At 41.1% G+C, this 144,029-nt stretch overlaps 6 protein-coding genes across 9 annotated transcripts; 3 read left to right on the plus strand and 3 right to left on the minus strand.

Moving 5' to 3' along the window:
* Positions 1-39,617: 39,617 nt before the first annotated feature.
* Positions 39,618-42,910, minus strand: fbxo16 (F-box protein 16). Its single transcript, XM_030770931.1, has 8 exons — positions 42,815-42,910; positions 42,587-42,622; positions 42,083-42,289; positions 41,565-41,729; positions 41,149-41,405; positions 40,687-40,768; positions 40,126-40,354; positions 39,618-39,685 (listed from the first exon to the last, which is right to left on the minus strand). Exons 1-8 carry the CDS (start codon positions 42,908-42,910, stop codon positions 39,618-39,620), a joined length of 1,140 nt encoding a protein of 379 aa, XP_030626791.1.
* A 2,218-nt stretch (positions 42,911-45,128) lies between these two features.
* On the plus strand, positions 45,129-58,087 carry fzd3a (frizzled class receptor 3a). Its single transcript, XM_030771848.1, has 6 exons — positions 45,129-45,323; positions 52,410-52,606; positions 53,392-54,409; positions 56,536-56,684; positions 57,295-57,543; positions 57,835-58,087. Exons 1-6 carry the CDS (start codon positions 45,129-45,131, stop codon positions 58,085-58,087), a joined length of 2,061 nt encoding a protein of 686 aa, XP_030627708.1.
* A 3,609-nt stretch (positions 58,088-61,696) lies between these two features.
* Positions 61,697-102,497, minus strand: cdc42bpab (CDC42 binding protein kinase alpha (DMPK-like) b). Of its 3 annotated transcripts, XM_030770641.1 has the most exons (39): positions 102,320-102,497; positions 88,879-88,970; positions 86,444-86,527; positions 85,720-85,815; positions 84,863-85,011; positions 80,562-80,655; positions 80,103-80,303; positions 79,309-79,557; positions 78,563-78,642; positions 78,010-78,170; positions 77,676-77,798; positions 77,360-77,493; positions 76,883-77,125; positions 76,644-76,754; positions 76,266-76,513; positions 75,415-75,520; positions 74,167-74,291; positions 73,644-73,749; positions 73,287-73,435; positions 73,102-73,193; positions 72,709-72,785; positions 71,051-71,089; positions 70,140-70,259; positions 69,955-70,035; positions 69,683-69,788; positions 69,380-69,516; positions 68,961-69,100; positions 68,768-68,849; positions 68,420-68,639; positions 67,894-67,956; positions 67,312-67,610; positions 66,432-66,726; positions 66,109-66,206; positions 65,833-65,917; positions 65,364-65,487; positions 64,856-64,973; positions 64,250-64,367; positions 63,849-64,006; positions 61,697-61,819 (listed from the first exon to the last, which is right to left on the minus strand). In XM_030770641.1, the coding sequence occupies exons 1-39, from the start codon at positions 102,495-102,497 to the stop codon at positions 61,697-61,699; spliced, it is 5,304 nt and encodes a 1,767-aa protein (XP_030626501.1). The 3 variants fall into 3 exon arrangements, with proteins under 3 accessions (XP_030626501.1, XP_030626502.1, XP_030626503.1); XM_030770642.1 differs by lacking the exons at positions 70,140-70,259; positions 71,051-71,089; XM_030770643.1 differs by lacking the exons at positions 69,955-70,035; positions 70,140-70,259; positions 71,051-71,089.
* A 3,950-nt stretch (positions 102,498-106,447) lies between these two features.
* On the plus strand, positions 106,448-107,908 carry lft1 (lefty1). Its single transcript, XM_030772924.1, has 4 exons — positions 106,448-106,715; positions 106,869-107,112; positions 107,231-107,473; positions 107,584-107,908. The coding sequence occupies exons 1-4, from the start codon at positions 106,448-106,450 to the stop codon at positions 107,906-107,908; spliced, it is 1,080 nt and encodes a 359-aa protein (XP_030628784.1).
* A 3,322-nt stretch (positions 107,909-111,230) lies between these two features.
* hnrnpub (heterogeneous nuclear ribonucleoprotein Ub) lies at positions 111,231-120,950 on the minus strand. 2 transcript variants are annotated; one of them, XM_030771464.1, is made up of 14 exons: positions 120,357-120,950; positions 118,940-119,054; positions 117,169-117,242; positions 116,085-116,224; positions 115,826-115,925; positions 115,366-115,478; positions 114,898-115,161; positions 114,586-114,705; positions 114,236-114,364; positions 113,720-113,888; positions 113,119-113,394; positions 112,643-112,917; positions 112,413-112,523; positions 111,231-111,966 (listed from the first exon to the last, which is right to left on the minus strand). In XM_030771464.1, the coding sequence occupies exons 1-14, from the start codon at positions 120,784-120,786 to the stop codon at positions 111,916-111,918; spliced, it is 2,367 nt and encodes a 788-aa protein (XP_030627324.1). In that variant the 5' UTR covers positions 120,787-120,950; the 3' UTR covers positions 111,231-111,915. The 2 variants fall into 2 exon arrangements, with proteins under 2 accessions (XP_030627324.1, XP_030627323.1); XM_030771463.1 differs by having other exon boundaries at positions 113,125-113,394; positions 120,330-120,950.
* Positions 120,951-122,724: 1,774 nt separating this feature from the next.
* kif26bb (kinesin family member 26Bb) lies at positions 122,725-139,192 on the plus strand. Its single transcript, XM_030770932.1, has 16 exons — positions 122,725-122,775; positions 122,945-123,053; positions 123,135-123,304; positions 124,118-124,468; positions 126,994-127,142; positions 128,510-128,681; positions 129,897-130,091; positions 130,682-130,775; positions 132,037-132,299; positions 132,593-132,776; positions 133,323-133,513; positions 133,640-134,909; positions 135,687-136,906; positions 137,885-138,043; positions 138,503-138,653; positions 138,993-139,192. Exons 1-16 carry the CDS (start codon positions 122,725-122,727, stop codon positions 139,190-139,192), a joined length of 4,929 nt encoding a protein of 1,642 aa, XP_030626792.1.
* The last annotated feature ends 4,837 nt before the right edge of the window (positions 139,193-144,029 follow it).

Here is a 144,029-nt window from a genome sequence, read left to right on the forward strand (position 1 = left end):
CGTGATAGTCTTGATGACAGGCGGCTTAAAGTCTGATGTTGGCCCCGCTTCTTCTCTCCCTCCCCAAACGTTTATTCTGCCCTTGCCTCGGGGCACCTGCACTGGCGTCTCCTAGTGTAAGTGATGACCTGAGAAATTAATCCTGCCATCTCCCCTTAGCGCAGAGCTCTCACTGAGAGAATATTCCAGAACATGGGCACATGGGCCAGAGTAATATTGATGACTTGGGGGAAACAAATGAAAAATATATATATATTCAAAGAAATATATGAATGAGATGTACAGCAGTACAATGAAAATTGTGCAATAACTTTGTCGTATGAGGGAAGAGGGATGGAGAGATTTCACACGTTTGATGCACCAGGGTCGCTATGACGACTCTTCTTATTCATCTAGCATAAAATTTTATATGATACTTGTTCATTACCATGTTCAACAAATGAAATTTTGTGACAATAAATGACTGTTAAGTTAGCTTTGTGACACACATTTGAAAAAAAAAATACTATATTTCCTAGTGTATGCCTTTTACAGTTGTCTGTAACAAGATTTGTTAGTTAAATCACACATTCAGCAGCTCCACACCTTCTTCAGTTGGCAAGAAGATCATCTAATCTTTTTTTTTTTCTCCCTTGTTCAGGTGTTCTGTAGGTTGATCAGCGAGAATAAATCCCTTTGGTTTCCATGGAGAACTACATGACTTTGCGATCGGCGAGGCTTTGTCAATCACAGCCACACATATAAACATAAAGTCATGGACAAACTGTGATGTTCGAATCTGCTTTGATTAATGATGAAAATTTTGTTGTTGTTGTCGTTGTTGTTGTTCTTGTTGCTGTTCTTGTTGTTTTATGAGCTAATATAAAAGCCTAAAATGCTGCCTCATTCATTTACTGCCATTCTGTTTATCTTACCCCAGCAGTGAGGCGACATTTGCCAGCCCTGCTGGCTTATCTACAGCATAACGTCTGAATGAGACATTAGACTGGCTTTGACATAAATATCACAGAGGGAGCTGACATGACCCGTTTCAACAGGGAGTTCAATCATTTGGTGCGCACACCAACTATCATTGAGTGTTGCTAATAGCAACTGTACAGATTTCACTCTTTGTTTTTTGGAGGATTCTACGAGACATTTATAGATAAAATAAGAAATGTCTGTAAAACGTCTACATTATAGAGATAAATGACTGTGACTTCTCTCCCGTGGTTATCTGTCACCATACAGACCAAAACATACTTTTTTTATGAACTGGAAATTCATTAATAGTCTTGTAAAAAAAAAAAAAAAGAAGAAGACAACAAAGCAATGCTCAAATGATGATGAGTGACTGCACTTGATCCGCAGTTAACAAAGCAAAGAAGAGCTGGAGGATAGCTACAATTTTAGATATATATATATATATATATATATATATATATTTTTTTTTTTTTTTTGCTTTTGATGGTCATCTTTTTATGACTCATAAAATCTACAAAGTTAACATACCCCAACAAGAAAGAAAGAAAGAATGACAGAAAGAAAGAAAAAAGAAAACCACACTGTTCTCAAAAGCAGTCAATTTCGTTATAGACCTCCTCACTGATCCACACTCATATTTGAAATCGATCAAATATGAGGGTGGATCCCCCCCCCCCCCTCCTTATTTTTGACAGAAAACCATTAACAAGACTCTCTCTTGACAAAGGAGTATTGACAAGATGTGTCAAAATTCATCTGCAACCATCACTACAATGCCAGTCTGCCATTACAGTTGATAACATCAGTTAGCTAGCAACATTGCTCTGTTTGAACGTTTTTCTGCTTAATGAATTAGTGTAGACACTAACAAATGTCTTAAAGAAGAAGAAAAAAGGCCTCTGGAGAGAGAGAGAGAGAGAGAGAGAGAGCAAGAGAGAGAGAGAGAGAGCAAAAGAAAGAGCGTGTGTATGTGTGTGTATGTGTGTGTGTGCATGGAAGATAGATCAAGAGAGTGAACAAGAAAGAAAAAAGAGGGAGGGAGACATAGAGAGAGAAAGAAGTGAGTGAGTGAGTGAGAGAGATTGAGAGAGGGTGTGTGTGTGTGTGTGTGTGTGTGTGTGAGCACGTGAGCAAGCGTGTACGTGTGTGAAAGAAAGAGACTCCCTTAGCTATGATTCGGTGTAGTTCAAAGCATTTATTTTTCATGTTCTCTGGTGACAAAAGCCAAACCCATGTTCACGCTTCATTTAATTTCATTACCATTTTCCAATTGCCTCTACCAGCTTGCTCCCAGGCTGCTCTTTAATCTCGGCAAACGCACAATCAATTTCAGCCTGTCCTAGCGGGACATGTATTTATCCAAGGTTTGTGAGAGCATGATGGTGCTGGCACCCAAGAGACTGTTGAATAGCCATGATAACACCAATGAGGACATTTAGATGTGTTTCCTAACAGGTGTGTCTATATGTGCGCGCGTGTGTGTGTGTGTTTGTGTGTGTCCAGAGAGTCCCCACAATTTATATATGTCATTCTAAAAATAAGTTTTATAGACTTTGATGGTTGTGCTTTGACATATGACATGTTGAATAAAATTGCATCTGTCTGCTTGGTTGCAGAGTCATTTTTTTCTGTACACGTTGGCATTCTTTTGCCAAGCAGTGTCTCTGTGTCTGGATGATGGTGAAGTTAATGATGGTGATTTCTCTGAAACGCACTTCTCAGTTAAAATGACAGTTAGCAGATTTAAATACAGACTTCGTATTTCTGTAGACAAAAATATTTAAATTGGTGGATGAGTCATTCACAATAAATAAATAAATAAATAAACACATAAAAATGTGACGTACACTGTATTTTCAGGTAAATATCCTGTTGTTCTAAAATGTCCCTCAGTTCTAATAGATGTCAATACATCACCTGAACAGAGCATGCTGTGTTAATTGTATCACCTCGTTTTTGAAACAAACAGCAATATCAACACGTGTTTATGCTCAGTCAGTGCTATTAAGTTAATTAGTATACCAGAAGGTTTTTTTTTTTTAAACATTGTTTTTGATGGGGGGTGGGAAAGAGACAGACAGACAGATACTGAATGAGAGAGAGAGAGAGAGAGAGAGAGAGAGAGAAATTTAGAGAAAGAGACAAAGAGGAGAGAAAGAAAGCGAGAGAGGGGAATGGGATCCAGGCGAGAGAGAAGAGAAAGAAAGTGAGAGAGGGAGAAAAATAAGATCCAGGCGGTGTGTCGGTATGTTGGTTCAGTCATAAGAATACCCTGAGCTGAAGGGTAGAGTTGAGTGCTGTTTTCTACATCGTGAAGGATAATGAATGCCCTTACTCCCTGCACTCATCCGCTGCTCTGCACGTCGGTTAGAGGCAAAAATTGGACCAGAATATGAGACCATCCTTTTTCATTCCACCCATCAAATGGAGGTTTGATTCCTAAAAGTATGTCCACAGCGGGGGAGGTTGGATGTGCTAGCCAGGAGTGATCATCTGGTCCTTAGTTTGAGACAGCTGGACCTTCCAGATGCCTGGCCCAAGCCTAATCAAAGAATGATCTCATTTGGACCACAGATCAATCTATATGTCTCCTATTGCACCAAAACAGATGAAGGAATCCTTCTCTATTCTCCTCACATTTTACAGATAAAAGAACCTGTCTCTGCAGATTCGTCTTTTCCTTATTCAGCGCTTATCTAGCTATGAGCTCTCCAAAATGTATTTAAGCTTAATACTGCCACAGGGGAAGGGTTCCATGTAGGCTATAGGATTATAAGCAGGATCTGAGATTATTTACTTAATAATCGTCATATCGTATAGATGAAGTTACATCGTGATGTATTTTATTTCATTTTTAAGGGTCCATTACTGTCATTACGTTATTTTACTCCCTCCTTAAAAAATGATCTCTACTACCAGACTCTTTTAAATTGTGATGATGTCGTTTTCAAGGAAAAGGGATGCAAATAATCATTTGGAAATAGTCAGTGTACCACATTAATCTGTAAATTACTATGCAGATTTTCAGAAGACTCTGAAATGCCATCGTTTAGAGAGCATACAACCATAAGGTGGCTGGGGAGTTGGTATCAAACGTGCATACTGTAATATGAAATGAATGAGAAGTTGTTGGTCTGATTTTACATCTGCTGAAATCCATTAGAACAAAAGAAGGTCTCGACTGTGGCAGGTTGCTTGCTGGTTCGGGTTCACTGTAAATACATGTTTCAGTTTTTAGCTGAGAGGCTTTGGAGGATGGCCTTAGGATAGATGTGACATTTTGCAAACACAATGCATGATACTGAAAGGGAGTAATGATTCCCAGCTGGAGAGCATACTCTCCTGGGATGCTGCTTCCATTTACAAACCCAAAGTTCCACCAGAAAACCCATTACAAAGTCCAGAGAAAATTGTGTGGTGATATTAGCAGGTGTGTGTGTGTGTGTGTGTGTGTGTGCGTGTGTGTATGTGTGTGTGTGTGTGCACGCGCGTGTGCGTGTGCAAGTGTGGGTGGATGTGGGTTTGTGTCTGTGTCTGTGTGTGTGTGTGTGTGTGTGCTCAGTTCCAATGCTAGAGGAGAGAGAAAGAGAGAGAAAGAGAGAGAGAGAGAGAGAGAGAGAGACAGAGAGAAATTCAACACTGGATATAAATCAGTGCAAGAAAGAATAATGTATTAAATTATCCATTGTCTGGTTCAAAAATGAATATTTAGCTGCTTAATTCACACTCATGTGTGGAGCTTTTGAAGCCCCTCCAGAAGAGTTTCTAACCAGCTGGCCTCCCTCTGGACACTCTGTGTTTGTCATTGGTCACTGTGGGAAAAAAAAAAAAAAAGAAACTCCATGGATGTCAGAGCCCAGATTCCACAACACCTGTCTGCAACATCCAACCAGCTGTACTGGAAAAGTCCCTATTAAAATGACTTGAGTATACATACCAACACTGTCAGCTCTATGAGTTCCACAGTGCAGTGAAACTAAGTATCAGCCCATCCTCTGTGATACACCCTGATTAGGTATATAGTCAGCCTGGCACTGCTGATGTTTTTCCTCTCAAGTGCAATGTCAGACATATTTTTCACCGTGTCCTTATTCTTTAGAAAGCACCTTAGCATAGCGGTAAATAGAAACACTTAGAATTCAGCAGTGCATCAGCATCAACTGTTCTAGAATATTAGCCAGATAAACAGAATGCAAGGTAAACTGTCAGTGTTAATGAAGATTTCTCTCTGTCACCCCTGAGTCTTTCTGAATGCGAAAAAAAAAAAAAAAACGGTGCTAATGTTGTTTAATGTCTATCCTTTAAGTGTGGTCAGACAACAGAAGTGCATTGTCCTTGTGTGCAGTGGAATGTAGTGTTGATTAAATGTCACATAAAGTCCTGTGCTAGGTGAGTTGTGGTGATAGAAATGGAACTAGGCACATGGAGCCACAGAAAGCCTCCGTAATTGACAGATTACATTTGAAATTAACTCAAGGTAAATGCACAAGGCTGAGTTTAGACTTTGTTGTATGCTTCTTGCTTTTCAATGCAGTAGACCAACACTTTAGGGAAATTGAATGCCAAAGCTGGATACATACCACAGTCAAACACTCCTTCTAGGGAAGCAGGATTAAATTTTATAATCTGCAGTTAGATAAAGGCAGACTTGCCCTTATAATATTAAGATAATAACATTTGAATCAACTTCTGCATTTAATTTGACAAAGAGGTTTTGACCAACAATATATGCGTGTATTTATTTCTTTATATTTGTACTCTCTGATAAATAAAACAACAACAACTCCCGCGATGGTTTTGACATTGTGTGTTGAGAAAATAATGGAAGTGCTTATGTATTGGTACTTTTTTTTTTCAGGGAATTCATTTTATATGACAGAAGTTGCTTCAACCTACACAACTAAAAACCTTGAAACTTGAAACCAGTAAAGTCTTCAAGTGTCTAGTTCAGGTTTATGATCTTGTAAATGGGCTCAGTAATTATTGGGTCAATTCAAGCGATATTCTGAGCGATTTTTTCAGATAATCTGGGGGATAAATAAATCAATTTGTGACTACTGTAAGTCATTCATTGACTGTTTGAGACACTGAAAATGTCAGTCTTCTATAAGTACCATTCCTGAACCACTGAGTGCATCCACAGGCTCCATTAGTGAGTGAGGGAGAGATGCATAGAATTCTACCTGTCATGGGAGAACATCCAGCAAAGAGGAACAGAGCTAGCGGTGGTATTTTAGGCAGTGAGGAGCTGACAAGCTCAGAAAGAACTAGAGCGTTGGGCAGAGTTCCAGTCCAAATATGACGTGCTACAGACGCTGCAACGTCTGTTTATCCATTCCAAAAACTGAGCGTGTTCTTCCTCCTTGGCTATGTTAGGTTCAATTCGAAGTCCAGCAAGAAATGACAGGCAATATTCTACAATGCAACAAACCAAAACTTTAAAATATCTATCTATCTATCTATCTATCTATCTATCTATCTATCTATCTATCTATCTATCTATCTATCTATCTATCTATCTGTCCATCTATCTATCTATCTATCTATCTATATATATATGGGAGAAAAAAAAAACAGAGTTTCACATAAGTTCACACTCTGTTCCAAAAAAAAGCCCTTGGAAAAAAAAATAATAATAATGAAAAAAAAAGGCCGATGTGCCATCATTAGTCTGAAAATTATCGTACATTAGTGTTAACACGGCCGTCTCCCGTCTGATGCGAGCGTTCTAAGATTAAATAAAAAGCTAAGCATATTTAAGGGACACACTCTTGCAGCCATGCGGCATGCTTGCATACTCCCTGACAGCAGAAGAAAAATGAGCTTGCCCAGGAGAGAGAGAAAGCTAATTTTTCTCTGGCTAATGTTGAAAAAATGACACGAGGGCTTTGGGGGCCACTGAAGGTCGAGGAGGAAGACTGGGCCACGCCGAACCCTGGAGAAACACATTGTGGCCCCAGAGGGACAACACAGATGGGGTCAAAATGTGACTGGTGTATGAATGCTAGCACATACAGTTAGGAAGAAGGAGACTTAAGAGGTTTTGGAGTTAAACTATTCCATCTATAATAAACTCTGACTTTTTGGATGGCCCTTTTGTTCTCTTTGCACAGTGACAGTGAATGTACGGAGAAAGTAGCGTTTCATCAAATGGATTTATAGCTTTGAATTTTTCCTTGAGGCAAAACAGATACTACCTCTCTCATGAGGCATCTGTCTGCATTACCAGGAGAATTAGAATTGGCAATATCTAAAATTAAATTATACACATTGAAGAATGGTGTAAACATTTATGGATGTGCAGGAATGAATCAAATGTTTGCATGCTATGAGGGCAGAGCAAAGAGAGCAGTCTAAAAGGGTGTCAGATTCATTCTGAGACGATAATTTGCAGGTAACTGGGGACATGAATACAGTTTATGTGAATTGTCATGATCCACCACAGAATTCATTTGCAACAATAATTGTACAGAATCCACATACAAAGCAACTGTTTTGTTAAAAGACTTTATGAATGACAATGGCATAATATTAAAGGAACAGCATTTTGGAGAGGTTTACAATATAACCTGTACTGAGTTATTTTTAAATACGCCAAAGTTTTGTTTTTGTTCTTTTTTTTGCGAACAGGTAAACATTACGAAGCATGTAAAGCATTATTGCACAAGCTAAATAGATTTTTTTTTTTTTTTTTTTTCAGAAATGATAAATTCTTCAGCATGAAAAAATATAATGAATCTAACAGTAAGCCTCCGATTAATCCAACTACATGGCTCACGCTGTGGATTATGGCGGTCACGTGACTGCGCATCTTTGCTCCTCATTGGTCGGGATACGGAAAACTAGGATGAAATTTTTCTCTCGCAACGTTCAGTCTCAGATAAGGAAAGGATCAGTCACACTGGCAGCTCCTTTGGCAATCATGTGATATGACAGCTTTGCGTGCATTTCACACCTCTATGGGGCATTAGACATGGTAATACAATGAGGTCCAACACAGACCCTCAGGCACAGTTTTATCATGCTCGCGTTAGCAGCCATATCTGTGGCGAAGCTAAGCAGGAGAGGGGGCCTTTTAGATGAGCCTGCATTTTACATGTGACGGAAAACCCCAAAAAAAAACAAAGTTTCTCAGCGAACCTCTGATTTGCTAATGTGACTTTCGTATGTTTAGGTAGTGTCCAAAACTCTAAAAACAGCCAGTTGTAGATTAATTAAACACATCAATGGAAGTGTTTGTGTGTGTGTGTGTGTGTTTTTTTTTTAAATATAATCTATTCATTTTTCATCTCTATACCTGTGGCTGGTATACTGCGTAATCCTGACTGGATAGCTGGAGGAAAAGAGCACTGTCAGTGGGGGAGGTCTTCTCTCCTATTGATGTGGAAGTGGATGCTGTATGATCTGTTACATGGACAGCTATTCTGTGCTCAGCAGGGCAGGGGGCTGAAACTGTCATCTTGATTGGTTCTTTTGACATGTTCGGAAAGTGAAGGTGGAGATGATGAGGATCTGTTCTGGGCTTGGACACCCAGTACGGTCGGTAACTGAGTAGCTGATTAGATGATAACTTTCCCCACCGCTACACACAGCACGTATTCCCCCCCCCCCCCCCCCCCCCCCCCCCCCACCGACAGCGGTCTGGTCAATAGTCTTCCTCCATATTAGAGGATTTTATATGGTTTACTTCTTTTGCACATGAATGAATTGTGTGCCTTACAGTGTTAATGTTTTAAAAAAAATGACTTTTTTTTCAGTTTCTGCATCTGAAAATTGTTCTGGCTTAGAAGTGTAGTGTACATTATTTATCATTAAATAGTTTGTGTCGGCATTTGCAACTTTAGCACATATGACCCACAAGTTAGACATTGCTAAACTGAAGTGATTTTCACTGAAGCGATCTTACACAGTGGAACAGTGGAACACAGTGGAAGATCTAGGCCTACATCAAAGCCAGCAATTGCTGTTGGGGGAGGGGGGGAGGATGCATGGGGGGGAAATGACATTTGCAAGAATAGGAGGGAAAGAATTGTTTGAAATCATGAAAGCAAGTATTGCTTTTCATGCGTTTCTACAGGCCAAGACTTGGCAGTAGTCATCTGAGCGATGATCAGTTTCAGTGGTATTATTCCATCCGTACAGAGTCTACTGGGATATTGAACAGAGAGCTTGAAACATTGAAGTCATAATCTCACTGGAATGTCTTCAAACCCTCTACCCTGCTGATATGAAGATTGCATCAGAGTAGTCCACAGCCAATCAGTGGGCTTTATCTCCACACTCTCCACTCTTTTCACTGAAGCACATTTGCACACAAATAATAATAATAATAATAATAATAATAACAACAACAGCAACACAGTTCTCAATGAAACCCTCATATATTTCACACTTTAAATGAAATCTGCATAAATTGATAACAGAGCCTCTGTGGACCCTTGCAGCTTGCCAAAACGCATCGCTTTGCACAGGGATGAATTTCATTACCTCAGCCAATTATATCTACTCTTCACCATTTATCAAGTTGGTAAAATCAGCTTCATCTCTTCTTTCTTTTTTTTTTTTTTTTTCGCTTTCCTGCCACACTGCGCTAGAAAAGATGAAAGTGGTGTCACTCCATCATTACCTCAGCATTGTGTCTCATTAAAATGCATCGCTCATTGTATAAATATTGCAAAACAGGGACAAATGTTTCGTTTCTCTCGGAGCTGAAATTACAGTTTGATTGCCTGTCAGCCAGTCCCCAACTCAGATATGGGCTGAATTGTAATTGCAATTAATTTGTCGTATGAATTGTCTGTCAATATTTAGATCTATATATGCATCTTCTTTAAATAGAAAAGAAAGGCATTTTTGTCTCTCTGTAATTGTGCGTTTCGTAAACTCAAAGTTTATAGTTACAGGTTGCATGCAAATTTAGAACAACATGCAAGTGTCAGGATAGGGACTAATTACAATAGTTTTGTAATTGAGTCATTCAAGCAATTAGGACTCTGTTTTATCAGAAAATAACTCTGGATGCCAATTTCTGACTCCGAGTACACAAGCTTTATCATCATACCAAAGTATATTTACAAAGAAACACATTTGAAGACGTGTTTAGCCAAGGTTGCAAGTGCTGATTAATTGAACGAATGAACTGAGACATTAAAAATGTATCGCCCTTGGCTAACATATGTTCAGCCAAAGTACAGAGAAAATACAAATAACCACAAATCATAACTGCTTTGAAGATCAGTTTCAAAGCAAATGGAAATCAAGAGAAGCCTGCTGAAGTGTGATATTGTTCCAAATGCCTTGGAGATTGGTGCCAATCCAATTTTAAAGTACACTTTCAGTCGACATGGGTGTATGTTTAGAAAGCATGAGTCTACATACACATGCAAATAGGGTTTGTAGGTTTACATTTGACAGATTCAAGAATACATTTAGAAGATACAAGTAACATGTCAGGGTCCTCACAAACACTCCGTCATAATGGTGTCGCAACCAAAATTCTTCATACATATTAACCCTTGTGTGATGTTTTGGTAAAATCTGACTGGCTCATCTCCAACTCTGTGTGTGTGTGTGTGCGTGTGTGTGTGTGTGTGTGTGTGTGCTCGCGAGCAAAAGAGCAAACAGAACAAAACGAAATATTTCTTGCAAACATGTACAAGCTGCTTGCATTTTCCAGCTTTCACAACCGTTTTTCAGAGACCCACTCAAATTTGACCAAACCTACAAACCTTACAAACCTATATAGAATATCCATTTTTTATTTACATGTTCATTAATGAGATATGAAGAATCATCAAGGAGTCAAAAGAATTGAAAGAAATTGTTGTTCTTATGTTAAACTGAAAACCCAGAACTGGATCATTTCATATTCAATGGAAGTAATACATCCAGAGATGTGTATTTGAAAATAAATATTAAAGGTAGAATATTTGAAATCGTATATGAATTATCCAGTGCGTGTAGATGTGTCTTGTGCTTAATTTACAGTACAACCAGATATACTGTCATTTCCCAATGCCACTCCTGGAGGCCCTCGGCATCAGACCGATCTCTCCCTGTTCCAACGCACCTTATTCATCTCATTGGCTCATTATGAAGCGACAGGCCTCCCAGAGCAGGTTTGGATAACGTTGCTTTGGTCTCCATTACAGATTTATGCGTGTGTTCTTTAAAAGCCCGTTTCAGTTCGGACATCGGCGCTTACACATCACTGATCAGTCCGACGCCTTTTTATGGCTCTCATGAACAAAATATACCTCCTTCTAGAACCTCATGATACGAACGTGCAGGCTCTAAACGTACGCTGGAGGTTGTTTCGGCATACTGAGGGCAGGCTCTCAATCTCTTTGTCCCTCTAAGATGATGAATGAGATTCATGTGCAGAGAACCAGGTAAAGGTCTTGGTGACATGTAAAATAGCCTTGTAAATACTGCCGATGCTTGAGTAGATTAGGAGAGAAGGACAAGCAAAGCAGCGCCTAGGAAAAAAAAAAAAAAAAAAAACCTGATGCAAATCCCTCCATCTCTAGGGAAAGAGGAATCCTGGAGTAGGATAGATTAGTTGACTTTTAAATTATCCATCTTGTTTTTCCCTGGATGCTGGCTACAGCCTTCACGGTCAGCTCCAGTGATGATAAATAGACTCAGCGTACGTACAGTCTGAGCTGCTGGAGGGAAAATCTTACTGGTGCAGGTGACCGTACCCATGGATGAGCATGAATAGTGACTTTTTGTGCAGGGAGATAGAGATGAAGAAAGGATTTCAGGAACGCAGTTAAAAATTGTCTTTAGAAAAAAAAAAAAAAAAAAGCATCTTGATTTAATACGAAAAATTAAGGACTCTGCACTTCACTGCTGTCCACAAACGACGCAAAATCAAATAAAGCAAAATAATTTGAAACACTCTACTGCACCACCTGTGTGTGTCTGTGTGTGTGTGTGTGTGTGTGTGCGTGCATGTCTGTGTGTGCGTGTGCTGTGTGCATGTGTGTGTATGTGTGTGTGTGTGTGATGGATGAAAACCAGAGGAAATTCCTATCTTTGCAGATACAGTGCTCAATATAATATGACAGGACTGCGTTTAAAAAAAGACTTGGAACAAAGGGAACAAAGAAACAAGTGCAGACTTCTGCCTCTGCCTGCTGTATAGAAAAAGGGTGTTTTTGTTGGGTTTTTTTTTTTTTACTGAACTGCTGCTGCAGTTGTTACTGTTGTTGCAGTTGTTGTTTTTCTGTCTTAAAGCTGGGAGTTCCAGCCACAGCAGGACATGATGAATGGGAACCACAGAGCTGTGTCATCGCTAAGGATTTGGCCCCAGGACTGAAGGGCTATAGACTTAAAGAACAGACAGAAGAGGTAAACATTTTCTCATTGTATATTTCCATTTGAAAGAGAGAGAGAGAGAGAGAGAGAGAGAGAGAGAGAGATGGATGAAATTGCAGATGAAAGCTTTATTTGATGAAATTACAGAAGTATAGTAACTTTCAAACACATTATTTTGCATGTGCTCCTAGCATTGTGTTTACCGCGGCATATTATCCTTTGAAAGTCAGTGATTATCAGACATAAGGCATTCAGGTGTATTTTACACATGAAAGACTTCAGAAGGACAATCAAAACTCATATAATGGCATTAAAAGGTGGAAGAATATTTCACGTCCATTGAAATTAGAAATATCAGAGAAGTAAGGCAAGACCACAGCGTTCAGTCCTCCAGTTAACCCCCAACTGTTTCATATTTTTTTGCTATTTCACCACAAGTAAGTCTGATTAAACTAATCAAGGCATTGCTGATTAGTAAATTGTGTGAATGCAGGTGTGCACAAGAAGGAAGTAATCATGTCTTTGGGAATTTGAAGAAAGTACTGCAATAAACATAGAGTTTAATGTTTATTGATTAACACTTATCACCAGTCTTATTAATTTGTAATGCCTTTTTGGAATACAGTTTACCTTCTTTTGAGGATCCCCAGGGTTTATGAGTTTTAATCTTGGAGACACATATTATTTCTTTTATTCTTGTCCATTATTATCATTACTTTTTTTTTTTTATCTAAACACACAGTGTATCAGTATCAAGCTAAATTTAGGATGGGCTTGACTCTAAAAAAGTTGTTTATTTGAATTGGACAGGTGCGGGGAAATAGGCAGGATATCAACAGGTCCAACATTAAAAAAAAAAAGAATACTACAAAAAGGTAAGAAGTCATGTAAAAGATCTTTAAAAAGTGGAAGTGAGATGACTGAGTTCATCAGACTCTTGTCTTGTGTTCATATTAAACTCATATATGCCACATCTTAACTGTCACGGATAACAAGGGCTGAAGTATAAACACGTCCTCACAGTGAAATGAAACTAAAATTAAACGTTGTTGCTATGTCTTTGATAAAGAGATTTTTAATTGATCTGGATGGATTAAAATCGTGACTCCATGTTTATTCTGCAAATTAAGAAATATGAGTTGTATAATTATCATAGCAAACTTTGCAACAAAATAGAAGATAAAATGGCGTTTTTTGACATTTCAAAAAGGTAAATATAATTTTTTTAATTATTATACTCAGCATTTAGGACATATATGTTAGAAACTTTACTAATGAGAAGTCAGTAAGAGAACTCAGTAAGTGTCTTCTCTCCCCCTCTCTCTCTCTCTCTCTTTCTCTCTCTCTCTCTCTCTCCCTCTCTCTCCCTCTCTCTCTCCCTCTCTCTCTCTCTCGCTCTCTCGTGCTCATCTGAGCTTTTCTCTCTGTATGGAGAAATCTATGTCAGATTTGTCATCTGGGGACATGCCACTTATCTAAGAGTTTAATAAGCTGGACACCCTCTGGGTATCTAGTAACAGAGATTTGATATTGCATATTTATGTATAGCCTCTGCCAACAGGATTTGACGGCATTATCTTAAATACAGGCCAATATGCTTTCACTCTAGGTTAAAGTATTTTTTTTCTCTCTTACAGGACAGTGTTCTCCTATACCTTGCGCTATACTGACAGCAAGATAAATCTCACTTATGTTTCTATATCTCATTGTTGCATATAGAAAAAACAACAACAAAATGACATATATTAGTTTAAACAAGCAAAGTGAAAAGAGAAAATCACAACCTTTCTCAATACTCGCGTATTTCTGACGGAAACATCCTGACAGGAATGTTTCAAAATTCTTGACAGATACTATATGTCTCTATGACTTGAAGTGACAGAGCACACACAAACCAAAACTTGAGTGGTGTATTCAAGTGTTTGGTCATATTTTCCCATTTATTCAGGATCATGGTGGCTGTGCTCTCTGGTTAGGGAGGGGGGCTTTTTCCCCAGACCACATGCGAGGATCTGCAGTGGCGAGATAAAGTTCTTACACCTCACAAAATGACACAAGGATTACACAGCACTGACTCACCACAGGCCCAAGAGGTAGACAGCCATGTTCAGTCAATATGAGAATAATCTCTAGGGTTATAACCCCCCCCCCCCCAAACCCATCTCCTGCAAAGTCACTTCTGTGTATGCCTGTTTTGTGTGTGTGTGTGTGTGTGTGTGTGTGTGTGTGTGTGTGTGTGTGTGAGTGTGTGTATGTGTGGGTGGGTGAGTGGATGGGTGTTTGTTGTTGTTGTTGTTGTTGTTGTTGTTGTTGTTGTTGTTGTTGCTTTTGGTTCTCAAATGGACCCTCTTGAGTTTTTTTTTTTAAACAAATTTTAGTTTTGTTTTCATCTAGTCCAGACTTCTGAAGAGCAAAAGTCTAATTTGGAAGGTTTTTAATGCGCAGTAACTAAAAAGTAATTGATGTGAAGTAACTACTTAGCCGATTTCAAAAGTTAATTGGTAACAAAACCCTTAACTCTCAATAGGTTTTTAACTGTAGCGTAGGCAGACGCATGGTCAACCTTGCATTTCACGACCATGCACGTTTTAAATCACAATTGTTTACTATTGTATTTCACTTAAATGTGAGACTGTCTGGCAATTTTAACGGGATAATCAGGGATGGGTCGTTAGGCGAATGAGTCCAAGCTTTAGGAGTGCTCGTAATGACATTTTGATTATTGCCTCTGCCGTATACCTAGGTCGTTACGTTTGTGGCTCATTTACCATGCTAATGATTCAGCTGCCCAGCAAACCCTGCCACAGGTCACAAAGTTTCTTGCAGGAAAGTTTAATAGCTCATAATGCTTCCAAATGTATATATATATATATATATATATATATATATATGGGTGATTGTTGGAAAAAGACAACGCGGAACTACAATGAAACAGTTATAACCCAGGTGATGAAATAATACATGGTTTGTTGGATATTATAAACAAACAGGAACTATACTTATTGATCGAAGAACCTCCTCCCTGGTAAAATCTTAATATATTATTCAATTGTTTTTGTTTGCATATGTGTTTGCATCTGGTTTTTTTGGGGGGGGGGGGGGTGTTAGCAGCCCAGAACAGTTCGCGCCTTTTCATAATGTATCCAAGGGCATGAAGAGGAAAATACATTTGAACTGCATTCACCATGCCGCCGAAGAAAACACAAACAACAACATCTGCCCTTGGAATGCCTTTATGGACTCCATTTTTAAAGTGTTACAGGCCAGAATGTTCACTTCACCATTAACACTTCTCAAAAAACGACTGTCTGCAACAGAAGGAGTTTTGGATGACTTGGTTGCTCTGTGACATTTGCTAATGTAGCCAAGTTCCCTTGAGTTTACTTTCAATATGCAGGTGCTTGCCCGAAGCAATGCAGTCAATTTAGTTGACAAAAAAGTAGGCTGCAGTTATCTTGAATTAAATTCATAAAGCAGAGTGACAATAAGATATTCCCGGGATGTGTGTGCTTTTTTTAATCAGATGGCAGGTCAATGAAAGGGTCAAATATTAATAGAGTATTCTCAAAGAATGTGCATATTAACTTTAGACTGAATGTGACCTCCTATAACGGCAGAATTACTGACCTCGTGGAACAAAGAAAAGACTTTGCTCAATGTTAAATTAAATTACTGTTTTTTCCCTCTTTTTTTTTTTAGATCAAGCTAAACCACAGAAGATAGGATATGCCATACTGTGAGTGAGGTTTGACATTCAAAGTAGGCCAGTTCAGGAAATATGCTTTAAAGGACGAAAAGGGAAAAACAAAATGAACTGAAAAAAGAAAAAAAATCATATATATATATATATATATATATATATACACACAATCACATACATATGCAATCTCCTCCGATCTACGCACAGAATTTTTTATCATCTAAGCGGGAATAATGGTTTTCTTTTAAAACTAAATGGATCAACCTTAAGTATGTTTTGTACACCACAGTAAACGATAACTGATAGTTGCTTTTAAAAATCCTTTAAATATATGTATTGCTTTCTTTGTTTGAGGGAGGAGGTTATTGCTCTGGTATTTGGCAAGGGAAAGCTCCATTTACATTCTCCTCTAGTCTCTCAGGACAGCAGTAGATCTGAAGGACATCAGAGATCCCTTCAACTCGTGAGGACCACACACTGAAGAAGCTTTTACTGCCAAAGCAGTATCACTTAATGAGATCACGTTTTCATAATTAGACGGTATTGATCTCCAACAAAGAAATGTGTCCATTGTAAATAGACCATGTCACCTTCACTATAAATTGCCTCCAATGGTGGAAAATAACAAATCAAACAAATTCTTTTTTTTTTTTTCCTTTTCTGTATCTCAAAAGCAACTTTGAGGATACAGTTCAATAAGTTTAATGATTCACTCATTCAGACCAATTCAATCGTACAGACAATTTCGACTCTGGCTTTAAAAAAATCGAACAAACCAAAAATAAACCTATAAAAAAAAGTAATATATCGTTATTTATATATATATCAGGAACTTCGGCCGAAAACACAACTCTCAGTATATACTGTAAACGAACAAAAACATTATTCTTCATTAAAGCTTTACAAACAGAGTCATTTAACAGGGTTTTTTACACTATGTCTTACAAAACCAAACAATACTAATTTCCCATTAAAATTCTGAAAGAAAAAAAAACACAAGGGGGGGGGGGGTAAACCTTAACTGAAAACCCCAGAGAGAAATCATTCAAAATGATAGCGTCTGACTGTGGGATGGGAAGCCAGGACAGGCATATCATAGACAATTAATTCTGTGGTGACCCTGTTGAACTCTCACAGAAAAGTAATCTTCCAAAGTCACCATATATAAAGCCACGCATATTGTCCATCGTTGCCTCTTTGAGGTCAGTCAATTTATCCTGACAAGGCCTAGCCATGGTATCTTTCATGTACTCCAAATGAATTATTCAGCTCTGCAAGTCCCCTCTTATCTGGTTCATTAATTTAATTTGCTGAATAAGAAGGCTAATGAAGTCGTCTGGAGGTTCACCTCTTTTAAAGAGTCCATCGACTTCCTGAGTAATCCTACCATTTCATTCGAATTCTTAAGCAAACAGTTTTGAGTGCAGATCATATATGACTTATTCAGCTCGCAAGAAGTTTTCAAGATTTAGGTCAAGTTTTTCTGTCTAGTTCACCACTTTGAAAGAGTAGACTGACCATGTAAAAAAAAAAAAAAAAAAAAAAATGCTTATACATTATAATTCTTAAACAAGCGGGTGATTAATCATATATGCATTCTTCAGCTTGGTTTACTGAGATCAAAGTTACTTTTTCTTTTCCTTTTCCACTCCAACACCCACCCCCCCCCTTTCCAGACCCCCCTCACACACACACACACACACAAACACTCCAAAAAAAGGTCATGTAGCGGCTGTAAATCTCCAGAAGATTCGCGTGCCAAGTCTGGGTGACTCGTTGATTAGGTGAGTCTCAAAGTCATTAAAAGTCACATCATCCCAACACACACATCACAGTCAGCTCTGCTAGGGACGTGTCAGAGTCCCCACAGCGACAGTGCATTATGGGGACATCCTGAGGAACAGATGGTTCCTGAGTGATTACTATGGAAGGAGAGAATGAGGACTCTTGAGTGAAGATGCAGGAACTGTACATCACCACAGAGATGCTCATTGCAAGCCTTCCCACCAGGATAAGTTTGTGTGTGTGTGTGTGTGGGGGGGGGGTGTATGTCTTTGTGTCTGTGTGTCTGTATCTGTATGCGTGTGTGTGACATGTACATCATGCTGGTAGCCAATTAATTTCCAATTAAGATAGAGGGGGGAAAAAAACATAATTATTAGCTGGGCACACAGTTTGTGGTGTTCATTTGTTGCTGTCCCTGGTGCTGAAATGATCCCTCTGTCAAGCATTTTAAACATTGTCCTTATGTTTTATATTTGTCTAGGGAATCATTACACAGAGTGACTCATTTGTAGCAATAGAATGCATATACTGCACCTAAGCATAGACTTACACAGACACAGGCAATATGTTACCACACAGGATGCCAGGATAATGTTTATTCAAACTGTGTTTATGCTATAATAGATGGCGCATGAATGTAGAAAAAGCTGGTGATTAGCCACTTTGAATTTATTTACTTTAAGTTGCTTTTGAACTTTGCATTATAAAGTTGTATTAATGTGATCATTTTCTATAAAACATGTTTACCAAACTCTGTACAGATCCAATGGATTCTAACATTTCCACTTCTGGTGAAATAAATGAATAAACAACTGAATAAAGTGATGAGAAACATGATCTCAGTATTATTAGATAGTCATATTAATAAAAACTTTAAAAAAAAATAAAAGTTTATGAAAAAAAAAAGCTGAAATGTAAGTTGCTGTGGCAATATGAAATTCACAGCTAAATTATTTTAGATCTTTATTAACAAGGAAAAGTGGTTTGATTTGATGGTCAGTGATGTGTAGATAGAGAGAACACACACTAGGAGAGAAGGAGAGAGGGAGAGAAGGAGAGAAGCCCTGAGTTGATGCTAATGTTTGAGAGTTGATGGGTTTTTAAGTGATACACCTCCCACCCCAACTGTGTGTGTGTCCCTCTCATCTCACACTAATAACAACCTCCAGTCTCACAGGATAAAACCCCCCACAGCAGGTATTTATTAATGTAGATAAACTTGCCTGATCTCACGTTTTTACCAGCTTTGAGGAAAAAGATCTTCCCATTGAAAAAAAAAAAAATCTATTGTACTTTGAAAATACAACAACAGATGAGGTCTGTTTTGTCAGTAATCATACATAATATAACAACCATATTTTTCAATCCTATCACACCACAGAGGGATGGATATGATTGGATTTAAACTTCACACTTGCCGTCTTCTTTCCAACATATGTCATTGTCTAGTAACACTATTTAGATTTCAGGAAGTGATTTCAATGCTGCAGCTCATCTGTTCCTCAGAGCCGTTGGTTTGCTGCGTTAAGTATTTTGGGGGGAAACAGCTGAACACTTTCCTTAACCCAGAAAAGAGTCTGAGTTCTGAACCGGGCAGGGAACGGATGGGCTAAACCACATCAGTGGATGATAAGAGAAAATGGGATTTTACTTTACAGAATGGATAGGTCATCTAATGGCATCATTGCTGTTCTCCTCAGTGCTGTTAGGTTTATGTAGAATTGGACAGGGCATGGCTCAGTCTGTAGGTAATGTAGTGTGAATAAATTCAGCAGAGTGTCCATTTATTGGCAAATCAGGTGCTGCAACAGCTGCTGGGCTGAGGGACCCAGCTGTTGCTTTAACACCATGGGCAGAAACTCTCCCCCTCTCCTTTTCGCACCACACACACACACATACAAACACACACACACACACACGCGCACACACGCGCGCACACACACACACACACACACACACACACACACACATGCATGCATACAGTCACAGACAGAATATTTTGGATTTGAACAAAAAGCTGTGAGGTGGGTGTATCTGCATCTTGTGCTTTTTGACACAAACTCAATAAGACCATGATTCGCCCACTCCACAAGACTGTGAAAAATACACCTGGAGGTACTCTTCACTGAAGCATCTCTTCAACACACTTTATCACCTTGCCTTCATTTAAGACTAGAATCAAGGGCGCAAACAAAAAGAAATAGTCTTTTAGCTTATCATAAGTATTGTTCTGACTCCAAAATTCAGAGTGATATATCTTAAAAAAAAAAAAAAATTACAAATCACAGTTTTGGCTGAATAATTAAAAAAAATATGTTATAAAAATACAGTTTGTTCATAAATAGAGGAATAAACTGGGGACAAAAGAGTATCGGGAAAGGTTTTAATTTTGTTTAGCGGGTAAATATTGCCGGCGCATACAGAAGATGAAGGGAAAATTGGAGTGGTGTTATGCTGAATGTTTGCTTTTTGAGCATCATAAATATTGTAATAGCATACATCTGCTCATTTTGCTGGGTTAGCCCATGAAATGTTCATTCACCGTGACCTGTAAATATTAAATCAGCTTTTTTGTGTTGGTTTAAAAATCACCTGCTGGACAGATAAGTGTTCTTTGCATTTATCTAACAGTCAGAGGAGTGGTGGCCTAACCACGGGGTTCTCAATTTGTGTCTGGTACGTTGATTTTAACTGCGCCATTAGAGCACTACAAGAAACTGGAATGTAGTTTCAACTAGAATGTGCGAATTATCCTTCAGTACCCTTTATTTTGAAATGCAGAATACATTTCCCGACGTTGAACAATGCATGTTTTGAAATATACTAGGGAACAAAAGGGAAATGTATTTAAATATGTATGTACTGGTAAAAACCCCTCTGGTGATCGTCAGTCATAACAGGTGTGTTTTTGTAGTTCGTGGTTCAGCACTTTGTGTGTTGTTTTTTTTTTTTTCTTCTTCCGTTTCATAACTTTCTTTCTCCAGCACAGTCCTATAATCTTATTCCTTCTCTAGCTGCTCTCTAGGCTATGTTGATGATCGTGTTTTAGTCTCACCATAAATATTTGCTCTGCCCAGGAAATGCCGTTATGTAATGCACAGATCAAATCGGCTTGAAGTCTTATGAGTCAAATATCCATCCTCGCCAGTATAAATTTTGCTTTTTGACTCTCATGAAAATAAAAGTGCCTTCCATAAAGTACAGATATCTGTCAATATGAATTTTGCTGAGCTTGCGTTTGCCCAAGGGTGGAATTTAATTTTGAGGCTCTGAAAAGATTAATGATTCTTTCTTCTGCTCTAAATTGTTCAAGCAGGGTCAAACATTAAATGAAATGATACCCCGTGCATAGACCCTCTGAAATCCAATATATTTCACTGTCACCCACAGTACTCAGCAAAGGAGATGAAGAGATGGAGGAGTCAAAGGTATTAGCATTTGGGACCACCCTCCTCCGCTAGTGCACAACATCTGGAGGACAACTTCTGCAGGAGCCATAACACTGAGTGACAGGAAAAGATATAATAATCACACTCTCTCAAGAGAGACAGTAACTTTTCAATGTCTAATGCTAGGTCTCGGAGGCAAATTGAATCACTGTAATGAATGAACCGTATTAACGGTTTCTGTGTATCTTCGTGGGGAGAGAACATATTTTCACGGCACTTCGTGATTTCTAGCTGCTACCAGTGGCACAAAGTACTGAGCGAGAGTTGTACAGATTAGTCAAAAGGCGCCCTTCCAATCTAATCGGGCTTTAATATTGCACGTACACACACACACACACGCACTCACAAATGAGTGCACGCACATGCACACACATCTCTTTCATGCTTAATGCATGGTAGATGACTAAGTATTATTAATGAGACATGTATATTGCAGCTGAACTCGAGTTATAAATACATGTGCCTTTAGAGTGTTTATTTTTGCTGTCCTTGAGACATGCCGCAGACACCTGCATCCTTAGTTCAATAGGATGTGCTACACTGATTAATTAACTTTCCAGCATACTGTGTTGCAGAGACCCCCGAGAGACCTGTGTGATTTCTTGTGAAAGACACAGGACTGTTTCTGACACACACACACATACACACACACAAACACACATGTTTACGCAAAGATTCAGCAAGTCTATGTCCTTGTTCTGCTGCCATGTTTTCTTGTTCATGCTATTTTCCCTGCCTCCACTGTTCATATATATTTTTCATAAAACACGGTAACCAAGGTAAACACTCCAATGTTCTTGAACATCATTTAAATATTTAAAATTTGATGTACTTTAAAATAGCTGCCATGCTTCAGCTGTAATTTTAAACAGAGAAATTAGTCATCTTAACTGAACTCATTTTGAAAAATCACAGCGTCATATGAGGTGATTATTTGGTTCATCTGACTGTGTGCAGTTAATTGCTAAATACATATATGTATTGTGACTTGAGAGGCACTAAGTTATAAGTTATCATTATTATTTCTGTTGTTGTTGTTGTTGTTGTTGTTGTTGTTGTTGCTCTTGTTCTTGTTCTTGTTGCTGCTGCCACTGTTGCTTTTGTTTTACCAAATATTAAGCAGAAAGCTTGGGTATTTATTATTTGTAATAAATATCACTGCTTACAAAAATCAGAAGTTTTAGGAATCAGGAAACAAGTATTTTTTTTGTACCAAACATTGTCAATGAAAAATGAGCACAGGTGTCGATCTTTGTGTAAGAGAAGAATATGTGTCCCTTTAACAAACAACAGGGAAAAAAAAGAAACTATATATTAGGTTTTGTGTGCCACATCGGTATATGGTGACACTTGAAGTTCTCATAATGAGGCGTTCCACATTCAGAGCCATCAAAACAACCCTGTCTCAGCCTCTTGTCCAACTGAAGAGAGTCCTAGAAAATTGTATGTTCATGCTGATTGTTAAAGTGAAGTGTTTGTCGTTGATTGTGAAACCAGTTGCGCACTGAATACTGCCTTGGGCCCTAGCAGTAGCACTTTGGCTTCTGCCTGACCCTTCACTGAGATAGCTTTCACGTCTCCTGTGGTAAACAGTGAGTTATTGTTTTGGGAGATATCTCTACGAAATGCCTCGGAACCAGTTCTGACTCAGTACCATTAGTTTAGATGAGGGTGTGCTTCCACTGCTCAGAGATTTCACTGTAAGAACTGAGACTTTCTGAATTTATGAAAATATAATGCAAATAAGGCGTTGTGTAAGACCTCTGGGAAGTGAAATAGACTTAAACCATGCATGAAAATACACCCCACACTATTACACAGCCACCAGAACCTCTCACCAAAGGAAACAACAGCTCAGTTTTGTAGGCTTCTGGTTACTTAGCAATTTAAAGGGCAGTAATACAAAAGTGTTAACAAGGAACTAATCAGCAGTTTGACTGTTATTAGGCACTTTATTATTCTAATTAAGGACTCCTTAGGTCTTTTCATATCCTTGGTGGATACACTGGTTATAGAAGTCATTTTTTTTGTGAATAAGTCGTCATTAATCATTGCAGACATGAAGTACAGATGGCATGAGATTTGGTAGGTAGATTTGGTCACATAAGTAATTGTAATTATGTATTCATTGTTTATTCAGTCTATATGTTTGGAATATTAGCTGATCATGTATAATTATGGGGCTGTATAATGAAGTTAATATCATATACTAGCATATTTGACAATATCTTTTAACGCTATTGTTTCAAACTGGTCACAATAAAGACAGTAAGGGGGAGCCAAGAAGGATATTTTGACTCTAAGTTTAAAAGTGAGCTTTTACTTCCATAAACTGGTAGCTTCTAATGGGTTTAATGGCCAGCAAAGACAGTAATTTTTACCAACAGTTCGCTGATCAAACAGTAAGAAGAATTTGACCCCTTGCACTAAATTTAAGTTTCCTTTCCACTGACTCCACTTATACAGATCACTTTAACACATGTCAATCAAACGCTGCATATTATCAGCCTCTCCCTACTCAAACACACCCGATTCAGTTTAGTCTAGTTCACATTTTGACTCCTTTTTGATGTGCAAAATGAGCATAACTGTAGGACTGAGAAACAGACTGGGAAACAGAAAGAAAGAAAGAAAGAAAGAAAGAAAGAAAGAATACTTACATTTGAAAACTAGCTAAAAATCGATTAACCACTTCAAATAGCCCTCTATGAACTATGTGAAAGATGATTTAAAAAAAAAATGAAAAAGAACAACCTCTTAACACTGGATACATTTCTATGGCTACCACATAGACACCATTTACAAATATGGTGAAATGCTTTTCTATAATTGTCTGACATATCTGCAGTCTGTTACACACTCACCCTACTTAAGTATGTGTTCCATATGAGTGTGTGGGGTTATTTAACAGTATGCATATATGTACATTGCTTGTATTTGCAAACATCTGATGTATGTCCAGTGATATGCATATACATGCAGATGTTTTATACCTCTTTGTGCTAGTGTTTCCTAGTAGCACAGACACTAAATGTTAAAAATAAGCCCTGAATAACTCCCTCCCCCCTCCCCCTTGAGGTCCACCAGAGCCTGCAAATACAATATGTATTAGCTCCAAGCTAAGATCAGTCAGGGAAAGTTGATGTGTCAAATGTGTTGATTTATGGATACTTTGTATTCTTGATTTGCACAGCAGGAGTCTACCACTGAAATATGACTCCGGAGTGACACTCATTATTATGCCTCTGAGAAAACTTTTATTAGAACTTAATGGTCCTCGCAGCATGAGTACTGTAGACAATTTCAAAGAATGTGTACTTTCCCCGTCTACCGCGAGGAAAGACCTCTATCCAGCTGTCAGCTTTGTGTCCTGTCTCACAACAGACAGGAAGCGATCTTTGTCCGTCTTTAACTGAAGGAGGTTAGCACATGAGCAATTATGCCAGTCAAGGCTTAAAAGACATTGTGTTGTAATTCTTAGAGGGGGGAAATGACAGACTGTCAACACATCAAGATTACATTTCACGAAACTGCCAGGTTGCTGCCTACGGCTTAAGTCTAAGAAAAGACGTCCGACGCGCTGAAATTGGACCTAAAGTGAGAGTGGATAGGCAAATGGAGAGAGGAGATAAAAGGGTCTTAATTTAAAGAATGCCAAATGTAAAGGGATTACATGTCAATATGTGTCATGGAAAAAAAAAAAAAACGGCATGCTCTCGGGGAAGGTCTGAAAAGATGATATTATAATTCTAATAGCAGTGATCCTTGAGTGCAACACCAAAGTAAGCCAGCAATTCTATATGAATCTACCGCATGTGTTAGACTCCTTTATTAGACGGCAATACCAGACGTCGACCAGAGCACAAAATGTTGATGTGAAACGTAATAATGTAAATGAACTGTGATTTTTATATTTAAGGCTAAGAGCAAATCATTACGAGCCACAAAGTTTTCTTTGCCAAACTATTCCGACGCATCACGACGGGCCACGCGTTTGAACAGCAGAATGAAAAGATATGAATCTTATCTGAAAGGGTCTACGGTAATATCAAAGGTAAATCTATCTTCAAAAGGCATGGGTTCAGATCGAGTGAGAGAAAAACCGCAAAAGCTCAGTGTTCTCACAATATCTTAACATATCTAATCGGTCATCTGTAAAGACTTTCACTAATAACCTTGTTCTCGTCGTGCATTCGTACGAGAGGTTAGACAACAAAGGAAAGCCCCTTTTCGGCTGCATACCAAAAGGAAGCAACTCCATAGAGCTTTAATTTCAGTTTTCAGAGGCTTGATGAAAAAAAGATTAAAAGCAAAAATGTCCTTGCTGGAAAACACAAACTTAATTACAAAAGCCAACAAAAAAAAAAAAGCGTTATTTTAACAATGGTGTCTTCTTTATAACTAACCCTGTTTCTCTACAAAGACAGAATGTTTTTGTCAGTTTGGACTGGACACAGATGTTTTCAATAAGCTTTAGTCACGGAGACAAACCCAAGTGATAAGCAAATCCCAGGATTCTGATCATTTTTGTCCTGCTGTATAAGAGAAGCATTCCTGGCAGGCACAGACTGTGTAACAGCGTAGCTCTTGTCAGAGAGAGTTATTTGGTCAAAGAGAAAGCTCTTGCCAAAGTGCCCAAAGTACAATTCCAAGGACTGCAATATGTGACCAATTTCGTTAAATTTAGACTATATTGGGGGAGTTTTTGTTCCAGGTGGAATAGAATGACCATCTTTGGTCACAGACCGACCGAATAACATCTCTCCTGTACCTAACATAGGGCTCGTAAAGTGGCCTTAAAAAGAAAACAATTTCTCAGCCGTTTGTCGAGTGATTCTGCAATTCTCATAAAACTTATACAGGAAAGACAAACCATGGAGGTCTTCTCACTTGAATATGAACCTGTTTCCTTTTCTGAAAGGTAATTTAAGTGAGATTTTGAAAGTAAGGGTCACTCGCATGAGACAGGGCTACTACATGTAGGGTGGTAAATCTGTGTGGTGTGTTTCATACCCGCTTTTCAAATCCACTTTCATGTGACGATATACAAAGCGTTTTGAAATAATGAATAGTAAGATGGCCGCACAGGAACATCTGCGGCGACGCTTTGTTCATTTTCTCTTTTTTTTTTTTTTTGGAGAAGAAACTCCTTCCTCTTCAGACGTTCAGGAAGCCAGTCAGTCAGTCAGTGGTGTTGTCTCGTGGACTCTTACTGAATCTATTGTAGCCATTGTAGTCAAATCTTTTCCACTTTTCTCAGCTGGAAGTGCCATTTCACATCACATTTTGAAGAGTCATGCAGAAGAGCTATTGTCACACTCAATGCAGACCTCCCAGGATAAGAGCACACAAGCGATGTGCAACTCTGTGGAAAAGGTGATACTTGGACCATCCCGTGTTTTTGACAATGGAAACACGTGAGGCACATACAAACAGCATGAATGCTCTGACCACGGGAACGAAGCACAGTGTTTCTCTCCTTCAAGCATCATGGTGAATCTGAGACACCCTGAGAGCTTGTTTCTCTTGTCTTGCCAGAGATGTTTAGTTCAAAAGGCTTTGAAAACGCCAGTGGAAGAGAAAATAAAGTATATAAGTGATAATGTGAATTTCATAGCTGAACTACTGCATCTCTTGGCACTTACTCACTTGGATGACTCATGCTGGGGTCTCATAAGATAACAGGCCAATTTCAGTCAACCTACAGCACGTTTTCTCTGTGCGCTGAGTTGTATGAATTAACATTGAACTAAATGTTTAATATTTTAGCGGTTAATATTGTATTACCCATCCCTATAAATGTTTCAGTTAAGAGCAGTTAATCTGAAGGGGATAATCTGAAGTGAACACCTTTAGATCGAATGAACAAGAATAGGTTTTGTTCAAATATAGATGGTTGGTTGAAGCCACTGATAGAGAAAGTCTCTTGCTACAGTAAAAGGAAAAAAATAGGGTATGCATTATATACCGACATGGAAAGGTGGATGTAGCATGAATCAGAAAGAATTAAATTAGACTTATCTGTGGTTATATAAATCAGATTCAGAAATGTTCCAGTTTCTTAGGGCAACCCCTTCTCAAGTGGCTTGAGAAAGCAAGATGTTTTAGATGAGTGAGGAATGATGCATTGACTAAACAGTGATACCCAGATTCACAATATACCTCACAATCCATACGAGTCAGTGGGTAAATACATCAGTAAACATCAGTCAAAAACCAACTGTAATTCCAGCATCATGAATATGTTTGTTAGGTGTCAGATGAATCAGAAGGTGTTTCATTGGGAACAGAATGTAAAAATATGTCTTAACCTTTTGTCTTGTTTCTGGCTGGCCCAAGGGCTTGAGTTTGTTTGTGCTTAGTAGGCCTTGAGCGTGCGTGCATGCATGCCTACGTACGTGTGTATGTGCACGCGTGCGTGCGTCTGAGTTTGGGTGGCATTGATGACTACATCCACCCGAGTAATCTCGGTGCATCTTTAGACAGATGTGATGCTCCTCTCAGAAGCTATAGCCTCCCTAATTCTCCTTCTTTCTGACTTCAATTCTCCGCAGTGGGGTAAGTTTGGTCTGCTCTCAGTGGGAGTAGATTATCATGTCCTTTACTGAGTTTCTCTCCACCCACATTGTGTATCAGTAGGAAAGCCCTCCTAAGCATCCTATACGAGAGCCTAATTCATTAAAAATGGATATGACAGAAATACCTCGAGTGGCACTTGATGTTACTTCTGGCAAATAAACACTGATTGTAGACAGCAACAACAGCAACTCAAGGGATGGGTATAAACAGGGAAGAAGAATCTAATGCATATTCAGTATGGAATCTGTTTTTGTTATTTGCTACCAAAATAGAGACTTCCAACTGATTATCCGATGGAGAGAATGGAATAGTAAAACCGTTAAACATAAAAAGTGTTCTGCTTCATATTGTTAAAGAAGATATTCAGCTGTGTGCAGTTGAAGGTTTCTATATTAAAGAGGGGTCTGATGAAAGTGCAACTTTTCCGTTTTTAAATGTTTCAAGACCACCTTCAAAGTAAACTGTTGGGTTACTCTTTGATCTATTTCAACTCTTTCCCAGTATTTATGATGCATATCAATTCAGGGTCAACAGTGGCGTCAACGTGTGCTAATGAATTCATTCAAATTGCCTTATATTTCATTATGCCTGATTTAATATTTTCAAAGCTCTGAAGTCAATGAAGTAAGTGATATTTCAGTGATTCTCAAAGTATGCCATTTTAATGAGCTTTAAATCAGACACAAAATAAGATCTAAATGTCAAAGGCTTAAATATGTTTCTACCGGGAAAAAAAAATGTATTTCAAATCATTTAGGAGTAACTCAGATGAATCTCTGTCAGTTTGCATCTTCTTTCCGCACGTGTTGAGTGAAAGTTTGAGCCCTCAGAAGATATTGTTTTGTGTTTTAGACCAGCTCGGAGTCAGCCCTCCAGGCGTTTAGTATAGTCAAAGAGGTGATGTGTGCTGCATTATCTGCATTTAAATACACATCAGTTTGCTTTTAATCACATAAATACATGTCAACGCACATATACGTATACGCACCCACGCCCAAGCCCACACACACACACAGACACACACACACACACACACACACACACACACACAGACACACAAACATGCACACGCACATACACACACCACCCTCCATCTGCCATAACCACATCAGATATCATTAACGTGTAACAGGAGCTGTTGTTAGTAGGTGCCATGATTATGTATTTCTAATTGCCAGGGAAAGAAAAAACAGAAAAAAAAAAAAAACAACGATGATGTTTGACGTCAGTGACTGAAAATCATCATGATCGGCCTCTTCTTTTCCCTGCGAGGTTGGAGAGAGACATTCTTGCATAGGACAGCTGTGGTCTCTTTATTTGGTTTTTTTTTTTTTGGTTTTTTTTTTGATTGCCTCAGACTCTCAGCAGGCAGTCTGTCTTCCATGGGGAGAAAAGGAGAAAGGATATATCCTGTGCCTAATCTTCACCGAGAACAGAGCGTCTCCAGAGAGCCATGTCCTGACACCCGGCCCTTCACTGTTCACTTTATTGCTCTCTGTGTCCCTGGAAACACCTGAATAAGAGCTGTCACACTCTTCCACAGCCTAGTGTATGCACAGGTTACAGTAAGACGTGTGTATCCAAAGTCGAGGAGTACAACGGTGGAAATGATTTGGCAAAATGAATCACAAATGATTTGGTCCGAGAATCGAAAACCGTTTTTCCGCACGCAACAGATAGTGTCTGATCTCACAAAATAAACAAATAAATGAATGAAGAAACGATTCGATTTTTTATTTCAATGCCAATTTTTTTTTTCTTTTTTTGGGGGGGGGGGGGTGTCTCTTTGTGAGTTTTGTATTGTAGAAAAAGAAAGAGAGACAAAATGCAACAATCCAAACCTACTGCCTGTTCATAGTCCATTGACATCAATGGATCGTATCACACTGTTGCAGTGAATGGCCTGTCCACTGGTGATGGTTAAGGTAATTGGAACCCTGGTACGATCCAAGAACAAACTCTTAAGAGTGTTTTGAAAGGCACAGGTACAATGGAGACTCCTATAAATTGGGTCGCATTGCAGTCTGACCCAGGGGACAGCATTATTGCCAGGAGCAGCGACCTCGGCCAATCTAGCCGGCCCAAGAACAATACGTTGAGGAACAGTACAGCAAAAGTCATGTTATAAATAAATGTTGTCAAAACATTTAAGGAAACCATTTATAAACCTGTCTATGAACTCACTCCTCTGTGTTTTTTGCACTCTGTGATGAAAATGTTGTGAAAACTATTCTGATACTCCATCAAAACAGGGAGATACGCACATTTTTTTCATCAAACAACATACTCAAAGACACACTGGAAATGATTGACAGGGAATGAACCAGGAGAACTTGTATAGCACTTTAAATAAAATTTTTTTTAAAAAAATCCTGCATCACATGATTTCAAACCAAACAAACCGAGCAAATGATTTCCACATCAAACATGTGCTGAAAAAAAAGTCTGATTTAAGCTCTTTTTTGTTTGCTTATTTGTTTGTTTTGTTTTGATTAAACAAACAAAAAATAACCAACTTCCTCAAAGTCAAAATATCCTAAAGATATTACGACTTCTAATGGACATCCTGAGGTTTTCAGTGCTATTTGTATCAAGAGGGCAAATTAACCTTTTATGTTCTCGTTGTGTTTTCAGTCCCAGTAAATCACAAGGGCTTGACATTTGGACAGAAATTTTTCAAGACCTACAATGTTCCATCTTCCCTTAGGTTGCTACGCCATTGTTCCTGTACCTTTCACAACACTGTGCAGTCTGTTTCCGGATCTTACCAGGGTTCCAATTACTTTAACCATCACCTGTGGACAGGCCATTCAGTGCAACAGTGTGACATGATCCACTGGTGTCAATGGACTATGGACGTCCAGTGGGTTTGAGCATATGCTCAGATCACGTAGTGAAGACAGGAGTAGAGTTAGACACTTCTGTTAGAGAGCCAGTGTTTGGTATGGATATAAAGAATTCCTGTTGATCCCAGAAGTTCAAAGGCATATTTGCCCTCTGATGAATCTGGTTATAAGTTCATGCATATCAGTGGGAAAGCACCAGGAATGGTGTCATGGTATCAAAGCAGTAACATATATGAATCACAGAGCCTTGAGAGGTGATCTGATATGCCCTCTTTTAAACACTCTCACACACACACACACACACACACACACACAAACAACACACTCACACACACAAACACAAACACACACACACATACACACCACTACTCCCAGCCTTACAAAATCCCTCTTTAGATGTTGCATCTTAAACAATGTAATGAGTTCGCTCTAACTTGCAAGTCTGTTCAGATCAATTGGGCAGGGTTAATGTTATGGCAAGACAGGCCTGTAGCAATGCCAGTTAAATTCTCTCTAACAAATCCTCTCAACTGAAGGCCTTGCAATCCTACAAAATAAAAAACAAACCGTAAAACAAAGAAAAACAACGTCTCGGCCAATGAAATTCAGGTCTATTCAGAAGACGGTTTAGTGCTGACGTTACATTCTTTAATTCCTAGATGTTTAAAATCTGACACCGAACATTTCAGTTTACAGCAGAGGACAGCAGAGTGTACTGATGGTCTTAGGTTGAAACAGGTGGAGCATAACGTGTTCTTTATTTACACCTTGGCTCCAGCATTATTCCGGACCATCTCTCCTTTCAGCCGCAATCGTTGCTAAACAGATAACGAACAGCTGCACGGTGCATGAAGTGCTGCTACATCAGGACTTTTGGGAAATGGTGGGAAACAAGCAGAAAATAGACGATAACAATGTTTGTGTATGTATTTTTGTGTTTGTTTTGGGGGTGGGGGTGGGGGATATACGTTTTTTTTTTGCCATGTTATCAATTCATATGCAGCATGTTGTTTTTCTGCTCCCCATTCTGTCAGGACACACTGAAGGAGCGAGGGCTGTATTCGTCCGTGGAAAGATAACAGAGAGTCAGGGGGTTCTGTTGTGAATTATTCCCACTAGACACATACTCAATATGTGGAGAAAAAGATCACGTTAAAGGCCAAGGAGGAAAAGAGAACAGGATCAAGAACAGTGCGGTAGGCATGGCGCTGTACTGTATTCTGAAACTGTACGCATCGTGTTTTGACTCTATAACAAGGATAACAAAAGGGAATATTCACACGCTTATGTAGTCACTCGTCAAAGGTGTTCACAGCGAAAAAATTTTTTTAAAATGAACAATGTTTTCTACAACGGTCAAATTCATTCAATAGCACTTTTAACTGCAGTGTCGCTTTCTCATGCCTTCTCTATAGGATTTGTCTTGGCCTTAGCTGGTGATGCAGAATATTCCGGATATCTGCATACTCTGGATTCCCTGGACTGAAAAAAAAACAAAAAAAAAAAACAATGGTGGAATGGCATGTAGCGTAGTCATACATTAATTTTACACCATTTTAGCACCCCCGCGAGCAAGGTTATGGGAATAATTCAGGGCATTCTTCTCATGTGCAGGTTACTCACAGGCTGTTGAAGGTTCAGACAGGACATCTGTCTGCCCTGCTGGGGGGGCTGTATGCTCACACCCCTGAGGTTCCATTTACAGACACACACATGCATGTGTGCAAACACATAGACATTTTACCCCTACAACAATATGGTCACTGGAGTCAGATGGAGAAAATGAGCTTAGCGTTTCACAGGTTTGGGCTAATTATTCTTCCGCTGTCATAGCTTCAGCCAAGCATGCAGGGTTAAACCTTTATGTAATCCCCAAACACACTTATGCCTTATTTAATTTTACATTTTATACCATGTGCATCCAAGTAAGCACAGCGGTATTGCTGAATACTGTATGTTTTCGCTCTTTCACACTAACTTTTTCTCCCTCTCCCTTCAGAACCCGTCAGACTGACCAAAAAAGGGGTGGAACCATTGATATTTGGCAAATTTCCAGTTTCTCATCAAGGAAAATTCCCACTAAGTCTCAAAAGGACCAACCACGTATACAAATAAACAAATCATTCATTTAAAAATAATAATAATAATAAGTAGATAAAGAAGGCTTTGAATAGCCCTGGCAGAAACAGACTGTTCTATAGAATCTACACTGTAAAATCCCCGGCTTCCTCTCAGTTTGACCTCAGTACCACACTGAAAACAGTAACAACCCACGACCTTCTTCTTGTTAACCTTTCAGTCTAGAGAAGGTCACACTTCTCAAGCAGTTACAGCTGAACAAAGCCTTACGCTCCCATCGTAGAAAATTACTTTCATTTGTGAAGTTCCGACATGTGTCATGGAAAGAATAAATTCTCTTAAAACTGAATTTCAGATTAGTCGGTGTGTGTGTGTGTGTGTGTGTGTGTGAGATGGTTTGTTATGACAAAATCATACAAGACATCATCCATATGGAGGCCTTGATGCTCCTTTAGATGCTGCATCAGGGTAAAGTAACCTTGCACTTCACTACTACTCTCACAAAGAAAAAAAAGAAGTTCTTTAGTACTTAGTTCAGATGTAGTACCTTTCATTTAGAATGTCCTTGTCTGTCAATTTAAAATTCCAGTAATAGTACATTTAAAATTGGTGGTTTCTGGTTATTGGATATTATGAATCATACTTCAGTGCTTGAGCTTACAACTTCAAATTCCAGCCAATAGATAGATAGATAGATAGATAGAGATGTTTGTACTCATAAGAGATGATTACAAATCAGTAAAGAACTTCAACCACTTTGGGTTTATACCTTTAAACAAATATATGTCAGAGGACTAGATACAGACCAGGCCGCCTGTGTCTAGAAGAAGGAGGCACAAGATACCATTGATTGAAAGTAAAGTTGAAGAAACTGATGTGACAGTCTTGTCTTATCAGTTTCACAGTGTGTGGCACAGAACATTAACTTAGGTACTTCTGCTCAAAGGTGTTGCTGTAAGTGGACTGGCATCCACTCAGACACACACACACACACACACACACACACACACAAACACACCATTTCTCTCAATCAGTGATGCACAGTTGGACTGATGATTTGCAGACACTCTCCATGTGGTGCTTGTTATCATGGTAGAGCTTGAGCTGTCTCCATAATCAAGGAAATGTTTACTGATGGCTGTACATGTCATTAGAAGATTCCTGTTTGTATCTCTCCCCAACCCCCCCCCCCCAACCCCCCCCATTTTGCTTCCCCATTTCCTTTCCCTTATTTCCACTCTGCATAATTACCGAAAGAGACCACAACATTTTAAAATTTACAAGAACTAATCATTTGTATGGATTGCAGTGATAATGTTGTAACACATTTTCCAGCTGATGAAGTTTCCAAGACTTCCTGAATTAAAGCAGTAAGGCACTGCTTTAATTCAGTGCACAGTTGTGACAATAATATTCATGATATTCATATCACATGTCACAGTTAAAAAGTCTTAGGCCCAATGCAAAACGGCATCACATCGAACTGTTATAGTATTCCCAGCATAACACGTTTCTCCGAAACAGAATCAGTTTTACCCCAATTATTTCCCCTCAGTAGTTTCACAGCTTTAACCAAGAGATTGTCGGGCAAATTAAATTTGCTGTTTTTGGTTTGACATCAAAGTCATCGGTGGGTCTCCTCTGTAATCACACAGACAGGACTGCAGATAGTGTAATCATTACCTTTTCATTGAGATTTTATTTGGCTATGCTGATTTTCTGCAGAGGCAGGGGAGAGGCATAGAGAGTTATGTGGTGATCAAAATATAAACTACAGACTATCTTAACCGGCACGCACGCACTCACACTCACACTCACTCAAACAAACACACACACACACACACACACACACACACACACAAGGACGCATATGTTTCTACACCATGAGAAGTTACTCAGAAGTCTTTTGTGGCCACTATTCTGTTTATGAAACAGCGATGCAAATCTTGATTCAAGGCCACGATTTGAAGTTTTGTGAGAACATGATCCCTTTTCCGTGGCCATGCAATGTTGAATTGACTGTAATGAGTTTCCTTTGACCCAACCACGTTGCTGAGCTGTAGGCTACCGCTAATTTTACAAGATATGAGTAGTAGGCCTCGGCATTGTTTAATAAACAGAGAACTGGCAATATACAAGCCGACACTGACAAAGTATTCCAACCTAAAGTAAGACCATCCAGCATGCAAGACCTGAACTATGAATTTTATGAAACATGACTTAGTATCTCCTCCAAGAATTTCTAGGCCCATTCAAAGAGTAGAATGGTGTTTTTGTTTGTTTGTTCTCAGAACAGTTCCTATCCAAAGGTTATTTCAGACTTGCTATGTCTCATTGCTGTCTAGGTTAGCTTCACATTTTCTGAAAGTTGTTAAAGAGTATATTATTCTAATTCCGATTTAATGAAAAAACAACATGGATGCGATAATTCTTACATAGGTGCAATATCACGTAGCTTTCTGTCTGTGTTCGAAGTTCTTTATTGATGTTTGACTGAATATCGATGCACGTTTTGTCAAAACAATTATCTCTGGGGTTTACAGGGAATGACCACACAGGTGTGCACTCAAGTGAGTTAGTGCCCCGTCATTAGTTAGACTACGGAGGGAAAGATCTAAGAAGAGCCAGGCCGCACAACCATCTGTGTATGAAGCTTAGCACGTTAAACTGTGCCAGAGCTATTCTCTCTTGGCTAAGCCCAGAAACCGTGTTCATATCAGCCACCACGAAAGCTGTGGAGGCAATTTTTCTCAGCGACATTATCAAGTTTTACCAACAGCGTTATCATATTGCATCCAAACACGACCCAAACACATTTTTCATCTCTTTGGTTCTCCTGCTAAAAATCTCACAGTCTGCGTTATTCAATGTTGCTGATGCAACAGTGCCATCTAGAGGATTTAAGTATAATGGTCAGTGGGAAAATAAATAAATAAATAAATAAATAAAACACCTCTCAAATAAACAAGTTTATTCAGTATGGGGTATGCGTACAGCTCACAAATATTCATATAGAGTTGCTTCCACTACTCTTTGTGACAGAGAAGATAGAGAAAAGGCCTCATAATCCAGTCGGATTTCGTGTACATCACAATAAAATTGGCGCCGAAGCACGGTCTGAGTAGACCCTAAAGGGCATGGATAATCGCAGAATATGCGAGACAACACCAAACGTCTTTAGGCGACTGTAAATCAGTGTAAGGCTTTTAAAGGGTGGTGCAATTTAGTGGACATTGTAATTTACTAGATATATGCGTTCAATTTCAGTGCTGGTGATTGGGAATATTACATGAAGCGCTTTAAGGCTTTATGGAAAGAAGGTCTTTTTTGAGCTATAGTATAAACCGTACCGATGAGGCCTTGCTCACACAGAAAACAGGAGCAACAGTGCAGTGTGACTTAACAAAAAAGGGAGGAAGGAAAAAAAACCCTACTCTAACAGGAATCTTTTCCATTTGGGTAAATAACAGATGCTATTCATGTTGAATTAGCAAGAACAAACAATGAGACAGAAGAGACTCTCTCTCTCTCTCTCTCTGACTATGGAGAAGTATGCTTGGTTTTTGCCTAAAGTGAAGCTGGCTGCATGTATGTCAGTAGTCATGTAGAAAAGACTAATGAACACTCACCTTCCACAGGCATAAAATGTAAAGATGTTTACACCGTCTGACAGTTAATCTTTAATCTTGCAACCCGACGATCAATGCAAAACATTGTAAACTGTGGGGATGGATATATCAGCAAATAACAATGAGTTCATCAGAGTGCATTCTGATTTATAAATAGGTAAAATTTCACCATTATTTTGAATCTAAACATGTTGCCTAAAACTGGACATTTTGTGATGAAAGTGATATGTTGAATCAGAGCATTTATGAAGACGACTCTGTATTGTAATGTTGCAGCATGTAATATAAAGTATAACTGTGCAATTAGTTACAATACAACAAAGGCACAATAAAACATGGTATTATAACAGTTACCACCAGCTGCATTATTCATATCATTATAATTCAGATTTAAATATGTGAACTAAGAAAAGGACTGAATTAAAGATTTTTCAACTCTATCTATCTATCTATCTATCTATCTATCTATCTATCTATCTATCTATCTATCTATCTATCTATCTATCTATCTATCTATTTATCTATCTATCTATCTATCTATCTATCTATCTATCTATCTATCTGTCTGTCTGTCTGTCTGTCTGTCTGTCTATCTATCTATCTATCTATCAAAGTATGTGTATACAGTGCCATTTTGTCTGCTGGCAGATATTCAGACTTTGAGATCCTTGTGGTGTTGCTGTTGACTTCAGCAGCTGCTATCAGGAGATCCCAGTCTGGCATGCCAGTGGAATGGCATTCTCACTTCTCACTAAGCTGAAATAGGTTTGAAAAAGTTGTTAGGTTCTCTGTAGTCACAGCCTCTAAGGATCCGTCCTGATTTCTGTTGATCTCTACTGAGTGAACGCAATGTTTCAACCATCAGGCCCTGCACTTCTTTATTGTGCTTCTTTCAGATTCACTGCATACGCTAAGCAGATGACTCCAATTTCAGATCTTTTGATGCAGGATAAACACTGTTGATGTAACGGGAAATGTAAATTGTATGAGTATTGAATTTAGAATCTACAGTGGCTAAGCAGAGAATGGCCCAAGGACAGAAAATTTCTCTAACACAGAATGAGAAGCCAATCGGACTAAATGTTGTTACTCAGTAAAATGAGCAGAGCTGGGCAGATAAATGCATTTTTTTTCTGTCTTATGTTGGCTAAACTAGTATAATACATCCATTTCAATTCTAGATGATCTAGGGTGTGTTTGTGATTTTTTTTACCCTGACATATCCAGAGGAAATTTATCACTGAGAAATTGTCTAGGAAGAGCTTTAGCTAGTCACATAAATACACATATATATATATATACCATATACACATGCATTTACACACACTCACACACACAGTAGGCTTAAACTGACAGAAAGAACAAACACTCACTTGTTACTCATGACTTGTCTGAAAGATGATAGAAATTACAGTCTCGCTCTTTTTTTTTTCCTCCTCATTCCCTCATCCTCCTCTTCCTGTTATTTTCTACCCAGGCAGCAGTACAGAGAACCTCTCTGACTCACCACTCACTCCTCATGGGAGGAAGCCATAGATAACTCTGATAGAGAATTGCCAGTATGTCTGAGCAATAAAGTATTGCAGCCATCGAAGGCATAACATCGTGGGAATGAATAGGGAGCAAACCAAGCAAGTGTTTTTCATTATAGATTTTTCATTCAACATTCCGTAAACCGAAACGAGGAGAGAACACATTGAAAAATTAAACTGAAATGTTGAAAGTTTAAGCTCATTGCTAAAGATATAGTCGAAAGATCTGACGAAAAAAGACACATTTGAAAGACTCGGGATGAAAGCTGTCCAAATGATTAAAAAACCTCACACTGGAAACCATTTTAAATCTGCTTGAGTTAATCTGGCATTGTTCTAACTGAACAAGGTCTGGAGCATTACATCAATAATCAAGATTACATTGAGGTGTACCTGTGGAGCTTTCAGTGGTCATACAGAGAGACACAGTGTGAAAGGATCATCTATTTTTGTACATCACTTTGATCATTTTATTTGATCATTTGTATTATCTCATTGCAGAGTACTTTCAGATGCAGCTGATGTGTGAATGGTGCTTTACGCCTTTAAGAAGAGCCCTGCGATTATGGTAGGAATCACTTCCTTAAAGAAAAGCAAGAAAATGCATCTAGGAACACGGCAACAGTCGACAATGCCCTAACATCCTTCCCAAAAACACATATAAAATAGTATATCATAATGTGATTTTTATGCAAATAGTATATCATAATGTGATTTTTATTTTCCAACTCAGTTTGGGAATTTGGGTTCTTTATGAGCTAATGATAAAATAACATGTCTGTTATTTTAACTCATTTATGTGATTTTTAATGGTTTTCCACATGTGCCCATAAAACACAGAATAACACATAATGAATCACTCAGGAGAACCAGGTGTAATGTCAAGAGGCAGGTCACCAGAACTGAAAAAAACGACCATATAGAAGTAGACATGAAATGATTGTAACGGCTGAATGATATCGTTAAAGACTAGGACGTGTAGCTGATCTAAATGATTAATATTTCTTTGGATTTTTCCTGAGATGACTGTGTCTTGATCTAGCTAACTGTCAGGAAGGAGACAGGAAACAGGATGCAAGCGCAAAACTAAGAGTCTTCATTTCAGATTTAGAGCAGGCAAACAGAACGGCAGGTAAACAAGTCGACAGAGACAGGCCCAGGAACAAAGAGACAGGACAAGATACAGCTGGATTTCCTAAACTCACAAACGAGACTCGTAAGCTCAAGGAACAGACTTGGCTTAAAAGCAGGGACTTGGTTTGGGAACAAATCGATCATGGAGCGTAACAAGGCACTTTGAACAGGTAAGCTAGACAACGCATGGTAATCAACACAAAGCAAAGACAGGGGTGTTTATAGAGATTGAAACTAGCCTTAATGAGCAGAAAACAAGTGCACATGATAATGAGTGAAAAAGGTGATCAGACCGTTGATTAGTGGACTGGTGACACAGAACACTGAATGGCGGAACCGGACGGTGGAGGAGATGAGATCGTTACACTAATGAGTAGAATCTGAATTAGAAGCGAATAAAGAACAACAACAAAAATACCCACAAAGGCAGACAGTCCCATAACATGTTTACAATATTTGGATATACACTATTATGTTTGTACGTTTTTAGCAGTTTTTATTTGTTATATATTGGCATTCTTTGATTTTTGAAGACATTATTGTGTGAATCACCACATTCTGTGCTTTTCTCCTCTTTCTCCACTAGGTGGCAACACAGGTCAGTCCTCATTTGATCCTCTGCTGGATGCTGGTATCTTCCATGGATGTTCCTCAAACAGAGGCACTGCTGCAACACAACAGTTGTTAAACAGGTTAACCTAATTTCACACTGCACTGCTACCTCATTAATCATGTAAACCTGATTTATTTGCCCCCCAGAAAAGCGTAAGACTGTTACGGTCTTGAAAAAACATGGGTCGGTTAACTGCAGCCCCATGTAAATTGAAGGGCGGGCATGTTTATGTCGCCGAAAGAAATATCAAGGTGTTCTGGCACAGAGAAAAAATGAAAAGATAACCTACATCTAAAAGTAACATCATCTGCTAGAACGAGAACTAGGACAATAGGTGTCAGGTGACCCACCCACTAAAATAAACAAGTAAAATAAAGGACGCCTCTCTACAGCCAGATTCACAGGTACAAAAGCAAATACGCTTTTGTTGCCACCACTAAGCATTACATTAAGCGAGATGTGTCAAGATTTACAACACTGAGCATAGCTCTCACTTGGTGTGCTCCTCTGAGACCTCTGCGATGCCCGACGTCCCTCCACACTTAGCCTAGGCACTGGGGGTCTCACTGGACCCGGACGTATCCCAGCATTCCATTGGGATGTTTGGGTCAGTCTCTTGGCAGCATCCTCGTTGTTTGGGTATGCCTCAAAATTCAGAGTCGCCCACTTTGGTCTGATTTGTCTCTGCTCAGCAGCTGTGTTTAAATCCAGTGATAGGAACATCTCAAGGAGAGAACAACAAAAAAAAGTGTTATTTGTATGCTGAAATTTAAGGTCTACATTTCAAAGGCCAAAATCTCTCGTATTTTTTTGGGTAAAATGCATTCAGTTTTTCTAATGTGTCCTGTGTCCCTTGCTTGCAGGCATAGATGTCTTTGTTCCTCTGTGTGTAGTCTCTCTCTGTGTAGCCGATTTACATGATTTTCCATGTAAATTCCATTCAGTATGCATAATGCCCCTTAGTCATGTTGTCTCAAGAAATGCTTTTACACTGCCTTGCTTCTGATACGTGTGTGAAGCAATGGACTGGACACATTCTACAAGTTCAAGCTTACCAGAGACTTTGCTTTCTGCAGTTTGTAAGACAGCACGTTGTTCTTGTTGTTTTCTTGTTTTCTTGTACTAAAGTTAACCCATCTGTTCTTTGCTTGCCTAAGGAGAAGATGATAGCACATCATTTTCACATCATTTTCATCAAGTTGTTTCATTCTCTCTCTCTCTCTCTCTCCTTCTCTCTCTCTCTCTCCCTCTCGCTCTCACACACATACACAAAACCACAGACGAAAATGATGAACAGAAAACAGAACATGTGAGTTATGAATTTGTATGCACACTAAAGATTTGGAATTTCATGGCGAGAATACATTTTTGTGAATATTATATATTGACACGAAGAGTAGTCAGATAGTTGTTGTCGCTATGTTATTACAACTACAAGCCTCAACATGTGATCAAGTCTGAATATGTGTCTTTGTACATGTATGTGTCACAAGATTCAAACTGAGTGTGTTCCTTACACTTGTCTAGCCTGTTCAATTGGGTCTAGATTCTCCAGGTAGTTGAAGCGGATTGTGTCTTTAGGGTGTCTGTCCGCATCCCTCCATGGAGGAGGTCCTTTAACTGTTCTTTGAGATTTACACCACGTTGACCCTGTCCCATGCTGACTCACGGGGCCGGGTCTCCTCTCTCCAAAATCAGCCTCTGTGATCTGATCCTCAGCCTGGCAGCCAATCACTTTCACCTCAGGAATTACAAACGCCTCCTGTGCAGGGGTCTTGTTGTGCAGAGATTAAGACAAAACACAAAAAACAACCGTATATTCTCACGAAAGAAAAAAAAAACTGAAAATGCTTGAAAGAGAAACACATTTAAACCAGTGGTGCATTCAACGCTGCTTTGAAATCTTATGTATCCACTAAAAATATAGACTCACCTTTGGCTTGCTGATGTTAAGATCCAGCACTGTTTCAATGTAGTGTCTCTTCCAAACTCCTTGCTCAAATGGCGTGGGGGTAAACTTTATACACCAACCAAGACGCAAGCATTTAGGCATCCACAGCTGATCAAGTTCTGCTAGAGTCTTCCAATGCCAATTCACCTGTTTACAAATAATGGATTTTTGCATGATGTTTGCAATGACATTTGCAGATTCGAGTTCTTACCAATGCATCAAAACATAGTCCAAATGAGGTGTTACAACCAACATACAGCACTGCTTTTTAGTAAAGGGTTTCCCCCCCCCGTTTCAGTTCTGTCTGCTGTTTATCATTACATTACGACTGGCTCTAAGATCTCCAGTATAGCAGAGAATTTTTAGGCAAACCAGCTGCTTCAATACTCTTACTTCTACAGTTTCAGCAGTACTCACAATTGACCAAAGTAAAAAGAAAAAGGCCAATGATGGAGGGCACTGTATGCAAGGTGTATAATGAAAAGTGCCTGTTACATCACCTGTGCACATCTGCAAAGGCTTCGGGGATCCAGGAAGGAGAAGATATAAAGAGATATGACCCTGGGGAGGACGGTAATGAAGTCCAGAGCCTCCTCTGGCACCTGGCTACACAGAGTCTGTCTTAGATATTTCAGCTGACTGAGTGTGCATCTGGACAAGAAGTCCTGAAACACCAGCTTTCGTTGGTTATCTGTCCATTTATCAAACTAAGGAAGACAGAGGCAGAATGTACGTGCATTAAAAAAGGTTTTATTTGCAAGTGGCAATCTTTTACAGATATTTCTGTTTTGACTTAGCTGTTCCTTTTGAACTTTTTTGATATATATGTTTTTTTTCCTTTAGAAGAAAGCTTTTGGGATCACTGTAAGTGGGAAAGTAGCTAAAGTTGAAGTATAGTAATGGTACTTATCAAATACAGAAAAATCAGGAAAACAACAACAACACACACACACTGTCAAAAGTGTATCCAGTTCTGAATTATTTACAGTTAGAGACATCCTTACCCATTTTCCAAGCAGATTTCTTCTCTCCATAAAAACCTATTGGTTGGAATGGTTTTGCACACAGGGGAAAAAACAAATTTAAGTGCATCTAAAATTTCAGCACTGTCCCTTGAGATACCAATACAGTACAATTTCTTTTCAGCTTGATGATTTCTACAGAAAGAAGCCTCAAAGTCTTCATTTGGATGTGTTAATATTTTCAGTTACAGTTTAGAAGCACAAACCTACATTGTTATTGGATAACTGATGATTCAGTGGTGTCCAGGTGCTCATTTTTGTCTGCATTTTGGTACCATTGCACGTGGGCCTTGCGGCAACAGACATTTTCCTTCTCTGACCAAAGTGCAGCTGCCTGAAATTAGACCTGTTTAAGATTAGACTAGCATTCTTACTCTTCTTCAGTTTAATATTTAATCACACTGATAAATTTAAAGACAAAATTACTTCCATTCAGATAAAGGCGGTTAGCTTTATCTTTACTGTCACCTGTACAGTAGCGGAGTGCTTTTTTTTTTTTTTTTCAAAAGAATCGCAGATGCCTGACTTACCATCGATACCTTCATTCAGTCGCGAGAGAGGGGAAAATGGCTTTCTACATTCCTTCCTTATTGTGCCCCCAACTGCTTCTTGTTTTCTTGACAGCTATGTTCCTCCTCGTTTTTATAGTTTACTAGTTTCCATAGTAATGGTACCGTCTTGCGTTATGTCTGTCTGTCTGTAACGCAAGCCAGTTGCTATACCCAAGCCAGTTCACCGCCGCCCCTGAGTCGCTAGGAGCAACGCTGATTAACAACACCGCTTGTCACATTGCGGTGGCGCGCTGAAGTCATTTATTTGCTTTTTCTCACAACAGTAAATCAGTATTGTGAAGATACAGTTGTATTCTGCAACACTGCGTCTAATAATGCTCAGACTGACTTAGTAACCTGATTTACAGAGTTCCAGAAAATCATTACCAAACCGAATTTTCATTTATTTTTTTCTGACGTCAGTAGGAGAGAATGAGGATAAGGTTTCAAAGTTATGAGTTACTGCTAACCCTTAAAGTGATAACGTTTCTCGTGCTGACGTAATACAGCGATAACGGAGTTTACGGGATTCAAAGACTGAACAAAATCTAAATTGATTACAACTTTCCATATGGAGGACTCTCATCGATCGTTCCGTTTATAACCATATTGTAGAGCAGTAGTGACACTCGGAAGCGCGCACTGTCGAGTGCGCGCGCTCTCACTTAGCCCTAACCTGCCGAAGGAACGTCTCATTGTTCGGAACAGTGGAGTACGTCGAGGAGTGCTACACGTGAATGGTTCGGACGAAAGAGGTAAATGTATCATGTTTATTTTCACAATGTTTATTTTCAACACGATCACAGGCTAAGTTTATGGTCAAACGAGAGTGACCCAAGGAGTGCTATAGTGAAGAACGCGTATTATTGAGACGTGTGTACGAATTCGCCGGACCCTGACGCACTCTAGCAGTTAAAAGGAAGAAACCGTCACCTTTTGTTCACGAACATTGCATTGTACTGAAATGCATTAATTCGTTGAGTCCAGCTGGGCGCGAAATTGATGCTAGATATACATTTTACTGCCATGGCTGTTAGGCTGTAGATAAACTGATGTAACAAAGTGTCTCATCGTTATTGTTTTAAGTAATAGGATGGCGATGAAAAGCATGGTGCTCTGCAAGAGATGTTGATACGCCGCTGTTGATGTAGCCATCCTGTGTAGATTAAATGTGCTCCATTTAATCTCTGAAAATAAACAGAAACATTTCCGCTCTGTTAACGGGTTGTGGAAATGCACAATACATGGGCGTGTGAACTCTGTATAGGTTTCTGTGGAATTCAAGCGGTGTTAGCCTACGTTAATGACGTTCGCCGTGAATCTAGGTCTTATATAGAGAAATAAAGCTATAGGTACGCCAGTTTGTATTCTTTTAACAAGCTTCTTTTAACGTGCTGTGTTTACAAATGTGCCTTATTCACGTAGTACCGTGTTTCTCAGGAAAAGTATTTGCCCAGTTGTAGTTTACATCTCTGATAGGAATAATTCATTGCTTACTTTTTCATTATTATTTACTAAATTTACTTTTATTATCTGCTTATCATTACATACATATGTCCATAATAATAAGTTATATTGTGCATTTGTCATGAATGATTTGAAATCTTTTTTTTTACAATTTTGCCGATGCTTTTCAGATCCAAGACCTGAATATTGTGTCTCGCTCTCTGCTGCACAGATGTTGGGACTGTGAAAGTTTGTGAAGTAAATCAGACAGAGATGCAAGACTACCAGCGATCTGCCCCAGAGAGATGATGGCTGTCCAGTGACACGAATGGTTGATCTTCTCCCAAAGAGAGATGGCACACCCCACTGATGGATGGAGGGGATTATGTCAACACACATAAATTTTGTGAAGAGAGGGAATCTCCCACCCTCTCTCAGCTCCTACAATACGGGTTCCATCCTTGTCAGGGCACCTTGCAGAAAGTGATCCAGCCAGCCTTGTATTGCTTTTGGCTGACCCTAGCATGATGGGCCTGCTGTGGGTATTGGTTTCCATGCTAACCGCAGGCATGGCTATAAATATGGAAGCGACGGGCAGCCATAGCATGTTCACATGTGAACCCATTACCTTAAGGATGTGTCAGGGTCTCTCTTACAACACCACCTTCATGCCAAATCTTCTCAACCACTACGATCAACAGACCGCTGCACTGGCCATGGAGGTAAAGATACTACAATTCTAAAATGTTTTACACGACGGAACAGTGAAACACATCTTTATACTACCAGACTCTACACAGAGTAAAAACACAATGAAAAGAAAATCAGTGCACTCTCCCTAATTTGTTTCTTTTTTTTTTTTCAATTTGTTCGTATGAAACCCTTATGGATTCACAGTAATAGAGGAAAATCAAAAAAATATCGATGTCCGCATTATATGCAAAACATTTTTTAGATTTTTTTTTATTTTTCAATTTTGGCTGCAGAGAAAGATTAGTATAGAAATTAAAAAATGAAATTTGAAAAAAAACAAATACATACAAATAAATACAGTACAGTAAATCTTAAGACAATACCATAGACAAATACTTTAAAATTTGTCTTCCCTGTGGCTCTTTACATCTCAAATAGCACAATTATCAGATGAAGAGAGGGTTGGTCAGACAAGATTGTTATTATTCCATTCGTTTTGTCAGATCACTTTAATTTACTGTTTTTAAACTAACTTACCACACACATTTACCACCAAAATTGGAATCTTTTGGTGTCTGCCTTCCTACCCTTTATAATTATTTGGAATTTTTAATTTGGCCTATTTTCCAATTTGCTGCTTTGAAGAGCAAACTATTCGGATCACTTCACATCAACATTCAATATGAAATGATTCTTTAATCCCTCTTGTGGGACATTAAGCTAAGTTATCTTTGATTTGCGTGATTAATAATTGACTATGGGATGATGCAGAATAGTGTTTTGGATCAAACTGTGCACAGAATGGCCAGAATGGATTGGACTGAAATCGTTTATGTAACTGACTTATGAGCCTTCACGCAACCTCGTTTTTGCAGCTCGGAGAAATGTATGTCAGGTTATGTGATATTTCTGGTGGTTAATGGTGCCTATGGCTGTTGTTTATGTTGATTGCTCTATAATCTCTGTATCTACAGCCACAACTGCTGGATTCATTCTGGCTACTGTTTAATCCTCTTTACTGGGACACTGTGTTCAGCTGAACCCGGTTGAGCCCAATTGAAAGCAACTGCATTAGCTTGTTAATGTTGCCTTTATATTTCTCAATGCATACAGTAGAGTTCCTCCAAATCCCACTGTGGTCCAACACATTGCTGGTCAGACCCCATCTCAACAGAGGGAGGTGAGAGAAGGGGGAGTGGGGAAGGAGATGAAAGGATGGTGCCATCCCAGGCTGCCCATCTGCTCCGCTCCCTCTCTATCTCTGTGAAATTATAGCATTATGTAACCTGTGCATACTCTCTCACACACACACACACACAAACAGGCCAGGCCAGGCTGTGTTCTTACTCAAAGTCAGCTTTATCCTCTCTCAGAGAGTAATGCAGGAAAGACTGTACAATCATGTTCAAATATAAAGTTCTTGCCCTCTCATGCAAAAATAAAAAAAAAAGAAATGCCTTATCGTTCAGTAATAGCCACTGACATACCTAGGGATAATTTGACTTTTGATCTGATTCTTTTTATTGTCAGTTACAGATTGGTAAAGCCGCTGATTTTTAGTTAGTCTTTGCTATTATTTTTACCCTTGCAATTGCTTCTTCACTGAGCCTCATGCTAAGTTAATGGCTCCAGTTTACACACATCGATGTGGATTTCTGTATTAGATACAAATGCAGAAATCGTACATTTTTATAGTCTGTGTAGTGTTTCCAGTTCCAGTACTGTAATTGGATATGCGTGTGTTCAAAGTGCTGTAAAAAGCAGTTTTTGAATGCACAGGCATATTTCAGTAGAGAGCAGTATCCTGTGTGCAGCACATGATTGAAGCATCTGTGTAGATGAAAAACTGGACTGCTCAATTGCCCCCTTGTGTTTCCCTCTTGTCTTGGCATGATCCCCACATTTGGAGAATGCAAAACTAATGGGGAAAGAAAAGGCCAACGCAGAGTGAAATGTGATTTTAAATGGAAATTAGGTTCATGTGTAGCATTGATAAAGATGATGGATAGTCTTTACAATTACTAAAAGGTGATTGGTTACTTGGAAAAAGTCCAAGGTGTCCCACTCTATCTGTCCGGCAAATCGCTTTGACCAGTATTTTTGTTTTTTGTTTTTTTGTTTTTTTTTTTCTTTATCTTTTCAATCTTAACTTCATTGTTTGCCTGAAGAAACACAGAGAAAATTCTAAAAGAAAATAAAAGGAAAAACTTGGATGCCACTGAGCTGACAGTTTCATTTCGCTGAGAGGTGGATTAAAGATGCTGGTCCTCTGAGACTATCTGGCTAAAGCAGAGTTTGGTTGTCTTTGGCCTGAACTCTGTATAACCTTCTTGAGAAATGGGACAGTTGCCTGAGGGATGGGTCTGTGGAATTGTTGTGATGTGTTAGGTGGCAGTTGGTAAGGGATTTGAGCATACTGTCAGTTATTAAGAAGATACATAATTGTAACTCAAGATATAGCCTCAGCCATAACCAGATAAGCATGAAAAGTAAATATTTTTGGGTAAACATGGTCTCTCAATTATATTCAAGATATTTTATACATTTTAGTATCTTGCAAATGCGCGGTGAGTGTTTACTGAGGTGCTTTACTATGCTGTAGTCTCAGAAATGTAAAGCTTTACACAATGTCCCTATTTAACTATTAAACAGTTGACTTTAGCCACAATACATCTGCTATTTGACCCGGCTCAGTTACACGGTCATCTCAGAGGAGGCTGGCTATTAAAACCCTCCATTTAAGCCACCCTGCATTGTGACTGTGTCCCATTGTGACATCACCAAACTGACAGTGCAATCAAATTAACTGTGAAATATGAGGTGCCTAAAATGGAACACAGTCTGATTTTTCTTCTCTTCACTCTCTGTTCATTTTTTTCCCACGCATATCTGTTATATTATGCAGTTAATCTGAGGACAGACAGCCTTTTTACATATGATATGATTTGGAATATGATTTTTGAAATGATGTTAGTGGTATGGCATATCACGGAAACGTCAAGGACTCTTAAGACTTTGCCTATAACATGATGTCCTAATTATGGAAATAGTAATTCGTTTTACACTCTGAATTATAAGAATGCACCAGAGAATATATTAAAGATGTAGCTGGTATTAATTGAGTTTCTTATTCATGACAAATGAAGCTGAACATGTTGGCTCTAATTGGAGCAAGCAAACGAATATTGCGTCCAATGCAATTAAATTATAAATTGAAGAATTAAAGCGTTTTTTTCAGTGACTGTTTATCATTTTCTCCCATTTACTCTATTCATCAGCTCTCTTAATGAGATGCCTGAGCAGCCCCCCTCTGTCCTCTCCCTATCTCTGGCTTTTGTCCTTTTCTCGTTCTGTCTGTTTCCCCCGACCCCTCCCTCTCCTCCCTTTATCCCTCCCCCCAAAAGCAAGGTAGAACTGTTGCTGTGGAAACGAGTCCCAATTGTACTATAACAAAAGAGCAGGCTTTCTTACTCTCGGGAGGTGGTCCCCCTCTACACTTTGACCCCATGGAGTAGAAACCCCTCCCTTTAACTATTCCGCGATACATCACCGGTTGCCATGGAAGTCGATTAGAAATCTGGAGTATTGAGCAAAGCCATGAAGAGTAAAGATCACTGGCGTGTGTGTGTGTGTGAGAAAGAGAGAGAAAAACAGAAAAAGAGAGAGAGGGAGATCTGTTCATCTTACACTAATTGTTATGTTCTGTAACTTTCAGTTTTGGAAATTATAGAATTACAGGGAGTGCTATTATTTCACTTTCTGTTGAAGAAAATTGATTGATTCGTACTTTTGGATACTTAATTATAAGTACAGATCACTGGAATGCATTTCTACCGGAGCCACGTTATGCAAGATGTGTACAATACACAAGTTTTTCAGAATCTCTGTGCCAACCCACCGTTAAAAAGCCCCCTACAAAAACAGATTAGAGTGGAATTGAATTGAGGGTGTAATTGGCTGCAGTTCTTCATTAGAGTTGACTGTTCAGCATAACCCCTGGCAGAGAGCAGCTGTTTTTAAACTGTGTGTCTGTTGTTATCTATATGTTAGGCTTAAGATATCCTGTTTGCGTGAGAAAAATGGATCTAGCCCACACACGCGTTGTCCTATATTTCAAAATACATTACAGTCGTAATCCTACGTACTAGAGCATGATTGCTTTCAGGGGCATTGAGATGAATTAAACTACATGAGCCGTAAAGGATATGTACTGTATAGAGTATATGGAGACCACTAATGTCATTAGATTTGTATTATTTCCTCTGACATAAGATACTCAACGTGAATCATGCACAGGATATCCTGCATGGTCCAGAATACTCCCTGTCACTGAAGTTGCGTGTTGTATGTATGGATACATACATTGATATTTATTGTGCAGCAGAGGATTTGTAGTTTTAGTACGCGTTCGCCTGCATTCAGGGAACTCAGTTGAGTTGCTCATGTGTTGACAGCTAACAGTACACTGTCCCTGAAGGCAACAGTGAGACATCTAGATACACATTTAAGTTCATAAGATCACAGCCATGCTTCTAATGTGGTATGACAGGGCTCTGATGAGATAATGCTTTTCACCAGACCAGCCAACAAAGGCGCCCATTTTTATTTTTAGCTAATCTAATGGGGAAAGTGTGGCCACCCATGGTTGGGCAATTTAATATGGAGTAGTGTAAGGCTTTTCATTAGGTCTTCAGTAATAAAATACAGGTGCAAACTGTCATCAGGGGCTCCAGAGATACACTTGAGATGTGAACATTTGTGATCTGTCGGGAAGATCTGTGGACTCTGAGTTCATATTAATCTGACGTTTAGCCTGTAAGAGGAAATGTGTCATTTCTTAGAGCCCTCGGTTAAAGGTCAAACATTCATTTGCTTCTTGAGAGCCTCTGACAAATAACTTTTGGAAATGTTTTGATTTTGTTGTAAAATATTGTAAAAAGTTGCAGAAATGCAGGGAGAATTCCCCAACATTGAAATTTAATTGTACACATCACAGTATGAGAGACTGTTGTATAAAACTAAACTAAATGCAGTCGTTTCCATCTATGTGAGCTCTTGGCTTTGAGGTTTTTGTTGTTCTTTAGATAAGAGTGGCTGAAGAACCGCTTCGCTCTGTTTTACGTTATGGTGCGAGACCTCAACATTTGTGGGGTATCTTTTAATATTCACTAAATCGTCACATTAAGACAGACCTGTTTTCATCTGTCACGTTACTTGTAGATCTTGAGCCAAATGCAACACACTGCGTTAAATATGGATTAGGTGTTTAGAAAAGATTGCTGGATTTGGGTGCTTTGTGTCAAAATTGGCAAGCCTAACATCCATCCTAATCCGTTTTTACAGACATTTTGAAAGGGCGTCTTGATGGAGCATAGTAACTCTGATGACAGTGTAATTATCCAGTGTGTGAATATGTGCATGGTTGTGTTATACATGTGTTGGAAGTGGACAGGAGACATGTGTCATGGATATGGGAAATGCGTTGAAGAATGGGTCATAATTCCTTGATCCTTGATTTTTGGGAGCGTCTGTGTGCAGAGACAATAAGGTTTGCAGGGCTGTTAGCACGATAAAGCAATCTATAATAATCTATAGTCTACAATAATCCACATTACAGTAAGGGCTGTTGCAGAAATAGCTGACAGGATCGTGACAAATTATATAGACTTTACACAGTAGTGGTTGAATTTTTCAATCAGACAAAATAAGGCAAATTACATCTGGAAAAATGTGATCTATTATTAGAATGGTCAACAGGACCTGGATTCAGTGACTACTCATCAGTGTTCATCAGTTCACTGAGGGCCATACCAAAAAAAGCACCAAAGTAGGTTAAGAGCCATAGTCCACTGTATTATCATTTGCATAATTACAAAGCATTTCGATTGGTTCTGATCTGTTTGTTACACTGCGATTTATTACACTATAGTATCTTACCCAAACCTCTCAGTATTACACTGTATTATTCCTTTTTCACTTTTTCCCTCCACAAAAAAAATGATATTTGTGATTGAACAGAATTCCAATAAATTTGCATTATGCCCTGACACCCATTTATGTTTCAAACAAACATGAAATGCTGCAGAATAATCACTGGCCAAATCCCCTCCATTCCCCAGTGTAGTAGCATTTCATGTAGCTCATCTTCAGATTTTGGAAAACAGGGTGAATCGACCCCCGCCCCCGCCTGCCCCCCGCCCCTTCTTTCCAAAGCTAACATCACAAAGAGTCTCTCCCTCTGCAGGGATGCAGTGTCTTGTCTTGGGTGGAGTCTCCTTTATTAACCCCCCCCCCCCCTCACACCACCAACACCACCCCCTCCTCCACCCTGGGGATTTACATATTAAAGTCCTGCCCCACAGCTGCTCTTTCTCCCAGAATGCCTTTTTGGTAGAGTGGGCCTCTATGAACAGCATGTTACCCCGCCCCACACAAAAAGCCTCCTTCAGAGACTCCTCTTCCAAAAGTGGGGTGCGTTAGGATAGGAAGGGGGGTTGAGTTACCATACCCCAACAGTCTCTGGCCCCTCCCCCTCTCATTCTGTTGGGCCAAGCAGACACACAGTTTTGGAGGATAGGCTTGATTGTATTTGGGTTAGTTGGCAAGTGGCCACGTTCCCATTTTCAAGCACCTGTTAAAACCAGAAATATATGTTGTGTTAAAGAATGGGCACTGACTTCATTAAACCACTAACACGTATATTATTGTGTCCTTGGAATAGGGTGTTCTTTTACCAGTAGAGGTCATTTGCTACTGGTTATCAGTTATGCATAAAACTGTAGCATTGCGTATATACAGTATTACATTAACGTTAGCATTGAAATCAGTGTTGCTGTCTTATACTTCTGTGAGTAGACTGAAACACACTGAAATATGTCACTAAGAAAAAAAATCACGTTCTGCGTGGCTATGTATGGAGTAACACGGACATTATTTTCAAAAAAGTCTGCTTCTCCATTAATGCTTGTCTGCTATGATAATCATTGTTTCTCTCTCTCTCTCTCTCTCTCTCTCTCTCTCTCTCTCTCTCTCCCTCTCTCTCTCTCTCTCTCTCTCTCTTTTTCTCTTTCTCTCCCTCTGTGTGTGTTCCCCTCTCCCTTCCTGTCTTGACACAGCCTTTTCACCCCATGGTTAATCTGGAGTGCTCTGCGGATCTGCGCCCATTCCTGTGTGCCCTCTACGCACCCGTATGCACCGAGTACGGTCGTGTGACGTTGCCATGTCGACGGCTGTGCCAGCGCGCCAAGAGCGACTGTTACAAACTCATGGACATCTTTGGGGTAAACTGGCCAGAAGAGATGGATTGTAAGAGGTACAAAGATCGCCCTTTTTGTCTTTTCGACTGTTTCACATGTGTTTGAAAAACCAGAATTAAAGACTGGATGCTAAGCTACGCAAAGAGCTATGTCATTACCATTTCATTTAGGGTGACACAAGCAGTCTTACACAGTCTTGTAGCCATATACGTGTAAGTTATATCATAGCACCGGGCTGAAGTTTTCCCTAGTAAAGCTTTTGCACAAAATGCTCACAACGGCTCATTTTAAGAATGCTGTTAATAAATCTCCATGCTTGCTTGCGTTTTCAGTTTTCTGAGTGGCCATTTTCTTTTTCAGGTATTTTCATAAATCTTAGGCTCCCCAACTAGTCATACTGGTTGCACAGTATAATTTCATGACCTCATATTCAGTAGCATACACTGCCTAGAGGGATGCATGTGGCTCCATTTCCTTAGTTTGTTTTGGACTCCAGAAGCCAGCACCTCTTAGAATAGAATAGATAGAATAGAATCCCGTGATTGCACACACAGTGAGCAGTGAATTTATCCTCTCATTTAACCCATCCTCACACACCGGTAGTGCACACACACACACACACCAGGCACAGGAGCAGTTCAGGGTTAGGTGCCTTGCTCAAGGGCACCTCAGCCATGGATGTTTCCTGCCGGTCCTGGGAATTGAACCGGCCTGATTCCCTAACCTCTTGGCCACGGGCTGCCCCTCTTAGCCGAAGTGTGTCTTTTTAGACTTATTGCTCATATTAAACGATGTATCGTCTGAGGTAAACGCTGTCATTTTCGATGTTTGTCTCTCTCAGGTTTCCAGACTGTGATGAATCTTACCCTCGTGCTGTTGACCTCCTCTCCACGGCTGAAGGCACAGAGGAGTCCCCCATCTCGGTCCAGAGGGACTACGGCTTCTGGTGCCCGCGCGAGCTGAAGATCAATCCAGAGCTGGGCTACTCCTTCATGGGCGTTCGTGACTGCTCGCCGCCGTGCCCCAACATGTACTTCGGCCGCGACGAGCTGGTCTTCGCCCGATACTTCATCGGAGTCATCTCCATCGTCTGCCTCTCGGCCACCCTCTTCACCTTCCTCACCTTCCTCATCGACGTCGGCCGTTTCCGTTACCCCGAGCGCCCCATAATCTTCTACGCTGTCTGCTACATGATGGTCTCCTTGGTTTTTTTCTTGGGCTTCCTGCTGGAGGACCGCGTGGCGTGTAACGCCGCTAGTCCCGGGCGCTTCAGAGCTTCCACCGTCACCCAAGGCTCTCACAACAAGGCCTGCACGCTGCTCTTCATGGCCCTCTACTTCTTCACCATGGCCGGCAGCGTGTGGTGGGTCATTCTCACCATAACCTGGTTCCTGGCGGCAGTGCCCAAATGGGGCTGCGAGGCCATAGAGAAGAAAGCTCTGCTCTTCCACGCGGTGGCCTGGGGCGTTCCCGGAGCCCTAACCGTCACGCTCATGGCCATGAACAAGATCGAGGGCGACAGTATAAGCGGCGTGTGTTTCGTGGGGCTCTACGACGTGGTGGCTTTGCGATGGTTCCTCCTGGTGCCCCTCTGTCTGGACGTGGTGGTCGGCGTGGCGCTGCTCCTCGCCGGTATCGCGGCACTGAACCGGGTCCGAATCGAGATACCTTTAGAGAAGGAAAACCAGGATAAGCTGGTGAAGTTCATGATTCGGATAGGCGTGTTTTCTGTCCTCTACCTTGTGCCACTGCTAACGGTAATCGGCTGCTACTTATATGAGCAGAGCTACCGATCGGTGTGGGAAACCACCTGGGTACAAGAACGCTGCAGAGACTATCACATCCCCTGCCCTTACAAGGTGAGAGAACAGGAAACTGCTTTCCAAACCGCTCTGAAAAACCTTTTTTTTTTTTTTCTTTCCTTCTCTTTCTTTGACATGTAGTGTAAATCTTTAAGACCTGCATTTAGTGGATTTCCACAGTGATTGTAGATAGCTGTAGTTGTAGGTTTGTTTCATTATGTTCAGGTTGAAGCTCCTCTGTGCATCACAGCATCCATGAGCCTCAAGCAAAGTTCTGCTCGCCCTGTTGTTGTGAATTATTAAGAACTTTCCTTCTTTGTGCTTGAATGCACCTACTCTTCCTCTTCCTCTCTCTCTCTGTCTCTTTCTCTCTCTCTCTCTCTCTCTCTCTCTCTCTCTCTCTCTCTCCCTCTCTCTCTCTCTCTCTCTCCCTCTCTCTCTTATTGAAAAGAGTCTGTGTTGGTTATATGCTGAAGTACAAAAATAGACTATTCTGTGCTAGTTGTCAAGCTTGACTGAGCACTCCGTGAAACACTCACCAGGGATCAACAGTAAAACAGGCTTTTATTTAAAGGTGGATTATTTCAGTTTGTCTTGTCTCTCTCTCAGCATTACTTCCAGAACCCAACAGTAACACTATAGAAGAGAGATCCTTGTCCTCGGAATTGAAATAATGATCAGGACTGTGTGTTGGTATCTAGGGTAAGAGGTTTACTGAAGGATAGAACTTTGATGACAGCTGGTAACAGGCAGTGATTTGAAGACGAGGATCATTTTCCAAAGCTAAAATAAATACACTGGTCTAAGCAGTGGGTTTGTTCACTACAGGGCTGTTATCTCTAAAGTCAGTTTCTCTTGGCGAGCAAAGGAGCTTTGTGTTTTGTAGAATATAGCACAGAATAACACGACGCATCACCTGATAATGAAGATGAATGCTGACAAGCAGAGGGGAAAAAAGAGTCATTCCAGTCACTCTAGTAGCATGTACATTTGAAAGTCAAATAGGACATTCAAACAGAGAGTCACAGTTAGCGTATAGCAGCAGCTCCACGACAGCTTATTTGTGCCCTGAGAATACTTGCATCTCTAACATGATAAGATAAGAGAGAAATCACACATGACAGCTGAGAGGCTGTGAGAGAGCGCCGGGGCTGATTTGTCATCCGGTGACCAGGGAGATACTCATTCGGTGCAACGAGCACTGTGTATGTTTGCGTCCGTGACTGAGGCTGCCTGGCCTTGGTTTAATGAGGCCTTGTCCACTGCAGTGAGCAACAGAGGAACACAGAGGAAAAATCAGATCATTACCGGGGCTGTAAGACATTTGACAGAAGAGGTCAACATGCATCTCCTCATATAGAGGAGAGCAGCTTCCCTGCGTTGTCTGGATCGAATTTTTAGAGCTGGAAACTGAGGTTATAGCAGTGTGCGTTCCTGTGTTTTTTCTTTTTTTTTTTTCTCACCATGTGTTGAGTGTGTGTACTTTTAACAGGGTTGATTTGTATCAGTCATCATAGGGAATTCAGAATTGCCTGTAAGACTTGGAGGAGTGTGTGTGTTTATACTTTTAATGTTTGAGGTAAAGCTGACAGAAGAAAGGCTCAAGTGCACCATCTACAGGACAGTGAGAGAGAGAGGGAGAGAGACAGAGAGAGGGAGAAAGAGAGACAGGGAGACAGAGAGAGGGAGAGGGAGAAAGAGAGGGGGAGACAGAGAGAGAGAGGGAGACAGAGAAAGAGAGGGAGAAAGAGAGAGAGAGGGAGAAAGAGAGAGGGAGACAGAGAGAGGGAGAAACAGAGAGAGAGGGAGAAAGAGAGAGAGAGAGACGATTGTGTTGGCTGCAGTTCTGTTTATGCCGCGAGCAGAGGGCTGTGCACTGTGCGGAAATAAAACATATACTGCACACACAATCACACACAACCCCAGGGGTTACAGGGACTCACACAATTACACTGACACAGCGTCACACACACACACAAACATACACACACACACACACACACAAAATAAGCTATAGCCACAAAATGGCTGCCAACCCCTCTCTCCCTGGGGAAGTTTCCCGCAAGTAGCTTACTGATTTTAAGTGAATCCTCACCCAGCCATGCTCTGATCGTCCCAGTTACGCTGTGACAGCGTTATAATCGGCGTATAATACGATGAGCCCTCTCTCCGCTGTTTTACAGGTGGAGCAGACCAGCAGGCCCGACATAGCTCTCTTCCTCATAAAGTATCTGATGATGCTGGTGGTAGGAATACCCTCCGTGTTCTGGGTGGGCAGTAAGAAGACCTGCTTCGAGTGGGCCAGCTTCTTCCATGGTCACCGCAGAAAAGCGTGAGTTTCCAAAAACAACACACATGCTGCTTGTTACACTGTGAGATATATATATATGTATATATATATATATATATATATATATATATATTGAGTGTATAACTGTTCTTCCCCATGTAAGACAAGTCATTCTCAACGCACTTACTCAACCCAGGATTTACCTCTTTGATTTTAATGTCTCGTTTTAAAAATATCTTTAAGACAATGTCAGTTAATAAACGGGAACTGTAATGTGCTGTGTTTAGTTCTAAGTACTACGTGCACATGCCAAAACGTCCAGTCCGATTTTGTGTAAGAGTAAAGTAAATACATGAAGACCGTGAGGTTCTGTGAGCAGCAGTGCATGCTAAGGAAGAGTGTGTTGTAGTTGTAGTGAAAAGGCTTCCTCTCTGCGTACACACCCCTCTCCCCCTCGTACTAGTGCATTAACCCCTTCTCCCGTCCCCTCCTCCACCCACTCTTCCTTTATCCGATTTCACTCCTCCATCCCCACCGTTTTCCCTTTCTCTCTTCCCTCCCTCCTCCGTCTCTCGCTGCCTTCCATCCCGCCCTTTCCCTTCCCGCCGTCCCTGTCTCTCACGCCCACGCCCTCCCCCTCTCCGGTCCTCAGCGGCACGGTGAACGAGAGCAGGCAGGTCCTCCAGGAGCCAGACTTCACCCAGCTGCTGCTCCGAGACCCCAACACTCCCGTCATAAGAAAATCGCGAGGCACATCCACGCAGGGCACGTCCACGCACGCCTCCTCCACGCACCTCGCCATGCTGGACGAACCGCCCAGCGCCAGCACCAGCCGGGCGGGAAGCGTGCGCAGCAAAGCCAGCAGTTTCCACGGCAGCCTACACCGCTCCCGGGACGGCAGGTGAGGGCGGGGCCGCCGCAACCTCTTGGTTTCGTTCGGGTTAAGGGGTCGGTTGGCCGGTCGACTCCGTGTGTATGCGAAAGGTGTTTGGCTTTGCAAAAATCGAATCGTGTCAAATATTGAAATAAACACTTTGTTTCAGAAACTGAAAAAATGACATCTTATGGGTTCTTTTTTTTTTTTTCAATTTATAAACTATTCAGCATCAGAAAAGCAGACTTCATATTACTAACTTGAATTTTTTGTTTAATATGTGCTCAAGTATGTTGAATTGTCCTTACCTCCTGTCAGGTACACAGCGTGCAGTTTCCGCGGCCCTGAGGAGCGTCTCCCTTATGGGAGCATGCCCCGCCTCAATGAGCATTCCCGCCACTGCAGCACTAACCGCCTCGACAGCCAATCACGGCAGGGCAGCGTGCAGCGCCTCGAGAACCAATCACAACACAGCAGTGTGCGGGACCTTAGCAACACAACACAGGCTATCCAGAGCAGCCCTGGAAACGGCATTCACTGTGTCATAGAAGAGGATGCCACCACAGCTTAAACTGTGACTGTGAACCCCCTCAAAAGAAAGCGTAAGAGAAAGACCCAATGGGACACATACAAACAAAAAAAGAAAAAAAAAATCCTTAGCTCTCCCTAAACAGAATAAAGAGCTCAGTAAGAAAGGAGGGAGAGGAAAGCATTTTGTATTTGGTGTGAAGCAGGAATACAAGACCATACTAACTGAGACTGTGAAAGGAAAATGAGCTTAAGCTTGGAGACCAGTTTTTCACAGTTCCCTCTTTTGTGATGATCTCACATTTAGAGGTCAATTTTAACGCGATGGAGACGTGGAAAAAACGTCAACAGGGTAAAAAGACAAAGAATTCAGGTACAGAATCATAATGTTACGAATCCATGCACTGCTCTGTACTGTTCTCAGGCCCTTCATGTTGGTTTCGTTTAATCTTTTCATGCAAAGAGTCTACAGCAATGCATGACCACTACCAGTCCTGTCTCACTGTTTCACTGCATTTGGAATGAATTCAGTTTTAGAGTTGCCAACCGTTCAGCGTAAGACAACAGGAATTTTGATGGTATATGATTGTATAATTGGATTTTAGTTGGTGAACGTTGAACTGCAGATACCAGTTTGAGACACCAACTGTTTTCACGAACGTAGGATAGCTTGAGTGAATATGAAGGAAATTTTGTTTTTTAAACTTTAGAGAAGTAAATCCATAAGAGTACAGTCATGTTTTTTTTTTTCTTTTACATATTAAGCTCATGTCTATAAAAAAGTTTTAGCACTAAGGTTAGGAATTACATCAACTGTGTATACGTGTACATTTTTGTAAGCTGTGTAATTTGTAATAAAGACTTTGGTAAATGTGTCTGGAATGAAGTGATGCTTGTACTTCATTTATTGAGACAAAAGCGATTCAGGCACAATAATCAAAATCAGTCGTCTGTGTAATATCTCCTCAGTTTATTGAATACATCGGAGTCAGGTTAATATAATAAGTTGTCCACAAAAGCATAGTGGCCAGTTCCATACATTATTCGTTTAACCTTCCACCTTAAATATCTCTGTGCAAAAAAACAAACAAAAAAAAAAAAAAATTTTACATTACATGTAGAGAGCAGTCCTCATGAAAACCCCCAACATTTCAAATGAATGAAGGAAACAATACAACCTTAAAATCAAAGGGAATGATTACATCTATGGCATGCAAAACTGTACAAATTATTACAAAGCATATTCTAAAAAAAAAAAAAAAAATTGTAAAAGATTAAAGCGAAATAAAACAGAAGGTAATGTAGAATGTAAAAGCAGAGGTGTTTTTTTTTTTCTCTAAACAGTGACCTCTGTTGGTATTGGACCCGACAGCTCCCTTGTTCTCCCGTCTCTTGCTTCGGTGAACGTTTGTGAATGGAAATCCCCACGCATCACTGCAGTCATGCAACAGCTGCCAGGCGTGTGTTTCTTTAACATGCTAGCATCACAGGTGGAATGGAACTGACCGATTCAAGCGTCCTGAGTCAGAAGCCTGCGGATAAGCAGGCCTCTCGGGGAGCTAGCGAGTGGAAAACTCTGTGACAATCAAAAGCACGTGAAACTTAACCAGAAAATGATGTGAAATCGTTACACGGCTAAAATGATTTGGGGGGGGGGGGGGGCAGCTTTACGGGTACTGTATTAGAAGTGGGGTAAGGGGAGAGAAAAGCCCAGAGTGGACATAGAATGTATAAGGCTTCAGTTTTTTTCTCTTGTATGACTTGATTTTGGGGTACAAATCTCTACAATGCAAGGGACTCAACTCTTTTGGGTAGAATCCCTCAGAAAGCCCAGAATCTTACTAGACAGAATATACTGGTAAACACTGTTCCATTTCTTTTTTTCTTTTTTTTTTACTGGGAGCAATATGAATTATTATATAATAATACAAACACAAAACTAAGTCTTTTATCATTCAGTCTCCTCACTTATTAAAAATACAGTCTCAGGAGAAGAAGCTAATGACTGTTCATTAGCACAGAAGTACTTTTCTCCACATTATGATATTACATCCAATACAACGGTAAAGACATCACTTGATCCCAAACAATAGTATCTAGTGGTACACTGAAGAATTGCTTCATTCAGTACACAAAGTGCATCCAATTTCCTCAAAGGTCATAACACCAAGGCTAATTTGGCAAAAATGCTACTTCCCAAAGTTCTCTCATTTTACAAACAAATAAGACTTTTACATCGTGTGAATTCAGAAATACTTTATATCCAAGAAGGAATCGCAATGAGATGAATACTGCTCAACAACATGTGATGCTATTTTTGTAACACAACTGGAGTGTTTCTAAGATGGGGGGGGTGAGAGGAAGGGGGGTGGGCATAAAAAAGTAAAAGCACATAAGCAGTTTAATATCTTAGGCTGAGACTCCAGTAATAAAAAAAAAGAGACAACGAAAATAACAATCGGCATGTCTTTTTTTGTTCCCCCCTCCCCAAGACTTAAATTAAAACCAGTCGTCTAAAAGCAACAAAAGAACATTAAATTGGCCCAAAACTTTTCTCAAAAATAAAATGGAACTGGGATTTTCTCCCAAATTGTCTTCTCTACAGCGTTTTCTTCTTATATATTATACTTTACTTTCAACCTATGTACATTATGATGGCTAAAATCTGTGATTTTTTTTTTTTCTAGTTGGTGGGTTGGTTTCAGGAAGATCTAAATTATGTGGAAACTGGTCCCAATATTGCGGACATGGACAATGACTTGTGACAGAACCAATGATGTCATAATAGAACGACAGAGAGAGAGAGAGAGAGAGACAGCTTCTATAAACCCCTAAGAATCTAGAACAGGAAGCAAAATGGGAGATAACCTGGCAGGCACACCCCACTCACTATTGCAGCTGATTAGTATTTTGCTTAAGTTACAAACATGTCGCAGCGCACACCACTTCTGATGGCAAATTCAAAAAAAAAAAGAAAAAAAAAAAAAAACATATACAGTTGCATTTTGTCTTTTTTTTTTTTAATCCCTATTACGTGAGCCTCTAAAAGGGAGACCTGTTCCAGTTGTTCATGTGGTCCACAGTTGAAGTAATATTGTTTTTATATCTTATAATGTTTGACGGATAAATAAATAAAAGTTTGTTCCCAAACCCAGCTTATGTACAGAAGCGAGTGTCTTGATAAAATCCATTATTTTCCCCATTTTTTTTTTTTTTGTTTGTTTTTTGTTTTTTTCTGCAGTAGTGAGCATAGTGTCTCGAACAAAGCGCCTTGAACCAAACATCACGCCGCAATACGCAACCCTTAGGCCAATCGCTCGAATGAACTCCATGGCAGATCTAAAGGGTGGATCGTTTTTATTTCCGTGTATACTCTGCCCACAAACATACACGCAAAGACCCACTCACACGCACACACACACACACTCTCACACACACACACACACTCTCACACACACACACACACACACACACACTCTGGCATCATGACTCAGTGTCATCTCCTGGGTGTTTGTCCTCTGTGGAGATGGATCCTCTTGTAAAATGTGAAGTGAAAGGTTCTGGTAGTGCTAGGTGCAGTAACATGGGCAGGTGTGGAGTCCCGTAACAGGCAGGGCCTGGGCTCTTATTAGTTCGGTGAGTTTGGTGTGAGTCATGTGTCCCAGCCTGTGCTCTCCAGAGAGAGGGACTTGGTCTTGTGGGGCGAGGCAGGGCTTGGTGGACTGCTGAAGGTGGAGCTGTTGGAGGCAGTGGAATGGCGTGGAGAGTCTGAATCCTGAATGACACAAAATGAGAGGTACAAAATTAGTGAAGTCCTTTCAATTAGCAAATCACGTTTTCACTAGAGAAGCCTTTTTTGCAAAAGACAAGTGGATTTTTACTGGGTGAGCCACACAAATGAAGATGTTTTGGTGAAATCAGACATAATCTTAGAGCAGGAAGACAGTCTATTTAGTCTGTAAATACCACAAAAACCAACCTAAAGGAGAACATGAGTGAGAGCAGATATGTTTTCAAAATACAACTTAGCACTGAAGTCAAGACAACCATGTCCACTATTAACATTCAAACATCTCTTAATACACATTTGAGACTAATTAGGCCTGACTTCTTATTAACATTTCAACAGTTTAAAGGCTTAAAAGATTTGAATTAGGAGATTAAGAGTAGCGTTTCATATACCGAATGTTGTTTTTAGTGTGTTTAATAGAGGACCCATGAGTCAAATTTATAAATATACTGCACAGTCACATAGCTGCATCACTTTTTGTCAAAAACCGTTGACATCAACCCTGCATCCATATGACGAATGACACAAAAAATTAGCTGAGGGCTTGGCTGACAGTAAGTCATTTGGTGTTTTTGGTTTGTTTAAGAGAAAACTGTTTGGCTCTCACTCATGGCCGTTTGTGCCGGAGCGCGGCTAAACAAGGGCAAGACAACCGCGACGGTGTGGTCTTAAAACGCATGCAAAGCCTGAGAAAACTGGGCTTGACTACCACTCTCCTCATCTACGTGATCCACTAGATAACTAAAGGTCTACTCTCTGCCCCAAGCTTAGCCGCTACTGGTGTTTCACGACTGTCATTTTAGAAAGAATGCTGTATGGTGCCTCGTACATGCTAATGGTTATGGTTTCTCGCTACTGCAAGCGAAAAAAAAAAAGGAAAAAAATAAACAAATAATTAAAATTGGTGCAAACTGAAAAACAAAACAAAATGAACCATTCATTCTGTAAGCTTTGGCAAAACTGCGGCGCAGCCAGGGGCGGGGGGAGTGGGCGGTGAACTTTTGAAATGGCTCAGATCAGGGCTAAAATGGTGATGCGAGGGGAAGGGGGGGGGGGGGGGGGGTGTGTACAGGGAGAGCACATTGCAGATGCGTCTGGAGCGCACATTTTCAACGAGGGGGTAAGACTGTGAACATGTTGTGCGTTTTGGTTTTTTTGTTTTTGTCTTTTGCTTGCAATTGTGTTAACTTTACCTTCATCTTACTAAGCAAGGTCCTTAATGCCCTTTTCAGATCGGGGGTCTTCTCCGAAGGCGATACAGCCTGCCACTGAAGAGGAGAATTAGACTGAGTGCAAGAGAACGCCTTCCATACATGCTGGGGGGGGTGTACTGGGAGCGAGGGGAAGCTCGTGGCGTGAAAGTATGGTTGGGGGGGGGGGGGGGGGGGGTGTAAGGCACGGAAGGCCTTGGAGAAGGCGGTCGGAGATGGGGGCCGCTAGGCGGGGTCCATCACGTCTTTTAACGGATGGTGGCGAAATGGGAGGCCAGGAGATGGACGGCCCGGCAAGGTATGGGGGTGGGGGGGCTGGGGGTGCAGCGGGATATCTATGTCAGATTCTATGGGACGGTTTGCAGGATGTCTCGACTGGTCATCCAGCAAGCCACATGCAGACCCTCAGGAGTGTGTGAGAAAGAGAGAGAGGATGGAACAAATCTCTAGCATTGTGGACCAAGGACATGGCATGACAAGTTGGAACGGGAGCGGTTTGAACGTCATTATTTTCTGAGTGCACAGCTCCCTTAAAATATCTCTGCCAGACGAACAAAGATTCTAGCATTTGCTACTGTTTGGGTTTGTAAAAGAGCGTCTAAAGCAAAGACAGCTAGGAGATCGCTAAAGATCTTTCGCGACCGTCAGAAGAAACGGCGCTACCGAGGGGGGGGAGGTTTTGAAGACGCTAGTATTTGAGCAGCACGTTCTCTTTGCGGACGTTGGTCGAGATGCTGGTCAAATAGTGGCGGCTGACATAATGAGGTGATCAGCCTTGGCTTTTTCTCTGTGTTCTCACTCACCTCTCTGTCAAACTGGGAGAGGGGGGCGTCGCCCACATCCATGCCCCCGCCCGACGACAGCGAGCTCTCCGAAGGGGAGGTCATGGTCTGGCGCTTGGAGCTGTAGCTGCCGCCCGACAGCTCCCTCCTCAGAGCACTGCCATTCTGAGAAGAGGGTCCTGCCAGGGTGGAGGAACCAGAGCATTATGTGTTAAGAATGCAGGAAAAGAGGGGAGAAAAGCAGCAATATGGGGTTTAGAATGAAATTGGAAGTGAATTGAGACTATTTATGTAGGGGCTGTGAGATCATTTTAAAAGCCTCAAAAGCTTCAAAAAAAAAAAAAGCCCGTGACAGCTTACAGAGTGACTCTGCTTGGTACGACAGACATGTGGTTTCCAGTTTGCTGGAAGACTATACTCACGTATTCCCAGTCCACTGCTGGCACTCATGGACCTGCCGGGTTCACCTCTGGTCTTAGAGATGGAGGGAATGCTGACGGAACCGCTGAAAGCGCCCCGGTTATCCTGACCACGCATATTCTACAGGTTAGACACAGAAAGACAGAAAGACCACCCAACAAAGAGGACAGGGAGAAACATGCACAGACACACACACACACACACACAGAGACACACGGAAACGATGAGTGTGGACAAATGAATGATGGAACAACATGAAACAACTTTCCCAGCTTTCCTTAACAATGAATAAATAACCTCTCTCAGGAATACTGATTTACACCTTTTCTATTTCTATTAAGTCCATTCATTTCTCAATCAGGATTTTGCCAAATTGTCTTCTTCTAGAAACAGCACATCTACAACATGAGAGTGGGCATGTGATGAACAAGTGATCGATAACATGAGAAGACATGAGAACATGAGAAAAAACTGCGCTCGACAAACAGAATGCTTCATGCTCTAATCAGTGACCATGTTTATACAGATCCCCAGCAGAGTGCTATAGCAACAGTTGCTGAGGAAGTGACATCAAGCTCTGACAACAGACAGGATGTGATGTCACTCACCATGGGCAGGTCCTTGAGGATCTGGATGCCGTCTCCAGGTCCCATATGTGCTACATGGTTAAAGTTTGTTGGGTTGGAGATCAGCTTATTCCTCTTCTCAGGATCTCTCAGCATCTCCCTACAGACAGGAATACAACATAAGGAGATAGATTAGACATGACCTGTTTATCTCAGTTGACAGAACTATCTAAGCGCTGTTATCTTCTTACTTATAAGGGCTGTCTGCCTAATGAGGGAACGGTGAACAAGTAAGTCATTATGTTGGTATGGTCAAAATTCAGTTTGTCATATGTCAATTTCTAGTTGTGTGTATTACCACTTATGGGTGGACTTGTTATATATTGATGTGGCTGATCTATTGTTTTTTTTATACAAAAGAGCTTGATGATACAGCTATATGTAAAGGGACAGAATTTAGGGAAGACTCAGTTATTATTAGTGTATGCTCTGTGAGAAATGTCTCGGTCATAAAGGACCCAGTGAGGAGTGAGTGAGTGTGTGTGTGTACCTCCTTTGCTGTAATCTCTCCTCCTCAGGCACTCTGAATGAATAGCGTCTCTTGTTGTTTAAACTACGAACCATCTGCTTCCTGCTGTTATCACACACTTCTGGAACCACCAGCTCATCGCCCTCTGAAGCACACACATACACAGAGTTCGTCATCATCATCATCATCATCATCATCATCATCAACATCATCATCATCAACATCATCATCATCAACATCATCAACATCATCAACATCATCATCATCATCGTGTTCATCATCGTCGTCATTATCCTCATCTCTTTAAGTTCTCAGTTCTTAGCATCAGAACCATATGAGCCAAAACTGATCAAACTCGAGATGACCTTACTGACACTGCACATCCTCAGTTCTGTTCATCATCGTCACAGTCAATCTCATATTCCTGCAGGAACAGCTTCTGTTTGAAACGATTATGAGGGAAGAGCTGAGACAGAACTGTTGTTCTTACCTGCTGTTTTGTTTCTGAAGTAGATGAGTCTCACAGTCTCCGAGCCCAGCAGATTCAGAGAGCCATCCGAGTTTAACGGTCTCACCTGCAAACACACCACACACACACACCGCTCATTTCATTCAGTACACTTACGTAACTAGCTCAGGACTTGCATACTGTTGGTTAGTCTTATATGTGTTAGTAATCTTCATTTCTCCTCAGTGTTATTAAATTACAGTCATAAACATTTATGTATGTAAGAGTATTATTAAAATTGCATGAAGAACCTCTGACCTTTTTGAGAGGCATGGTCTGAATCCACTCCATGGTGTTCACGTCAAACACATCTACTGCATTCTCACTGTAAACTGACAGGTAGGGGGCACTGTAGCCTACGAGACAGAAAATGATCTCTACGTCACAACGGTGTACTGATTCAAAATACGTTTCTGTGAAACAACTTAACTCAAACAGGTTAACTTAAAAGCATTTCTCCTGTGTTACTTTCTTCTGCGTATTACTACTTCTCTTTATTAGACTACTCATCTCTTAATACTGCCGTTTGTGCCTTGGACATGACCATAAAAGGACCGATCAAAGGTTTGTAGCACACTCACAGCAGGCGATAGGTACGGCTGGCCACATCAGCTCCTGCTGTCGCGATCTCCTACCCTGAGAATCCACATAGACACCAACATCGCTGAAACACAGTAGTTGCTCTTTGCTGGAGATCTCCACAGCACAGAGAGCATCCAGTGACTTCTGGCCGACGAAGGTCAGCGTGTGGTCGTCTGGGTGGAGCAAGCAGATGGGCGGGGCATCACCGTGAACAGTGTAACGCCTAAATCCTGACTGGAAGCCTACGCACAGACGATCACTCATCAGCGACATCCACTGGACTGGGTTAGGCACCTGTGATAGAACAACTAGTCAGTAACCATGCCAATCAGCACTAATACCCCTTTATATCTCTAATATGCTATTATCTGGCCTGTACGTCAGTATCAGCTTTAGAGCTGTAGTGATAGGGGACCTGGCCACGTAACTGCAGGGTTACACTTCATCCTAACATTTCAGATGTGTTAGTGTGTGTGTGTGTGTGTGTGTGTGTGTGTGTGTGTGTGTGTGTGTATGTGTGTGTGTGAGAGACATCCGTCTTAGATAGAAACAGCTGTAAATTACTCTGGATAAGTTCCCTCAGCTAAATAAACAAGACATAAGAGCATCAGCTAAACCAACAGACTGTGACTGTAGTAAAATAATATCAGATGCTTCCGCACATCTGTGATGGAACATCAGGAAGCATGCACGAATGAACCAAAATATGAAAACGACTAAGACAATCAATAACACACGTTAGAAAATGTTCAAAAAGAAATATTAGTAAATATAAATCCCAACAGGCAGATCGGAAACATCAATAAGAGCGCGTGAACGCATCAGCTCAGACGCTGAAGGTTCGTTGGCGGTCAAGTGACGAAGATCTGCGAGCCGAACCTGGATCTCTTTGAGGAGTCGGTGCCGATGCTTGGTCTTGTTAATCTCGTAGCAGACGATCTGTCGTTTCATGGCCACACACAGACAGGTGAGGGCGCCGTTCCGCAGCACGCCGGAGGCCAGGCCGTGGCAGGTTTTGGGCTCGGGGAGCTTAATGGATTCCACCTCGCGCCCGTCCAGCGCCGTCATCGGGATGAGACGCACGTGACGGTTTCGGCCCGAGACCACGGCTATCAGCTGCTCCGAGGGAATCAGCTCGACGTGGCAAACTTTCTTAACGTCGCTCACACGGATGATCTCTGCGCGGAGGGAAGGGGGAAAAAAAAAAAAAAGCTCGAGAAATGCGATGAGGACGAATAAGAATCTCGATACAATGGCTCTGTGACAGGATCAATGTGATGTCTTGTTCTATGTTATGTGTCCCATGTGTGTGTATGTATGTCTGTATGTATCAACAATTAAAAAAAAAAAAAAAAAAAAAAGAATCTCGATACTAAATGATTCCAGACCCCGTAGCGCCGTGGGGCCAGAGGTGTTTCACTTCAGATCCATTAATGACTCAAATTATAATTCACGTCTTACCATCTTTGGTGACATGAATCACAAAGAGACCCTCTTCGTTACCCAGGGCAACACGTTCGTGATCTGTTGAAACACAAAAAGATATATCCCAGTGTCCTTACAATAATTAGGCACTAAACTGAAGCTTATTTTCTAAGCGCAATATTACAGGCTTATATAAACACATTGTCTACAAATACAGAAAAAAAAACTGCCTTACAGTACGTTCTTTGTGCAAGTCTGCCACAAATTTCTGTCCAAATAGCTGATTGGACATAGAGGAGTACTAATGTGTGTCTGTTAACCGTTAATTGGATATAGATGAGAAGTGATCTGTCTCTAATAATGGCTGACTGGATATAGAACAGAAGCGATGTGTCTGTGATAATGGTTAACTGGATGTAGATGTGAAGTGAGATGCCTGTGATAAAAGCTGATTGGACATAGAGGAGTCCTGACATGTCTGTGATAAAAGCTGATTGGACATAGAGGAGTCCTGACATGTCTGAGGTGACAGCTGATTGGCTGTAGAGCAGGGGCAACGTACCTATGATGGCGGCCGACTGCGTGGTCTTGATGAGGGGCAGCATGCTGTCGTAAGCCTCTTTGGGCACGTAGACAAAGCGCTCCTTCAGCTTGTTTTTCCTCAGGATGCGGTGAAGCTCGTTCAGCGCCGTCACCCACTTATGCCTGTCGCTCTCGCTATCGGCCAGGATAAGGATGGACATCCTCTGACCAGAGGAGGCTGAGAGATGGGACGCCGTCACCTGAGGAAAGGGTACGACATGATGGGTACGATGAACAAGCTCCAGTCTGTCACCAAGCACTTCACTCGACACTGCTGTTACGACGACATCAACCACAGAACTTTACTCAAGCGACAAGGGTCTCCTACCCTGAATATGCAGGGGACGTCCTTCCTGTTGGCATGGATGACATCAGAAGCCAGAACGGAGCTGACAGAAAACTCTTCGTCCCTGAAGAGAGAACACGGGGGACAGACGGACATTTGCAGTTACTGCAGCGCATCGATCCTTTCTATCCTTTCTCGATATTTCTCTGACTGGGTCAAAAAAGACAAATCTTACCTCATGTCTATAACTTGGCTCACTGCCACGCTGGGCTGGACCGTCTTGCCCTCTGACATTTCATACAGGAAAAGCTTAAAGTCACACACTACGGCCATGGCCCGTTGCCAGCCCTTCTTCACCCCCGTGGGTTTGGGCACCTGTGGAGCAAAGGTTGAAGTGTAATTACAGCACTTCTACACAGAGTGAAAATGAATAACACAGAGTAAAACTATGTATCTAAAACATCCATCCATTACAAAAGCTTGGCTCAGCGGCTTTAGGCAACATTACCAATAGCCTGTGGTCATTTATAGCAACTGTCTGGATTGTAATTGATAAAATGAGAAGGGGTTGGACGGTTTTTCATGAGAGGAGAAGCTAAGTGGTTGAGGGATTGCAATAATTAAAGAGATAAAACATGTTTCGGTATCGCTTACCTTGACGTAGCCCTCGTAGGCCGTGCCGGTTCCCTTCTGTGGGTCGAAAGTGAACGTGCCTTTGGTTTGGTCGGGCAGCACCGGGCACACAGCCGGCGCCTTATCAGCGCAAGTCACGTGACAGGAGAAATTACACGCTGCAAAGAGAGACAGGATAACAGAAAAGACAGAAATATTATCCTTCTCGTATTACCATGCATCAATGTTATGTGAACGTACAGGACAACCACATGGACACCCTTCACAAAGAGAGACCATTTCGGCCCCCCCCCCACCCCCCCTTCCCTCCCCTCTCCCACTGACCATCGCAGGCGCAGCCCTGTCGGCTAAGTCCCACCATCAGAGAGGTGCACTGGTTACATTTTGTGGGGATGCTGAAAGATTTCACCGTGAACTGGTGGGCTTTGGGCTGTAAAACAGAAAAAAAGATACAGGTCATTATTGTAGTCGGAGAAGTGTGAAATTGGCACCTTCTCAGTGCCATTTAATATAATAGCACAGAGCTCCCTGGATCCAGGCTGGATAAAAGAGGTTTCTCTGGGGGGGGGGTTGGTTTAGGTTTTAGAGGGTCTTACCTTAGGTGAACCGTGTCCGAGGCTGCTGTAGCCGGACCGTACAGTTGGGGTGTGGATATTACGAGCAGGATGGTCGATCAGCTGCACACAGCAAAAACAAATTCATTTTAAGCACTCTGTGACCATTTGACGTATCAGTACCTCACACTGGGTCAGAGTTAAGAGGCTGGGAGTCAAGACAGCACCTCGATAGGCTCCATGTCGCTGGCGGTGGAGGGCGACCTGGAACGGGACGACATTCTGCGGGACTTTGAGTCTTCGTCCCGCGACGGTGTGTTCGAGGGGGTGAATTCCACCGAGTCCATCTGGAAAAAGAGTGATAGAGGAACAACAAGAAAGCGAGATTTAGAGAAAGGTAAGATTCGGGCCGCGCGCACGATAACCACACGGGCGATAACGATCCATTAACACAATCGGGGGGGAAAATCACAGATCACAGCCCAGAAAAAGTAACAACCATGCTCGTAAAACGTACGATGAAACGAGGCCCGACTGGGCCCGAAGCCAACCAGAGAACAAAGAAAGCTCCGTGCTCACAAGAAAGACCACACACCACTTATACATGCACAACAGAGAGAAAACCCCAAAAATAAGACCTCTGCTCCAGATGCTGTGGCTTTGTGGCACAGAGAACAAAAAGGAGAAACACCCAGTTTGAAGCTTTTAATGGCTGTTGCTAGTGGTTACAAATGAGTACGGTGCCAACAGCCCCATCCTGAGGTTTAACGAAGAAGGGCAACTCGTTTCTTTTTTTTTTTTTTTTTTTTTTAGTTAAGTCAAAATCGTGCGGGAATTATCACGTATGTAGTGCACTCTGCCCCTTACGTTCCTTAGCACGGTTTCTTAAGAATTCTAGATGAATTGAAATAGCTGAAGTTTGACGACAAACCTCAGACGCGTTCAGACATGAAAAGACACCGGACTGACCTCATGCAATGAAACACAGACACTACAGAAACCTTTAAGCACCCATGCAATACACTCCAAACAGGTACATATTCCACACAGAACAGAACAGAACAGAACTGAACTATGAGAGAGGGAGAGAAGGTGAGAAGGAGAACACATTGTCACAGAGCACAAAACTGCTGCTTACACGTCTGCCTTTGCTTCCTGGACCATAGGAAGGAGAGCGCTTGAAGGTGAAAAGAAAAAAAGAAAAGATAAACAGAGAAAGAGAGGTATTGGTATTGGTTGATATTAACTGAATAATAATAAAAAAAAAAAAAAGAAACCAAAACACTCATCCGGGGCGTTATGGGACAGTGGAAGACAAAAACACCGGGGCATTACGGGAAGACAAAAACACTTTTAAACATTTCGTTTAAATACAGCATGTCGGTCACACTGTGGTCAAGTGTTCACGAGATACGTTCAAGAATTCGACATGTCATATCGTGTAACTGCAGCATGTTTATGTCCAACAGGGGGAGCTCAACAGTATGCAGAATTACTTCCCATGCAATTAAATACAATCATTTTTAACTACACCAAGTCCTCAGAGTCTCTTTCTGTAAACAGGTGTAGCTTTTTAGTATACTTTATAGACGTAACGCACAAATGTACCCCACATGTGTATCAGCTCTGAATCCATTATTCTGGAACTGCTGGTTAAAAAAAAAAAAAAAAAAGGAGAGGTGTAGGCAAGAGGGACATGTTGGGACAAATCTAATCTAGGTCTCATATCTGGACGCACACCAAACTACAGCACAAAGGAGTCACGTCACATGCACAGGTTTGGATAAGAGCAGCTATCACGATAGACGAAGGAATCCAGGAGCTATCAGAACCATCAGTTCACAGCCTAGACGCGACATGTCCTGAGAAATACTTTATAACAATGCGATGTGCGAGAAACTAATCTTAATTTTCATGAGAAGCATATCGAGAAAACTGGCCCTTACAAATCCGTTGAGGGCAAAACGTGTCTGGTGGCGTGCTTCTCATTACACACCCATTAATTCACATGACTAAACCTCTTTCCAGCACACACACACACACAAACACACACAAACACAAACACCTGCTATACTACGGTGTACAGGACATAGGTGAAACACAGCTTTCCCGACACTGCCCAAACGGAATGATATAAACAATTCTGTTGGCCTTTGAAAGAGCCAAAAATACAGGCCAACCTCATGTGGGCTGGGCTGAATGTTGGGTCTATCACAATGTGCTCACATTTCCTGTCTTTGTTAAATAGGTTTAAATCTGCAGACAGTTTGGAGGTTAATGAACATATATGACAAAGGTGCATTGAGATGTTTGGTTGTAATCTATGGCTCAGTGACCATAATTAAATGACTCACAGATACTTCCTCTGTTAGCCTCTCAGTTAAACTCTCTTTGTGTGTGTGTGTGTGTGTGTGTATTGGGAAAAAACTGACTGACTGTAGAGGGTAAAATTCCCCAAAAGGACGTAACGGCAACAGAACTGAGAACAAACTTACGTCTTCCCAAAACTCAACTAAAGAAGAGGAGGATGAGGAAAAAGAATCCTGATTGACAAAAAAAAATGAAAGAAAAGGGAACCAAATCATCATATTCCAATAAAAGTCAAATAAAATGTGAGAGGAAAAATAGTGCATGAAAGTACATTCATTACAAAAAAAAAAAACATTCAGAGCTCAAAATAGTTTAAAGTAAATTACATTCTTAGAACTCAAATACTGTTTACTGCCTCCACGCTGACACAAAAAGAGAGAGGGAAACTGTTTACAAAAACCATGGCGTACTGGGAATGACACTTACATCGAACTGGTCCAGAGCTGAGGTGGGAGCATTAAGGAATGCCAAGAAGGAGTTCTGGGAATCCTGGTGCTTCACTCCTTGAGAAATCAAGCAGATTTCACAGAGGACACAGTACATTAAGACTCACATGTGTAACAAGTCTCAGAGTACTGATCTGGGATTAGTTCCCTGCAGTACATACAGTGGGATGTACAAGAGTTAAAAAAAAAAAGAACAGATTAGCACCCTTACTCTTTTTATTCAAACTTTAATGAGTTCTTAACTCCTATGCTAAAAGGCTCAGGAGGCAACCGAGTGGTTCTACAACTCCAGCCTACCGGGGTACAACTTCTTCACCTCTGAATTTCTACACACAGAATCCAAAATACGCCCGTATCTGGGTTACGTCCTCACCCCTCCTCATGCGCAGCTCCTCCGTCTCCTTCCTCAACCTCTCAATCTCGGCTAACAGCTCCTGGTTCTTTGCCTCCGACTCCTGCAGTTTGCTGCGACCCAGAGCAAAAGTATTTGACTGTGTGAGAAGATCTGAGAGCTAATGAGGGGAAAAAAAAAAAAGATGGTTCTGTTGAGAACTGTACCATTCGGTGGAGATGTTGGAAGCTTTGACTTTGTTCAGTTCATCCTGGATGGACTGCTTCGCCCGAATCTCCGCGTCCAGCGCCGACTGGAGCTCCAGCCTCGCAGACATGTCCAGTTTGGCGAAGCGTCGCATCTTCCAGGGCATGTCCTGACAACGGGATGGAGAGGGACGTCGTTTTAGCGTAGAACTGGAGAAATGACATTTGTGTGTGTGTGTGTGTGTGTGTGTGTGTGTGTGTGTGTGTGTGTGGTGCTCTGAATGTAGCACACACTAATTAAAGAAGAGCATGTCATGTTCAGTGTGTTTGTGTGTGTGTGTGTGTGTGTGTGTGTGTGTGTGTGTGTGTGACCCTTACCGTGCCTTTGGCTCCCAGACTGGTGTTCCTTAGTCCCTCAAGCTCTTCGGTCATTTTCGTGGCCAGAGCCTGGAGGTACCCACGAGCGTCCTTTTCATCACTCACCCTAAACATATTCATAATGCGCGCACGCACACACACACATGCACGCACACACACACACACACACACACACACTTTATTTAGCATTCCATCTCCCACCAACACCTCACCTAGCAGTAGCCTCTGTACATTAGAGCCCAAGTAAATCCTTTCACCATAAAAAAAAAAAAAAAAAAAGATATGCTTTCTTTGTGAGTACTGAACTAAAGCCTTAATCCACTGATTGGATGGGTGGGCGAGTGGGTGGAGGGGGGGGAGACAAAGCATCGGGGAATTTCAGCAGTACATGCATGTGAGACACATTCACCACTAGGGGGCACCAGCATCAGCAGACACACATGCTACATACATCCTGAGTGAGTGTGGGTTAACACTGCCTGTGTACGCATATGCGGAGGCTGCATGCGAAGTGTACGCTCACCACTGGATGATTTCAGTGATCTGCGCCTCCCAGTGAGCAACATTCTCCTTCTTATCAGCCAGCTCCCTCATGTCGTCCTCCAACTGTCTGTTACTGTCCCTCAGCCTCTCAAACATGGAGCTTATCTGGCGACAGGAGGAGAAATAGGAGAGACACACAGAAAAAGAGAGAGACAGGTGAGAGAGAGGGGCAGACTAGGATCTGTCAGCATGATTCAAAATAGTACTGCTCTTTATGAATACATCATAATTCAGCTTTCAGTGCGGTTATGTTAAAAAGAGAAAACTGGGAGGATACTTCTGCCACCAGCAGGAGTTTGTGGATATTTCATCGCTTCATCTGCTCTAAATCATTTTTTAATCTTTGCTGCGTAAGACGCTACGGGTGTAAAAAATGAGAAGTGTTTAAAAAATTGAGTGGGATCCGAACCCAAGACAGGCGAATGAGAAAGAGCTTCGTAATTCACACAGCATCACAGAGCAGGGATTGGCCAAAGTGGCATTCAGTTAATACAGTCATACCACAGGTAGTAAATCAGATTTACCACTGTTCAAATCAGGCCCATTCAATGCAAAATTAGCGTTAAATAGTAGAAATGACAAGTCCGGCATTTTAGCCCTGTATGATTGGGTTTGATCAGTATGTTATTTTGTTAAAAACATCTCTCATTCTGTAACAATTCCTTCCAAAAGTCACTATTCCCACTTCTGTTTCTAAATCACTTCCAAGTAAAATTTCAACGTTAATATTTCAAGAGAAAATGAACAGGAACTTGGTCTGAACATGTGTTATCCCATTGCTGGTATTTTTTATGAAATGCATAATGTTTAATAGGCAGGCCATGAAAATAAACACTGCTTTTATATTCAACACGCCTGAACTCCAATACATTTATTTGACTTGGGAGCTACCAACTTATTCTCATTTGTGCTTTGGTCCAAGAAACACAGTTGGCATTCCAAAAACAGTTCCGTGTGTGTGTGTGTGTTTGAAGGTATGGTCTGATTGCAGGAATTTCAATGGAAAAAGAGTGCGTTTTCATGAGAAAACACAGACAGGATCTAACAAGTCAGAAACCCTATTGTTGTAAATATCGATGTAAAAACTGTGCGTGTGAGTGTGTGTGTGTGTGTGTGTGTGTGCGTGCGCGTGTGTTACCTCACGTGATTATTGCTGTGTATGAACAATGAGTAAGTATATCTCTCAGTGTTTGTGAATGTGTATGTAAGTATCAGAGAAAACATTTACCTTATCCAGCTCAGCAGTGAGTTTCTTATTCTCTTCCATCAGAAGAACCCTTTCTCTGTCATACTTCTGCTTGTACTCAGCCTCAAACTCCTCCCTTTCGCTTTGGCTATCACACACAGAGAAACACACGCACGCACGCGCGCACACGGACACAGACACGCACACACGGACACGGACACACAAAAATACACAAACATCATCATGATATACATGTTAGCAATGTCATGAACAAACATACACCACAAAATGTAGAGGGAGGCTACGGCATTCCTGCCAAGGTTTTTGGTCTGAGACACACCTAATTCATCGCATAAAGGCCACCATGCAAGGCCTGTGAAGAGTGTTGAGGTGTTGCTGGATTTGGCCTAGACCAACCTCTTTAAAAGTCTAGTTCTATAGTAGACTTTCTTTAATTAATAACACAGTAGACATTAGGATATCAGGGTTACATCTATAGATGTCAACATATGTTTATCATCATATATCTACAACTACTATTACAGTAGACATGATATTACTTCATGCATCTGGAATTGGTGTTGAAACCTTCCTCGCCATTCGTATTTCTATTAAGTTCAGTGGTTGACGCTGTGTGATACACCCTTATATAGTCATTCCCTGAAGCACAGGCACAGACACACACACACAGACACAGACACACAGACACACACACACACACAGACACACACAGACACACACAGACACACACAGACACACACAGACACACACAGACACACACACACAAACACACACACAGACACACACACACAGACACACACAAACACACGCACAGACACACAGACACACACAGACACACACAGACACACACAGACACACACACACAGACACACCTTTCTCTGCGGGTCTTCTCCAGCTTGTCTTTAAGCATCAGGATCTCTTTCTGCAGGGCAAGTTGCTGGCTTTCAGCATCGCGTAGCTCTTTGCGAAGGCCTTTGATCTCTGCGCTGTGAAGGGTCTCTCTACGGCTAAGCTCCTCCTCGTGCTGAACGCTTTTCCTTTCCAGCTCCGTGCGCAGTCGACTCACCTCCTGCTGCTGATCCCAGTTCCCCGCCGTCTCAGAGAGACCCGCCTCTGCTTGCTTCTGTTCCTGTCGCCATCACACCAGCACAAGAAACCAGGGTTACAGCAGGACTGAGTGAGCTGGTGGGTACTCCAGTGGGTGTGTGTGTGTGTGTGTGTGTGTGCGTGTGTACACATGGGTGTACTACCTTGACTCCCTCCAGTTCCTCCTCTAGCTGTCTGCTGTACTGCTCAGCTCTTTCTCTCACTTTCCTCTCCTTTTGGGCCTCAGCCATCTGCTCCTCAGCCTGTCCCTCTAACTGAGAGCAAACAGCACACACCATGGCTCACAACATACATTAAGACACCCATTCACACGGTACTGCATACACACACGTGTACTTTCTAATGTATGGTCAGAGGGTATGGGGGAGAAAGGAGCTGTCACCTCTTTGCGGGTCCTCTCGGCCTTGCGCACCTCCAGCCGTAACGCCTCCACTTTCTGAGAAAGTCCCTCCATCTCCTCCTCCTTGTCCCGGAGTTGGCGGGCCAGTCGCTGCTTTTGGGAGCGTAGCTCGGTGAGTCGGTCGTTGATCTCCGAGAACTCCTGCATGGCCACCTTCCTCTGGCTGTGCGCCTCCTTTAGCTCCTTCCCCTGAGCTTTCAGCCGCTCCATAGCTTCCAGAAGCTCCTACAGGGGCCGCGGTGAGTGGGACGAGAGAGAGAGAGAGAGAGGGAGAGAGAGAGAGAGAGAGAGAGAGAGAGAGAGAGAGAGAGAGAGAGAGAGAGAGAGAGAGCGCTACTTCAGAACAACAGTTAAAATAAATAAAGACCTATTTATTCAACGCTATGCAAATAATATGCCAACAGACAATTTCCGAATAAACATGCATATGCACGCACAATCACACAAACACATACACACCTTGTGAAAATCTTCTTTTTCCTGTGAGACACTTTTAAGCTGTTTTTCCAAGGTTTTGATGAGCTTGGAAGAGTCCTCCAGATCTCTACGAGTTGTACTGGCTTCCTCCAGCTGCTGCTCCAGTTGTTCAGAGTCTGAAACGCACATGTTAAATCACAGACTTTCCCATCTACTCAATGTTTACCCAATGACACAGCGGATCGCTTTTCTTCCACAAAGCTAACGTTATGTTTCAAGGTTTGTGACACGGATGGTGAAAAGAGTTTAGATGATCTCTGTTTTATCATTTTTGCTATGTTACATATCCGTAACTCACCTGCAATCTGTTTCTTCAGGATGTCAATCTCACTCTTGAGGCTCCTGATCTCCACCTCTTTGTTAACGCTGAGTGGGGTGTCTGTGTTGGGGTACTGCAGAGCCTGCACTGTCTGGGTGGACTCTGGGGAGAGACAAGAGAAGGAAAGAAAGACGGCAGGGTGAGCGGTTCTGCTCGACTGGAAGACAGGACAGGACAAATGAAGGACTTCTGACCCTGGTGTACGTCCAGCTGCCGGACGGAGAGGTTCTGAAGCGGGACGGATCATTACACGAGCCCGTGTGTCCGTGCGTCTGAGATCGTGCTGTGTGAGGCCGGGTACCCGGGTGCTTACCCTGTAGCTTGCGGCTAAGCTCGGTTTTCTCCTGTTCCAGACGGCGGATCCTCCTCTCGTAGGCCTCTGAAGCCAGGCTCTCCTCCAGACTGCGCTGCAGGCCGGCGTCCACCTGGGTAAGGCCCACAGTCTCCCGCAAACACCCCCTGTCAGACAGCGTGCTGCACACACAGGACAAAGCAGTCAACACCACAACATTAAAACATTCACACAGACAAAGACCAAACGAGAGCTAATCACAAGGTCCAGCCACAACATTCAACTAAAACTTACATTCAATTATGTCAGGCCATGATTCACATAAACTGAGGCTGAGGTCTCCTCACCCACATGTTACTACTATATACCAACTATACGGTTAGTAGATATCCAATGGCATTACTAATACTGAACAGGCAGTCTGCACAGAAACACTGCAGGCATTCTGTAGACATAACTAAATTGGCACTGACTCAAAATAGCTTTATGGACTATTTTGCCACATAGATGCCTTGAAAATCAACAACAATAAGCCACTCTTATAACCTTTTCTAACGTTCAGCTCGTAACTCACCAATTACTAGTGTAGGTGAAGCCCACAAATGGGAGGTGATGTCCAGAGAAGGCAGTGTGGGATGGTGGGGGCATGGTTTCCTAAAATGTTTCATAAAACAAAGGCAACATGTTTCAAACAGGCATCAGTAAAAAAAAAAAAAGGTGCATGACACCAATCATTCAAAGAAGGTCATCTTTGCCTCGGTTTTACGAGATAAAACATTTTCTAAGGTGAAACTGGAGGCTCTGTCTTTGACAGCTTCATTCCACCCTTGCTATATGCTTCAGTGTGTGATCTTATTAGTGCATCTAAGTTATGTAGCTTTGAGCTTCATGTACCAGAGCAAATGGACATACAAAAGTATGCGTCTGAACATGGAAAACATTAAAAACTTTAAAAAGCCAAAGTTACCTATAATATCACACATATGTATTTGAGGGCACTTTTATCCATGGCATACAGGATCCTATACTCATAATAGAGGGCACTTTCTACCCATAGCAGATGCTAAGATTAAAACAGCTTCAGTAAGCAACTTATCGTGGAAATTATGAGAAAATTTTAATATTCTGCATATTTCTCACACACACACACACACACACACACACACACATATATATATATATATATATATATATATATATATATATATATATATATATATATGGAAGCATCTGGTGGTCTCTCTCAATGAAGTCATAACATACATTGGATCAGATATCACACAACTTGTTCAATACTTTGGGAGAAAAACCAATCCATACTGAGTTCTTGAGGCAGTCGTCATCCACGTCAAAGTTGGAAGTGTCCGTGGGGCTGCTGACTTCAGGGATGTAGGGGGCCTCGCAGGCACGGATGTTTTCCCAGTCGATGCCCGAAAAGAACGGGTGCTGCTTGAAGTCCTCGATGCCGTTCTGTCCAAGCCGGTGCTCACGGGAGCAAATGAGTCGCCGGATCAGGTCTTTGGCCTCCTCCGAAACGTCGGCCACGTTAAGAGGGAACTGGAAACGCTCCTGAGAGGGAAATGACACACAAGGCTGAGTTCCTTACAATGGTACTGAAGCTGGAATAAGCTGTGGTCTAAGTTAAATGAAACTATTTTAACATAGACAATCACATTCTAACCTTAGCTAGCTAGTTTACAGTAGCTCACAGAACTAATATACAGCTTTGGCTGAATAAAGACTTTCTAAACGTAACGACCAAGTTCACTGTAGTTCAAACCATACAAAAAAAAGACTAACAAAATCTTACAATGAAATACTCTACTTAAAACCTCAGAATTAAAATGTTTACCTCACTATCGGGATGAGATGTCTAAGCCAGATACATTTGATAAAGAAAACATAAAGAAAACATTGAAAGCACAAATTCGGTGGAGCGCATACACAAGTACGTCAAAATCATGCAGCATGTATCTTTCATGAATTGTGAGTAAAATCAGACTTTTAAAAGATTTAAAACGCATTAACAGTCTAGCCACTCGTGCCATACCGAACACTGAGTCATAGAAAAAATTTTTAAAATAAAGTAACTCTTCTCACAACAGAGGCATTACCTTATGGTTCATAATCTTTCCGTAGGTTTCCACCAGTGACTCAGCATAAAAGGGGGTCTCTCCATACAGCATCTCATACATGCAGACACCAAGAGACCACCAGTCACACTCTGGCCCGTACTTTCCCTTGCCGTCCTCCATCGCCTGCAGGATTTCAGGTGAGATGTAGTCAGGCGTCCCTACTGCAACTGAAGATTGGACCTAAAGGCAGACAAAGAGGTAGGCATTCAACTTGTGTTGTATACCAAGTCTTAAGTTGTGAGCTCAAACCGTACAATATGCTGACATTGGGAAGGAAGTGCAGGTTTGAGGAATTCGAGTAAATGAGGCACGATAAGGGCTCCAAACAGTGCACTGGGCCCAAATCGCATTACATGGACGTGACTGCTCTCGCTTATGACTGGTAATCTCTGGAAGATTTTGCTCTGTTCGCGGCAGCGACGAAGTATCTGGACTCACTGTTCCATCCTCCATGAGTTTGAGACAGGAGCCAAAATCTGCCAAGCGGATGTGACCGTTCATGTCCATCAGAATGTTGTCTGGTTTGATATCCCTGATAAACAGAAACACAAACACACAGACCATTACAACACATGGATAATTATTTGAAAATTTTGAACGAGGGCTCAATCTTCAACATGGTTTCAGGCCCTGGCTACCTCAGATCACTCAAATCTTTTGACCCCTGAGTTGAATGTTCTCACCTGGCCACAAAACAATAGTGGGCATGCGGGTTTGAAAATGTTCTATGACTTTGAACGCTTTTGACATAAACGGTTTACTGTTATTTTTCAGCCAACTGTAATACAATGGAAACAGCACAGACTGCATGTTAACAACTTCAAGTTATGGGTCTCCCTTTGCTTATGCGGTGTTTGTAGCGGGTGTTGATGTGTAATTGGAGGTCTCAGTTGGAGCAGAGGAGGTGATTGACAAGCCTCTAGAGAAAGCGAGAGAATGAGTGTTTTGTGTTTTGGAGTTTTGGATGCCTTCACTTCTAAGAGTCATTAAGCATAAGACTGAGCTCTCTCCGCAGTTACTGCCAGCCGCGCTTAGCAGAGAAACAGTTCAGACGCACACATCTAAAAAATATGTCTTATTTTCGCTTTGAAAAATATACAACTCTGAGATAAAAGCAAATGTGTACGTCAAACACACCCTATGACATACAATAACAAGCATACATATTTGGTTTTAACTGAAAATTTGACACACAGCCTGAGACCGGGAGGTCTGTGTGAGAGAGAGCAGCAAGATCTGAAAGGCAGGTGGTCCCAGGCAGACCAGTAAGCTCAGCTGTGCCCAACAAGGGTCACAGATCAAAGTCCAAATGTCATCATTAAAGGAAGCATGAGAACAAGCTGAAGACCACAGGTGTTAACCCAGAAACTAAGAACAATTTTATGGCCTCAGTTCAACATCATGTGCTCCTCTGCGCTCCGTCAAGAAAAAGTTTGAAATGAAATCTCTTAGCAACTGTTCTCTCAGACTGTGCCTGCGGGTAACCACAATTAAGGACAGATCACATGCATTACATCTTCATGTCAACTCAATAACACTCAGTGTAATTATGGTTAAACACACTATTACCTGATCTGCTTTTACCTACACAAATATTTCAGATTGGTGATACAACACGCAAAAAAAACAGGTTTTTCAGCTGTGAACCAATTCTTATTGGCTGTGTTTCAGGTTTTTCAGCTGCGATCCTATTTCTTATTGGCCACTGATATTTGCACCACCCGCAAACACATTGTGACCACATGTAGACACACCCATTCAAACTTCCCAACCTTTATCATAATTCACATTTATAACAAAGACAACACACCTCACACAGAACTTTCCACTATGGTGTCAGAGACATTTTCTCTCACACACAAACTAGTTTTAAGGTAAGTGTGTTCACAGAGGGGGGTTCATAGCATCAGCACACCATTAATCATTAAGCCTGCTACCACATGAGACAGTGTAGCATTTCGCTCAGTTTTAAAACACTTTTGTGTGTGTGTGTGTGTGTGTGTGTGTGTGTGTGTGTGTTTGTGTGTGGCAGACACCCCCTGCTGCTAAGTATGCTCATGCTCTACAAGGCCTGCCTTCGTACTAGCTCTGGAGTGAGGTTTTTGTGAAAGTATGTGTGTCAGGGTAGAAGAACTGGGTTACAGTCAAAATTGTGAAGTGGCTTCCATAAGCGACAGACCTGTTTCTGAATCTCTGATCTAAAGCTCCTTGAACAGCTATTTTAACAACCGAGACCTCGATTACACTTTTGTAATGCTGCACTATTCCATAGTACGATGTTCAAATGAAGCATTTGCTGACTTCCTAATTCAGCAAATTCACTGGTGCACTCAAGCACCCAAACAAGGACTATATCTCACAGTCTGCATCACCCTATAGTTACCTGCCTAAAAACTCCATCCATTCACGTTCTGTTCCTCTGATTGGCTCTGGCTGTGAGCTGCTGATTCTCAATCTTCTGCTCCATTACCATAAAGCAAACAACATGAGGCAGTGGAGAACCCAATAAACCAATTAAGGGGTCAGTAAAACACTGAGCCGCTAACAGGCATAGATCACACAAAAGATCCTTCTCTATTGATTCCTCAGCTTAGCTTATTGTACCGCTAACCTGCTAATGCTAACTCAGCTATCGTCCATAGGGAAGCATTGAGGTCACAGACACAGAGCCAAAACTGACTTCCAAGAATAAGAATACAGTCTGTGTAATCCATGTTTAAGTACTTTCATGTTTAAGTCTTCACTCCACACTGTTGGACATCTGTAAACGTAAGCTTTTTTTTAAGAGAACAGCACAGAAGAGCAAAGCTAAACTGGGGTCTACATTTAGCTTAGCTAACAAGTGCTACAGTTCCTTGCTAGCCAGTCTGAACCAGTCATCTAAATGGCTCAGAGAGCCACTGGGACAGCAGGGGGTACAGTGTAGGCGCTAACTGGGCTGCTTTGTCGCTGTCTGTGGTCTTACAGAGCAGCGGGCTGCGAAAAGGAGGGAGGTAATCTCCTTTAAGACCACAGGACCCATCTGTGAGCACCATCTGGACTTTCCTGATGCCTACCTTAGGGAGAATGAAAAAAGAGAGATAGAGGCATGGAAAGAGAGTGGACAGAGAGGCTTAAACTCTGCACGCTCAATGTTTTATTTCTCTTTACGGCCAGCTAGATTCTAGAGTGGCACTTGGAGCTTGTAAAAATGACTTCAAATCAACTATAAGTGGTCTGTTTCTCTGCAGCCATCCAAAACATCTATAAGAATGGAGGGTACACTGCACTCATGCCAAATGCAGGTTCCTGGTCCTTACCAGAGCAACTACCATGCAGGTTTAAGCAGAACTCTTTAGGACGTCAAATGTTCAACTTCAAAATGACAAGGCTTCTAGCCTCAGGAATCAACCCAGCCCTTCTCTCATTTTCATGTCATTTTGATTGGTGACATTTACAGGATGCATGACTAGATATTACTTATGAACTTCTTTTAACAAAAAAAAAAAAAAAAGCCTTAAAGTTTATCTCTGTTAAAAATCAGTGGGTGGAACAGGAGTTTTCACTTCACACACACACACACGGTACTAATCAATAGTGGAACACACATATGGCTTTGATCAATAACTCAGTGCACACACAGAATGCTGTGGTCACACATCACACACACATACATAGATTCAGATGAAGTTTCATGTAACATTCTTCAAATGTGACTGCACAATGTCTGGTGAGTGGACACAGTCAACGTCCAGCCACTTAACACCACTTAAATCTTTGTGCTGAAAAATGTAATGAGATCACTCATTCAGACAGATCCAGACACACCGAGAAAACACAAACGCAAAGATTTAACACAGTTTTCTGTATCAGGATAATAAAATTTCCTAACAATATGATTATCTGAATTTTCACACAGCTGCATAGAGAACAGAAATAAGCTTGACGAGTGTGTTCACTTTCCCATGATGAGATATATAGACCCGTTTGAATGCTAGGAGACACACTCCAATTAACATTTACACAGCTCTATCTCTTATCCACATATTGACACAGACACACATTCTCTTGCTCTCTCGCACATGCAAACACACCCTCCCTCCAGGGACCCATGCACACTGTCCCCACCCTCCACAAACTGGGCCTTTCAAAGTCTCGTGAGAGGGGAAGCTGACCACACCCCTAAACCCATCATTACTGTCCCAAAGCTCACCCCCATCAGCCTTTTAGACAGCCCCCAAAAACAGCATACAATTAGCAAGCCTAGAATAGAAACTGTGTGTGTATGCTTGTGTGTTTGTGTGTGTGTGTGCGCTCGCTTGTGTGAGTGAGTGTGAGAGAGAGAGAGAGAGAGAGAGAGAGAGACAGAGAGAAAGAGAGAGAGAGAATGTGGTGTGAATATTATAGTGTGTGTGTGTGTGTGTGTGTGTGTGTGTGTATGTGTTTCAGTGCACTGTGGGATCAGTGCTTTTGGCAGCAAACCCAGAGTCCCGCCCCCCACAAGCTCAAACACATCAGTCATAGCAGGACCTCACGCTACTGGCGCCTGTCATTATGCAAATGAGCTAAAGACACCACTTCCTGTGTCACAGCTGGAGACAGACACCCAGGAATCCCAGCAACACTAAAGGCACACCTTAGATTCAAACGAGGAGGAAAGACATTCTAAATTTCGAATTTTAAAATTCGAATTTTCGAGTTGTGACTGACAGAGTTAGGACGTGGACAAAGCAGTGACATAGGTGAAAACAGCAGCTCACCTGTGGACGTAGTGCAGCTGGTGCACAGAGTCGATGGCCAGCACCATCTCAGCCAGATAGAACTTGGCCATGTCCTCTGGAAGCCTGTCCTCAAACTTACTGAGAAGAGTCAGCAGGTCCCCTCCCACATAGTAATCCATCACCAGATACTGCAAAGAGAACAGTGGAATGGAGGAGGCCAGAGAGAGAGAGAGAGAGAGACACAGACAGACAGACAGACAGAGATAACAGAGTGAACATGAGCCAAGGCTGCCTTCGTCTATGTCTCATCTTCTCATACCCAGAATTCACTCTCCTCACTCACACACTCAGTCTCTGACTCCCGCTCATCAGTGATCTCTACGACAGTCAATGTCTTCTAATCAACTCTCTTCTCCTTCAGTCTACTTTCTTACTTCATTCTCTTCAGCTGCTCCTTGCTTTCACTCCCAATCGATGGGAAAATATCTTTCACCTCCTTTCTAGACGCTATATTCATCACACCTCCATCATCCTTTCATCTTTAACTCCCTTCTCAGCAATCTGTATCTGTAACCATCACCATCAAATTGTTTCGCTCTTTCTTCATACCTGTCCCTCATGTTCTCCTCTCTTCATTGAGTCATTCTGAATTATTCTTCTTCTGCATGCGTAAGTCATCACAAAATCACTGTCTGTTAAAGGCTTTTGGGACCGGTACACTTTGAATCTTCACTTAAATGTCTTATATGAGTCTTCTAACTGTATCCGCCCTTCATAAAGAACTTCACCACCTCATATCCCATTCTATGTCACTGTCTAGTTGCTGACACAAGTATTGGGGAAGTTGCTTATGACAACACCATGTAGAGTAGATGTACTGCTGTTCCATCACTCACCAGGTTGTTGTCATCCTGAAAGGCATAGTGCAGAGTAGTTATCCACTGACTATCCCCATTCACCAGCACATCCCGCTCCTCCCGAAAGCATGCCGTCTGGGGGGGGGGGGGCAAAAAAAGAAAATGTCACAGGAAACCACACTTCACCAACAGCCTTCAACACGGAAGTCCTTCAGTGCTTATAAAACTCACTGCATAGAAAAGAACCTCTGTTCTTTCACCTGTGCGCATTTGACAGTTTAGCATAAGGTTGTGACTCGTTTGTTGTTTTAAATAGTTTCCCATGTCTCCAGTAAAGGAAGAGCGATCAACTCTGTCCTACTGAAAGTGAAGAATGAGTCCTCGGGAGAACAGTATAAATGGTTGGATGAATTGAAGGGGTAAATGAGAAAAGCACACAGTCAAATATTTCACCAAATGACATTTCTCTAAATGGAACTGATCACATGTATATCAATGCTGTAATGAACTGTAGCAACATACTGTAACCTCGCTGGATCTAAACTCACGGTACAAGGATTACCAGTTTTCAAACTCTAGCTAGTTTGAAAATGATCAAATCACATTTTTTTTAGAAATGATCAATCAAATTCTGAGATCACAAGACCAAAACCTGAGTGTTTTTCGGCTGTGAGAGTTTTTGGCTTTTTTTTTTTTTTTTTTTGCCTGTGAGCTCATGAGACCACTTCGGGTTGTGAGGACTCTTTTTAAAAACGATGCTTACCTCGGCCCTCTTTAGCATCTCCCACTTGTTGAGGATCTTCATTGCAAACACTTTGTCTGCATTCTTCACCTTCACAACTGCAACCTAAGGACAGGAAGAGTGTTAGTGGGGAGGGGGGCCAAAGAGACACTCGCTGAACTCTGACCCACTGCAGGATGTGACCCCAGACCCGATGCCACGATTTACTGACCGAGACCATGTTCTACTTCTATTGCTTACCACAAAATTTACACCAAACTAATCTTCTGAGACCTGCTCATAGAGGATATTTTTCCATATACTCTCAGATACATTGGATTGCTGGAGTGAACAGTGAACATATTTTTGATTGGGGCAAATCCTATGCCAGGCACCTACACTAGTGGACCTGGTGCTCTCATGAATCAAGTGTGTATAAAATTAGTGCTGAATACATGAATAACAGAGACACAACGCCATTAGTTTTTTTTTTTTTTTTTAATGCTTGTAAAGGTCGGAGTTGACGTATTTAAACATGTCTAATTCTTCTAATCAACAGCTGGTATCAACAAATGACCTATAAGTAAGAGTGGATGGCAACAAGTTTAAAGCTTTAATGAGTCATAGTCTAACAATGCATTCCATCAAAATCCCATACCCATTCCTGGCGATCAAAATTAGCACAACCGCTAAGCAAACAGTTGACTACTGTGACCCATTCCTAATCAAAACACAAACTGGAAAATTTAACAGACCCTTCAAATGCACCTCAGGACTCCATCAGGTGAAACGAAGGTTCAAGTCACAGTTTCAAATCTTTTTGTTATCAATATTATCGACAAAGATGGTTTTAAAGGCATTGCAAAGGTGTTTAAGAGCTATTTTGAGAACCTCTGGATAATGGAACCAGGCGTAGCACCACCTGTTCAATCAAAGCAGCCTCTAAAGCGCTCACCAAATTACTGTTAAAACGAAATTATCCTAGCCACAATCTGGTCAAAGAATGTCGCCTTTTAAGGTCTTGTATAACACGACACTTGCGCACTGTGTAGGTCTCTTGCACATTTGATTGAACAAGGCACTGACATACTAGCCATAAATGAGACTTCTATAACTACTGAATAACCTTTTTGTGACGTGTTGTAAACAAGAAAATTCTGGAAACCAGATTTGAAAGTTTTCAAAAAAAAAAAAAAAAACAGCCAAATGACTCAACATCTAAGATTTCTTATTTAAAAAAAAAGACCTCCTTTCAGGAATTCTCTGACTGCAGGAGACTTTAACCAGCAAAACATGTCCACACTCACACACACACACACACAAGGCCCATGTTGTAGCAACACAGCCTGCTTGAACTGTCCGCAGTCTATTAAATGAGGTGGAGCGAGAACTGAGACAGTGAAAAAAATGCAAAAGCTGATGTTCCTGTAACACCGCCACCATCCCCTCTGTGATTTTATCAGGGAGGGGGAAGCATCGTTCTTGGCTCTGCCTTTAAAACTCATTTGAGTTTCACTAGGAAAACCAGCCCAAAGGGCTTTCTTTTTTTTTCTTTAATTTATTTAGTTCATTTTCGTAATGTAGCAACGCAATCATAAGAAATACTTTTCAAAGCCTTCTCTGTCTTGTTCTGGAAAAAAAAAAACACACACACACACAACTAAAACAGGTTCATGGCTAATGTGGATCAATCATGTCAAAATAAGAACGAGTACAAATTGTACTTAAACAATCAATCGTGTCAAAATGAGCACAAGTACGAAGGTACTTAATCAAACTTTGAGTATGCATTCCAAGTAAGTTTTTAGAGAGAGTAAAGGCAATCGTTGTTGCGGCTGTTCCATAAGAGAATGACGGAGCATGGCAACGTATGGTATCTGGGCAGAAGTTTTAAAGTCCTGTTTGCGAGGACTGAGGTGCGACTGATAAAGACAGAGGGGCTCTGATACTTTTTAACTGAACTAATTCGAGGCATATGAGTAGCGGGGGGGGGGGGGGGGGGGGGGGGGGGTGCGTCTGGGTCACGCAGTAAAAAGCGAATGGGCATGCTTGGCACGGGCTGAGTGGCAATGGGTCTGTTTTCTCATTCACCGTGAAATAAAGATTCCAATGAAAAGTCTGTTAAACAAGTCATGGGGGCTCTGCTACTGGGCATCATTCCAACCACCCAGTTCACCAGCCATACTGAACAACCCAATCTCACTGCGTAATTCAATAGCACAGGGTTTTCTGGCACCTTTACCTGTCTACTCAACATTCCCCAGTGCCTACATCATCTACATCTACCCTCAGGCCTTTAGGAGAAGTGATGGAGGAATTCTTTCCTTGCCGTGTCTTAAGGAAATAAACGCACCGTCGCCTCGTTGTATAATGCTGATTTTATGAGAAGCATATTTGTTATGAGAATCAGAATGCGTTCCCGCAAGCAGATATTAAACAAACGTGGAAAAACATTTGGTAAGGGTTGAGATACATACCTCTCCGAACGCTCCTCGACCAATCACCTTCAAGATTTCAAAATCTTCCTTGTGTAAGCGCATCTGCTTCACCTTGGAGGTGAAGGGTTTGGCTACAGGGACACAGAGAGAGAGAACAGAGAGAAAGAGATAAAACAAAGAGTAAAACCAACTTTTTAAAAACAAATAATATTATTAACAATATTATTAATAATAATAATAATGATGATGAAGTTCATATCTTCATTATGAGCACTGCGAAAACGCAGTATGAGAATAAGACTAATAGCAGAAAGGATAAGGGGGAGATTTTGTGATTGAAACAGGCCGTGAATTATTAGCCCAATCCTGACTGTTATGCTTTGAGTCTGAGGCTCAAATCTCTGAACTACATAAAGCGGATTTAGCTAAACTGCAAAAAAAAAAAAAATCTCACATTCACCATCTTCTGGATTTAATACAGCGTGTTAAAATATTCCATTGGAACACGGGGACAAAAGGAACCATTTCTCCTAGGCGTGTCTGTATTAGTCTTTTTTTTTTTCGCGGCCGGGTCAAAGCCGTGCCAAACCCAGGGCAGGGCAACAGGGCAGACCTGCATGGACATATGCCATTACAGCCGCAGTCTCAGAGGAGCAACAGAACGTGGGAACGCTGGAGGACAGACGAGGCTATCTGTAACCCACTGTGATAAGGATCCTTAAAGAACACAACCACACCAAAAAGACCAGGGAGGCGTTCCACCACGCTCGACAGTGAGGAAAAAAACCCGAAATCAGAACGAGATAAATGAATCTTTTAACGGGGATTTACCTCACGGGACGATATTTAAGTTTCTGTTCCTGAACTTCGCCATTACACAAGAGCTTTTCTTAATCTCAGCCCGTGCGCAAACGGCGAAAGATGCCATCGGCGCGTACGTGAGAGAAAAGACAATCTTTCACCAGCCAGTCAACAGCGCTGCAACAGACCACCTCTGTTGCCATAGCAGAGAGGGACTGTTCAGAGAACACATTCTCAAAGTTAGGCCCTCTTTGGAAGAGAAAAAAAAATAAAAGGAAATGCCTTCTCAAATAAAATAAACAGTTCAAATTCAAGCATATCCATCGTATCCACTGTTTTGGTGGATTTTTTTGTTTTGTTGTGGCTGTGTGTGACGGTCCTCCCATGGTGAGAGACACACAACAAAAGTAAAAATGAAAAATTGCAGGAATATTCTATCTTGACAAAGTGCACCACCAGCAAAAAAAAACAAACAAAAAAAAACAAACAAACAAAAGAATAAGAACCAAAAAAAAAAAAAAACGTTCAATGGTGAGAACAAGTTGTGACTCTGCAACTTGAATTACACTGTCACATGCATTTGTTCACAGCAGATCATCCGTGTCATAGCAAAGTATTTCAGTAGAACAACCAGCCATCTGCAGCTTGACAGACAATTATGAATCATTTATGAGGTTCACGCGATCCTGTCAAAATATTGCGCAATTGGACAATTTGACCTGAACAAATATATTACCGGTTAGTTAGTCAAGTGATGTGTACATGCACAAATACAAGCATTTTGAGAAGATATGTTTGGACACACGGTCTGTGGAGGTCACATGACAGCAGTAGGCACTATTCCAAGGATGGGAGCGTGCCACCGTTGGCACACAGGGCGCCTAATGGGCATTCAAGCGCTATGAGGGTATTAGCTTGGCAAGGCCGCAGAGTCTCGTCGGACTTGCTGCACAAAAAAAAAAAAAAAAAGTGTCATAATTACATTACTGAGCTGACCAAAAGTCTAATCTCATACACCACACAGCGAATGAAGTACACTAAAGAATCAAAGAGCGGATACGCTGCCAATAGCCCGAAAGCTAATCTGGTTCGGCGTTAGCTGGAGGGCGCTGTGGCTAACGCAGTCTGGGTTTGACGCGCCACAAAACATCTGGATGACGTTAATAGAAAGCACAGAGCAAAAAAAGCCTTCGCTGATCTGGTCAAACACACAAAGCTGATGGTATAGTTCTGAACCAGCGTGGTTTATAGGATCTGCTGAATAGGACAACAAGGTGGTAGAAATGGAATTGGCAAAGACTAAAAAAAAGGCTCAAACTACCCCTCATTCTGACCCCAAGCCATATTCCACTGTTCTCATAAACTCTGAAAATACTGCAAGCAAATAAAACATAAGCTTAGACTTACACATATGAAATTTCTCAGGACCGAGTGCCAAAGCAAGCTGACATTTTATGTTTCTTAATGCTAGTAAATTCATATGGACAGAGTGGAACTGATCCTAGATCAGCACTTCTTCCTCTGAGATGCTTAATGTATGTCGACTAGGAACCTTTATCTATGAAACAGGTGATATGTTTCAAAAACCAGTCATACCTGTTATCAGTCCATACATTCTGTGTAGTTGGCGCTGAAGCGAGCGAGTCCTTTAAAAGACTGGTCTAACTGAATCTGGCCGTGAGGAGAATATCGCCCCGCAGAAATGATAACATTAAAGGATAGAGTCAGTTTTGAGCGGATGACAACATCACAAAGCATATCAGCCATCCCAGCTGTGTGCCCAGCTAAAGCTCGTTCGTGAGGTCAACTCAGGTGATTGTCAATGCAGAGCTGCTGCATGGGAGCTTGGGATTAGCATTCTGCCTCAGGCCCCAACACTGCCATATTACACTGAGACTTCGCTTAGAGAGGCTACACTCTGTCCTTAGATCAGATACATGTGGATTCCTGCAAAGGACAGAACTAAATGCACATAGTCATTCAGGGCGTCGTTTTTTGACAGTTTTTTCAGGCCGGGAAAATTTGTGGCATGCCAAGCTTCTGAACACCGTCTGGTATATTTTCCTGAGAACTGCATGTTTAAAAACAATAACATGCTTCACCAATGATAAAGCCGACAGAAGAAAAACATCCCTTAAGAGAACGGAACTAGTCGAGTCAATGTGAACTCTCCACCTCGTGCCAAATTCTCCATCTGTGTGCATGAGGATCAAGACCTTATTAATCTTTCTTTACAACCTGACATATAGTGCACATGTAACTGGCAGCAAGACAATGGCTATAAAGTTCTTGCACGCCTTGAACTCATTCATAAAAATCCCAGAAATACCACACATAGCAACGGTCGTCAAGACAAGCGACGTTACACAATTTGCAGTCATTTACACACACACACACACACACAGGTTCTGCCAAAATATTGACTGTTTAATGATCGCTTTCAGGGCGTGAACAGGCAGTATGAGTCAAAAGGTTATGAACAGGTACAGTGTCACTAGAAAAAAATGTGAGTTTCACAAGCAAGCATCCAACTCGCCTTGTCACAGAACGCAACTGGAAAAACACGATGAGTCCAACCCCTGGCTAGACAGGTTGAAGGTGTGTGTGCATAAGAGATTGAGAGTGTGTGTGTGTGTGTGTGTGTGTGTTTGTCAAAATTTGTTATCCCTGCTGTATTTGGGGACAGGGGTGTGTGCACCATGGGGAGAAGGAGAACTGAGAAGCAGATTCACACAGCAGTATGTGTGTGTGTGTGTGTGTGTGTGTGTGTGTGTGTGTGTGTGTGTGTGTGTGTGTGTGTGCACGCAGTCCCACATCCACTGCTCTGGCCAGGGGACATCTGGAAGCCATAAGACAGATTATTTATGGCCACAGTGAGGTAACGACACAAAAATGCTGCCTCCTGGAGAAGACTTCCCTGCTCCCTGGGCTGGAGACCTGAGGATGGCCTTCCGTGCCATTAACAGGGAAGGTTAGAGGCCGTCATCCAGCAAAAAGACGTCAGAGTGCATCTCCCCAAATTAACGAGAGTTTGGCTTTCCTGTCCCAGGGTATCAGCACTATTACTTCCAGAAACAGAGGCTCAGAACCAAGCAGGGTAAGAGGAGGGAAAAAAAGAGGGGGAAAAAACATTCATTCACACAGTCATTAGAGTCAAAGATGCATAATTCTGTCAGTTCTAGGAGTGTATAATCAAAGTGATGTGTTTCTTTTCTTTCTCTTAAAACCTATAAGAATACACAATGAGATGTCTAAAAGGAGGGGATATTTTAATTAATCTATGCTTTTTCGGTTTCACTAATTCTTCGTTGGGGACAATCGGGGAAACAGAATAAAGAATAACAAAGTAAATCCCAGAACTGAACAATAAATATAATAATGACAATATAGATCAGAAAAAAGGCTGTGCTCTTCATGTTAAAACAGACCCCCTGCCACTCCAAACACACACACACACACACACAAACACACACACACACAGATGCAGAAGTACCTGATACTAAAAAAAACTGAACACGAAACTCATTTTTACTAAGGCAGTGCCAGAGGGGACTGAACAACATGACAGATGCATATACACAAACACACACACACACACACACACTTTAACTTAAAAAATGCATGGTATGGGGAAGAGAACACTAACACATTGATAAGCGTCATAATCCATAAACATGCACTGGAATCACTTTCATGCAACATAAACATTCACTGAGGCATTTAATTGTGTTTAATGCTACACTGAGCAGCCATGACACCATGACTCTACATGTAATATGGACCCCCCTCGGTAACAGACCACGCCCTCCCCCTTTTTTTTTTTTGACTGAAAACATGAGAAAACACAGCTCATCTTAGCCCTGAAGGACAGTTACCTCTGCCTGCCACAAACAGGATGTTCTCAAAATACAAAGAAGCCAAGGGAAGACAAAGAAAAGCAGGCAAACAATGCGATAAGATCAAGATTGTGTGAGGACTACTGTGTGAATCCTCATCCGTGCAAACAGCAGGAATTGTCACAGTGGAAGTATCCACTAATTCTGTCAGGGTTGTCAGCAACCAGCTGCCAACAAAACACGGAGAAAGAGAGAGGGAAAGAGGGAGAGAGCGAGAGAGAGAGAGAGAAAACTCCTCTTCATGTTTACAGTGTTCCAGAAGAGCTTGGCTATTCTGTATCAATACTGGCAGAGACACAAACCACACTGTCCCTTAAAAAAACCCAGGCAGCTATGTTAAAAATGCACCGAGTTTTCCCGGCACAGAAACAAAAGGGAGGGTGACAAATTTCCAATGAGAGAAACTTTCCACGCCAAAATGGAGACCAAACGTGATGAATTCAAACACATGACTGTTTGAAACACGCAAAACCGCTGCTGATGGGGGGGGGGGGAAAAAAGAAAGAAAAAAGAAAAAAAAAAAAAAGAAACAGAGCATATGAGGTTGCAGCATGGAATTTTAATGGGGAGAAAATGTCACAAAGGAGCTAAATTCAGTTCTCAGACTCTGACTATACTAGTTCCCGCGCTATTGTCTGGCTTTGTTGTGAATCACCAAAAATACAACAGACGGTATTGAAGGCATCTCATATCAACCCAATATAACACAAAAAACACTACGCTGTAATATCATACAAGCATCCTTGAGTAACTAGAAAGCAAACTTTTAGGACTAGATGATCTAAAAACATAAAAGCGCCTTCGTGTATCTATAAAATAACGTGCTATTATGAATTATAACATGTTTGTGTCCTGTTGTTGTTTTAAACGCCCTTTATTTCAAAACATGGAAGAACAATTCTCGAACATGTTTGGGTCGGGTCTTTTAGACCCCTTAGGAGTTCCCCTAAATATTCAACCAATAACCCAAATCAATAGGACAGGGAAGTTGACAAAGCTACACGGCTGCACAACCAGCGACCACACCCCTTTCAATCTGGCCTTGTTGTCCACAAACTGCGAAATGTGATCCCCCTACTCCTCCTTTCTCCCTCCATCCATCATATGGTTGCCTTAAAGAAAACCCACCACTGCACAGGTTGAAGATTTGTTACCATTACTGATATTTATTAGACGTCACCTACAGAAAAAAAAAACAAGGGGCAGGGATGGGATAGGTGACCATCAAAGAGCCTCAGAGTGACGGGAACAGCTGAAACGACCTTCTGTTTTCACCGTTAACGGGAGAGAGCTGCCGTCTCCAACGAGGAAAACGTAAGAACCTGCTCTCATCCAACACCCCCCCGCACACACACACATATATCAACTACACCAATCTAGTGATGTAGGCGCTTATCTAGGAAGGACACAAACCGGATCTGTGCTGGATCCATTCTATATTCATGTAGGATGTCGTTCATCAAACACGCAAGGTACAGGAAAAGCAGGCCTGTTTCAGTGCGGGGCTTGGATTGAACGGTGGCAAGAAACCACCGAAGGAAGACCCATTAAATCTCCTCACAATAAATAAATAAATAAATAAATAAACCCTTCTTATGTTGAGCTGTCTCTTGAGAAAAGGGGAACAATTTGCTTTAAAGATCATGTTGTTTCCATTCAAACACAATAAGTCCCAACACACATCCCTGTGGCAAAATTTGTCATGGTATGTGCAATGCTATCCTCTTTCATTCTTTGAGAATGGAAAAAGAAATGCACGCTTGTTGACAATGTTTTATCAGAACTGACAGGAAGACCTTGAGGGGATGTAGTTTCATGAACCTTCATTTCCCACGCTACCTTATGCACTGCATCATCATCATCATCATCATCATTACAACCATTACCAAACATCAACTCACTGCATTCAGAGCAACAGCGATTGTTAAATAGTTCAAAAGAAACACATAGGAAACTCTAAACTCAATATCGAGTAAATGTTTCAGCCATTGGCAGTTATCTAGGATTTGTGAGGTAACCATTTAACCATCAGGCCTCAAAGAGTCATTCTGGGTTGTAAACCAAAGACCGAATGACAACTCTGAGAGGCTGTGTGATTCTCAGTTAAGCAAAGCGCTAATTAAAGCTTTGGTGCTTTCATTTCATTAGAGTGCTACTTCTAGCACAATAAACACATTTTTCCATATAACGGCTTTTCCTCACTTTCAAGTGGTCTCAGAGGGAGGTTTGAGCAATATGTGTACATCTGATACCAATGACATGGAAGGGGGGAAAAAAAAAACAGCAGGAACCACACAATCACTGCTTTCTCAGCATACGCAACAAACGACACAGACAAAAGCACCATATGTATAAATATATATATGTATGTACACACACACACACACACACACACACATATATATATATATATATATATATATTTTTTTTTTAATACTCTTCAGCAGCCAGCTCTACAGTGCAAACCCTTTCTGGGCCGAACCAATCCCAAAGGATCGAAATAACTTCTAATTATAACTCTCAGAGTAAAGGTGTCAAGACCAAAGCGTGCAATTGTGCCGATCCTGAAAATACGCATTAGAGCGAAACATGTTCCAACAAGTGCTTGAACAAACACACAAGAGTTCAAAAAACCGATTGCTTTTCAAAGAGAGGCATGGTGAAATGCGTCACTCGCTGACAGACGAGGGGGAGAGGCAAAGCATATTTCCGAAAGAAAAAGAAAAAAAAAATCGGCCGAGAGGAGTCGCGAGATGCCAGACGGAGTGTTAAAATCACTCAGATTTGGTTTTTTGCATAGACGGTGCTGTAAAATGCTGCAACACCAGAACAGAAGGCAAATAAACACACCACCAAGAGACTGTGATAATAAACAGAGACTGGCAATCTGAATGAATAATGGATGGAATCCTGTACGCCTCATCCCCCTTCTCCAAAAAAAAAAAACCTGACCCACCCCCATACCGCACACCCCAGCCCTGCCCTTCCTCCTCTTCCCCAAAGCAAGTCAGACTCATTCTGACAGTATCCATCATGGCATGACTCCTTTTTGACCTTGATATGCCTGACATGTCACAGACATCAAAACTGCCTTTAATTAGTTCCTTCACACGGATATCTGCCCATACGCAACTAAAATGCTATTGGTTTGAATTCATTACGTGCTGTGTGTTTTGGGGTTTACATTTCCTGAATAAAGACATTTAAATTCATGACCAAGATCCTGGTAAATACCTTTTACTTAAATCAATATTTATGAGGCATTTTTAAAAGGGTGTGTTTTGACTAAATTGACTGCAGCTAACCAGCGGAGTTTCTGTAAAAAAAAAAAAAAAAAAAAAAAATTACCTAAACGCATCAACCAGTCTATAGGGGGAATCTGCCTATACAAGGGAAAAATTGCTGAAGGGGCCAATGACAGCAACATTTGGGGAAACGGTATGTATCATAAATGTGGTTTTAATGTTATGTGAGCTCCATTATGGCTGACACCATGCTAGAAACCTCAGAGCACCGCAACTCAGATAATTACGTTGGATGTGAATCAGTCTCTTGAGGTTGCTTTAGGCCCTCTGATTTTCAAAACAGTTTTCACTGACATTCGTTCCTATTCTCTGGCAGCTTCTCTGCTCGGTGGTAATCTGAGCAACATTTGCATGTATCGTGCTTGTTTTTTTGCTTTTTTGGGGGTTTTTTTACTACAAAAACATACTGAAACAATGCAATAATTATCCACCTCGAGAGGTGGATAGAAATTTTCACCCTACAAATGGCAATTATCCTAAAAACACCTCTCCACATGGTGGAAATTTACAGTTTAAAAAAATGTGTAAAATATTTTCACCCAAAGGCGCCTTCGGCAGGAAAGTTACTAGAGTGTTGTAATTTTTTTTTTTTTTTTGTGGGGCAACATGGAATTGCAAGAAGAGAGTGGGTGAAAACATGAAGTACTAACGTAAGGCATCCACACAATAAGACAAATAACATGTTCAACGCACAAGCAAACACAGTGCGACAGTCTCTATCCTATCACACTTCTACTGCAGATAGAAAACCTTAGGATTAACACACATTACAAAAGGGCCTGACTCTTTCCCTACAGCACCTTTACAAGCCCAGAGGACACGTGTCTGACCTATACGACAGACCAGACACAACAGAGGTGACCATACGTCTGACAACAGGATTTCCCAACGTTCTGTCACCCACAGCATCATTAATGTGTCACACTGCTAAGGCTTCCTGAGACCTTGGCAGACGGAAGAGACCAAAAAACTAACAATACAATCAAATACACGACCCTGACGAGAGGAACCGCATATTCTTCGGCGAGCGGAAAAGGGAGCCTACCTTCTCAACCGAAACCATCAGACCTCCCTCTTACGCCTATCAATTCATCCAAAGCTAAAGAGAGAGAGAAAGAGGACCGTGTGCACACAGAATGCGTAAAGATCTTTTGGTCGGTATAACTTCTAAATATGTGTCGTTTTATTCCAGTTCTATAATAGTGTTCCTCAGGGAACGCAAATCAAAGACCTAGAAAGGCTAAAACAGAGAGCCGTATTTAGCCTATTAATGTAAATTTAAGGTAATTCACACTAACCAAATTTTCAAAAGTAATAATTACAATAATAATTACAAATAAGGAAACCGGTTCCATTTTGTGGGCCCTGGTCTATTACAACACAAGCAGTTAAATGATGGAGCAAAGCCTGGCACTGGTACCTCAGACAGCACAACTACATCCTGGATGAATGCAGCACACGCTGCTAAAAGTAGACAGGGTGACCCTCCAATGAACGAGCACATCAAAAGTCAAGGACGTAACAGTCTTCCACAGAGAGAGGTGCACACGCACACACGAACAGTGCGTCCATCCGGGCCAATCCGAGCCCGACACGCCCCAGCACAGGAGCGCACGAGTTCCCTGCGACACGCAGCGTCAAGACAAGTCAGCAGTGTCGTGGGACACCCGACACGGTTGGCCTGCGTGCACTGTCAGACTGACTCAGCTTTTAGACCTTCACATATCTGAACCTGAGATGGAGGGATGAGAGAGGAGAGGAGAGGAGAGGAGAGGTGAGGAAAAAAAGGGATGTGGGGGGGGGAGGGGGCACAAAGCCCTCAGCAACCACACAGCTGTTGTAGAGCCCCCCACCCCAACCCCACCCCCACCCCTCAACATTGCACCTCTTCTTGAAATTCCACAGCCTGGCTGTGAAGAGCTGTTGTACTGAATCAGCGTTTTGTTTTTTTTTGTTGTTGTTGTTGTTCCTTTTACACACGGGGCAAGTGGAGCCTGAGCAGAGTGCAGTGGCGTGTGGTCGACCGTAACTGAAGAGGGACCTGAAGCGACAGATCGGGTTTTTTTTTTTTTTTCCTTTTTCAGTCTTATCGTTCAGGCCTTCTGACACAAATTGCAGATTACTATCTATGAAAAGTACCTAAAGTAGCTATTAATACTTCTCTTTTTTCGTCTGCAGCCTGGTCAGCGTACTCACTGTTGAGACGGCATTGTTCTGAGTAATGTGGAATTATGCACATCTGCGTCTGCTAAGGGGGTGGGTCTTGGATGTGTATGAGAATACAGTGTTCGCTTTATGAAAGGTTTTTGTTTGTGTGTGTGTGAGAATGTGTGCGTGTGTGTGTGTGTGTGTGTGTTTGTGTGTTTGTGCTTGACAAACTGGGATGGAATGAAGGAGCTAAAGAGAAGAGTGGAGAAAAGAAAACAGGACAGGACAGGGAGCATGGGTGAATTCTTCAGCTTCTAAGCATACTATTACAGTGAGGGGTTTTTTTGTGCCAAGTTATCCACAGGAGAAACATCCTGTGATAGTGAGGAACCAAAGCACTTTAAGATCTAAGCACTGTTTCGGAATTATTTATGGAGTTTGACATGGCTCTTCCGCCCCTTTCCAAAAAAAAAAAAAAAACTCTAATGATTTTCATATCCAACACAGGAGCACTCCTACCAGATATACAGCTGAGTGCAGGTCACTGTATTAATTTTCATTCCTTTTTGATACTATATAAAAGATTCCATACGTTTGATACAAAAAGCCTCTGAATCTAAAACAGAAAATGGACAAAGGACCCCTCTGACTTGGTAAGTCAGTTCCTTTATGTGTCGCTAATGTTGTTAAGACATCAAAAGACAGAGTAAATCATCGTGAAATCAGTGCGTGGACGGGACGACCTGTTAAACAGACCGTTCTTTTTAACACAAGAATTCTGTTTGGAAACACTTTTATATCAGTATCCCTGCTGCTGCTAACCCAGCATGGAAGCAGTGGAGGGGAAAAAAGTATGTAAGCATTTTTTGCCAACTGGCAGTGAATCTAATTCAGGCGAAAGCCAAGACGGCCGCCATGAATTCACCCTTTCAAGAGTAAAATGATAATAATTAGGGTATTAGGAACAAACCACTACAGCCCCTCTTTTTGGTAAAGACAAAATAGAGGTTCCCACGGATTCATATCACCTGTAAGACCAGACCCATGTTTCTAAACGTCTTCTTTACCGATTCTTTAGAACATCTCCCCCTTTTTACACTTAACATACGTTTTTTGGTCCAAGAGTTGGTCCAAGCCACGTTCAGTCCACGGTTGATCTGGGACAAGCATTCACTGATGAATATTTGCTATCTCCAATGAACAGAAAGAAGCTACAGAAGCCCTGAGTGAGGACACGGTTACACGGCGCACAGATGAAATTCTCTACTGCTTAAGACCCCCAGTATCAGCTTCTGAAATGACTGGTCATTTGTCATAGGAGGATGCTGAAGCCCTGCTCAAACAGTTCTTCTCACACCCCAGTGTCCTCAGAGACAGATAAATACACTGCAGGAGCACCCTTGGGAGAAGTGGTGAGGAAAACACAACCAGACCACTGGGTTTTCCACAGCCCTAAAACATATTTATTCTCACTCTTTGATTCAACGGCAAGGTTCTCCCGCCTTGAGAAGGACGCAAAAGGCGTAAAAGTGTGCTTGCTACATAAACAGTCTTTCGCTGCTGTGCTATTAACAGAAGTGAGCAGGTCTTGTGTGTACTGATGTTGGTTCTCACTGACAACAAACCTCTCTCTGTGACTCCTATGAGTGCTTTCATGGGTGCCATTATTTGCGTAGCCATGTACTAAAGCTGATCTAAGTGAGTGAATGAGCAACTGTACCTGCTAATCAGCTAATGAATGAGTGACCTATCCAGCGGCCCTTTAAATAGTTGACTGGACAAAGGGGCCAAACACAATGCACGGCCGTTTTCCAGTGTGACATCATATGTCCACGGTCTCACTATTTCCTGACACTGCCCCACAGAACTTCCACACAGGAAAGGGCATGCAAACACACACACACACGCACGCGCGCACACACACATACACACACACTCTTAGAAGAAAAAAAAAACGTTTACATAGAACAGCACCTCTTCTCAAGGATGTCCTGCCCTCCGTGCTGCAGCAGTGTCCTCAATCCACTGTCCTGTCATCCTTACTAAACATAAGTTACACGTTACCTAGGTCGTTTTCTCTATCTTCACATCCACTGCTGCTAACACACACAGTCCAACCTCCTGCACACTGGTTTTACAGGTACATGTACAAGGTATCGCACTGAGAATTTAAACTGATCTGGACTATTGTCAAAAGAAATATCATATAAAATAAAAATCTCTCTATTCTCTCCTCATCAATTTACAACATAACACTGATGACCACTCAAACCTGACAGTGGTATTGGTAACATTTTTATTCAACTTTTTATTCAGTTTTATTCAACTGGTTCTTATACCTTAGTGCTGGTTCTTGTACCTGATGTGCTTTTACAAATAAATAATAGGAATATCAGAAATGCCTGTAGGTAAGTGACTAGTAGCTTCAGACTTTTAGAGGATTTCTTCATCTCAGGTTAGCAGAAATGAGGTCACAGAGACAAAATTTTAAAAACACTGCACCTCTACATGTCCCTTAGCTGAGGGCCTAAATGGGTCTTTATCCTGCAACTTAAAAAGATACAACGGAACGACAGCTGTAAAAGATGGAATCAAATTTGACTTTTCAATGATGAGCGGGCGAAGTCAGGACCTCTGGGGACAACCGATATTTTTAAAGATAAATGACATTCATCTAAATTGAATAACAACGCAAACATGACCGGTTGGCGGGTGAGAGACAGAAACTAAGCTACTGTAAAACAACACTGCCCATCCAATGTGTACATGAAACGGACAAGACCAACGGCTGATGGGAAAGGTATTGTTCTTGCCGCTTTGGTGGTGCCTTATGTCAACATGGGAAACGTCAAAATGAAGTAATTCTTGGCAGACCGATACATCTCCACCTTACACGTCACAGCAGCATAACACAGAGTCTGCTTGAGGTGAGACAGTTGCATTCCACGTTCATGCACAAACCAGTCCTGCGATGATGTCATCTTTCGCTATTTACACAACCATAAGTTTAGCAGTTTCTTTTGTGGTGTGTAGTCAAAATATTATTGACGTGGCTTCGTGACTTACTGACAACAATGAGTCAAAACCACTCTGAAGACTTGTCACTTTCTCGTCTGCCTCTAAGGCTCACATCAAGGTTAAAAACAAAACAAACAATGAATAAAAACAACCCGAGCGTAAACACAAATAAGTAATCTTTAACTGAAGGTCGGTAGTGATAGATAGGAGACATGTGGGAAGAGAACCATGACAAAGAAGTGACATTACGGGAGGAATTTAGACAGAGCTGACCTATAAAACGAAGGGGAAAACGAGGAAGAAATATCTTACCCCAATCCAAAAACTCCAAAATATTTTTGTCTCTCCTGAGCGGTGAATTGTTGCACTCATCATAAAGGCAGACCAGAATATCCAACAAGGTCTCCACGCTGAGACATTGCCCATTCGACTGAGCCGGGCCGTCCAAAATCAGTTTCTCCAATTTCTTCAAACGAACCTCTCCAGACATGATTAATTTTGTCGATTATTCACCAGGACGACAGTCTTCCCCAGCAACTGCTACTGCCGGTCAGATAGTGCAACACTTGAATTATTCCACCTTGCAAAAATAAAACTTTTAAGATCTAGGCAGTCAATGACTGTGCTAAATGAAGTCAATCATGATCCACCTCGTACAAATGGATCCGTATGGGGACTCAGACGCGACGGTGACCAACAATATGTTTTCATTTTACTAAATGTGCTGTCCGAAAATACATTAAATATAACTTCAAATTAAACTATTCCTTGGCCGGTAGATTTGACGTCGGCTAACAACAGCGCTGATGGAGTTTTCCGTTTAGTATTTCAGTCGTTCTCCTCCAGGTATCCTCCAAAGGACACCTATGCCAGCGGCTAATTTTCAGCAGCTACGTTAAACTGATCCCGTGAATTGTTATCTGTGATTATCCATTATACAGTTCACAAAATGCATCGACACTGGATCTGCAATGCTACAAAGCCACAGTGCCCCTCCTCTGTCAGGACTGCGAGAGGGCGAAAGGCTTAGCAAGCTGTTTTTTTCCTTTAAATTCCATTCCTCATAAATGTGCTGTGGATGCTGTTCTCACTTGAAGACGATTACTTGCAGGACACACCTTCATTTTGAAACCCGTCGAATTAGATTTGCTTGTGTGGTTAAGTTTTGCTTTGTCAAGACAAAAAAAATGCTCTTGCTGTTATCAAGCCAAGGTTCTGCCTTTCCCTGCTCCACCAGTCGCCTGCCGTCTCTGCCACAGCTTGCGGCTGCAGGCAAAATCCGCGATCATCATGGCGACCGTCATACACTGCCGTCAGTGCATCATCCGCTGCGGGGAATGAAGGGATATTGGAGGGATACGGGCAATGTTGTGAATGGAAACTGCGGTCGCTTATTGGATCATTCATGAGAAATTGGTCAGTCGTCCCCTGGCTCGGATTTAGGAATAAGGGTTTTTTTTCTTTTTCTTTTTTTTTTTTATTTATGTCTTAAAGGAAGAGTTATGAACAACAGCAATCTAAAAAGAATATAGAATGCACTGCAGCAGGTTATTCCATGGAGAAATATCACACTTAATGTTCAATAATTCGGATAATTCAGGCACTGTGTCATGAAAATTATCTACCAGAGACCCTTTACCATGTATTAATTTTGCGTCGTTCATCACAAAACAGCTAACAATATTTATCCTGATTTTATTCATAATCTTCCACGCCCACAAATCATGGACCTACATAGATGAGCTAAGGAGATAAAGGCTTCCAGTTTAAGCTACCTCAGCAAAGGCAATTTAATCCAGTCGTGGTTGTATCCTTCCTATTAGCATCGTGTCGTTGAATATCCTGTGCTTATCATGCCATCATGAAGTAATGTAGTTATCACTGCCCTGTGGCTTAGCAGTAAAATAGCCGCACGGACTTTTCACTGAAGTCATAGCTGAACTTGCAGCATTGTGGTTGATTTGCTGCAACTTTTGTAACCACGGTTATAGAGAGCTCTTCCGCCTCCTGGTGTGAATAGTCGCTTACTACAATACTAATGCAATGAAAGCGCTCACCTTTTGTTCCCTTTGTGGTTCACAAGAAGTACGCAACTTGTTGTTTAACATGAAAATATCGTTTTCTGAATTTCAGAAAAATATGCAACGAAAACAAAGAGGCAATTGATTTTGTCTGTCAACTGCAATATCCCATGTTACATGGCAATTAACGAGCTCCGAGAACTTTTAAACTCAGTCACATAATGACTCCAACGTCAAATGATTGGCTACATTTCTTTTGAACAACTGTCCTATTTTAATATTAATTTCGGAGGAACGTTTTGATCTTTGGCTTTTTATCATATCATGTAGCCAGGTTAGTTCATGCTCCACTGATATATGATTGTTGTTTTGTCAACTCGAGACAGGATCCGTTTAAATTGGACTGTCGTTCATATGCAAAACAGAGGTGCAAATTAGAGCATGATATGTTGATTGGAGTAGCCTCTCTCTCTATCCTTTGATTAAGGGGCATGGCACCCGGTAGAATTAGAGGCTGACTTGTCCTGACCAAATCGGCTCTCGCTAATTGACAAGGGAAGGGGAGAAGACTGACACTTATCACACAGATTCAACGCTCTAACTTACCTCTTGTCAGCAGATAAATGGTAATATATGTGTCATGTGTATTGTCCAGAACAGACCAAAGGACACATGCGAGTCCAGAGATCTGATTTTTTTTCCTCCTTCTGGGTCAGAATTCACGTCCCATAATTAGACTTCTGGCGATATAATCTAATTACTTCAGAGTAATTGCGGTGTTTATGGAAATTCACTGCTTGCAGCAAAACTGAAATTAAATTCCCTAGAGGTTACCGCTTCATTTATTACACTCTATTCTGAGACTCTTTGTTTGTCAGTATAAAAGAAGCATATGTGTATAATATTGGAGCTGGATTAGAGAGAAACGCTTGACGTTTTGCACGTTAAGCGTTTCTCTCTAAGACAGTTAAAAAGGTGCTTCGAGGTCATTATTCGTAAAACCATAGTCACATCAGTGCGCATTCCACTGTATATGCTCTTTATATAGATGTATTTTTATTATGATGATTATGATTATTATTATTATTAATACACTCATGGTTATGCCCTTATGTTTTAATAATTTCCCTCCATTTCCAGACAGTCATCTGTCAGCTACTCTTCCTGTTAGCTTCTTTGGTCTGTCTGACATCTCAAGGCAAATAGAGGGGCCAATACACAAAGTCAGACAGTGGCCCCTTAGTGCCACCAGCCCCTCTTCTTACGTTTGTGTGACCAAACAAGGCATGGCAAATCTTGCAATGGAATCAGATAATCACTAACCTGTGAAGAGCCTTCCAATCCACATCCAAGATGCTGCCCTGGATTAACTGTCTGTTTGGCTAATAATTTTAATCTGCGTATAGAGCACAAGGGAGGGTTGATATTGGAATAAACATCTAATCCCCCATCCACCCCAGCCTCATCCAGTTATGATGGCCTTGAGATTAGGTGATCAACATAATGGCAGTTAGACAGACATTACAGTCCCCCAGACTCTTGCCAGACTTGGAATGTTTTACAATGTCCAGGGGAATGTACACACCAAAGACAAGGGTGCTACATCAACACGCACATGCAAGTTAGACAAGAAAGTGCATCTTAGGTTCACATTGTCTGGAATCTCATGTTTCAATGTGGACAGTAAGGAGATATCAATAATATTCAGTATAATTATTGAGCTGATGGAAACTGGTCTATTTATGAGTTTTTGAAACAATGTCTAATGTTCCATATGAAAGTGACTTATACAAACAGCATGTAGGAACTAATTACAGTGCTCTTAAGAATAAAGACAAAGTTTTCAAAATTGTAAAAATGTGATTTATGTTCAGGTCCACCAAAGTGTTTAAACTTATTCTACACCTGTAATATGTTATTTCAGCTGACCTAAAGGAAACACCCACTCCATCTTTTCCATTTTTAAGAATATAGAAGTTGGATCAGATTTATAAACAATAAATATAGACGTCACATCACATTACTCTAAGATCTCGTTTCACCAGAAATGATCAACAAGGCTCATTTCATAACATTTTTTTAATTAAGCGTCTTCTGTTTGGAATATCTATAAAGAGATGCTGGATCAATAAGCCTAATTGTTGCTCCTTTGCTGACATAAAAGATATTGTGCTTGTGTTGATGATCTGGTTTGAAGTTTTGCATTCCGGCTGAATGTCCCAAATGAGACGTGGCTTTCATGTCACACCTTTCTTCTGATGTCAGTCACCACCCCCTCGTCAACGTGTGAACAACCGGGGGCAAGCGGGAATATAAGGATCGGCTTCTGTCAAAGCGGGAATGTCTTAATCTCTGAGCATCTAATGCAACACAGCTTGTCCTTCTCTCCTGTACGACGACTTGGCACATTTTCGACACGATGACTTCGCTACTTGCTACCTGCTTTCTTTGGGCCGCTTTCTTTGTCATCGTAAAGGGTTTCACTCATGAAGATATGAAAGAGGCGATGCTAAAGAAACTTGGACTCAGCGAAGTTCCTAAAATTCACAAAAGAGACCTGGACAATCTCGTTATTCCGGCGCACATCAAGAACAAATACATGTCCATGCTTAAACTCCACAACAAGCGGAGGCGCAGGTCTCTGCCGAGTTTGGCTGGAATCCTGAGGGGTATCCCTGGCAATGCAGGTAAGATCATCATCATATAAGTAATTGTCAGCATGCAGTTAAATGGATCTGGTACAACATGTGAAATATTGAAATACTTTGTTTAAGACTTAATGAAGAATTTAGTCCTTGTTAAAAAAAAAAGTTTCAATATATTTATGTCTATTTTAACAGATGTCACTGGGGAGTTTGTATATTCTGACACTACTCGGCAAAGAGTTGTATTCGACATGGAATCCAGAATTCCGGAGAATAGCGAAGTCACCATGGCAGAACTAAAGCTGTATAAGAAAGCCCCACACAAGCACTCCATGCCCGAGAAGAAAAACCACAGACCAGTAAATAACGCACGCGTGAGCATCTACTGGGTGGAGATTCTCGAGAATGGGTCTAACCGAACCTCGCTCGTTGACTCAAGGTAAGGAGACCACACAGATTCAGCTATATACCACATTATGGTAATTCAGTTATTTACTGTAAATCGGGCAGTTTCAAACGAACATAGACGTTAATGATCTCATCTTTAATTTTCAAAGGCTGATTCCTATTCATGAAACTGGATGGACGAGCTTTGATGTCACTCAAGCTGTGCACTACTGGTCAAAGACACATCAGAAGACGACAACGATGCATCTTGAGGTGTGGATCGAGGGCGAGAGACCTGGCAGTTACGCGGCTGAGATGGCCAAACGCGTCCACTTCACAACTCAAGAGACAAGTGACAACACTTTGGGAAAACCAGAGCTTGTTCTGTATACATTGAACCTCGAAGAATTTGGGTAAGCATCTCAGCCTTCATCAATTCCTATTCTGCCAATATCATGATGATTCCACAAATATTACACAGCAAGCAAGTTAATTAACTTATTTTCTATTATTTTCTTGGCAGTTCAAGTGGCGACTGTGAAACTAACAAAGACAAAGATATGTGCTGCAGAGAAAAACATTTCATCAATTTCCGCGCTCTCACATGGACGCAGTATTGGATCATCGAACCAGCAGGATACCAAGCTTACAGGTGCACTGGCGTTTGCAAGCAACCCAAGCGCAACTATGGCTATGGAGAGAGAAAGTGCGCAATTGTGGAGAGCGCGCCTTTACCAATGATGTACCTTGTTAAAAAGGGTGATTATACTGAAATTGAGGTGGCCGAATTTCCCAACATGATTGTGGAGAAGTGCGGTTGTGCAATGGACAATATTTCTGTCGTATAATGGACATCGGACGGCAAACACAACATACAGTACTTTGAAGCAGTATTATTTTCATTCATGATACATTTCTAAAGCACTTTGTGAGAAATTTGTATATAGCAGTGTCATGATTCGTGGCCTATATTTTTCCATTTGTTTATCTCGCAAAATAAGAGGATCGGTGTGGTCCATTGATGTTATATTTTTGAGCTGTAAATATTTAGTGGTATATTTCATTATGCTTGAAAATAAATTAAACTATTTTCACTCCAGTTTCCCCTGAGATGTTTTTTTTTTCTCGCACAAAGTCGCGCAAATCTTGGCACAATAGACGATGTACTGTATTTTGTGTGATTTGGTAATTGTAATGTTTGCACGCGCTAAGCTGAGCAATTAACCTACACTGGGGGGAAGACAGTAGCACTCAAACCTATTATGGTTTTGTTTACCTTCCGCTTCGGTATTAATGGAGAACAAACACCGTTAAATTGAGCACCCGAATGTACTGTTAACTCTTATGTATTGAAGGAAGCTCATTTGTGTAGCTCTACCAAGTTTAATTTGACTGAAAATGACCCGTAAACACAGAAATTCAGAAAGGGGAAAACCAGTTGAGTTTGGTAATGCCTGTTATCAGATGATGAAAAATGACTTCCAAAAAAAACCATCAAGATTAAAAAAACATACGTAAACTGTCTGGTTTATTATTCTGACATGATATATACTTTGAATCAAGTGCAGAATGAACATATCGATCACACAAATATACAAAACATAAGATAGCATAGAAACAATTGTACATTATTTTAAAATAAATTAAAACAAAACCCTCTCAGCTCATGTTGCTGAAATCTGTAGTGTTTTTTTTTTTTTTCTTCCACACCAGTTGCAGGCCATGGAGTTTGGCCGTTCAACTAGTAGGTTCAACAATCCTATATTTGATCTAAATAGTCAAAGGCATTACAGTGTCCTTGTATTTGGTTACAAATTGACCTATCTTATAAGTGCAGGACGTACTAAAAACGATGTACAGTAAAAAACAAAGTTATACTTTTATTGTTATTATCACTGTTATTATTGGTCTAGCCATTACAGATGGGCCCACTGAAAAAAATCACTGTGTTTTTCTTTACAGTGGGAGGGAAATAGCTGCCATGTTTTTTTTTGGTAACATAGTGTCACCAGATAATAAAAAGATAGCCGCTCATGGTGAAGTGCCTGTCTCAGACAGAGAAGCACAGGACTCCAGGTGAAGTGGAGTAATGACTTACACGTATTTGCCAGGGAAGTGGCTGGTGTCTTAGGGCTTTTTGTGATAATGAATGGGTGATATCCTCATAGCACTTAGTTGTGAATGAAACTTTGGGTCAGAGTTAAACTAATGTTGTAACACTTTGGACTTAATCAAACAGTCAAAGAGATCAAAAGTAGGAGGGAAACCCTGCTAATAGTTTGTCTCATTCAGAACTTGACTTGCAAAAAAAAAGCAACCAATTCAAATCAATGAATAGAAATTGAATAGAACAGCTATAAATTGACCTGATGCCATATATATATATATATATATATATATATATATATATATATATATATATATATATATATATATATATATCTGTACTCAAATTCGATAAGACTTGAAATATATACTTGCTAATCAACACAGGACAGCTTGAGTGAAAATTCTTAATTCTGCGTCAGTGTTCCACTTTAAAAAAAAAACAACCTGCTTGTGTTAGTTAATATGCCATAAACATTTCAAACCAAAACACACAAAGTAATAAAAAGACGGAAAAGGGAAAAAAGAAACAAATACAGACATGCTTGGACACATCACAAATACTGCACCTTTACTGAAGGCAAAACAACCTTCGCCTGGGTTCAGACAACCAAATTTGGAGAAAACTGAGTGTTTCAGAGAACCTTTCATTAATGTTTGAGAGAATAAGCCAGAAGGTAGAGATTAATAGATGAAATCATATATTTATCCAAGAAGTTAGTCATACAATTATTTGAATAGGCAGAAGAAAAATAGAAAGTATTTGGCTGTTTGAATCCAGCTTTTTGATTCCGAAAATTGAGTTATGTTCTGACAAAAAAAAAAAAAAAGAAATCACGGAATACAGACAATGTTTGCACTCAGATACAGGAAGAGGTTGGACTGTGGTGCTTTCATGCCACTGCAGATCATATGTTGCAAAGGGCATTAAAAACAGCATTAAAAACACAGCCAAGGAGATTTCTGTGTCTAAAGAAATTTATCAATACTGACTCTTGTAACTCATGTGTAGTAACATCACCCTCCTATTATTTCCCAAAATCTGTCCTTTCTTTCTCAACAACGGGTTTTTATTTATTTTAGCTTTAGCTTGTTTGAGCTTTAAATATGTTAAATATATTTAACACTGATTTCAAATGCCCTGGGAGTCTTTCCATCCATAGCATTAACCTCAAATGTAGAAGCACTCAGTTTGAGAGCAAATTTCCATAGAGCATTTAAGAAAAGTGGCTTTATGATAGTTTGTTATTAAAACTGGAATGTGATTTTTTTGTTTGTTTGTTTGTTTTGTTACCCCTAGATTAGACCAAGAATCACACAATGGTGTTTGTTTTGCACTATGTCTACCATTGTTTTCATAGGATAGCATAAAACAGTTCTCAGTCCTCAAGCAGACTCGGATGTAACTCTCGCAATTAATTGTACATTTGATATCTGAACTCCATCTTTCTCAGTGTTAAAGCACTGGAGGTGGGGGTGCTAATAGGTATGGAAAAGCCTACAACATCCAGGGCATCCACTGCACCATTGAATTGGTGCTGACATACTTCCAGGATTTAATCTTTTGCTTTTCTTCAGCTACTATTGAGGAGGGGGGGGGGGGGGGGGCATAAGAAGATCCAAACTTCAATGGCTCTATTGTAACAGTGCAAACGTTGAAGTAAATCCAAGCAAACTTCATGATTGGTATGATTAATAATTTGAAGTGCAACTGTAGTAATATGTAAAACGCAAATGAAGCTTCAAATCTAGTCATTGTGTAGAATTACAACACAACCTAAAAAAAAATGCAGTGCAAGTCTAGAAACAGTTTATATATCAGCTTTTAAATATAATGGCTATAGCGAATTCTGTAATGTTACAGTACTTTGTGATCAACAGCAAGCTAAAAAGATCAGCATTTTTTTTTTTCAAAATCTCAATATTTTGATTTTTATAAAAGCTTCAATTCCCTCAAAGTACTTGAGAGAAGGAGGAGAGACACAAGTCTGATCATTCAAAGGCTCTTTAGCACCTTTGATGTGGATTGTAAAAGAGCTCAGTCAAAAGCCATAGAAGTTGTAGAAAAGCAAATAATGCATTTATTGTAAACCTATGAAGTTTAACTATTACAGGATGGACTTCAGTTATGCTCAAAAAAAGGAAAACTTATCTGAAATTAAAAGAGTAGCAATGATTTCAAACCTTCATTTTTTTCTTTTTTTTTTTTTATAAAGGCCTTGCTTTTGCAAAACGACCGGTACAATTACTGACAATAGCAACATGCCTCTAAAAAGACGAATCGGTACTACCAGAATCTTAATTTTTGCCTTTACACAAACAAATACTGGTACAAAGAAAAAAAAAAGTAATAATAATTTACATTTAGTAAAAATGACATTGTAAAGAATAAAATGCACAACCCTGAAATTCGTTCAAAACACCGCACAAAGAATGAATGCTGTGGTTCCTGATTTTTACGATACATCAAAGCATGGGATTAAAAACAAAAGGGAAAATTAAAACAATAAAATGTACAAAATTAACGAGCAAATGAACCCATCATGCTTTAAAGGAGAACCCAGACACTTCTCTCCAAAGGTGGAATGTTTGTCTGTTGTGATTTCTCGTCTTTAAAAGTAGGGTTTTTTTTTTTTAAAAAAAAAAACAAAAACAAAAACGAAAGGATAAAAGTCAAATGGGTGGGGGCATCTGTGGCTTTGGGATAGGACTCTCCATAATGCCACCAGTCTTTAATACAAAAACCCACTCAGTAATATCCTGGGTGGTACTGCTGACTCCATGGCTTCTGGTTCCAGAACTGAAGGTCAGAGAAAGGGGAGTCAGGTCAGTGCAAATGGAATATCTACACAACTATCAGCCGTCGGCCTTAACCAAATATATTACAGATGTCTCTAAGCATGTTTAAATTATGTACTGCAAGTAGCTTTTTTTTTCCTCTCTTTTTCTTAAGTCACATCCCTTACATTTTCAGAAAGGGAAACTCTGTAATATACATAAATTGGTAAGTCCTAGCTGATAAAACACATCGTTACCACTTGTCGAAACAGGATTTACTCTGTTTATGAGGCCAAACAGGGAGGGTGTGATGAAGTCAGCCTTGATAAATATGAATTTAGGTCTCTCAGGTTCTCTTTTATACAGTGTTTGGACTGAACCATGGCTTTCAGTTGTATTCATGTTTTTCCACTAAAATTGTACTTTACCTACTGGTCAAGCAAATCAAGTGAGATGTTTTGGACTCACCCCCTGTTGCCAGCTCTGATTGAAGGCCTGGGCTTTGTTCATGCCAAAGTTTCCGTTCTTGTTGGGAAAGCCACCACGGTTTGGCTGATTGCCTCCTCTTCCACGGAACTTCTATAAAAGGCAAAGAAAACAAAAGTACATATATTCAAGTCACGTCTCTCAAGTTCGGGGAATTTACAGAAAACAGTAGTCCTGGTCTTATGTTAAGCACCGGAGCCTTCCAAACAAACCTGGTTGAAGCTTCCTCCACTAGGTCCACCAGCTCCTCCACCGCCCCTGTGCATGTTGCCCCTGTGCATGGGCCCACCACGATTCAGGGCTCCACTTCTATTAACCATGTTACCCATGTTGCCCCTGATAGGTCCACCCCTGGGAGAGGCTCCCCTGTTGGGCATTCCACCAGCAGGCCTGTTAAAGTTGCCCCGGTTAGGGAAGCCTCCTCGGAAAGCTGGCGGGGGCATGAAACCTCGTGGGGGTCCACTGAAACCTCCACGGGGTCCTGGCACTAAAAAAAAAGAAAAACCAGAGGTCGTACAGGGTCACCCTTTGACAATGAAACTACCTGTTCTGCAGCATTTAGGTTAGAGCATCTGTTGTGTATAGGAAATTGCAGAAAGGATTCCTCTATCCAAATGTATTCAAATGATCAGGAAACATTTTCCGTTATACAAATACTGTATCCTAACAATCACACACACTGAGAAACCCTTACTTCCTCTGAAGTTGCCTCGGTTCTGGTATCCAATTCGGCCTCCACGCATGCCTGGACCACCGCCACGGTTAAACTGGTTTTTGCCTCCTCTCCCACGAACGTTGCCTTTCTTGGGGGTTACTGCTCCCTGGTTGGGTTTCTTCTCTGGGGGCAGTGCGCTCTTGCTCTCCTCCTTGTATTGTTCCAGGAGCTTGGTGGCCTCCTCCTTCTGTAGCTCCACGTAAGTGACCTCGGAGAAGCAGTCTCCCACCTCAGGCAGAGAGTAGATACCTATTGGGGAGTCAGAAAAGAAGGTAGCAGTTTGAAATCAGTGTAACCAGTCGAAAATGACATATGCAAAAACGCACTAACTTCACGGGGAGGAACTGATAGGGAGAGCAGCAGGAGCGAACAATTAACAATTACCTACTGTGATGCTAGCCAGCTAGCTATCTCATAAGTGCTAAGGTCAACATGTAAAACGGAAATTGTAAATCAGCCTGATTCTACCACGCAGGTGCGTGCTGGCACAAAAGGGTCCAGGACCAGCGTGGGCGGGAACGTAACGAAGGAAATGACGACGGAAATATCTGAGATCAGTATAATCCTGCCTCACCCTTCATTTTCAGAACGACATGCTCAGGCACGTCCTTGCCGTCGGTTTCGGCTTTCTTCTGCGTTCTCTCTTTGTAGGCCTCGTCCGTGGGACAGACCACCACAGCTTTGCGCTGGAATCCAGCAAACAGGCACATCTTCCTCCTCTGAGCTGGGGCCGATACGTTAGTCTGAGAGAAGAGGGGGGGAGGGGGGGGGGGGGGGCGGTAGTGATGAGCCAGGCTATCAAATGGAGGAAAAAAAAAAAAACTGCAGTGGTCTGACTATCCTCATACAGTTCAAATCATTCTGGTTTCTTATTCCCTGGATCAGGTTATGTTCTCCACTCCTGAGACTCACAGAATCAGAGCTGTGGTATCTAAATACAGTGCAGAAGATATGGTTTTGGTTTATCAGAGATTTGAAGTTGTTAACTGTGCCTGTTACAGAGCAGTTACAGAGGCTGAAGAGACAAAAGGACAAAAAAAAAAAAAAACCCTAATCTTCAAAGCCACATCACGTGAATTCAAAGCCTGACCTGATCCAGGATGTAATTCCTCTTCTTACGCGCAGCAATCTCCAGAAACTTGCCCAAGAACAGAGGTGCACGCTGGGAAATGGCAGTAAGCTTCGTCGTGTCTTTGTTCTGTCGCTTCATGCTGCCGATCTGTACGACACAGGGGATTTGAGAAGAACATGGATAGTAAGTGACATAAACCAAATACCACTGTGAACACAAAAATTATGACAAGAATAAACACTGGCTCTTGCTAATACAAGGATTTCTTACACTGAAAACTTTCAAAAACATGCTCAAAAAATTAACCAGACATGCTGCTGCTGGTCACGTGAGGGAGGCATTTAGCGGCTAAGGAAAGTTACACTAACCATCATCTTCTCCAGAATTGTGTTGGTGCCCAGAATGTTGTATTTGCCTGGGTTCTCTGCTGTGTGCTTCATCACCCATGTGGTCTTTCCAGAACCAGGGAGGCCAACCATAACCATCACCTGAACAAAAGATGAACGATCCAAACCTGAGCACCAGACTAGAGCACCACAACACTAACTCAAGTTACGAAAAAAAAAAACAATAAAGAAACAAAGCCTCTTCTGATAAATACAACAACAATCATTTGCAACCTATGACAAAATTATATAAATTTGGACTTTAAAAACTGCAGTATGAGTTTCCACAGTTACCTCACAGTCTGCCTTGGTCTCAGGTCCTTTAGGTCCACGGACACGGTTCTCCACAGGGATCTGCTGCATGAAAGTGAAGCCCTCGGGTTGGGGAAAGAAAGGTGTCTCTCTTTGCCCAAAGTTAAACTCAACGGCACAGTTGTGGCAGAGAACGTGAGGGTAGAGTGGTCGTTCGGCCAGGGACTCTTTACTGGCTTTGAAAGCCACGCCGAGGTCCTTACCGTTCTTCGAATACGAGATCTCAACCTCATCCCCTTCAAAATTCTGTAAGAGACATGAGGAGTGTATTTAAAGAAGGAGTACTACGAATATTTGCGGGTAATTTTCTAGCCACAGCTCAGACACAGGATTAAATTTAACTGCCAACGAGCAATCTCCCTTGAAAATCCATTGTACTCCCAGAATAAGCTTAAACTGTGTCTGAAAAAACAGTCCTTCAACACAAAGGTTTGTAAGTAGAAATCTTACGATGAAGCAGCCAATAACGTCATTTTCATCATAGGTCTCTCCATAGTCCTCAGTCACACAGTTTGTGGTCTTCTTTCCCCTGACGGAATAAGCATAAGAATGCTCCTCCTCACCTGAAAAAGGTTATTCAAAATAAGTCCCAAAGATCTTCATAATGAGCGCAATCACAAATTACAGATGAGTCTAGTTCTCAACACCAACGCATGACAGTTGTGCCAGGAGGGTTAAGGCAAGAACATGCTTCTTCCACTATGTGCCTGGTAATACATTTTTCCAACAGAAAAGCAATCAATCAAATCAAATTGCCATTTGCCTTTACCTGTTTCTTTCTGTAGACTAGTTTCACTAAAGCAATGCACCGTTATCTCAAAAACATTTATAATCATCTCTTCAGGTCCAAAAAATGTGTCACTTAAGTTAACTCAGGGGGTAAGAGATACAGTTTTCAGGACACACTTACCCAGACACAGGCTGCCATTGGCCAAGGACCATCCAATCTGAACATCATGGACATCCATGCTCTTACTGTTGATGTGTTTCACTGAAATCTTCTCAGTAATCTAACAGAGCAAATCACACCAATATCCCGTTCACAAGCCGAACATGCAAACCCTGTTTGTACAGTCTGCTACATAAGAATAAAACAGTCTGCTATGCAATACAAAAAAACCCCTTCATATACGAGCAACCCCTAATTCAAATGCTACATGTCCATTTACCTTCATCTCAAAACAAGCTTTGCCTTGGTTCACACCATAGGAAGCCCGACCACCTGCCCAGAGGTAAGCAAAGCTTTCCATGGTGAGAGAACTGGCGCTGTAACGGTCACGTGACACCTTGAAATGCAGGTCACAGTTGTCTGCAGACACAGGAAAAAGCAATGGTTGAATAAACAAGCAGAAAAAAACACAGAGGACTTAGCCAAATGCAGCAATTCTCAGTTTTGTGATAAGAATGAGCAAGTAGTGATTTAAGAGAAGACGACTCAAATCTAATTTTCTGATTTAAGGCAACTGGTGCAAAAATAAATTACAGACTTGTATTACTGACAGGGAAACAAAAACATCTACTTGACATGACTGCAGTCTAAATTCTAGTAGAATCCAGCAGATTACCATAGAGATCTTTTTAGAAAATATCAGTTTGCGGGCCAAATGTAAGTCTCAAGTGTTTGATTGTGTGCCCATAATGCTACTCTCTTAATGCTACAGCCCTATCCGGGGCTATGTTTATAATCTGTTATTGGGCCTGAGCAGTGCTTACATCATTTTTACTTATACACACTTTAATAACTTCACATGTTAATACGACAGAGCAGGATTTGATAAATTCTGCCGTAGACTCAATCCTCTCTTTGGGGACCGGTGTTTACATGAATAACATTCAGTAGAGTAACTGTGTTGAGCACTCCCTGTAGTTTGAAAACTACAGTTATCAACAGATTCATGCATTTTAAACACGGCATAACGGTTAGTTTTTCTAAATTAAACTTCAATGAATATTCATGGTTCATTTGAAAAACAAAGAGCGAAACAAAAAAACAGCTTGAGTCCAAATTCTGATACGAGGACAGTCCTACATTACTGGGAAGTACAAGTTCAATGTTATTACTTAGCCTACTGATATGGAAAAACAAGATATGGAATGCAATGATCCATCACAATATTTATTAGCCCAGATCAGTAAACAATTGGGTGATAAACAGTAAGTGATCTGTATTGAGAAAACTTTGTTTCATGTGCACTTGTGCTCCCATAAAAAGATATTTAGAGCCTCGTATAACACAAATCCAAAAGTACTCACATGGATCCAGAGAGACCAGGGTGTCATCGAACTCCTCATCCTCTTCCTCAAGAGGTGGAATGGGAGATTTGGCCCTAAAACAGAAGAAAACAGTCACCTTTTAATGCACAGCAGAGCCCTTCATTTGGAGCCGGAATGCACTGGCAGGCTGTCAGTCCAGATGAAGTCCATTTTGAAAATATGTCATAACAGGAAAGAGAGATAACATCACACAAAAGGAGCAAAAAGAGAATAACAGACACTCAAAATGGTTTCAATTAGGCTAAACATTAAGTTAATGATTTATGTCTTTGCTTACCCATTAATCTCTGCCCTTTGGTGCCTGAAAGAGACTATCTTTGGTTTCAGATATAGAGTGGGAAGTAAAAAAAATAGTAGCTGATAAGTGCAGACAGGGCGTTGGTTTTCGCTTCCGACTAGGAAAGTCTCTGGAAAGGTCTTGTGCTTATATTTATATTTTTATTTATAGCCTTGTCTAGCGCTCTCAGAAAAGGTCAAGAGACATGGAGGTTCGTAAACCCTAACCAATATGGTTCAGAACAGAGGCTATTGAGCACCGAACTGCTTAAGTGGAAAGCTATGCTGCTGGACATTATATCACAGGTTTGCTCAGTTTTTCCTTAACTACACACACACAAAAAAAAAACTATTTCATGAAATACGTATTCAAAGTAGGGAAAAATACACTGCAATTTTGTTGGATTCAGAAACGTTTCAGAAACTGACAAGATAAATTGCACTTTTGAAAAGTCGATGATGTTTTAACAGAACTCCTTAAAGATGACAAGCCACTAAAACTGTGCCCTAATATTTCTAAGATTCACCTACTTGCAGGTTGAAAACACTATTACTCTATTTGGCCAACACATTATTTTGATAGAGGAGCCTCTGTTTAAGTTTATAAGTCAAAATTTACTGCCTTGGACAATCTTGTATGCTTTTGCCAACTAACTAATTGAAACATGAGAGTAATATTCACCTACCAAAATATTTAAGCTATATGTTTTCTTAGTAGTGGAGCACTCTTTATTTGAAACCAAGATTCATTACCTTTGTGGATGTACAGTCTAAAGACTTAATTACATGAAATATGTACACACTTACCATGAAAGACTTGTGGAACTAATTAAACAAAATAACATTTTGTATCAAGTTTGGGACACACATTTAGTGTCACTGCAAAACGTCCTGCAAGAGAAACCACCTTTTATCAAGTCAAAACAAAAGTGCATGCAAGCATCCGTTGATCAGCAGGATGTAGTCCGTGGTGAGTGCGCTGAGAAATAAAAAAAAAAAAAAAAAAACTCGCCAAAAATCTCCATTTTGATCGATCCCATTCTTCGATCTATTACACGCAACCCATATTCGCCAAAATACATGCTCCACACTGCATGACACGCAGTGAACTGTACATATCGACCCCCTCCCCCAAGCGGACAGCTGCTACGTTCCTATTATTCCCTTCAGCGTCACCATACGCGAATACAATAAGCCTGCCAGACAATGCATGAGGAACAATGACAAATAACGTATTCATCTTTAGGTCACTGTTTCATTTCTTGTGTGCACTCTCCTTAAAATGATATCAAATATACACTCCATTGTTATGGTAAGGTTTTATTTAAGCCAGGGATGACCCTCATTTATTTATTTATTTATGTTACATCGTTTTCGAAGAGTGAGGGTAATCAAGGCATTGGCACTTAGAGCCAATACCTTTTCATAAATAGGCACTTCAGGGATACCGAAGGCCAATAATTCCCATCCTTACCGGCTGTATTTGCTTTCTTCAATAAATTCAAAGTAGCCCCTTCCATGTTCCTCCCGGCGTCTCTTAACACCCTTCTTATTCTTCTCATCAGCATTGATGTCTTTGTCAGCATCCCCTTTGGAAATAAAACAAAGAATAATGAAATGCTCTGGCGTATTGGACCGTTGAGTTTACGGTGGCCCAAACGCCATGGAGAGCTCTGGTTCCTGCTAAGTTAAAGTTGCAAAGTGTCGACCACCTCTGACCGCGTAGATGTCTTTTCACATTACAGTAGCATTCACATCCCCAGCCAGCTGGCACTAGTTAAGATGAAGCTGGCGGCAAAACTGCAAACTTTACCAAACATTGCACGTTTTATTTTACTCAGCAGTGGGATCATCATCTACAAGAAATCGTCAAATGTTAAAATACTCAAATTGTCGAATTCAAAAGGCAGAATACAACACAACTATACAATGACCCTTTCTTCTGGCGGATAATTTACTTTAGGTAGCTGACACCAGGGACAATGGGAGACCAATGTTTTCAGCGCCATCGACCGAATACTAGAGGGACCTAAACTGACCTTTCATGGAAGTAGCGAAACTGAAACCAACTCTACATTTTGATCTCTCACTGCAGGAAATTCGTTCTCTCCTGACTGTAAATATTGTTAACTCGCATAAACGCAACAATATCGTAAAAACATAGGCACAGTCTGCGTATGGTACACATAGTAAACCGCTAGCTGTTAGTTACCTGACTACATTAGCAATATCGATAACCTTCTAACCTAAACTACTAGCCATCTGCTAGTTATCACCACTTGCTTAGCAAATCCAAAAGGCGGCCCGAATCCGCGACTCTAATTTGCTAAACCGAGCAAGACAAATCCAATGCAAGTTAGCTAGCAAGACGATGCTTCATAATGGCAACTACAATACCACCAATTAATTGACTACTTGAAAACACGCACACAAACTCCACTGTTCTTTAACTGTAAACCACTGATCACTCTAAATCTAACAATAGCTGCTAAATTTATTTTACCCGAGATGGGAGCCAATAACGGACTAATCTGCTATGTTAGCTATCTCTGGCTCCGTGCAAGTGCTAAGCTAACTAGGTTAACGCTAACACGTCTAGCTAAGCGGTTAGCTGTCTGGCTAACATAGCTAACTAGCACTTATGGAGGCCCGAGTCACGTTTGATGCTGTGCCAACTGCAACACAGATTTTTAACGCAATGTGAAATTTGAGATCACTAACTAATATACATCAAGAAAAACACAGCAAGCGCTTCAACAGGATGCTGCTAAGCTTTAACGTTTCGAATGAACGCCGGCTTAAGTCACCAAGAGCAAATGAACACGTGACGTTCCCAGCATTTTTACAAAAATTTCTAGACTCACCCTCGGTTGGCTGGGATTCCGGCTCACCATCTTCATCGTCTATTTTGTCTTCCTCGTCCTCCTCTTCAATTTCTTTCTCCATATCTACCCCAGCAACAACGTCTTCCTCTTCTTCGCCCATTTCATCGTCCTCTTGACCGACAAGGTCTCCACATTCTCCCTCAGCGGCGGCATCTTCTCCATTCTCCTCTTCGGCCTCCATGCTCTCCCCAACTGCCTCCTCTACTTCTTCACCCACGTCATCTTGAGTACTCAAATCGATATTCCCTTGTTCCCCGTTTTCCTCATTTTCCTCCGCTTCTTGCTCGGAAGCATCTGCAGCCAGAGCCTCGGCATCGAGTGCGGCCTGTAACCGGTCCATGAGCTCGGCCTTCAGTCCCTTGTCTGAGAGCTGACGCTTTTTCAGCTCGTCCTTCAGCTCATTTACTTTCAGCTTCTTCACGTTGATTGAACTCATTTTGTGAAATATTTTACAATTACGTTTTGATAATCTATTAAAGTACAAACCTTTCAAATTTTGCAAACGTATGTGTTGCTCTCCGCGGGGAGATGATTCAAGTAAGAAAGCACAACAGCCGTCTTGTGTTTTTTTTTTTCTTTACTGCGCCAGAAGGTACTGATATTATGACTTTACACCGGCCACCCAACTCACTAGCGCCGACAGTAATATCCTATCCTCTATGCAAGTGCAGGGCGGGGGTATGGGCGTTAACTACCGTATTAAACCTTATAGCTGCTCATACATAGCCTAACACTAGATATGCGCCGACTTTTATAGATCACCATCTGTTTACTTGTAGGTTATGCAGCTGTCACGGTCCTTGTTGTAGTCCAACCACTTCGTCCAACAGACAATATCAGAGTTTCTTTTAGATTTATGTACATAATTTGATGAGGGCTATAACCGCTACGTTCAGTGGGTGCATTCTCACACTGTTTACCTCCGCACCTGTAAAACAAGTAGAGACAAGCTATATAAAGGTCCATGCCAGGCACGATTTCCACGAAATCGTCTGAAGCGGCTGGCCCGCTTTCTAGGCAAGGCCTGTTGAGATTTTATAGAACAAAGGGTGTGGCACAGACTCACTCAGTTCTCAAGGCAGTAGTTAACACGTAACTATTATCTACGGGAATACACCTTTTCACCTTTAGAAAAAAAAATGTCAACGTTAAAATTCTAAAAACTCACAAATGTCAGTACCACATAACTGTTAACCATTCATCACAAATCTGTTTACAGCAAGAAAGTCGGCTAATCAAACACGCGAGCTACAAAACTGTACCGCCCATGTTCTCCAAAGTTCACAACAACCTCAATAAATGTAAAAAAAAAAAAAAAAGAGTTAGTTCTGTGATTCTGTAATTTCTTCGCCTCTCGCATTCCATCAATGGCTGTGCTGCCAGCTGTCATTCATACAATGACTTAATGTTTGTCATCAGATAATTTTCAAAGATTATACATATATAACTGAACGACGTCATGTAAATGTCTGCCAGACAGGTAAACAAATCGTACATATAATGTTTCATGTGGACGATTACGATTGCATTTTTATGATGAATTTGATTTTTTTTTTTTTGGAGAATTTTCCCGTACAGTCCCGGGACTCTGTGCAGCTGTGCAACATGACCGCCATCATACATTCTTACACTGAGTCTAAAATATTAAATGTTGACGTGAGAAAGCATTGCACAAATCAGGACAATATAGAATACTACTCTGTGAGCGAGCATCAACTGCGAATGTCAGTGTTCAACGAAATATTGGCCGTCGCGTTACAAAGTCAAGGGGTGGCGCTACCTGACGATATCATGGAATACAGTAACCACAACAACAGTTGGCAAGCTCCATGCCCTACAGGGGTTATTACAGCAAGAGAGAAGGACACTGGATGAAAGCCGAGAAATGGATACAGTAGTGATATAGTCTGCCAAACCTTTTATTATTGAAATTATTGTCCTCTAGATGCATAGGTTGGTATTGGCAAGTTATTATCTCCAGGTCATGCGTAAAATTAAGCATCGAGTTGTGTGCAAAAACATAGAATGGACCTTCTCCACGAGGAAATCTTTGCAAGCACTTGAAAATGGGATTCAACATGCATGCTGTTCTTTGAGATGCGAAGAGTTCTTTAAATATTTCATCTCCAAAACGCGCGCCCATCTACACCCGACACATCACTGTGACTTAGCCGTCGGCAATTGAAAACTGCCTTTGAACTGGATACAGTTGTCACACTAGTACTGAACAGAGGAAAACAAGTCAAGTTCTCATTGTATGTTAACAAGAAGAAATACTATTAACTTCCTCACAATGTTAATAGACAGGGAGGTGGACTGAGAGCTGGACCGTTATTTTTAAGACATCATTTTTTCCACTCCTCTTCCCGGTTTAATGGAGAAGATAAGCAGCTCTTCAGGTTCATCGGGGAGTCCAAGGTATTTGGTAAGTAGACACATAAAATTTTCTAACGCTTACGCGTTACTTGTGTGTAAAAATGACAAAGGCGAAACCGTAAATTATGTTAGTGTCGATATAAACGTACAGTATGCTTTATTGTGTTTCAATTGCCTTTCCGATAAAGTGTGTAAACCTCCCCTTTGACCACTTGTAGGTGACTGGTGTTCAGACGGGCTCCCTGTCCAGTAAGAGACTGTGTCACGCTGTGCGTATGAAAACTCCGCTGGAGCGTCTCCCACCTGAAGGTGCTGGTTCTACGATTGGTACGCACAGAGGTCCATACATAGGACCGGATTTATTCACTCCGGAGTCTTTCCTTCTGTACTCCAGCTCCACTCTTTCAGGGTCCAAACAGCCGCGGGACTCTCCTTGTAGAGGTCCTGAATACAGTTCTGCATCCCTTTGCCTCCCTGTATCGGACAAAGGAATTTTGTGTGAAAAATGTATTGCCCAGCTTGAGGTCCTGAAGGAGAAAACACACAGTCTTTTAGTTCCAAGAGACGTCGCCTCTAAGGTAAGAACAGTACTTTGGCGGTGTTTTGTTTGTTCAGTGTCCTACGTTACGCGTTACCATTCATTACGCAATTTGTGCATGTATGAGGATTAATTATTCAATGTCTTTATATTAGCTAGTAATTTTGATGATACTCTGAATGCATGTAACCCCATCAGTGCGGCTGGTGTTTCACATATCCATTAAACATAAAGGCACATGTGGTCTTTTTCTACGGCAACCGAGTTTAAATCGATTAGTGTCTGCAATCGGAATATGACTCATAGAAATCTCATCCAGCTCCCATTACCCAGGGAGATGGAAAGAGATGGACAAAATATGAAAACCCGATCCCTATTGGGAATCATATGAAAAAATGCGATCCTTACAAATGCATTTGTGGGCAACTTGTGCATATCTGTCTGGTGTGGAAGAGAGAAAATAGGTTAGTGGATCACTTAGAATTCACTGTTATATTCATGTCTGGGGCCAGCCACATCAGTATCTGATTATGTGGTAAAATGTTGTGTGACATTATATGACTAGCTCCTGTATTATCTTGCAGTGTGGGTAGTTATGTCTTTAGGTATTTATTCTGCATGATCAATTTCAAATGTCAAATGGTTAAAAATGGGATCCTAAGCAAAAATATCTGACCAAAACAATCAGGTGAAAAAGGATTAATATGTTTATTATTTACAACCATGTACATATGTAACGTTAATAACATGCTTGCACTGAAATTACTTGATATTCACATGTGTCGCAGAAATAAGTTCTAGTGTTCAAGATCAGTGAATGTCCTTCCAAACTGTTTTTCTCTCTTCCCTTCAGGACCCAAAATTTGGTACATTCCAACTACCTGTGGGTGCCACAGAGACCTGGGATGAGCCAGGCCCTCTCTGTGATATTTGCGGCACTCACCTGAGCCAGCTGAAGCAGGCGGCTGTCCACATGGTCCTTACCCAGGAGCATGCCATATGGGCTAGTCCGTCCTCTGCCAACATCTTTACCAACTCTCCTGCCTCAGGCGTGCATACTTTCCCTAGAATCTCCACCTCTCACTCTGGTCCCTCTGAGCCTAGGCGGGTGCCCGGCAATCTGGGGATGGAGAAATGGGTCAAAGGAAATCAGCACCTGGAGGTCACGTCTCAGAGTAATGGAATCACAGTGCTGCCTCATGAGGTGGGCATCACTGCTGAATTAGTTTGTTCCACTTCGTTTTAAATGCCCTTGTTTGTTTGTTTGTTTGTTTGTTTGTTTGTTTTCATTTGTCTGTTTTTCCTTTTTTTTTAACGCTAATATTGTGGGACTTAACTGTTTGTGGCAAATGATCCTTGATGCATAACTTAGGAATGCATTACGTCAGAATGCAAACTATCAGCAATAGTTTCATTAGATATTTGCCTTTAGCATAAACACATTCTAATGCTCGATAAAATACCACACAGAGCTTTCAGTTGTTTCTTTTCACGTGTATCCTACAGAGTACTTGGATCATGAAGAAAGGGCAGTCCATGTCAGCCTCCACATTCCACTTATTCTATTATATGGTTTAAGTGATTTTGATGATTTGTGTATCCCAGACCTCTTAGGACCATTATCTTCTGTGCTCGGGGTCATCTATATGCAGTGTATCAAGGCCAGTCACTTGGGTATCATATTATGTGTGCTGGGACATGTGTGTCAACTACTGATTCATAGCCCTCCAATCAGTCCCAATTAGATCCTAAGCCGCAGATACAGCCCAGTTATGACTAATGGAGAGAAGGAGATTGTGATTTATTTCTGCCATGAAGCAGCAAGTCAAAAAAAAGTGCAGCATGATCAATATCATGGTAATATTTAATGACTGGTGAAATATTCATACCCTCACAGGGCCAGGCCGTAAATAAAACTGAAATGGGAATGCATTAAAGGGGTAGGTTTGGGAGTGGAGAGCTAAGACATCACCATGATTGTTCACTGGAGTGAATTCTCTTCGTGGTGCTTGTATGAAAACAGACCACAGCGATTAGTTGAGCTCCACTTCATTACTCAAACATCCATGAACCTGTTATTAAGACTTCATGCACTTACATCACCACGGTGCATGTTCTAATAGAATCTACATGGAGCCAGAAAGATTTGATTATTTTGGTAATGTTACTTTGGTGTTGCTGAGCAATTTAGTTTGCAACGGCGTGTGCAAATGGGATTGTGAAGATTCACTGAAGTGCAGAGGGTAATAAGAGATATGGAAAGCAGGCTTTGGCAGCTTGACAGAGCGAGAGAGAGAGAGAGAGCGAGAGCGAGAAAGAGAAAACAAGGGAGGAGAGACGGAGAAAAGTAGGGGAAAGAGTCTTTGTCAGGAGGATCTGGAGCATTTCCTGACTCCTTAACTTAAGCAATTTCCCACCTTTTCTCCACATTTGTTGTTAAAACAGTTCTCTGCAAAATAGTATTTACTATACAGCACTGTTAAGAACGTACTAGTCATTCTTTGAGGTAATAAAAAAAAAAAAAATGCATTTGCATGGAGGTGTATAATTCATAAATGTTTCTTAGCAGTTCTTAATAAAGTAAAATTGGAATTAGAAACATTGGAATCAATTTGTTTCAGAATCGAATTCAAGTTCACGAACAGTGAATTCCAATAAACCACAAATTTTAATTTGTGCCAAATAGGTCTAAAGATCAGACTGAGAACAGAGTAATGCAAAGAAAGTCAGAAGGAGCATCTCCCCTTCTTATTCCAGATGGCTATGCACCCTGAGGATGTCTCTCAGCACTAATTGGCATTATGGCATGGGTTAGATGTACTTTGTGGCAGGAGGAAGCGGAGGACTCTTGTTTTGCTCGGCTGAAATAAAACATTGATGAGACATGAAACCAGGGAATGCGCAGTGTTCAGAGTGACCTGGGCTGTGTCTAAGACTGCAGAGAGGCGCCATCATTGTTTGAGCGGATGGGAGAGAGAGAGAGAGAGAGAGAGAGAGAGAGAGACAGGACCCAGCTTCCACTCACAGCCGCTGGGTTGATACGAAATGCTTGCCTGGACTTGGATTTCTTCAGACTGTGTTTGTGACCTCAGGCAGCCATTTGGTATATGCTCAAGCATATTTAAGAGGGTTCATGACTTCATCTGAACATCTGAGTCATTTTGAATGCAGCAAAACGCCTGTTCCTAATAATAGACTATGAGTTCAGTGTGCTGCAAACCTACTTTCTCATTAGCTCAACCTACTATGGTTGAACTTCTGTTCATCTGTAGCTAGCATTGTTCAGCTTGCATAGCATCCATCAAGGTCTAAATCCATTTTATTGCTTTACAGCCCAGGAATATGAGGATTTAATTTTTGTTTCTCTTTATCTATATTCTTTTATTTAGTAGAAAAGCTAATTTATTACTTTCTAATAGAGATTACCAGAGATAATGTAAAAATGTTTATTATACACCTCTCGATGTGCAATGCATTTCAACCACGGGCAGTTTATCTGTCATTATGTCAGAACCTCTAAGAACAAGATTCTTTTGGTATTGACATGCTTATTGAATGCTGATATACACCCTGGCATTGTAAGGTTTTTATCATAAATTCATCACTCATTATTTTTATTTACAGTGAAAAATGAAGACTAAAGCTTATCTGGATGAAAATAAGATGATGCTTGCCCCAAGTCAGGTCTCCCTAAGATGGATTCTTTGTCCCTTCTTATCCATGTTCCAGGTTTCCTCAGAGGAGAGAAAAGGAAAAAAGAAAGGTGCCATGCCCTCAGCAGCACTCTGCCACCTAGGAACCCATCTGCCATCTCTCCCTCCTCGAGTATCAGCCCTTCTCCCTATGGGGACCTCAGCAGCTGTGTCATTCTTTGTCAGGTGAGAGCTGCAGAGAGCAATGCCCATGTTATTGATATGAACACAGTCTGAACCTGTGAGACAGGGATAGCTATAATTAGAAGCAAATGCAAAGCTTAAACAGATGGAACAAAAGAAGTTTGACTCCTGCCGGCTTCGATAATGAGTTCTCATATAGTGCATATTGAGTTTGGAATGAACTTTTAACCCCGTCTCATCCAGTTTGGAATTGTTAATGCCATGTACTGTCCCGAGCCCCCAGCATCTCATCACCCCTACATCAGTCCAGATCAGTAAGAACTAAGCTATGAGCCCTCCAATACATGAGAAAACATCAGCCTGTTCTTTTTGCCCGCCCAGTTTGCATGTGTCTCCATGGCAATGCAACCATGTGTGGAGGCCCACCCCATTTCCCCGTAGGTTTGCCAGCATGTGTTATTAACACTCTCCGCTTACGCTGTGAGTGTTGATAGGGAGAGTATCCTGACCACTGACCTTTCCAGAACATATAATTGTTCTTTGCAATGTCTGACTCGACCGGAGGTATCGCTGGGATTTGAATTTTCAATCCCAATTTTGAATTTACAAATTGCCACCAGAGCGCCCTACACATAGATATTCACAAGCCACTGCGAAAAGGATTAGTGCACATGACATTTTATGTGTAAAATCTCAAGATTTCCCACCCACAGGGAAACTGAGCCAAGACATTTCGAGAGTTAGAGAGATTGTCACTAAATCATGTTTGATTTAGTAACAATAGATATGTTCTTGTGATTTTGCCTCAGATTCTGTAATGGAGATACCTCACTTAGGCAAGTTTTAATGGGCTTCCTCATTATGCCAGAGATGGTGACAATGATGGCACACGCCCCACCCTAAAGTGGAGCCGACCAGTCCCCAAGACTGTGCTGGTGTAACCTAAAAATATGGTTGTCAGTACACTTCTGCCTTGTTAAGGGCAGGCCAATAGTTAAGCTGTAACAACTGAATAAAATAATTTTTGTCCAAAAAAGAGGAATTCGATCATTCTGGTTATGGTGCTTTGGTGTCACTGAGCAATTCTGGTTTGCAGCGGCAAGTGCAAATGGGAGCATTAGGGTTGATTTGTGTGCAGAGCGAAATAAGAGATAGAGTATGCTGCCACTGGCGGTTTGTTAGAGAGAGATGGGGAACAGAGAATGAGGCTGAGAGAAAAGTGGGACAAAGAGTATCTTTTCTTTGTGGTGGACCCAGAGGACATTTTGACTTGGAGGATATTGAAAGAACGATGATATCATGCAATCAACCCTGTTCATTATAAACTGTCAGTATCAGTTATCTAAAATTTTTTTAGAAACAATCAGCCGCAGGGGCAACAACAAACAAGACACTTTTTATTTTTCTAGGGCAGCACAGAAGTTGAACCTGACCACTAGGAGGCGAAGGCAAGGCGATGAAAGTGACCTCACCACCTGCCAAAGCAACTTCAGTAGTATCCTCCAGACAGCACCTCCCCCTGTGCCTCCAAGCCTCTTCCAAGTTCTAAATAAAGGCAAGGAGTCATCAGGAATGGGAAAGGTATGATTCCTCTGCTTCTGGTAATTCTGTTTTTCCTTTTAAGATTGACGTGTTCTTACAGAATTTTCCTACTCTAAAGTAAGTCAAATGATGCAAATATGGAAAAAAAACAAAAAAGAAAAAGGAAAAGAAGCACAGTTATTAACTGTATTTTCAGTAAATCATTTTATGTGCATGATGTTGCAACAAGACCTTTGACTTTATGTAAACTAATTAATTTAATCTTTTTTTTTTTTTGCATTACAAAGTAGAATTCTGTTGTTTTTGTGAGTAGAATGTCTTTATGCTTTAAGTTTAAATAAACTATGCACTCACATCCCTCGTGCCTTACTCAAAGATTAGATCACTTCTCTTGCAGCTCGGGGCAACTTCAACTGCAGTGTGTGCTCTTACACTCTCGGAAGCATTAAATGTGACGATAATATCCGACTCCTTTGCAGTATGTGAGACAAGGAAAATCAATTAAGTTTAACTGTGGAGTGCCCTTTACTTTTCACAGTTCACATTGATGATGATCTTGAGTCTCATATTGCAGCAGTAATAAGGCTACCTGGTGGTGAGCATGCACTCAACTGAACACGCAGACTGAATATAATACAGTAAATGGACTCTTAAATAATTCATCTCCCATAAATATGATTTGACAGATGCTTGATGGAAATAGAGATACCTGCCTTTATCACTCCATCCAACATATCTTGGGGCAATTACCCAAAACATTTGCTAAGTGATGCAGCCAGTAGCCCTAAACTTGGGAAAGATAAGCTCATCTTTTAAATCTTATAACAGTATTTCCATCACATAATATTTAAATGTAATAGGAATCTGTCTTCACAGAAAAGGTCTGTGAAACAGTCTGATGTCACATGGTACACAAAGTGCACTATGAATGTGGTAAAAGCAATCAAACTTAAAAGCTATCTAAAGTGTCCGGTGGTTTTTGTCTGCACAGCTGAGTTGATCCTTGGTTTTGTGTATTGGACATGTATTGGACAAAGTGTTAAAATAACTGTGTTAAACTTTTAAGAGTGTTACAATTTTCGATATATGCCTTCTATATGGAAAGTACAAAATGTCAAACACTTCACAGGTGCAATTATCGTTTGAATGTCCGAACCATCAGTAACCATCCGTAAGGACACAGCGGCGTAATTTACAGATGATAAACGTGAAAATGTTTTCAAAATTGTAATGTATTTTTTATATTTTACCCAGGTCAAAGTGATGTTGCGAGTTTGTCCGTCCTTTATGGAAGACTCATCACAGTCACACTGCTTCAAGTTAGATACTCAGAAGAAACAGGTCACTGTTCTTGACCCGTTATCCCATGTTTCGCTGAAGACTGCAGGCATTACATTCTCTCCAAAAACCTTCACATTTGATGCTGTCTTCAGCCAAGAGACATCCCAGGTCAGAACCATTGCTTAGACACATCTGTCTGATGAACTGAAAACTTATGCATACATGAGTTGTAAACCAAATCCATTGAATTTCTTTTTTTTTTTTTTAAATTATCTTCAGTTTTGTGATTTTTTGTGTTTGTGCAAAATTCAGTTTTAATGATACAATGCAGTTTTTCCATTGGCTGTGTATTAATCCATTTTATGTTAATTTTTAATGTTAGTATCATAAGCAAAAACATCTATCCCACAATCCCACATGATTATTGAAATTTCTGAATCCCGATATGTCACCTGCCCCAATCCATACATTTTGAAGTGTTCAACACTTTCACAAAAACGCTTGTATACAATGCGCAACTAGGATTCTGGCAGCGAAAGTCTGACCTAATCTGCAGACTAAGACTTTTTGCCTGTTTTTTTTCTGGTTTGGAAAAAGGTTGTTGATCCTTGATCAGACTTCCTGTATTCTAAAAGGGTATCTTGTTTTTGTTTGTTTGTTTGTTTGCTTTTGTTTTGCTTTTTTCCCCCAAGGTGCAACCCCTACCAATACTAGTATTTAACAGTAAGTTGATGTTTTCTCTCCATTAACTGCTGTAGGCTGAGGTGTGTGAGGGCACTTTGTCTGAAGTTCTTAAGTCTGTGATTGGTGGAGCTGATGGCTGCATCTTTAGCTTTGGACACACTAAAGTGGGTGAGTGGAAAACTGTATACTGTATAGACCCTTTGCTAAAAGCTGCTTTCCACCATTTTTATCCAATATAAAAGAGCTTTGTCCTGTCTGGACTGTTTCTGTAGTACATGTGTAAGTGTTTTAGTGCACTTCTTTCAAGTTCTGTTCCACTTATCATTCACCATGCACGTAAATAAAAGTAGATCCATCAATTATACATTACAAGTTGTTTGAAGGTTACGCTCCTCTCTTATCTTATCTCTTATCTTCCCAAATACTTTTTCCAGGCAGTAGACATGGGTTGAAACTTAATGGACGCACTCTAAATGCGTTCGTCTTTTAGTGTGTTCTCAACTCTGTGTGTCACTGTGGTTGATCATTTTTCAAGATCTTTATTGGCTGTCTGGGCAAAATAATGAAAATGTGATGTGAAATTTACCTTGGTGCTGGCTCTCTACCCATTACATCACTGGCTATTAAGCAGATTGAATTAGTTGCCCTCTGTAAGAGCTGACGGTCCACAGTGAAAGGGCATAAATCTTTATAACTAGAGATGGACTGGAGAACAGTAATGGTACAGAGGTTCAATTTAATTGATGTAGATATCCCATAATATATTCTACAGCACGTTTAGATTTAAAAACAAATTTTCAAATTTGTCACAGAAAGCAAAACTGAAAATCAACATGATACCCATATAATATTTAACATGGTGTTTTTTTTTATCATGTGTTTATGTTGCTTTGAATGAAAAGATTCATTCTACACGGATCCAAAATCATCTGTGTGTTCTAGTTTTGAAAGGGAAATGTACCCTTTTGATGTACTGGCACATTATAACTGTTTGTTTGCCATTTGACAATCCCACAGACAGTTTTTCAATCAGGCATTTGGATTTTTCTTTTTTTTAATATATGAAAATGTTCACTTTTTAACAACTTAAAATGTGAAATACCATCAAAACTGCATTCCTTTGTTGTGTCACTAATGGTGGTGACTTTGTCAACAGTAAATTTCCAAGTAAACTAATTTTGAAATGTCAAAAAAAAAAGAAAAAGAAAAGACCTTTATTGTGCCAATGCAGGGTCACCTATATTGTATGTAATTTTGTTGGTATTGACCTCAGTCCTTCTGTCACAAGGCATGATGAAGCAGTGTCTTTTACCACTGACCTTTTCTTGGTCTTTTAGGATATAAATCTATTTTCAGTCACAACAAGTCAGCTTACAGCAGATGTGCATTGATATAATTTATGGATATCAAAATGTATTTTGGCTAACAGGAACATATTACACAATGATTGGATATGATGACTGCACACAAAATCTTGGAATCATCCCATCTGCCATCACTTGGCTTTTTAAGCTTATTAACAAGAAGAAGGAGAAGATGGGTGTGAATATCTCCGTACACATATCTGCTTTGGAAGTCTGTGGAAAGAATGAGGTTCTAAAGGACTTATTGTCTGGAGTAGATTCAGGTGATCTTCCAGACAGCCATAAGCCAAATGTATACCTTCTTGAGGACCCTCTATCTGGAATACAGGTAAGGACCAAAACACCCTAACAAGAGAGGTGCCAAACGCTTATAAATCAATATACACTGTAGGCTGTAATATGTGTTAGTGTACGTTAATATTCATGGCATACTGAAATAAAATACTATCCCTATCAATGCTATCACATTTCCAGAGCTCTACCATGGCATGTGCAATTTATATAAAATCAAATACTATTCAAAATTCAGTATATCCTCGTCGGTATAATAGATTTTTGCAACCGTGTTGGTGAGACTTAGTGAAACTGCAAGTCCCTTAACTTGTTACACTGTCATTCCAGCTTTGCAACCAGAGTTTACAGTGTGCCTCCACTGCTGAGAGGGCAGCCTATCTTCTGGATGTGGCTCTTACTTCTCGCATCAGCAATGTACCAGGTTGCAGTAGTGTGCCCAAAAACAGCAGTCACATGTTTTTCACCTTCCATATTCTCCAGAATCACTTAGACAGCAGCATCAAAGCTGCAAGTGAGTACAGTCCCTCCTAAAGTTCAGGTTTTGTGCAATGAGTGGTGTTTTATGAACTGGATAAAATCTCTTGTTTTATTTTCTTTTATTTTCTTTTTTGCAAATTAAGACCTTATAATATGTTTTAATGACAGTCACATTGCACAGTGCTTATGGTTATAAATGCACACAGGATAAAAGAAAATAACTGAATGGATAATTGTGCAGTAGTTAATATTTTTATTGTCAGTTCAGGCTGCAACCAGGCTTAAAAGACATAATCCTGTTATTACATAGTCCTAATTTCTGCTGGTTTTCCCTCCAATTTCTCTCTCTTTCTGTGTGGCTGATAGAAATCATGGAGTACAGCAGGCTCAACCTTATACACTTTGGTGACTGTGTAGGTGACAGCAATAAGAACATTACAGAGCACTGTCTTTTTGACCTTGGAAATGTCATTATGGCCCTGCTGAGTGGACATAAGAATAAGCACTGTGGTCTTAACAAGTATGTCTGATTTACCAGTAACCTATTTATTACGAATCTAAAATGTACGAACAGTTTAAGTCGCTACATTGTCTTCATTTGTTTCCTACAGGGACAGTAAACTGGCCATGTTGCTGCAAGAATCCATGGGCAACATTAACTGCCACACTGTAATGATTGCCCATATCTCTGCCTCTTATGGAGACCTCTCAGAGAGTCTCTGCACCATTCAAATTATGTCGCGTCTCCGTAGAGAGCAAAAGAAGGCCAAGGTACAATTCAGATGTATCTAGATATGCAGTGAATTAAACCAGTGTTATTTTAATGAATATGTTTCATGATTAATTTACCATATCTGCAGTACAGCGCCTCTTAATACCTTTGTTCTCCATCTTTAGAAATCAGCCTCTTGCTCACCCAGAGGAAGAAGCATGGGTAGAGAGAGGAAAATGCATCAGTCTAATGGTCTAAGAACTTTCCAATTAGGAGATAATGTGGACCACAACCTCTCCCTGCCACAGCTCTGTGATCTAGGGGATTGTTATGGAAGTGACAAGTCTTGTGACACAGTCGTCCATGTGGATCCAAATGGATGGGTCCTCCCTGATAAAGCTGTTACCAGTAAGACCAAAGCATTTGTGCCCATTATCCCTTCTTTACACACAAACAAGGCAGAAACAGAGAAGTCATTATTTTCAGTGCAAAATGAAGTCTCACAGCCAATAGAGACTCACGTAATGCGGAGACAAACGGAGAAAGAGAAGAATAAACAAAACCAATTACCAGTGGCAAATGAAGGACCCAGTAAACCTCATCAAGACTGTCTCAAGTGCAACACTTTTGCTGAATTGCAAGAGCGACTGTATTGTATTGATGGGAGTGAGTTAGTTAGCATGTCTGCAGATGCTTTGATCAAATCAGAACCTATGCCAAGCCTCACAAATGGAAAAGAAATTAACAGAACAGCTACAGCGATGTCTGCCAGACAACTGGAGATAAAGAGTGAAAGCAAAAAAGATGCCACTATCTGTAACACTGACAAGATACCTTCTGCTGCCCATACCAAAGATGACCGATTACATCCAACAGATTCACAAGCTTATTTCCAGACGCAAGTATCTCTAGGAAACCAACATTGCCCAGAACCATTCCCGAGGAATGAGGCACCCGTCGCCATGGCCCTGCCGCTAGATAACCAAAAGATGTTTCTGGATGACCCCTTGCTCCAATCTGACATGCGGATTTCTCCTGTAGGAAAGAGCTCCTCTTCCTCTTTCTCTTCTACCTTGTCTGCTAACTTGACCTCCCCTGTGACTGACCCTGTCATGTGCAATGACGTCATTCCTCAGAGTTCCACAGAGATTCCAAAGAAGGAGATGAAGGCCATCATCACTATAACCGTTCAGCATCCTTTGGACCTAAATGGGCAGGATGAACTTGTGTACACAGTGGTGGAGGAGCTGACAATAGATAGTGGAGCAATAGAAAGAGACAGATCCACGAACATAATAAGTTTCAATGACTCACGTATCAAGTCGTTGGTATCAGGATCTCAGCCTGGGAGGATTGTCAGTAGCATTACTGAGGAACAAAAAATCATTGATGTTTCCTCCTCGGCAATGACCTCAGATGGTAAACCCCCTAAGCCCCTACCTAATTCACCTGCCGGTAACATTATTTCTTGTCAAGTCTCTTCTTCTAACCTTACTCTCAATGAAATAAATGAGGTTTGTGATACAGAGTGCTCTTTTGAGCCATACACAAAGCAAACAGAGTCCCTAACTGACACTCAAAAATTAAATGTTTTTAGTGATGGGACAAGTGACTGCTTAATGGATTCAAGGGATGAGACATCTTTAATGAAATTCAGCAGTGGGCTCATTTATACAAATGGGGTAAACAGGAAAAATAGAGAAGCTATGAAGAATACGTTGTCAGCAAGCAAAGGTAGAAATTCTTCAGTCAATCCCTCTGGAAATGGGAAATATGTAGAACGCATCAAATCAAATGTGATAAAACAGCCTTGCACAGATGAGACACCAAGTGTCAAGATGGATGCCAAAACAGGACCAACAAATCCTCTTGCCTTCAGGTATACTGAGATGAACATTAATCAGACTCTCAGCATTTCAAAACCAAAAGAGCCTCTCAGTGAAGAGAAGGCAGAAAGGAGGACTCCAGGGAGAAGATCCCACCACGGTAAGAGACAGTATTCAAAAGGTGCTGAATCCACCCTCTCTCCAGTGGCTCCAAGAAAATTACCACATGATTTTAAAACAGAGTCACCCAGGAAACAGGCTCCTACTGGATATTCAACGAACAGTTATGTCACAACAACCAGCCTGCCAAGAAATTGGTCTGGGCTTTACAAACGTGACGGCACTGTAGATGACTGTCCTCCCTGCATGAATACAAAGCCAAAGCAATCTGAAAGGACTACATCAGTTCCACCAAGTCCGAGGAGTACCCTGGAGAGGAGGCAGTCTTTGACCAAACAGTGCATCTTTGCATGGGCTAAACAGAGTCTGCCAATTCCTTCCATGTGGAAGTGCAGTCCCAATCAGAAAAGGACAAGCAGCATGCAACCCAGCATGTCCAGCAGTCCCGAAGAAAGTGATATGTCACCTCTCTTGACGGCTAGACGAGAGATTGGCAAGGACAGTCCAAGATCTCCCGTTGAGGAAAGCAGCAGACTCTTCAGTGCAAGACTGGAACAATTAACAAATCGAAGTCACTCATTGCGCGGATCACCATTAGACTTCTCTGACTTAGATTCCTTAAAAAAGAGTGATTCTATGATCTCTCTGGCCTCCAGTGGAAGTGTGGAGGGATATTGTCCTGCAGGCTCTGTCGACAGGAAATCTTTGGAGCAGTGCATTAATATGGCCACTCATGGCTCAAAGGGTGAATGGGATCCAGTGATGCACAGGCTTGGTAGGAGCAGTCGACGGGTTCCAAAGTTTTTCCCTATCCATGACAGTGATAGGAGTAACTCAACAGAATCATGCAAAGACAATCAATCTAAGACTTCAGACAAGCATGTATCTGATCCAAAGGTCCACACATTGCCAGTTACGTGCTCCAAAGATTCAACCTTTTCCCCCAAATCCACCAAACGTTCACTGAATAGGAGTTCAAGTCTGTCCCCTAATGGAGTATCTTATAACCGAAATGTGTGGCGTACCCAGTCCCTAACCCGCAATCAAGGTTCTGGCCTAATTACAAAGTCCTCTCAAAAAGTCATGAATGGGCGTATCTCTGAGCTCCTACAAACAAGCAGAGAATCCCTATCTAGTCGTGGCCAAATGTGTTCAGATCTGGAAGAAAATAAGAGTTCAAAGGGAAAAGTACCATTATTGGTTCACACCTTGCCTTCTCCTTACAGTAGGATCACTGCCCCTCGTAAGCCAAACTATTGTAGTGGCCATGCCAGTGATAACACCAGTGTGCTAAGTGGAGAACTTCCTCCTGCCATGTGTAAGACAGCTCTGCTGTACAACAGGAACAGCATGTTCAGCAGTGGGTATGAAAGTATGATGAGAGACAGTGAGGCTACGTGCAGCAGTATTTCAACGCGAGAGTCCATCAGTGATCGTAGCTGCCCCCTCAACTCTTCAAAAGGTGCCAAGGGCTCAAGGAAAAGGAGCAAAACAGGTAAGGACATGGCTGTCTTATGAATGAATAATGCACTGCATTTGCGGAAAGGCTGAAGAGTGTTAGGAACCTCTTGATGTGATCTGTGTAATACCTTTTATGTGTACCGTTACTCCACTTCTCTGACATATAGACAATTATCTCTGAAACTTAGATGCAAAAGATATAAAATATTTTTAAATTCTTCTGTTTTTATTTACACCCTTCCATCATTTTGTGAGTGTAATGCATTCCTGAAAAAGCCTCAGTAAAATGAAAATGTATTTACCATAAATTTCGATGGGAAATATTTATTTATGCCTTACTGAGGCCCCCAATTTTGCACACATTTATGCTAAAACAATGTTAAATCCCATGATATGGGCACAGTTACTTCAAAAGATAGCCAAACTTATCATAAGATAATATGGCATTTTACTTTACAAATTACTCTGTGATATCGCTGTTTACTTGCCCTTATCAAGCGCTTTCATAGCTCTGCTTAGGACTGCAAACACAACAGTAGAATACAGCACATGCTATAGTAATGCTACGTGCACAGCAGTATGCCCTGTGGTTTTATGTAAATAGGTGCATGGTATTGTCACTGTTATTGTATTTACCTTGTCCAGTAACAGGTACTTTTCCCATGTTATGATGGTGTGATTGATCTTGAGATTGTGTTTTCTTTGATGCTGCCCTTGTGAGGGAGTAGCAAACCACTCTAAAGGACGATTGTCTTTAACTGCTGTTGTTTCGTGCACTGTTGTTGTTTCGAGTCACTTTCGCAGCTTTAGCTTTGAAACGATACATAGTAATTCGCTCGCAGAGAGCAGGAAATCCAAATGTGTTGGTAGCTTGTATTCAGCTGCCCTCAATGCCCTGTTTCATCTTTGTCATATTATTAAGATATTGACTCAACTTAGTATATCAGCTCACAGCCCTGCATAAAAGTGTAAAACACGCATATAATTTCAACATTTGTCCTGGAACCTACACTCACAGGTCAGAGGAGGCCATCACAAGACACCCTTCTGTCTTTGAGGAGGTCATGCAGCGGTCCCAAGGTGCACTGGGTGGACAGAGGAGTTTCTGATTCTTATGAAATCAAAGTCTATGAAATTGATGATGTAGAGCGTTTGCAGAAAAAAGGAGAAGCAGGCAACAAGGTAAAGCCCAAAAGACATTTACACATACCATTTTAAACCATTTCGAAATGGATAGGTAGCAGGTAGCCTCAAAAGTGAGGGTTATTTGGATTCCAAGGTTGTGGGTCAAATGGAGAGTGTCATTAAACTGGTAGTCAAAGTCGTTATTATAAAAATGAAAATTGAAAATCCAGATGCCTAGCACTGATGTTGCGCCTTCCAAATATTTCCTGTAATTCAGTGGGTCTGTATGATTGCCGCTTACACTGAAAATAGCAACCAGAAATATACATAATCAATTCATCAGTTTGTTCATTAATATTTAATAGAAGGACAAATATTGCATTTCCAACAATACCAAAAATTTGGTTGGGTGGGCCTGTTATATATATACACTGTTCACGTTTGATCAAGATCATGGTCTAGCTTACTGAACATGTGCTTCCAAATCTAAACCCTCATACTGGCCATGTTGAACAGGGTGTAATCTGCTTCAGTGCCAAACTGAAATTCCTGGAACATCGTCAGCAGAGGATTGCTGAAGTGCGGGCCAAATACAACGCCTTGAAGAGGGAGCTGGAGATTTTGAAGCAGCACCTAATGGTCGACCCAAGGAAATGGATACAGGAGTGTGAGTGTTACAGTTTACAAGAACGCCTTATTCTGTTCCTCAGCTTGAACATGTACTGTACTGTCGCTTGAGTTCTTCCCAATGGTAATTTAAATGTTTTCTTCACGGCATCGTAATGGTTTCACTAACGATGTAATCTTGTAGATAACATTTTCTTATTTTGACAGTTTATCACACTCTTTCCCTCCCCTCATCATTAAAGTTTTGAGTTGAATGTGTTTCCAAAAATGCAGCAGCCTGTCTTCTGTATGTCATGTATGAAACAGTATGCCGGGACTTCTGAGATAAAACCGTCTTGCTGATAACATCGCTGTTTAATTTTTGTTATGTGTTTCGCAGTTGATCTGTGGCAGACTTTTGAAGTGGACTCCCTGGAGCATCTGGAGGCCTTGGAGTTGGTCACAGAAAGACTAGAGAGCAGAGTCACACGGTGCAAAGCTCGTTTAATGATGGTCACATGTTTTGACGTCACACCGAAACACAAAGGAAAGAGACGCTGTTGGCAAGTGCTAGACCATAAAGGCTTTGTGGGAATTTAGGATGCAAATATGTGCCTCAGAATCAATCATGCTCAAATCTTTCCTGATATACATGCAGCATGTTTGAACTGATGCTCGTATTGCACCAACATTCCGTTCACGCCTCTTAAACACCACAGTGGTCCTTAATTCAAATTAAGGTTACATTAGTTTTGACCAGACCAGACAGCATACCAAATTTGCTGGGCTGTCTTTGCTATGCCGAGACAGTGGCTTAGGACTGATCTTTGCTTGGGGTCAAGAGTGGGTCAACATAAATTACTGAAAAACAAAGCAGCAGCTACAAATGAAAGGAAGAGGCCTTGGGTCACACTTTCCAGTTCTGACAAATTTTTCAAATGACTCAGATCCACGGCGTCCTCCACACAAACAATCAGAATCAGAAGACAATAAAAAAGTTGGAGGCATTTTTTCTACACATCCATTGTTGAAGTAGCGTCTTTTTTTCTGACAGGATTAAAAATGATTTACTGAAATTCTCATTCCATTTGAAATCTTTTTTTGTTTATTATTATTTTCATTTTTTCCATGTGTGGCACTGTTAATATGTGTTCAAATGCTTTACTTACGTCGACTAAATTTATTTAAATGCTACGAAAATGAATTGTATTACAAGACCATTTTAAATAAACACAAGGAAACATCTTAATGTATTGAGATTTAATTCACGTTGTTTCTCCTTAATGTGGCAAGTGTGCCAAAAGAAGTGGCTTCCAGGGTCTGCTAAAGTTATACATAGAGTTACAACTATAATGCAGCCAATCAGCCTGTCGTACTGTCAGTGCAGATATAACTCATCGATGTAACCAGGGGAAGAGGTCACACAGGATTCACTCAGACGGTGGGGGGAAAGGTAGCTTATTGTAATGTTGAGTCATTACAGCGTAAATTCCAGTCGTGGCTCTCATGTGCCCGAGCCACATTTGTCCCTTCCGCTCCACTTCCTAAATATTACGTCTCCTTTAAAAACCCTTCCAAATCTGAAAACACTCCAGATGCAAACAGCGTGTATTTATTTATTTATCTTAAGAAACAAGGTTTTCCGATTTATTTAAAAGTACAATGAATTTTCCACACGTGTGAATACGCATTCATTCGAAAGTTTCCATTTTAGGTAACATTGTCTTTTTTTCTGATTTGAACTGATGCATAATTTGTTACTCTTGTGCGAGGAAAAGTTTCGAACAATACAGCGGTATTTTAATTTTAGGAACAGGTATGTAAAGGTGACTCTGAGTTCGGCATAATTACCCGCAGGCAAGACACGCTGCAGGACTTGTGTCACTGTGGTAGCACGACTATTTACTTAATTACTTGGGCTAATTATTGTTTTGGCATACAACTGAGGCATTCTATATGGCACTACTGCCTCCACAACATTGTCATGTATTTAAAAAAAAAAAAAAGTCAATTCGTACTGTCCATTCCAGGTAAAAAAAAAAAAAAAGGTAAAGTAAATAAAAGAAAGGAAAATAAAAGAAAAGAGAAAGGAAAGAGAAACAGGAATAGGTAAAAGGGTAAAACAGATTTTCATCGACGGAACACGGCGTGTCGTGTATTCAGAAGATTACTGTAGCACCCGGGGTTTTTTATTTTATTGTATTTTATATTTATACTAATTTAATGTGAATTCTGATCCACAAGATGGCGCCAGACATAAAGCGCCGCGAATCGCCCGTTGCAAAATAAGTGGCTGGATTAAATCGTAAACAATGGTGAGACTGCTTCACGAAATTGACTGAGGTTCGGTTTAAACATGCACTAGTACTTCCTGAGTCCTACACTGTGTAAGGTGGAAAGAGCCAGTAGACAGAGAGAGGGATTCTGCTGCATCTGAGGATATTTCAGCACAACAGAATAGAAAACGCAGTAAGTGGCCAGTACTCTCAAGAATTTCAGGGGTTTGCATTTAAAAGTACAGATTAAAAAAACTGCAGTGTTACATATGGGAAATTATATGTCATAAGCAAGGATGCTGTATTTCAGCATGTAAACCCAAGGTGTGTGGAACAACATCCAAATAATGTGGAAATGATTTTCTGACGAACCCCTTCAAAAATATAAAACGAAAGTGCTTTGAATGCATGACTGAACATGGATCGTAGACATGATAGCGTGACGTGTAGCACATTACAGTTGAATAGAATCATGACGTGCGGGGATGAAACGCTATTTCAGATGCAAGTCGTTTTGACAGTTCACCTGATGACAATGCTGAACCTTTTTTTGTTCCAGATGTGACAAGTCCTTTTCCACAACGCGTCAACCAGATACAATCGTAGTGTAATTTCTATCTGGCATTTGATAACTTTCGCACTTCACTGCCCATACTTACTTCAGCGTATTATGAACCCTGAAATGTTGAGCATGTTTTTTTGTAATCCATTTAGGCACGGACTAATGCATGTATTATAGTGTTATTTTGTATCCATTACTGGAAATATATTCCTTTTAGACGAAGACGTGTTTTGTTCAGTTTTCATAAATCACATCATAATGACTCTCTTCTCTCATATCCTCATTTACAGTCAGCAAACAACAAGAGGAAACGTAACACTGAAAGGGTCCTTCTGTTACAGTCTATGTCACCTGCAAAACCGACCCTTTATCATAACTCCTCAGCTCATAAAAAGCATTAATCTTTTTATGTTAATTCCTAGCTGCCACTGGAGGAAAGATGAATAAGAATGTACACACGTGAGGTCTCTGAAATTTTGAAGATTCTGGGAGTACATGTTTCCATAACAACTATTGCAATTCCTGGCAAACGTAACATTACCCCGTTCCATTTTTAAGGGCAGGACGTAGACAGATCAACTAGTGACATGATGACCATGTTACACACCAGTGCATTTTTTTCATATATGTGTGTAAATGGGACACAGAGTCATTTAGTGGCAGAAACAATGGGATTATATGGTCTGATTGATTCTCTCACTATGGAATCTGTCCCAGGATGGAGAGGAAATGAGCATGTGTTTTTGTTCTGCTAAGTGTAAAGCTTAGCGTGGAGGGGACATTTGATAAGGTAATAATTGCGTTTAATTTTCATTAAGACAAGGATCGAATAAGAAACTGCTGTCTCATCTGTTCAAAGTCACTGGGCAAAAGGGACTTGAAATCTAGTGTATGGTGTCACTCTTAAAAGTGCATTGTCATGTTCCGCGTGCTCTGTCAAACCTTGTTCATATCCTGTCGGCTTCTGCGCACACTCCCTCTGATAATGAACAGGCCACCACCGGACATGTCATGGCAAGAACCGTTCTGGGTTCATTTTCACTCTTCATCTTCCATTTGCTCATCATTCATCCTCTGCCAGTACTCCCCTGACACTGACACGTTATTTATACCGAGTGGTTCTGGTTCGAACCTCCCTCACCTTCTCCGATTTCCCCGCTCATCCCGACGAGCGACTGGACAAAGTGAAAGACAAGAGCTTAGCCATGAATAATACACAGCTGCCATTACTGTCTCTTGTTTACGAACACGCCTGTCATTTTGCACTTGGTGGTGTGCTTTAGGCATGACCGCCTCAATGGAGTCACTGGAGATGTTGGGTTTCCTCCAAGGCAGCCAGGTTTGACAGCTTTGCTTTGCTTGAGGGAAAGCCTCAGGTGAGACACAAATAGGTTTGTTTAAAAAAAAAAAAAAAAGGTGAACTCAGCAAAACTGAACTTGTTCTACTTGTGTTCCTATACAGTGGTTCGCCATGCAAAAGATTTAGTAAATCTTATAGAGAAAGCTGAGAAATGAATGGACTGCTATGCACTGACTGTGTTTCTTTATCTCTTTCTGATATTACTGACAGAGTCAGTGTAACAAATAGAACTGGTCTTTTCAAAACCATACAGGAGGGTTTTTTTTCATATTGAAGTATGAGGAGCTTAAAACAACTTTATCCCACGATATGCGAGTTTGAATTCAATGTTTGTGACGGGGTTTGACGTTTGACGCTCAAAGGCTGAAGTTCATCCTGTTTTCCACCTGTGTAGGCAGTGTACAGCTATGGGAGAACCTAAAGCAAAAGATACACTGAGGCACAGAGGCAGCGCCGGGATACCAAGACTCAGAAACGCAGACGTCATCGTCAATCCCTACTCATCTCCTTCTGACGAGAACCAGACCAAGCCTGCAGAGAAGGGGCATGTTGGTTGGGCAGCTGCAAAACAGGACTTAGTGAATAAAACGCCACACGAGAAGACCAGAGTCAGCACGAAGGCCCAAAGCTTCTCCCACAACAGAACAGCCTCAGGTATAAACAATACTAAAGAACAGTACATGCCTGGTACGATCTTTCTCTTCCCCGTCATTTCCAATTTGCAGTGAATTTATCATCTGTTTATGTGGTTGTGTTCAGGTATCTGACATACTAGACTCTGAAAATAAAGGTCATCTCTTTCTCACAATCAAGATAACCCTGTGTGTGTATAATCACGTCACATGCTTACGTTCTGCATGCATTTTGTTTAAACCAGAACATAAGAGAGGCCACCTCTGTGCTTCTCCTCATGAAACTCAAGCTATGTTAAGTTTAGTACAAACTCTGTCAACCTATAATAAGTTCAATACAAAACTAATACTTTTCACTGGGTACATTTTTAATCTTTTTTAACCAGCACTAGATATGTTTTTGCTCTCATTACAGCGGTTGTATTCAGCATGTGATATAAAGTTCCACTGCAGATATTTTATTCTGTGAGGTTTTTTTTTTTTTAATCATCTCTTTTCCCTGTCTGCATGTATAGTTGGTTATGCAGAGTGTCATGTCATTTCAGAGAGACATGGTCAAGCCCGGCCCCTGAGACCCAACCCCTCCCTGCTCAGCTCACTGCGGTCT

This window comes from Chanos chanos, chromosome 4 (genome assembly GCF_902362185.1).
Source record: "Chanos chanos chromosome 4, fChaCha1.1, whole genome shotgun sequence".
In the NCBI taxonomy this organism is placed as follows: Eukaryota; Metazoa; Chordata; class Actinopteri; order Gonorynchiformes; family Chanidae; genus Chanos; species Chanos chanos.

What these genes read in the sequence shown, in the direction of transcription:
- fbxo16 (XM_030770931.1), bottom strand. Translation starts at nt 42,910, where the DNA reads ATGTCTGTTGCCGCAAGGCCCACGTGCAATGGTACCAAAATGCAGACA. An exon ending in ATTGAACAGGCTAGACAAGT is followed by an intron (nt 40,769 to 41,148) that starts GTAAGGAACACA and finishes AGCAAAGAACAG; the next exon opens with ATGGGTTAACTTTAGTACAA. An exon ending in GTCTCAGAGGAGCACACCAA is followed by an intron (nt 39,686 to 40,125) that starts GTGAGAGCTATG and finishes GTTGTGTTGCAG; the next exon opens with CAGTGCCTCTGTTTGAGGAA.
- fzd3a (XM_030771848.1), top strand. Translation starts at nt 45,129, where the DNA reads ATGGGCCTGCTGTGGGTATTGGTTTCCATGCTAACCGCAGGCATGGCT. An exon ending in GAAGAGATGGATTGTAAGAG is followed by an intron (nt 52,607 to 53,391) that starts GTACAAAGATCG and finishes TGTCTCTCTCAG; the next exon opens with GTTTCCAGACTGTGATGAAT. An exon ending in ACATCCCCTGCCCTTACAAG is followed by an intron (nt 54,410 to 56,535) that starts GTGAGAGAACAG and finishes GCTGTTTTACAG; the next exon opens with GTGGAGCAGACCAGCAGGCC.
- cdc42bpab (XM_030770641.1), bottom strand. Translation starts at nt 102,497, where the DNA reads ATGTCTGGAGAGGTTCGTTTGAAGAAATTGGAGAAACTGATTTTGGAC. An exon ending in GCGACATGGAGCCTATCGAG is followed by an intron (nt 70,036 to 70,139) that starts GTGCTGTCTTGA and finishes TGCTGTGTGCAG; the next exon opens with CTGATCGACCATCCTGCTCG. An exon ending in AGACCATGCCTCTCAAAAAG is followed by an intron (nt 65,918 to 66,108) that starts GTCAGAGGTTCT and finishes GTGTGTTTGCAG; the next exon opens with GTGAGACCGTTAAACTCGGA.
- lft1 (XM_030772924.1), top strand. Translation starts at nt 106,448, where the DNA reads ATGACTTCGCTACTTGCTACCTGCTTTCTTTGGGCCGCTTTCTTTGTC. An exon ending in GGGTATCCCTGGCAATGCAG is followed by an intron (nt 106,716 to 106,868) that starts GTAAGATCATCA and finishes CTATTTTAACAG; the next exon opens with ATGTCACTGGGGAGTTTGTA. An exon ending in TTGAACCTCGAAGAATTTGG is followed by an intron (nt 107,474 to 107,583) that starts GTAAGCATCTCA and finishes TTTTCTTGGCAG; the next exon opens with TTCAAGTGGCGACTGTGAAA.
- hnrnpub (XM_030771463.1), bottom strand. Translation starts at nt 120,786, where the DNA reads ATGAGTTCAATCAACGTGAAGAAGCTGAAAGTAAATGAGCTGAAGGAC. An exon ending in GGAATTACATCCTGGATCAG is followed by an intron (nt 113,889 to 114,235) that starts GTCAGGCTTTGA and finishes CTCTTCTCTCAG; the next exon opens with ACTAACGTATCGGCCCCAGC. An exon ending in CCGAGGCAACTTCAGAGGAA is followed by an intron (nt 112,918 to 113,124) that starts GTAAGGGTTTCT and finishes CTTTTTTTTTAG; the next exon opens with TGCCAGGACCCCGTGGAGGT.
- kif26bb (XM_030770932.1), top strand. Translation starts at nt 122,725, where the DNA reads ATGGAGAAGATAAGCAGCTCTTCAGGTTCATCGGGGAGTCCAAGGTAT. An exon ending in AGGTGCTGGTTCTACGATTG is followed by an intron (nt 123,054 to 123,134) that starts GTACGCACAGAG and finishes CCACTCTTTCAG; the next exon opens with GGTCCAAACAGCCGCGGGAC. An exon ending in AAGGAGAAGCAGGCAACAAG is followed by an intron (nt 138,044 to 138,502) that starts GTAAAGCCCAAA and finishes CATGTTGAACAG; the next exon opens with GGTGTAATCTGCTTCAGTGC.